We start from the raw sequence: 143191 nt of genomic DNA on the forward strand, positions 1-143191 counted from the left end.
TCTAAAATATGTGGTATCATGTCAATGTCCATTCGTTGTCACAATACCTGATTTATCTCTCGCACTTACTTGGACATTTTGCGGAAGTAGACGGATCCAACGGTTTTCCAATCTTACATTCGCATAGGAATTTGGTCGGATCTGTCGCGTGTTCTTTGCACGTCCCATTTTTCGCCAGACAGGCGTCAATGTTTGATTTGACTTCGCATATTTCTAAAATATGTGGTATCGTGTCAATGTCCAATCGTTGTCATAATACCTGGTTTATCTCTCGCACTTACTTGGACATTTTGCGGAAGTAGACGGATCCAACGGTTTTCCAATCTTACATTCGCATACGAATTTGGTCGGATCTGTCGCGTGTTCTTTGCACGTTCCATTTTTCGCCAGACAGGCGTTAATGTTTGATTTGGCGTCGCATATTTCTAAAATATGTGGTATCGTGTCAATGTCCATTCGTTGTCACAATACCTGATTTATCTCTCGCACTTACTTGGACATTTTGCGGAAGTAGACGGATCCAACGGTTTTCCAATCTTACATTCGCATACGAATTTGGTCGGATCTGTCGCGTGTTCTTTGCACGTTCCATTTTTCACCAGACAGGCGTCAATGTTTGATTTGGCGTCGCATTTTTCTAAAATATGTGGTATCGTGTCAATGTCCATTCGTTGTCACAATACCTGATTTATCTCTCGCACTTACTTGGACATTTTGCGGAAGTAGACGGATCCAACGGTTTTCCATTCTCACATTCGCATACGAATTTGGTCGGATCTGTCGCGTGTTCTTTGCACGTTCCATTTTTCGCCAGACAGACGTCAATGTTTGATTTGGCTTCGCATATTTCTAAAATATGTGGTATCGTGTCAATGTCCATTCGTTGTCACAATACCTGATTTATCTCTCGCACTTACTTGGACATTTTGCGGAAGTAGACGGATCCAACGGTTTTCCAATCTTACATTCGCATACGAATTTGGTCGGATCTGTCGCGTGTTCTTTGCACGTTCCATTTTTCGCCAGACAGGCGTCAATGTTTGATTTGGCTTCGCATATTTCTAAAATATGTAGTATCGTGTCAATGTCCAATCATTGTCACAATACCTGATTTATCTCTCGCACTTACTTGGACATTTTGCGGAAGTAGACGGATCCAACGGTTTTCCAATCTTACATTCGCATACGAATTTGGTCGGATCTGTCGCGTGTTCTTTGCACGTTCCATTTTTCACCAGACAGGCGTCAATGTTTGATTTGGCGTCGCATATTTCTAAAATATGTGGTATCGTGTCAATGTCCATTCGTTGTCACAATACCTGATTTATCTCTCGCACTTACTTGGACATTTTGCGGAAGTAGACGGATCCAACGGTTTTCCAATCTTACATTCGCATAGGAATTTGGTCGGATCTGTCGCGTGTTCTTTGCACGTTCCATTTTTCGCCAGACAGGCGTCAATGTTTGATTTGGCTTCGCATATTTCTAAAATATGTAGTATCGTGTCAATGTCCATTCGTTGTCACAATACCTGATTTATCTCTCGCACTTACTTGGACATTTTGCGGAAGTAGACGGATCCAACGGTTTTCCAATCTTACATTCGCATACGAATTTGGTCGGATCTGTCGCGTGTTCTTTGCACGTTCCATTTTTCGCAAGACAGGCGTTTGTATTAGTTTTATTTTTGCACATAGATTTAGATGGAGCTAAAATATCAAAATTTTATAGTCTATTCTGATCCTTAAAGAAAACGAATGCCAATATTCAGTGTAACATAGGCCATATAATCGTGATTATCATTTTACACAAACAAATTAAATTTTAATATTAGAATAAAACAATCTTTAAATTTGAAAGCTTGAACTTCTTCAATTAACGAATAGATAACTAGAAATTGGAAACCACCAACGAATCTATGATTTTGAAATTTTTGTAAAAATCCCTGAAGAAGGAGGAACAGTTCCTCCGAAACGTTGGATTTTCTAAATAAATAAATTGTGAATTTTAAAACCGGTTTAAGTCTCTTTTCATTTAGTTTTTCACAATGTGCTTCTTTTCACTTCTAATGATCACTTAAAATAACGGGTGTAGTTTTTAGCGTACGATTAGCTTAAACTTCTAAAATCATCGCAAAACATAGTTACTGTTATAACCACATAGCTTTACTTCAGAAGTATATATTATTGCAAGATAATTGTTCTCAATGGGAGATTATTTTCCGCCTTTTTACATTTGTTTAAAGTAATTTACCAAGTAGCAACAACAACGAGGTTTTTTTATTTTCATTTTTCTGATTTAGAATTTTCGGAGCTTTAAAAGCGCTACAGTCACATATATTTCTTTCACTTTGTCAAACGGATAGTATTATTTAAGCCTACAAATTGTATAAAGGAAACAAATACTCATCGAAAATCGAGTACTATTCCCCGAAGCTCTTTTCTTAACAAGTTTCTTATGGAAATTTCAGATAAGTATGTCGTTTCAAAACGGTAAACAATTTTTTGCCCAGTTGTAGATGTTTCAAGGAAAACTACATTAACATGGCTGGGTAGGGTGGGGAATACTTATCTCCGAAGATGTACGTTATATGCTATTTTAAGGATAGCTTAGTGTCTCGTTTACTACCTTATTTAACAAGGAGACATCCCGAAGTGTAACCCCCGATTTTGTTCAAACTCGGGGGATTGGTAGACCTTCATGTAACTTGAAAAATCCTAAAGGGTAATTATTCAATGGGCAACCAAAAAAATGTTTTGGATAACAAATAATTGAAATTTTCACATTGAAAATTTTTACAAAATTGATCAAATTAAATCATTTTTTTAAAAAAACACAATTTATCTATATTAATATATTTTTACACAACTAATTAATTTCAATTAATTCCTTTCACATTGCTACAAATTTAATCAATTTTGAAAAAATATTATATTTCAAACTATTTTGAGATTTTTTTAATTTAAAATTTTAGCAATTTTGATCTATTAATTTGAAATTATTTGATGAATTATTTTTTAATTTTAGGAATCGGTCAGAATCCCATGTTATTTTCAATGGGAAAATTTAAATTATTTAATATGAAAAACATTTTTTGTTGCCATGGCAAAACGGTTGCCCATTGAATAAATTCCCTTGAGGATTTTTCAAGTTACACGAAGGTCTCCCAATCCCCCGAGTTTTAACAAAATCAGTGGGTTACACTTCGGGATGTCTCCTTGTAAGTACAGCGAAATAATTTTATGTAACATAATAGAAAACGAGCTAGAGATCCGTCTATATACCAAGCAAGTAAGAGGTACCTACTTGCGAAGAAACCGGACGGCCGTCTCTAGCTCAACATTTCACACCTGCATTATTATTTTCTAGGCTGTGCTGATTCTTTTGATGATCCACTTGGTGCAAGTCTTTACCAGCCTTCTCGATTTCCTCCAACCAGACTTGGTACTGTCCAAGCTCAATTTTCTCGGTTTCAGCTCCGGCTGGTATTCTTTTCGCGTTCAGTTCCGTGCTCAGTAAACCGGTCACCAGCAACAGGGCCGATACCAGGCCCGCCAGCGTACTGACACTCATACTCAATTTACCGAGATAAGTTTAAACCTTTCCTTCTCTAATTCCGAGGAAATAACTACCTCCACTGAACGTTCGCGACCGGAAAGTGATTATCAATTGCGTTACCGGCGTCTATTATATCTAGAAACGTCATCCTTAGAGGTCAGATAAGGTAGCGACCCGCGTCACTCGAAGGTGCTGATGTCCAGGGTCGTTTTAAGTAAACGCGGTAAACAGTGACATTGAAAGAACCAGGGTTTTATAATGCGATGAAAGAGTTGTTAGTCAATTGTTAAATATACCGTTAGCTAATTTTTTTGATAAGTGGATTCTAGTTGGTGAAATGCAGCAGCTCCCACTGTAACGTCTATTCAGCCTGAGTTTGAAATTTTTTGGTTACAAAACTTAAATTAAGTTGAATAGCCTTTAGTTCAAATTCTTTTCACGTCGGACCCTGAAAAGTAAAAATCTAATGGTACACTTTATTTGTATGACTATCAATATAGAAGGTATGGATAATTAATAGCTATTGTTACTTAAAATTAATTTAAAATTGGTCTGATATTGCCTTTTTTGTGACTTTTTCAGGCTTGGAAGGTAAGTGATATTTAAGTTAGAAGAAACCACTTATGGACTGTGCGAAGGATGATAAAATACGCGAAAACGTAGATTAGTCCATAATTAAAAGGGATAATATAGTTAAACCCTAAACAAATTTGAAGAAATTAAAAAACTTACTAATAACTCGAACCAATTATCTTCGAGCAAACAAAATTTATTTGATCCGAGCTTCGCGTCTTTTTGTTTGCTCGAAGACCTATTGGTACGAGTTATTAGTAAGTTTTTTAATTTCTTAAAATTTGTTTAGGGTTTAGCTATATTATCCCTTTTAATTTTGGACTAATCTACTTTTTCGCGTATTTTATCAAGTTATATTTAAGTTCGCCCGAATATATGTGTCCATTTAAGTGGTGGCTTCAAGCGAGTACCCCGACTTGCTTTTGTGCCACGATTTTATGGTATTGCGTGATAATGGGAAATGGAAAAATATCCGATAAAATATTAAATCGTAAATGAAACAATAAATTGATTGACTATTATTGTAACTTTTGTTTTTGATAATTTATCGAACGGAATAAATAGTAATGTGGAAACTAATTTCAACCCGAAAATGAATTTCACCACATGGTTTCCAAATGCAGATATTTAAAAAGGGGCGGACTGTACTTTGTTTTAGTCAATCTGTATGTATTGTTTTCATCGCGCATTTTATCGCAATCAGCTTGTAATCAGAACCTCAAGATGAAACTAACTCGCGTTACTCATTTTTAGAACCCCGGCGTTATGCAGAGTGCTAGCTTCAAAATTTATTACTTTACTTCCGATAAATAATCACATGAAGGATCTTTAAAAATATACTTTATTCAACTCCCAAGGACTAGCTTATAGTAGGTATTATTTATTTATCGGCCGAGTGACTGGAGGTCGGCGTTATCTAATCGTTATCTTTAATTTTTCAGCCAGTTTATTTTGGGATAAATGCGAAAAGTTGATAATATTATACGTTTATACAGGGTGTATATCATCAATTTTAGGTAGGGTCCTAAGAGTCCTAATGAAACCTATGAACATGGGTCCTAAAATGCTTCGTTTCAGAGTTTTAGGCCCACAAAAACCTGACCCCAAAACAACGAAAGTTCGGTATGCTGCCTTGAGCCCAATTGTTTACATCTATTATTCATTTGTTTTTAACGGTGAAGCGATAAACACAATAGTAAATTCCAAAAGTTAATTATTAAACTAACAAAAGTTTGCTGTATCATTTAGTGATTTTATTAATGCCAAGTTGAATTTTTTCAAAGAATAGCGTTTAATTAGAATTGTTAATTTTCCGTAAAAATAAAATGCGAAAAATGTTCCGGTAAATTTTCCGAATGGCATAAAAATAACCAATTGAAACATAAACAGAGATAAGGGAGTGTGTATACCGATAAGGGGGCACCTGCGGGCGGGGGAAACGGGGGGTGAAACGGGCCCCTATAGGGGCACCCCTTTTGCGTACATTTTCGGCGGGTCAAAAGGTTAGGTCAATAGGTTAGATGATTTACGATGTTATACCACCTCATAAAACCTAGGTGGTAACCCCCCATTGTGGGTCAATAGGTTATCTGCCCCTATTCGACAGGAGGTGTGGATAACGATGTTATGCAAACAGCTATAAACCGTTAAATAGGGTGGAACGGGCCCCTGTAGGGGCCCCCATTTTGCGTACATTTTCGGCGGGTCAAAAGGTTAGCTGTTTTACGAGGTTGATTTACGATGTTACCCTAGGTGGTAACCCAATTTAGGTCAAAAGGTTAGATGATTTACGATGTTATAACCCATAAAACCCGGGTTATAACCCATAAAACCCAGGTGCTAACCCATTATAGGTCAATAGGTTATCTGCCCCTATTCCGCAGGTGGTGTGGACTGACACGATGTTATGCAAACAGCCTACCCGTCATAGTGAATGTCGGGCCTAGGGCACAATTCGAGTTGGTTTTCGCCGACAAACACTTTCGGGCCCCTAAGGGTAGCGTAAAATAGCGGGCGGTCATCGGTAAAAGTGTTTTGGAAAAAAAGAGCAGAGTGTATACAAATTATAAGGTTTTATTTATACATTCAAAGTTACAGTACATTAAGCGGATGAAAACGTTTAAAGATAAAACAATTTATTTTTAATATATTTATGGTTTGTAGATACCATATTAAACAAATTGTAAAAGTTAAATACACAAAACATATTTTGGTTGGCCACTGTTTCTTTAAAATCGTCAATAATTTTAAATGCTGTTACGTAATTGGACGCGTAGCGGACAACGGTATCATACCTTTCATGTTCATCCGATAGAAATAAATTGTTAGGTGCACATGGTTCTTTATACAATATTTCGTAAATTTTACGATAATTATCGGTTATAACGTAACCCATTAATTCAAAGAGTTTTTGGTTCACTTTAAGGAGTTGAATGTGCGAATTAATGAAATATTTGAGTCTGTCCAATTCTCGAGTTTCCGGCGCTTTGATTACGACCGACGCTTCGGATATCGTACTTTGCAAGGTTAATTCTTTTTGGTCAGACATGGCGGCGGTCACTAGCGCATCAGATAGCGGGAACGGTGATCGAAAGGGCAACCGTTGGGGATCATTTATTTGTTCCCAGTGGCCGTATAAATCATCCCAGGCGCGCGAAGACATTTCAAAGACCTGGTGTGTGATTTTATTGCATAGAGCTACAGATATATCGAGCTCAGACGTAAAACCCGTAGTAACGAAAAGCTCGGATGAAAGTGAATACCGAGGGTTAACTTTCCGCTGAGTCGGATCAAATTTAGACATTTTAGTAGGCGCTGGAACGTTATCTACACAGCTTCGTTTAGACATGATGCTCGAGAAACGTTTTGTAGTGTACTGCCGATGGATGACGGGGATGAATCCCTTATATAGCGATAATAATTTGATGACGTAATCAGGATGACTCACGCGATTAGTCAAATTTTGCGGTGTTATGTGTATAGCGACGGCCATATTGGTAAACCAAAGAGATAGAAATTCTACAAGTCCCATTAAAAGTAAAATCAACGCGATTAGTAATGCGTTTTTAGGATTGTTCGCGATAAGGCGAGTAACGGGAAAGGCGGGATCGTCCCTATTCGGTAGGGCTGGTGGAATCATCTGACATGATGTTATGCAAACAGCCAGTAGCTATAAACCCGAGTAATGGGCCCCCTACGGCATCTGTCAAACACTTTTTCCCACGTGCGAGTGGTGTTATGAAATAAATCCAAATAGTTCAATGGGTCGAGCCCTTTGTGTATCTATTCATAACTATTTTCACCGACAAACACTTTCCCCGTGTAACATTATTTTCAAACACTTTTACGATGCGCAAAGCTATCCGTCTTACGGAATATCGGCCCTAAGGGGTAAAGGGTAGATAGAGGATGGCCCTTGCCCCCAGCGCGTAAAATAGACACAGCGGGTGTCCCCTCTCGCTAGCTAAAAGTGTCGTTTTTACATCAGGTGTGGATTCTTCGCGCTAAAATGGTTATAACAAACGATTGTTCCCACCAAAAATGTAAAATCCATCTCCGCTGTTCTCGGATGAGGACGTAGCCATTTAAGTTTTTATCAATTTTTATATTTTTAGCTTGGCGATGTATTCCAAAATTAAATGGTAACCAGTATGCGTTACAATTTCAAGATGCAAGATACTCGAGAATGGTAAAATAGTCTATATTTAAAGTTAAAATGCGAAAACTATATTTGTATAGTCGAAATTTATTTTAACGTATTAAAATAAAAATTCATCTTTCTGACAAGAGTCTTACCCATCATACATACACCGTCTAATCTGGAATCTATGTTTAACAATTGGAGGAATTCGTGTTTACGATAGGCTCTTTTTTAACGTAACTTAGTACATTAATTGAGTATTTTGAAATATTTTAATATCGGAATTTTTTTTGATGTATTAAAAGTAGAGTTAAGATGCTTTTATAGTATTTTCTATGTATTAGCATATCTGAACTTGCGGTTCAATTTTGGGTACATGGACCACTTACACGCTAATGATATTCAAATGAAGTTTAAAAATATTTCCATTTGAACGAGTCCCTCTTTTTATATCAGCAAAGTACTGAACGATTCTATCTTATGGATTTAAATAGTTCTAACAATAGTACAACTACAACATTTGAGAAAGACACTTTTCCCATTGCGAAAGTGGAATACAAAATAAGAATCACTTCAATTTAAAACGCACTTTAAATTTAAGTATAGACTATTTTAACATTCTCGAGTAACTCTTTTTTTCTTTAAAAGCTGAAGAAATATTAGAAACGACATCAGTGATCAATTAATTGTTTCCGAGTATGACAGACGATTTTTGATATTAAAGAGTCATTTTTCAAAAGTAAGATTGTTTTCGGTTATTTTTTTTTAAAGCTAGCTTAGAAATCACATTATTTTTATATATAATTATTTAGTTGTAATGTTAATTCTTAATTACTGGTAGCCTTCACTAGAAACTATTATAAGAATTATATATGAATTTATAACCAAGCGTGTATTTACCACTAGTGAATGCAATATCAGTCGAAGAATTGAAGAAAGACGGAATCACGTCATTATTAAGAACTGGTGACTACTTCTGTATATATTGTGACGGTTCAGTTTTTCATGTTCCAACTGTCGGACGGCTAGCATGGTACTGTGACGGATACTCAATCTGTTTGAAGTACCGTAAAGCTGTTTATTTCCAATCAAAAAGAATTCTAAGTATAAGAATTCCTCCAGGTGTATTAAAAGCGTTACCACGCATATATTTGTGTTTAAATTGTGATATGTTGGGCACTAAGAGAGCAGCCAATTTGTCATATTGCGAAGTAACTGGTGGATGTTGTGTATTTCCAAAAATTAAAAAATAATAATAGTATGTGTGTGTTTTTCTATTATTTTTCCACCTATATTTGGCGTATTGAAAGCTATTTTAACGTATTGAACGTAGAGTCAGGGGTTTTTATAGTATTTTACTACCTATATTTACATTTTGGAAAGCTATTTAAACGTATTGAGCGTACAGAGTATTTTGCATTATTTATGGTAATAAAAGGTAATTATTGTAGAAAATAAAAGATATTTTAATTAAAACATTTCGGTGATCTATTCCAAAATGAAATGGTAACCCCGTATGCGTAACAATTTCAATATGCAAGATACTCGAGAATGGTAAAATAGTCTATATTTAAAGTTAAAATGCGAAAACTATATTTGTAGTGTTCAATTTAAAAGAAAATTACTTCAGCTTTTAAATAAGATTTTTTTTCTGTATCTACCCTATATCATTTACATATTATTTTTTTATTCTAATTTAACCATAACTTTAAAAACGTTGCACGTCTGAATAGCTGTGTAGAGTACGATTAACAGAGATAAATATTTCTGGGTTCAGTTAATGTGATGATTCGAGTGAAAAATTTGAATATGTTAAAGTTATTGGATTGAAGGAAACTTCAGTGTTTTCAGAGTGATAATTAAGGGAAGTTGCCGTACAATATAGTTGAAAATTATCTTTTTAAGTCTGTGTCCACCCATTGATTATGTTAGGAAGTGAAAAAATTTCATTTAGCAAGCTTTTCTTCAATTTCGGTATCCACCCTGTATCATTTAAAAGCTCAAGCATTGTTTTTATCAAGTTAATTTCAAAAATATCTTAAATCAAGCTTCCCTAAGTCTGACTAGCTCTGTAGAGTAATAATAAAATAGCTAAATATTTTTTGGGTTTAATTCTTGTGATGCTTAATGAACATTTTCCATATATTACAGTATTAGGTTGGCTAATTATTTTTTTCAACTGCTACCATTCTCAACGGGTGAACATAGAATAACAAAGATAATTGTCCAATATATTTAAAGCCAACTTTCCTTACATTTCTCTATGAAAACACTGAAGCTTCTTTCAATGCGATAACTTTATTACATGCATTTTTTTTTCCAGAATTACAATTATTGAATCGAAAAAAATATGGAACCACCCTAGAATTAACCAACACAGGTATTCAGAAGAGATGGTGTTCAATTTAAAAAAATTACTTTTTTTGGATCCACCCTATATCAGTTATATAAAACCTGAAATTATTTATTTTTTTAATTCTAATTTAACCATCACTTTAAAAACGGTAACTTCCCTTAAATTTCAAACTGAAAACACTAAAGTTTCATGCAATCCATTAACTTTGACTTTTGAAATTTTTTCACTCAGAATCATCACATTAAATGGGAGCCACTCTGTATCGTAAAATTAAAAGCTCAAGCAATTTTTTTTCCAAATTCATTTTTAACTTATCTTAAAACACGCTTCCCTAAGTCTGACTAGCTCTGTAGGTTAATAATAAAATAGCTAAATATTTTTTGGATTCAATAATTTTGATTCTGAGTGAAATATTTGCATATATTACAGTATTAGTTTGACTAATTAATTTTTTTTTCATCTGCTACCATACTCAATGGGTGAACATAGAATAATAAAGGTAATTTTCCACTATATTTAAAGCCAACTTCCCTTACATTTCACTATGAAAACACTGAAGCTTCTTTCAATGCGATAACTTTATTACATGCATTTTTTTCCCAGAATTACGATTATGGAATCGAAAAAAAATATGTGACCACCTTAGAATTACCCAACACAGGTATTCAGAAGAGATGGTGTTCAATTTAAAAAAATTACTTTTTTTGGATCCACCCTATATCAGTTATAAAAAACCTGAAATTATTTATTTTTTTCAATTCTAATTTAACCATCACTTTAATAACGGTAACTTCCCTTAAATTTCAAACTGAAAACACTAAAGTTTCATGCAATCCAATAACTTTGACTTTTGAAAATTTTTCACTCAGAATCATCACATTAAATGGGAGCCACTCTGTATCGTAAAATTAAAAACTCAAGCATTGTTTTTATCAAGATAATTTTAAACATATCTTAAAACACGCTTCCCTAAGTCTGACTAGCTCTGTAGGTTAATAATAAAATAGCTAAATATTTTTTGGGAGTCAATAATTTTGATTCTGAGTGAAATATTTGCATATATTACAGTATTAGTTTGGCTAATTAATTTTTTTTCATCTGCTACCATACTCAATGGGTGAACATAGAATAACAAGGGTAATTTTCCATTATATTTAAAACCAACTTCCCTTACATTTCACTATGGAAACACTGAAGCTTCTTTCAATGCGATAACTTAATGACATGCAATTTTTTTGCCCAGAATTACAATAATTGAATCGAAAAATTATCCAACTCGGCTTATTACGCGGATAATACAGAAATATAAATTACTTGATCAAAACGTTTTACGAATAATTTTGAGAGCTTTATCTATTGAATAAAAGTTAACCATCCCCAACCTCAAAGGTGGTATCGCGCTTAGATAGAAGACCCGATATGTTCGCGAATTCCGACAACGACCATAATTTCAAACTATGTTTTTTATATTTTTTATTTATTTATTTCTTTTATTTTGTTTAATTATATATATTTAAAATTGAAGCTGAAACAAATTTTAAAATGACTTTGGTTTCCCATAAGACATGCTACCCTCCCCACCTCGCCGTCTTGCACGCGTGCGCTGATTTCCCCTGGGGGGAGCGCGGTCTGGGGCGCGGATTTCTCGGGGGGCGCGGTCGCGGTTAATTTAAAAATCAAATGAAAACATAGATTTAAGTGTTTTGCGCTGTTAATTTGAATTTGAAACATGGATTTGAGTGTTTTGACGTCATAGAATATTCGTTGTTAAAGTAACGTAGAATGGAAATATTTTTAAACTTTATTTTAATATCATTGTAGTACTTAAATATGCTGGGCACTTGACCCTATATCACGAGTATTTCTTAAAACGACTATACATCTAAACTCTACTTTTAACGCGGCAAAATACAATTCCGATATTCAAATATTTAAAAATACTTAATGAAAAGAGACTTTAACCGTTTTTAAAATTCACAATATATTTATGCCATCCCGATTCTCTTTGAGCTACGGAATAATATTTCTGGGTTTAAACCCCCCAAAATGACGTAATCTATAAAAATGACGTAATCTATAAAAATGACGTAATCTATAAAAATGACGTAATCTACACCATGAAACGTAAAGATTACGTAGATGCGTTGTGGTTTTCATAAGCCAGCCGCTATGGGAAAGAGGAAGATGTCTCCGCTTAGTGTACCCAAGAAATGCGGGATATGCTCGGAAATATACCGGTCCGTGAGAGGTTTCAAACAACATTTTATGACACATTTATCTTGTAATACAATGAAAGAAGATTCGGATCTGGCGTGTGATTGTGATGAGAGTGAATCGCTCCATTACACGGAGGCCGAGGAAATGTCAGATGATAAAATTATCGATTATCTTAACGAACTTATTGTGGCATGTAAAAAGCGCGGTGCCACAATGGAATCAACCGAACCAACTACATCTAACCTGCCAGCCGAATTAAAAATGCCGACTGAAAAGGAAATGGCTGCTCTGATTTATTTTCAAGAATATTGTAAAACTAATCAAATTCATAATATTAAAACCGCTGTAAAGAAAATGTGAATAAACGTTTTTATATTGAATACATTGTTATTTTTAAAGGTGACCGTATAAAGTAAATTTTACATTGATAAATTGACACTTAATATTTTTAAAATACGTTTATAATATTTTTCCAACGTGGGCGAATGAATGGACACAATGAACTATTAATTACATAATCTAAAAAATGACGCGAGCAATGAGAAATAACGAGTCGGATTTATAAGATAATAAAAAATATTTATTTTATAAGATGATATATTACAAAAATTATTTTTCTTTTACGAGTCAAATAAAAATATTATAGTGCGATACAAAAAAAAATTAAAATGGACATCGTATTTGGTTGTCTATTTCAGCGCGGTTCTGGGTAATCCAGTCGGCGAAAAGTAGACTTCGTTCCAAAGAACACGGTTGTCGGGTGTTTAGAGTTTGATGTCTGAATAGACATTTCACTGGCGGGGGCGTATCAAAAGTCACAGCTCGGGGACAGTCAAAAGTTTCCAAATCGTATATGGCGGTCTCAATATAATCGGCTAAAAATTTACACTTTACGTCTCCTTTTGTAAAAATCATATCAGCACTCGAAACAGCTGATATAAGGCAGGCGGGTAGTTTATAATAGGGGAGATACCCCGCGGTCCAGCAAATACCGTGAAGGTTCCTAGACACCCAGCCGTTTTGTCTTTTAATGGCGTTCGGAAGTTGTTGTACTGGATAGGGTTGTTCGAAAGTCCAAGCTTGAACGGCGGGAGGGGTCGATACTGTTGATATAGCTAGTTCCTTCACGACAATGTCGGGGGGCTCTCCGCCGGAGCGCGAGGCGGATTTTCCTAGTAGAAAGTCAAATTCGACAACGGCCATTCTCGCCATAACACCGACACGATACTGAGGGTTTAGTTATGAATAAAACGGGGTGTAGTCGCGCGACGGGAATTTATACTCCGTTTATGACGACGTAACACTAGCCTTTGAGAAAAAACGCGCGCGGCTAAAGAACAGTAGCCTCCACTATATGTATGCATAAATATTTTTTCGTCCCAAAGTTCCCCCCGACCGCGCCCCCCCCGAGAAATCCGCGCCCCAGACCGCGCCCCCCCCCCCCCCCCAGGGGAAATCAGCGCACGCGTGCAAGACGGCGAGGTGGGGAGGGTAGCATGTCTTATGGGAAACCAAAGTCATTTTAAAATTTGTTTCAGCTTCAATTTTAAATATATATAATTAAACAAAATAAAAGAAATAAGTAAATAAAAAATATAAAAAACATAGTTTGAAATTATGGTCGTTGTCGGAATTCGCGAACATATCGGGTCTTCTATCTAAGCGCGATACCACCTTTGAGGTTGGGGATGGTTAACTTTTATTCAATAGATAAAGCTCTCAAAATTATTCGTAAAACGTTTTGATCAAGTAATTTATATTTCTGTATTATCCGCGTAATAAGCCGAGTTGGATCATTTTTCGATTCAATTATTGTAATTCTGGGCAAAAAAATTGCATGTCATTAAGTTATCGCACTGAAAGAAGCTTCAGTGTTTCCATAGTGAAATGTAAGGGAAGTTGGTTTTAAATATAATGGAAAATTACCCTTGTTATTCTATGTTCACCCATTGAGTATGGTAGCAGATGAAAAAAAATTAATTAGCCAAACTAATACTGTAATATATGCAAATATTTCACTCAGAATCAAAATTATTGACTCCCAAAAAATATTTAGCTATTTTATTATTAACCTACAGAGCTAGTCAGACTTAGGGAAGCGTGTTTTAAGATATGTTTAAAATTATCTTGATAAAAACAATGCTTGAGTTTTTAATTTTACGATACAGAGTGGCTCCCATTTAATGTGATGATTCTGAGTGAAAAATTTTCAAAAGTCAAAGTTATTGGATTGCATGAAACTTTAGTGTTTTCAGTTTGAAATTTAAGGGAAGTTACCGTTATTAAAGTGATGGTTAAATTAGAATTGAAAAAAATAAATAATTTCAGGTTTTTTATAACTGATATAGGGTGGATCCAAAAAAAGTAATTTTTTTAAATTGAACACCATCTCTTCTGAATACCTGTGTTGGGTAATTCTAAGGTGGTCACATATTTTTTTTCGATTCCATAATCGTAATTCTGGGAAAAAAATGCATGTAATAAAGTTATCGCATTGAAAGAAGCTTCAGTGTTTTCATAGTGAAATGTAAGGGAAGTTGGCTTTAAATATAGTGGAAAATTACCTTTATTATTCTATGTTCACCCATTGAGTATGGTAGCAGATGAAAAAAATAATTAGCCAACCTAATACTGTAATATATGCAAATATTTCACTCAGAATCAAAATTATTGAATCCAAAAAATATTTAGCTATTTTATTATTAACCTACAGAGCTAGTCAGACTTAGGGAAGCGTGTTTTAAGATAAGTTAAAAATGAATTTGGAAAAAAAATTGCTTGAGCTTTTAATTTTACGATACAGAGTGGCTCCCATTTAATGTGATGATTCTGAGTGAAACAATTTCAAAAGTCAAAGTTAATGGATTGCATGAAACTTTAGTGTTTTCAGTTGGAAATTTAAGGGAAGTTACCGTTTTTAAAGTGATGGTTAAATTAGAATTCAAAAAAATAAATAATTTCAGGTTTTATATAACTGATATAGGGTGGATCCAAAAAAAGTAATTTTTTTAAATTGAACACCATCTCTTCTGAATACCTGTGTTGGTTAATTCTAGGGTGGTTCCATATTTTTTTCGATTCAATAATTGTAATTCTGGAAAAAAAATGCATGTAATAAAGTTATCGCATTGAAAGAAGCTTCAGTGTTTTCATAGAGAAATGTAAGGAAAGTTGGCTTTAAATATATTGGACAATTATCTTTGTTATTCTATGTTCACCCGTTGAGAATGGTAGCAGTTGAAAAAAATAATTAGCCAACCTAATACTGTAATATATGGAAAATTTTCACTAAGCATCACAAGAATTAAACCCAAAAAATATTTAGCTATTTTATTATTACTCTACAGAGCTAGTCAGACTTAGGGAAGCTTGTTTTAAGATATTTTTGAAATTAACTTGATAAAAACAATGCTTGAGCTTTTAAATGATACAGGGTGGATACCGAAATTGAAGAAAAGCTTGCTAAATGAAATTTTTTCACTTCCTAACATAATCAATGGGTGGACACAGACTTAAAAAGATAATTTTCAACTATATTGTACGGCAACTTCCCTTAATTATCACTCTGAAAACACTGAAGTTTCCTTCAATCCAATAACTTTAACATATTCAAATTTTTCACTCGAATCATCACATTAACTGAACCCAGAAATATTTATCTCTGTTAATCGTACTCTACACAGCTATTCAGACGTGCAACGTTTTTAAAGTTATGGTTAAATTAGAATAAAAAAATAATATGTAAATGATATAGGGTAGATACAGAAAAAAAATCTTATTTAAAAGCTGAAGTAATTTTCTTTTAAATTGAACACTACAAATATAGTTTTCGCATTTTAACTTTAAATATAGACTATTTTACCATTCTCGAGTATCTTGCATATTGAAATTGTTACGCATACGGGGTTACCATTTCATTTTGGAATAGATCACCGAAATGTTTTAATTAAAATATCTTTTATTTTCTACAATAATTACCTTTTATTACCATAAATAATGCAAAATACTCTGTACGCTCAATACGTTTAAATAGCTTTCCAAAATGTAAATATAGGTAGTAAAATACTATAAAAACCCCTGACTCTACGTTCAATACGTTAAAATAGCTTTCAATACGCCAAATATAGGTGGAAAAATAATAGAAAAACACACACATACTATTATTATTTTTTAATTTTTGGAAATACACAACATCCACCAGTTACTTCGCAATATGACAAATTGGCTGCTCTCTTAGTGCCCAACATATCACAATTTAAACACAAATATATGCGTGGTAACGCTTTTAATACACCTGGAGGAATTCTTATACTTAGAATTCTTTTTGATTGGAAATAAACAGCTTTACGGTACTTCAAACAGATTGAGTATCCGTCACAGTACCATGCTAGCCGTCCGACAGTTGGAACATGAAAAACTGAACCGTCACAATATATACAGAAGTAGTCACCAGTTCTTAATAATGACGTGATTCCGTCTTTCTTCAATTCTTCGACTGATATTGCATTCACTAGTGGTAAATACACGCTTGGTTATAAATTCATATATAATTCTTATAATAGTTTCTAGTGAAGGCTACCAGTAATTAAGAATTAACATTACAACTAAATAATTATATATAAAAATAATGTGATTTCTAAGCTAGCTTTAAAAAAAAATAACCGAAAACAATCTTACTTTTGAAAAATGACTCTTTAATATCAAAAATCGTCTGTCATACTCGGAAACAATTAATTGATCACTGATGTCGTTTCTAATATTTCTTCAGCTTTTAAAGAAAAAAAGAGTTACTCGAGAATGGTAAAATAGTCTATACTTAAATTTAAAGTGCGTTTTAAATTGAAGTGATTCTTATTTTGTATTCCACTTTCACAATGGGAAAAGTGTCTTTCTCAAATGTTGTAGTTGTACTATTGTTAGAACTATTTAAATCCATAAGATAGAATCGTTCAGTACTTTGCTGATATAAAAAGAGGGACTCGTTCAAATGGAAATATTTTTAAACTTCATTTGAATATCATTAGCGTTTAAGTGGTCCATGTACCCAAAATTGAACCGCAAGTTCAGATATGCTAATACATAGAAAATACTATAAAAGCATCTTAACTCTACTTTTAATACATCAAAAAAAATTCCGATATTAAAATATTTCAAAATACTCAATTAATGTACTAAGTTACGTTAAAAAAGAGCCTATCGTAAACACGAATTCCTCCAATTGTTAAACATAGATTCCAGATTAGACGGTGTATGTATGATGGGTAAGACTCTTGTCAGAAAGATGAATTTTTATTTTAATACGTTAAAATAAATTTCGACTATACAAATATAGTTTTCGCATTTTAACTTTAAATATAGACTATTTTACCATTCTCGAGTATCTTGCATCTTGAAATTGTAACGCATACTGGTTACCATTTAATTTTGGAATACATCGCCAAGCTAAAAATATAAAAATTGATAAAAACTTAAATGGCTACGTCCTCATCCGAGAACAGCGGAGATGGATTTTACATTTTTGGTGGGAACAATCGTTTGTTATAACCATTTTAGCGCGAAGAATCCACACCTGATGTAAAAACGACACTTTTAGCTAGCGAGAGGGGACACCCGCTGTGTCTATTTTACGCGCTGGGGGCAAGGGCCATCCTCTATCTACCCTTTACCCCTTAGGGCCGATATTCCGTAAGACGGATAGCTTTGCGCATCGTAAAAGTGTTTGAAAATAATGTTACACGGGGAAAGTGTTTGTCGGTGAAAATAGTTATGAATAGATACACATAGGGCTCGACCCATTGAACTATTTGGATTTATTTCATAACACCACTCGCACGTGGGAAAAAGTGTTTGACAGATGCCGTAGGGGGCCCATTACTCGGGTTTATAGCTACTGGCTGTTTGCATAACATCATGTCAGATGATTCCACCAGCCCTACCGAATAGGGACGATCCCGCCTTTCCCGTTACTCGCCTTATCGCGAACAATCCTAAAAACGCATTACTAATCGCGTTGATTTTACTTTTAATGGGACTTGTAGAATTTCTATCTCTTTGGTTTACCAATATGGCCGTCGCTATACACATAACACCGCAAAATTTGACTAATCGCGTGAGTCATCCTGATTACGTCATCAAATTATTATCGCTATATAAGGGATTCATCCCCGTCATCCATCGGCAGTACACTACAAACCGTTTCTCGAGCATCATGTCTAAACGAAGCTGTGTAGATAACGTTCCAGCGCCTACTAAAATGTCTAAATTTGATCCGACTCAGCGGAAAGTTAACCCTCGGTATTCACTTTCATCCGAGCTTTTCGTTACTACGGGTTTTACGTCTGAGCTCGATATATCTGTAGCTCTATGCAATAAAATCACACACCAGGTCTTTGAAATGTCTTCGCGCGCCTGGGATGATTTATACGGCCACTGGGAACAAATAAATGATCCCCAACGGTTGCCCTTTCGATCACCGTTCCCGCTATCTGATGCGCTAGTGACCGCCGCCATGTCTGACCAAAAAGAATTAACCTTGCAAAGTACGATATCCGAAGCGTCAGTCGTAATCAAAGCGCCGGAAACTCGAGAATTGGACAGACTCAAATATTTCATTAATTCGCACATTCAACTCCTTAAAGTGAACCAAAAACTCTTTGAATTAATGGGTTACGTTATAACCGATAATTATCGTAAAATTTACGAAATATTGTATAAAGAACCATGTGCACCTAACAATTTATTTCTATCGGATGAACATGAAAGGTATGATACCGTTGTCCGCTACGCGTCCAATTACGTAACAGCATTTAAAATTATTGACGATTTTAAAGAAACAGTGGCCAACCAAAATATGTTTTGTGTATTTAACTTTTACAATTTGTTTAATATGGTATCTACAAACCATAAATATATTAAAAATAAATTGTTTTATCTTTAAACGTTTTCATCCGCTTAATGTACTGTAACTTTGAATGTATAAATAAAACCTTATAATTTGTATACACTCTGCTCTTTTTTTCCAAAACACTTTTACCGATGACCGCCCGCTATTTTACGCTACCCTTAGGGGCCCGAAAGTGTTTGTCGGCGAAAACCAACTCGAATTGTGCCCTAGGCCCGACATTCACTATGACGGGTAGGCTGTTTGCATAACATCGTGTCAGTCCACACCACCTGCGGAATAGGGGCAGATAACCTATTGACCTATAATAGGTTAGCACCTGGGTTTTATGGGTTATAACCCGGGTTTTATGGGTTATAACATCGTAAATCATCTAACCTTTTGACCTAAATTGGGTTACCACCTAGGGTAACATCGTAAATCAACCTCGTAAAAGAGCTAACCTTTTGACCCGCCGAAAATGTACGCAAAATGGGGGCCCCTACAGGGGCCCGTTCCACCTTATTTAACGGTTTATAGCTGTTTGCATAACATCGTTATCCACACCTCCTGTCGAATAGGGGCAGATAACCTATTGACCCACAATGGGGGGTTACCACCTAGGTTTTATGAGGTGGTATAACATCGTAAATCATCTAACCTATTGACCTAACCTTTTGACCCGCCGAAAATGTACGCAAAAGGGGTGCCCCTATAGGGGCCCGTTTCACCCCCCGTTTCCCCCGCCCGCAGGTGCCCCCTAATCGGTATACACACTCCCTTATCTCTATAAACTCCTTTTTAAGGGTTTTTTTATCTTTTTATCGATATAAAATGTCTGATAATAGTAAACATACTGCAAAACATTACTATTGTTACATTGTTAATCAGTTTAAACTGGAGGCTTATTACCTCTCCGAGGGGACAAAGTCCCCTAGGAGGGGTTATACAACGACCGTGTCTGTCTGTGGGTGGGTCTGTGGGTGGGTCTGTTTGTCAGGACTGCGAACGCGTTCGCATTTTCGGTGCAAAGTGTAATCACTGCGTACGCAGTTTCTCAAAGGGTTGGCAAAACCACCGTGTGACGGTGAGCGTTAACGGATGCATTTGCGGTTTGGTTTGGATGGTGTTTTTTCGCTCACCGTCGTGACGGTTTGGTGTATTACGGTTTTTGTAATGTTTATGCGTAGGTTGTGAGTGTTGAATTTGTTGTGTTTGTGTTCTGATGGATGTGCATGTTGAGTCTGTTGTGTTTATACGGGCGTTTTCTCTCCAACTTCTTCTTAATGACTTTGGGACGGACCGAGTGCTGAGTGTAATGCTACCTCTCAACGTCCAATGGCAGGGTTTCCACCAGTTGTACACGGTATTCGTCTTAGTATCAATTTGCGATCGCATCGGGCGGGATTTGAACCTGAGACCTCCTGATTGACAGGCGGACGTTCTACCACAGTACCACCGACACTTGTTACGCCTTATTGAAAATTAGACCTTCAGCTTTATCGGAAGCGTATTTAATAGAGTACGAAATTTTGGTTTAATTGAAATAGAATTGAAATTGAAATTATTGCATCGAAGAAATTCTACTTTAGCGTTTCTCTATTGATTAAAAATAAATGCGCCACCCAGGTTTCGAACCCAGACCATTCGGCTTGGCAGTCGAGCGCTCTACCACAGAACCACCGATAGCTCCTTAGATTCACTGAAATTAAGACAGGCATCGTAAGCATAATAGGTAATAAAGTCTTTTTTTATTAATGAATTTATGAAGGCCTAATCTGGTATTTTTTAAAGGTTAAATCTTGTTTTAGCGCAGTCAGCCGAGATTAGAGGGTTAAAGGGTAGACCCTGTGGGTGGTCCACTTTTTTAACGACCTATATATAGTTCTGTTAATTCAAAGGAGATAATTTAACGTTAATTGCTTTAAGAGCTGGCGGTTCGTCAAGTGGCTCTCTGTGCTTTGTTGATGGTAAGGTTTTTGCTTCTTGTAAATACATTTGGTGTGGATATTTGGATATCTACGATTTCTAACGCAGTCAATGATTTCTTGGGTGTGCGAGTCATTATATGATATTGGAAATTGGACGGCATTGGTCTTTTTCATGTGGTATGCGTCACAACGTCAACAGGAAGTGAACGAGTCGTCCACTACCAGATATCTACGGTATCTTCATCAAGGGCGAGTGTTGAAATAAAATGAGCGTTAAAGATGCGGCAAGTATTTCGTAAGAGAGTAATTCCAAAAAGCCTCTGTAGATATTTCTTTCATTAAAATTTGCTTCGTATTATATTTAACTGATAAACTTGTTCTGTAAAAGGGTTTAATTCAATTGTGCATTGTTATAGTACGTCTAACTTACTGTTGTAACTACTTAACTTATGATATTCTGAATAAATTAAAATTGGTCGTTCGTCTCAATTATTTTAATTATAATTAAAATTTTATACCGGGCGGCATAGAAATGGGTTAATATTTTTAACAAATAACTCTAAATTGCGGAGATATATCTTTAAGGGTTATCTCGATAAATTAATACCACTAGGGACAATTCTTCCGAGGAGAGGTATATTTTGGCTTGCCAACTTGTTTTTAATTTTATATTCGAAAAAATTAGGTTAAAATGCCACTTATTTAAATTTGCAAACAATATATTAGACTAATCACGGAATAAATTTTTTTTTATTTTTTTCGGAAAAATACTGAAAATTTTCCGGAAAAAGGCTTTGGTCATTTTCCGGATAATTTTCCGACTTAGCTTAGTTTCAACTGGGCATAAATCCACCGAAAAACGGACGAAAACCTGTCGTGCCGAAAATTTTTACGGCGGCCGTCAACGAAAACGGATTTTCGGCGGATGAAAGTCAGTTTCTATTTTTTTCGCCCGTAAAGTTTTACGTAGCCAATAAGGGCTCTCAAAAAATGCACGTGACTTCTAGACCATTTCCTACCTGCAGCATCGCTGCCAAGGTGGCAAAGCCGAACAGATGGGGAAATGTAAATAATGAAATACTAATAAAAATTGTTAGAAAAAGACCGATATTATATGATGCAAGTCATCTTGACAAAAAAATCTGATCGAACAGTTCAGGTGACATTCGAAAGAACATACACGGAAATGTATGTTTTTATTAAATTGATATTTTTCAACCAGGCTTAACTAAATTAGCTTTCTGTCACCAAACCGCTTTTCGATGATTAAATTATTAAAATATCTTTGATCTTCGCGTTTTCGAAGAATTTCTCGAATCCAACATCTTTCCTTATATTTTAGTTTCTTCTTCAAAATATTGGTCGCTAACAAAATAGTAGCTAGATTACAAATTATAAGATTAGCTTGAATCGAGTCATTTCTTCTGGGAGCCATTTTCTTTTCTACATACAAAATATCGGCCGTACTACATACAAAATATCGGCCGTACTACATCCAAAAATATCGGCCGTAAAATATTTCAGTGAAAATGCCAAATCGTCACGAAACCGAAAACGAAATATTTTTGTTACGAAAAACGAAAATTCCGGACGAAAAATATGCCCAGTGGAAACTAAGCTTTTACAACACTACGAATAAAAAACATTGTTAAACATGGTAAGAAATTTTGTAAATAAGCAACTTGTACGAGGTGAATGTCAATTCAAAGTATTTACCGGGATGGATGATGGGATAGCGCTTCTTATTTTGGGAAGCGTACAAGAGCGAAATACGAGTGTTAGGGAAACTGTTCAAGACCCGGAATTTTACTGATGCAGTTTGATTTGCGTAAAGCCTGACCTTTAGCCTAGGCGGAAGAATAAAATGACACTAAAGCCCAGTTCACACTATACAACTAATTGGGACACTTAAATGTATCCAACTAATTGTAATCAAGAAAATTGCATAGTGTGAACAGAAATAGTTGGAACCATTGTTACAATTATTCGGCTCACACTATACAATTTTCTTGCTAACAATTAATTGGATACAATTAAGTGGGCCAATTAATTGTATAGTGTGAACTGGGCTTAACTATACCACACCGAACATTTTTGCCTAAGCTGTACTTAATGAGACCTAACACAAGTTACATAAGCGTTATCTAATCTCGTCTGAACGCATTAGGTCAGGGGGACAAATTTCAATTTCGTTATTTGACTTTTTGTAGAAAGTCAGCGAGGCCCTTTTTTATGAAAGGTAGGGTACTTTTTAAAGAACAAAATGAAGCGCTGTATCGACAATTCATTATTTTGTATCCAAATTTAAGATTAGTATGGCACATTTTACTAATTCTGAAGCCCAGTTCACACTATACAATTAATTGGGCCACTTAATTGACACCAACTAATTGTAAGCAAGAAAATTGTACAGTGTGAACAGAAAAAGTTGGAACAATGGTTACAATTTTTCTGTTAACACTATTAAATTTTCTTGCTTAGTTAGTTGGTTTCAATTAAGTGACCCAATTAATTGTCTAGTGTGAACTGGGCTTGAGTACGCGGATATGCACCTAATGTACGGCGAGCTCAGGGAAATAGTGTAGAGACCCAAAGATTGTACCGAGTGTTAAAACTCTAAATGTTTTAAGAATTAAATGTAATTTAAAAATGCGATTTATGTCTAAGGCCTACTGAAGGGTTACAACGTCACTGCTCCTAAGGAACGTAGCTCCCTTGGAGAGGTAAAAACTAGTGCTAGGTCATAGTATACAAATGTATTTGTGATATATGGTGGGTAGTGACAAGAGTGTCCAAATTATATATATATAGGTTTATAGGTTTATTTTGCCGTACAGAGGTACTCCCTTTTGAAACAGGGCGGCTCCTAGAAGGAGCGCAGCACAGTATACAAAAAATAAAAATGAGAGAACAAAAATACAAAAATACAATTATTACAGGAATGCAAAAATAAAAGAGAACAAGAGATCGGGGTCTCAGAAAACATTCAAATATGAGATAAGCGATTTTAACTTGAGTTAGTTTCCAAATTGGCTATACGCCAGAGGATTAAGAGTGATAAAATGGTGATATATGCTGAAAAGTCAGTGATAAATAAAATATTTGTTTTTTCGATTATCTCATATACTTAGTTACTTATTTTTACACCTGTATGTTAAATACGTTTTATTATTTGTAAGAATCTCCGTCACATAAAAATTTTATATTTGGTAGAATAATTTTATAAAAACTTTTATTTGGTTAGCGGTATTTAGTCGTATTAAAAATTCAATTACACTGTTGGTTTTTAAAATCCGAAGTATTTGGTATTTGACAAATACCAAAAAAAAAAAGTGCACCAGAAATTACTATTTTTAGAATACGCGCATATCACTGGTAAATAATAATAAATAGTGGTTATTAATGATAAAAAATAGTCTATCAACTTCTAAGTTCTTAAACTTTATTTAGCTTACACTGTTTATCGCACACTCTAGACTGGGACGTTTTGAGTAAGGACTAAGGAGAGTAACCCAATGACGCCACTTTACACCGATTCTGTGGTGGAAAATAATTAGAGTCGTGGTAAAATCGTTTTTCCTCTCGTTTTCCCAAAAATGGCAGTCTATGTCCATTTAGCAAATAAATTCTAGATAAGCAGACGATTTAATCAGTTTACTTTCAGTCTCTTTACTCTCGCTATTGAGGAGCAGAAAAAAGTGTGGTCCTAATACTCTGAACTTAACAACTAGATCACGTTGTGGAGTAATTCTCTCCACCAGAACAGGTGAATTGTATCTAACTTTTCCGTTTTAGTGTCAGCTGCAGATTCACTAGCGGGAGTGCGTATACACTAATGACAAGAGAGGTCTGTAAATTGCCGCTTTTAGTAAGAAGAAATCGTTTTCTTAAAAATGCTTTCGTTGAGACCGTTGACCGTTATGGAGCGCAGCCAATGCGTCAAAATATTCGTTGGAAATCTTATCTTCGGAAGTGCAATGTCTTAAGGCTGGTTCACACGGGCAGTGTTTTCCTGATTTTCTCTATTTTCTCGTTTTACCACCTTTTCCCGTTGTTCTGGCGCACGGGAACACGACTGTACACACGGACAAAATTTAACGGATTTTATCACAGCGAGCGCTGCCGGGGAGTGAGAAATCGGATAACCTTTTTTTGAGGGGCGTTGGGCTCGACCAGTCAGCGAGCGTTATGCCGTCACGTGGTAGACGCAAAAATTCTTAAGCCTACTTTTAAAGAATTTCAAAATCCCGTGACAGCGAAACGCTCGCTGATTAGTCGAGCTCAAAGTGCTTCAGAAAACCGGGAAAAAAAGTAGAGATATTTCAACATTTTTTTCTCCGTTTTCTCGTTTACCGGCAGCGCTGACGGCGGAAAAATCCGTTTAATTTTGTCCGTGTGTACAGTCGTTTTCCCGTGCGCCAGAACAACGGGAAAAGGTGGTAAAACGAGAAAATAGAGAAAATCAGGAAAACACTGCCCGTGTGAACCAGCCTTTAGTTGTCTAGCAGAAGAATGGGGAACTTTTATGGGCCAGGCTACGTATGTTTCACCCTGAAGTTTTTACCTCCTTAAATGCAGATTTCCGTTCTAAATATTGTAAATAATTAATGAAAAATTAATACTTACATACTTTATATTATTTACCACTTTTTCCAATTTATATCATAACGTTATTAAACATTTTAATTTACCATAGTAATTCAATACCAAAGGGGTGGGGAATTCGTTAGTTAGTTTAAGCTCTCAAAGGGGGTGAAATTTAAAACCACCCCCGAAATAAAATCATGGAAACGACCTGGATTAAAATACCAGGCCCTCTTCGTACGGTACTCGGTATAGATTTCCTCTCTTCAATTTCTTTAGTTCTTTAGTTCTTTTATTGCTCAACAAGAGGTCTAAGACCCATCACGTTAAGACAGTGGACAATACAAATTATACATATACAGAGAAAAAATATATACAGTTTGTATGTACAGGAAAACAGTACAATGTGAGGGAGATACAAGGGAAATAAAACAAAATAAAGGAGTTATATTACATTATTACATGTAAACGAGTTAAATATGAAGTTCTAGGAACTCAGTTAGCTTTAGGAAGTCCGGGAGAGAGTTCCAGTCACGGACCGAAGAGGGGAGGAAGGAGTGCCTGCGGACGGAGAGTCGAAAGCCAGGAAGAATGAGAGCCGCGGATTTCATCCCGCGCGGAGCACGACGCCAAGACGAGATGGCGGACGTAAGCGGGGCCAGGGCTCCGTTGGAGCGGTGAATAACACTGTTTACTATTGCGAGGCGTTTGACGCGGCGACGGTCCGAGAGGGAATCCCATTTAAAGTTTTTCAAGACTCGCGTCATGCTTGTACTCCAAGAGAAACCGATGTTGGCAACAAAACGGAGGGCTTTACGTTGGATGGTTTCAATGGTATGCATACCGCTGGCGGTGTTGGGGGACCAGACTGGGGAACAATACTCCAGAATGGGGAGGACATATGTTTTTATAGCGAGGGTTTTTGTCTGGAAGGAGCAATGTGAGACGTGTCGGCGCACAAAACCTAGGGCACGGGCGGCTTTGGAAGTGACGGTCAAGATATGGGGATTCCAATCAAGGGTACAGGATAGCGTTACCCCGAGGTATTTTTGGGAGGTGACGGACTTAAGTTCGACATCCCCCAAAGTGTAGTGGGGAGAGTGAGCCCTGAGCGGTGAAGGGAGAGGACTGAGCATTTGGAGGCATTTAGAGGTAGCCTGTTCGAGTCACTCCAAGACAGAATACGATTGAGACAGCTGTTGGTTTAGACGCAAATCCTGACAGAATCTGACGATATGAGACGATGGGTTTTTTTCAAAGTAATGCACTGCGTGAAAAACTCGAAACAACTCCTTCCGCGTTCAGTTTGCAAGTTCTCCCCTCACTGGTTAAAGCTGGTTTCACACTCGACGGAAAATATGCCGGAAAGACGATAATAAACGCCGAGCTGAAAATTGATTCCCATTCGATATACCGCTAACGTTCAACTTTACGCTGCTAATTTTCCGTCGAGTGTGAAACCAGCTTTTAGGGGTTTTCCCCCGAGCTCTTCGGTTTCCCCTTCCATAAAAACTTGTTGAGGTTAACGGTAATAGTTAGTGAAGGGAGCTGTTGCAGGGCTTGCCAACACCCTCCTACGCATTGTCACCTGGCCACCTAAAATAAATGCTTTTAAAGTCACTCGATGACTTAGGCCTAAGGTGGTGCCTTGGGTATTAGCATAAGTTAATGATACCTCTAAGTAGACAAATGGCTATGCTGCCTATGGCGGATATGCTTGTCCAAATCGACCTACGTCTCTCCGTACTGCGGATAAAAGTAGCCTTAACATACACTTGGAACTGCCGAAGCTGACGTTTCTTTAATCCCGTTTGGTGCAAGGCTAGCTTGAACTTCCCCAAAAGAGATAAATTTCGGTATTCCCTTAGAAAATTCCTTTCCCCCCACAGAGGCAAAAGAACGTTTTTTTTTGCTATTGGTTTATTTCTCTCAGCCCAATATAGTTTCATTCTCAACCGCACAGCGGCGCTGGGTCCGAGATATTTTTCAAATCTTTCATTTTCGCGGGAATCGGAGAGACAAGATTTGACATCACATTTTCTGGACAAAGATTCCACCTTGAAAGGGCTTATTTGTCTACTTAGAGGTATCATTAACTTATGGTATTAGCCTAACTGATTATTATTATTATTATTATTATTTTTATTATATGATAATTATATTAGTTTGATTAGCAATACAGACCGTCACTTGAGAAGGTGATGAGGATGAAGTTTGACTCTTAATCTTAGCAGTTTCCGATCATTTATTTATTTATATAATTTAAACTTTAGCTCATATGAATTATATAAGTGTAACTCTAGTTAACTGAAATGTTACTGATTTCAGACTCCATTTTCCACGATGGGAACCATAAAGTTAAAAACATTTTGTTCAGAACCTACGACGCTTTCGAACCCTTCATAGGGTAAGGAAATTAAGCAACGTCATTTTATTTTTAATTGTTTTTCCGGTTCCGATAACGATCTTCCGGTTCTTTTTATAGTTGTGTTATGAGGATTGAACTATCCTACTTTTTAGATTTTATTTTATGTCAATCGCAAAAGTAGACCCAGAGTTCATTTTATTGTTTTTATCAACCATTTTCCAAGAAGGAAGAAATTCCGCCAATCGAAGAATCCGGGGAACACGCCTCGTGAAAAAGCCACCTAAACAATTATTCAGCTTTGTTTCCATTTATGCAGAGACAGCCCTTACGAAAATGGTGGATCAAAATTTGATCCAAATTTCATCAAAAATTGGACAGATCAAACGGGGATACAATTACAGCCTTCTCTGGATAAAATTTTGGATCCAACTGTTATCTATTTGGGATCCAAGGGTCTCGATCCAATGAGATTCGGAACCGTTCTTGATCCAATGAGATTTGGATCCAGTTGGGATCCGGTCTTGATCCAATGAGATTTGGATCCAGTTGGCATTCCAAGAGATTTGGATGCGGTCTGGATCCAATTAGTTTTGAAAAAGCGTTTGATCCAAAGAGACTTTAATCCAATTAGATTTGGATCCAGTTCGGATCCAATGAGATTTAGACCCGGTCTGGATCCTATTAGTTTTGGACCAGCTTTTGATCGAATGAGACTTGGATCCGGTCGGGATCCGAAGAGATTTGGATACTGACTGGGACCAGCATTACAAGTGCGGAATCTGGATGTTAGTCAATATTTTCGAAAAGAGGTAATTGTAACCTTAAGGACGACAACAACGCCAACTTTGTGGAAAAATTTCTTACATACATAACAAATCATGCCAAGAAACGATAAGGTACTATAATGAAAAGCTAATTTTTAGGCCAAAAACCTAGGAAACCTACGATATCTGCCACACTTGGTCTACTTTGGCCAAAAATAAAGAAACTGATAAAAAAACTGCACGTGCATCACGTGCTCCAAGTGCTCAAAACGTGGTAAACGAAAATAATTGAGGTAAATATAACATAAAAATTAACAAAAACAATGAATTATATCCCCACCCAAATCCCTTGTTTTTACCCCTGGTTCCGCTTAGATGGTAGATTAAATAAAACAAAGAAATGTAATTGGACAGAACCGAGTGACGTCACTGCAACTTTGAGAAGGCTAATTATTAGGGAACCGACTAGAGTGTAGAAGGCAGGGAACAGACTTAAAATAAGACGTCGCGTAAATCAAAACCACCCAAACGATGCTACCTTTTTTAGCATTTTTTACTAACCTTGGGATTTACTGACTAATCCGCCAGTCCATGGCAAAAATCGTTCTAGTTACATTCTGATTTCTATGCTGTAGAGTTTTATCAAAATGTTGCCAGTTGTTCGATAAATTTTACCATTGAAATAAAAATATATTTACTGAGATCGATATTGTTCTGGCGGTCTCGCCAGATATAAAAGTAGTCATCTAATCTCATATCGCCTTCTATAATTGTGTTTATACTATTGAGTTAGGAATATATACTCTAGATTCTTGAACATTCAATTGATATCGCCTACGGTGTCACGGTTGGCACCACTTTCTAGAAACACTTACGGCGGCTGTCATTTATCATTATACGGTGCCGTCATGTATTTTAGAAATAATATATTTAAGCCACCGGCTTAAGTTATTCTCAGTGTTTCTAACCGCTGGTGGTAGATGACAACACCGTACAAAATTCCATACACGATTTCAAGAAAGTGTCCCGGCTAAATATCAATTGGATCCAAATTTGATACAATTTTATTTTATCAAATAAATTTGGATGAAACTTAGATTCAATTTTTATATAAAAGATTTCTGGATCTAAATTTGATAGAATTTTATTTGATCAAACCTATTTGGGTAAAACTTGCATCCAATTCTTAGTTAAAAGACTTTTTGGATCCAAATTTGATGCAGTTTTATTTGATCAAATTAATTTGGATCAAACTTAGATTCAATTTTTATATAAAAGATTTCTGGATCTAAATTTGATACAATTTTATTTGATCAAATTAATTTGGATCGAAATTTGGATCCAGTTCTTAGTTAAAAGATTTTTTTATCCAAATTTGACAAAGATTAATTGATCAAGAAATAGTTGATCCTTATTTGATCCCTTCAGGATATAGCTTGATACAAATTGGATCCGATGTCCAAAATTGGATCAAGTCATTTTCGTAAGGGAGGTCATTATTATATGAGGGAGTAAATGCTTTATGGGCACTTCTTCCGCACTACATAGAGAGACCCCTCTTTTTCTATAATTGAACCATATTTTAAAATTTGACTAAGCCCACCAAGGTTGGCGTAGCATTGTAGCAATTAACGGACCCCTTGGCGTAATGGGTTCAATGGTAATCCAATTTGGAGCGGGGTTGGTAGTTTTCGTAGATCTGTATACATTGGAAAGGTATTGAGCAAGTCCATTTGATCTTTCTTAAAAGGTTTAGTGTTTATTACGTCATATATTAAGTTACAGTTCTAATTCCGCGTTTGGAATCTAAAATCATTTAAAATAATAATATAATCCTAAAGTATTGTGGGCAGAGGACATGGCCTTTGGTGTTCAGTGGCATAGACAAGGGGAGGGTTTCCGTGTAATTCTTCCTCTTGGTGTAACTTTGGCTGTACTAAATTTTTACCCATTTCTCGACCTCCCTTAGGTATTTTACATGGTTTAAGCCCCTCCGTCGAAGGATTTCTTGCTACGCCACTGTTGGTATTTGAAGTTTACCGCGGACCCGCTGCGTTGTCGTATCCTCTGTTACCGGACTGCGCGGACGCCGAAAGAAAACAAAAAAGATTTAGATGAAAGATTACCAATCGGATTAGATCTATTTATATCAAGAATACATTCAGATATCAAGAATATCCTTGTGGTACCTTCTTCGCATACTTCGTAGCCTAAACCCGTCTGATTTCTAATCAGAATTCGTAAAGATAGATGGCGACTGTCCGCGTAAAATAGTGCCTCGAAATAAGAAAGCAGACGAGCTAACGCTACAAAATATGCGAGAGTGGGTTAAGAATCCCCACAATCCCACATTCTCAGTACTTGAAAGCATTCTTGTTATTGTTATCTAAAACAATTACGTTGAAATCGTCCAAAGGCTGGTTGTTATGGTTTTGCTTGTTGGCCTTGCTTCTTAATCTGAATGGTAACGCGCGAGGGTAGAATGAGCGAGATTATGCAGTAAGGTAATATATGAGTTTTTCGCACTTACTTCCTTATGCTAACCGCGGATACGATGATAGTTAAGAGTAGAACAGTTCCCAAAACAGCTCTGACAATGATCACGTTGCTTTCAGCCTCTGGAAAATATCGCGCAGTATTTTAGAACGCAAATATTGAATGTTATTGTATTTGATGAAAAGCATCGCGCCACTTATGTAATGAAGAAAATCAGTTTCCTGGGAAATTGTAACAACTTTCAACGAGTTACATTTGGGACCGAAATGAGGCAAAGGTAGCTGACCGCAAATGATCAATGATAAACGTACTGTCTAATTCTTGTTTGAACGCTCCCGTTTCTGACTCACCAATTTTCTGAGAACATTCCGGTCCCATATATCCATCTTTACAACTAAGCATTTTCGATAAACATTTTAATTAAAACGATGCTAAGAGCACGAACGTTATATTATTTACCCGCAGTAATGGCTATTTCCAACGGGTTTGCATTCTTGATTTAGTCCTGGACAATAATCCGATTGGCAGCTATCTGTTTTGAGAAGAGTAGCATCCAGAAGTTGAGGAAGGTAGATGAGTAGACGGGGTTCATTGTTGAAACTGGGAATACTTACCGACGCATGTCTTATTATTTGTTTGACCATCGTTCTTCGGATTCATGAAAAGGTCATTGCATTTGCAGGTGTACATGCCTTTTTCCGGTTGCAAATTCAGGCATTCGCCGTTCGGACACCTGGTGTTATTCTCCTTGCATTCGTCTTTGTCTTATGGTAACAATGAGGTTAAAGCAACTTAAATTCCAATGAAAGATTCTAAATTTGACGACGATTGGCGCTTACCTTGGCAAACCTCGGATGTAAACGCGAAGTTTTCGTAGGAAGCTCCCGGAACGGTTTCGTATCCCTCAGCTGTGCACAAACATTGGTAAGGCATGGTTTCAGTTTTCTTTTCGTTACTACACTGTTGTCCTTTTCTGACGCAAGGGCTGTCTCCGAAAGCACACATATCTTCCGTCTGGTTGGCGCTCGTTATTGTAGATTTGAAAGCGTCTTTTTGGTCTGCGAGCAGCTCTAAATCCCCGATTTTACACTTCTTAGGGTTGCCTGGTATTGTTTCGCATTCCTGAAATGGGAGATGCTGATATAGAATCTATTTTCTGAGAGTATAAGTTGAACTCGACTTACCGCACTGAATATTTTTTCGGCTAACGCTGTTAGGAGGGGTGTCGCATCAGCTTTGCTGGCGTAAAGATCAACTTCATTAACAGTTTCCTGATTTGGTTTATCATTTCCTTTTGGTTTTTCAGTGTCTGGAATCACCAGTTTTTCCATAAGTTGGGAAAAGGTTGTTGATTTGCCATCTATTTTGATAGCCGGGGTGATTGTTGTTGACTGTATCCCTTCATTAATTCCTGGTAACTCATAGACGTAAATTTGAGCACCTGCAAAACAATATGGAAAACTACTAATATTGAATACTATGAAACTTTTCAGATATGAACTTGTTGTGTCTACATAAAAATATGTTTTCAACATTCTGCCTCTTCTAAATAATTCACTTTAACGTAAATACGCTACTTTAAACCAATGTTTATCATTTTTATTGATATGACACAACGTGTTACACGTTTCTACAGCAAGTTAACAAGTATTTAATTATAAAATCCTTTTTCGGGTAATTATAAATAAAATTAAGGACGCTACAATACTGAAAACAGCAAAATATCAGCTCATATAACGGAAATGAATGCGCTCTCCAGCACTTTAAGCAACTTACCGACGGTAGACTTCTCCGGTCCCATGTAGTACCCATTGGGACAAATTCAGACCGGTGTTTCACCATTCATCGCGCACTTGTTCGCTAACCGCTTGGGACAGTCATTCTTCAAGGCCAGTTGGCAACGTCCTGATTTCAAAAATAATTAATAACCAGGTTCAGTTGATCTTCCATTTGATCCTTTATAGCGCTTAAATTGATCATTTACCAACGCATTCGGATGCGGAAATGTTCATAGGCACGCAAAGTTTATTTTCCTTGTCGCATACGGCGTCCCCAACTTCTGGTTCATCTTCGATTTTGTCCTTGCAAGGATTCTTCGTCACTAAATTAAGAAGACAGTATTGGTTTCATTTGTTTTAGGAAAGCTCGATTGGAAAGTTAGAGTATATCTTATATTTGGAAGGGCTCTGTAAAGAAGTATTCGTCATTATTCCATTCAACCAATTATTTGGTAAAATTTCGAACTCACTGTACACTCTGAAGAATTGATTTTTTTTATAATTTTAGGCGAAAATGTTAATAGGGTTCTCAGTAAAATCCCCATTAAACCAAAAATGACTTATCATGCAGGACCGTAGCTAGAGAAAATGGCGCCAGGGGCGAGCTGCAATTTTGGCACCCCCTAATATAATAATATGGACCAATTTTGGCGCCCCTATACCCTATCGCAAGCACGGCGCCCGGGGCGGCCACCCCGGCCGCCCAGCCCTAGCTACGGCCCTGTTATCATGACCTAAGCCTTTCAATGCCTCTTTAAAATGAGTAGAAAAAACTCAATAGCGGAACCGTGCTGTAGCCGTCATAGCTCGATATCTATGTAGATCTTGCACAATTTGTAAAAGGTTTCAAAGGTAAGAGGCCACCGAAATATATGAATTAAAAGACAAATTGGTAGATTAGACCATAAATCTGATATCGCAATACTTTGGCAAGATATGCCTTCTATGCGGTACAAGATTTGAATGAAGACCAACATTTTAAATTTCAAAGCAGGCGTGGTGGACGGCGTATTGAAATTACCACCCGCAAGTTCTTCAGGTTGAAAGCATTCTTCGAAAGCACTTTCATCCGCTGCAGATCGATCAAGAAACGAAGGATATTTTCAAAGAACCGCCCAGGTTTTGTTAACGTCTGGGCCAGAGTCGTCGGTCGATTCTCGTCTCAATTTCGTTACACGAAGATGTTTTGCTTGGTACTCATTCTGGCACCACGAGATGCAATCGCCCTCGTTTCAACACATTCGTGTATGTTAGTTCCGACTTAGTAGTTACAACCCCAAGATCAAACCTCGTATAGATTCTTTTACGCGCGTATTTCATGGGAGTCGCCAATACCGTGGGGGAAAGAACTTTCCACGGTAGAGCTACGTGCAGTACGTCTATGGCAGCTGCCTGTGGAGCAAATTGTGGGAGGGTCCTTGATGGGGGAAAGACGCGCGTAAAAGAGTGTATACGCCCTATCCTGCAAAGTTTGCGATAAAGCTTACGGGGAGATTGGTCGCCACCTCGCTGATCGTTTCCGGGAACACTTATTTGGTATTAGAAGCAACCGCGACAAAAATCAAGTAAACAGACACTTGAACATCGTCCACACCATCGCTGCCATTTCTATCCGCGGGCTCAAGGTTCTTAACGGTGACCGTCCTCATAGAGTGACTGAAGAAAATAGCCTGATTTTTAAATTCAGAACGGAATTCCCAGCAGGACTAAACGATAGGCTATCGTTTCGTTAGGGTTTATTATTTATTTTTATTTTTGTAGGGTGGTGTAACGTATTCCCTTAATAGCTTTTCTGTTTTATTTCTAGCTCTCTTTTTTGGCTTGCTTAGAAATTTAAAATGTTAGCCTTCATTTAAATCTTGTACCGCCTTGAAGGCATATCTGGCCGACGTACTGCGATTTCCGATAAATTTACGGACTATTCTACTAATTTGTCTTTTAATTTGGATAATGTTTGGCTATTAAATATTCATAATATTAATTAATTCCTTATCATTAGTTATGAAGTGATCAATAAAATATAATCTATTATCTGACTTTTTCAATGATTTAAAGACCGCCTTGTTAGTTTAAAACAAGGTTTCATAGTTTAATATTTAGTATAATAATTACATTAAATTGTAATTCGATCCAGAATTTTTAACCTTCCAGTATTTCGTCAAATAATACAGCTTTTTGCAACATTAGATTTGACAGATAACCAAGGTATTTGGTATTCTCCGAAAATACTATACGCACAACCCAAAAAGTTTCTTATTTTTATCCCTTTAAATTATAAAAATTATCGAGAGATCAATTAGATAATTATTTTTGTGTTAAGGAATGTTTTTGGAAAGTGAGATTTAATAATAATTATAATAATCAATTGATCATTTACCAACGCAAGTTCCCCTTACGCCTGGTTTGAAATTGTCTTTGCATTCGTCGCATTTGTGTTTGGATTTGTCCGCAGGATCTACTATGCACTTTTTGCCTTCCTTTCCACATGTGACGTCCCCAATTTCAGTTGCGCCTTTAACTAGTTCCTTGCATGGGTTCTTCATTGCTGCTAAATTCAAAAACCATCGAAAAATCAGTTAGTTAATTTGTTTGCGATTAGGAATGTTGTTGCAAAGTTGGGTTAAGAAGTCCGAGAGTTATCTTAAATTTGGTTATTTTAAGTCCGTAAATTTATCATTTACCAACGCAGAATCCACTTTCACCTGGGTAAAAGTTGTCTTTGCATCCCTCGCATTTGAATTTGAATTTGTTTGCAGGGTCAGTTATGCAATGTTCGTTTTGACTGTCGCATTCGTCGTTCCCAATTTCGAGTTCGCCTACTATTGCATATTTGCATGGGTCCTTCGCTGTTCAATTTAAGATACATATCGAGATATCAGTTAGTTAAGGGATTTTACGTTAGGAATGTAGTTGGCAAGTTATATTAAGATGTCCGACAGTTATATTAAATGTGGTTATTTTAAGTCCGTAAAATGATCATTTACCATCGCAGAATCCGCCTTCATCTGGGTAAAAGTTGTCTTTGCATCCCTTGCATTTGAATTTGAATTGGTTCGCAGGGTCAGTTATGCAATGTTCGTTTTGACTGTCGCATTCGTCGTTCCCAATTTCGAGTTCGCCTACTATTGCATCTTTGCATGGGTCCTTCGCTGTTCAATTTAAGATACATATCGAGATATCAGTTAGTTAAGGGTTTTTACGTTAGGAATGTAGTTGGCAAGTTATATTAAGATGTCCGACAGTTATATTAAATGTGGTTATTTTAAGTCCGTAAAATGATCATTTACCATCGCAGAATCCGCCTTCATCTGGGTAAAAGTTGTCTTTGCATCCCTCGCATTTGAATTTGAATTTGTTTGCAGGGTCAGTTATGCAATGTTCGTTTTGACTGTCGCATTCGTCGTTCCCAATTTCGAGTTCGCCTACTATTGCATCTTTGCATGGGTCCTTCGCTGTTCAATTTAAGATACATATCGAGATATCAGTTAGTTAAGTGTTTTTACGTTAGGAATGTTGTTGGCCAGTTAGATTTAGAGGTGAAATTATGTATAATAAATTTGTCATTTAACAACGCAGATTGAAGTATTAATTAGATTTAGTAAAACTCGGGATATAGCGGTGGTTGGGATATATGGTCTTGGAGGATAGTTTGACTCTGAAGATGGTGAATGTTGGGGGATATTTATTTTCAGGGGATAGTTAGACTTTGGGGATACGTAGTCTTGGGGCATAGCCTCCTAGGTAGGTCTATGATCCCGAGTCTGCTATTATCAAGTAATAGAAAATTCACATTAGAAAATGCTGCATTACCACGTTAGAAACACAAAACCATGAAAAATCATATTATAGTTGCACAGTCATTTAACATTTCTTTTCTTTTAAACGATAGTGCTATTTTTAGCCCTGATTATAATGAGTAAGGAAGCGTCATAGACAATCGAAGTGACTCTATGCTTTTTCCGAAATATAGACAATTGAAATATCAAAAAGGCAGCCATTTTGAAACGAATGGATAGATACTACTCTAGTAATTGTAACTTGGGTCTTGATTTGGAAACAATTAATACTTGTTTTGGCCTTTTAAAAATCGTAATAAATTTTAAATTCTTAAATCTATAACCTTTTTTCAATAAGGTTTTGGCAGCATGACGTAGATAATACGTCACCCATGCTTTTTTGAATTGAAAAAAGGATACCAGCATGGCGGCCTTAGCCCAAGGTACGGTGTGACGTTATGCTGCCAAGTCTCTTTTATGGACTGCCACAAATGTTTTTACAACGGACCAGATTATTTTATTTCCAAAAGGCAGTTTCTAAACAGACAGTTCCCAAAATGGTTAGTTTTAAAAGAGCGCACATCACTTAAACCGGAATTCCTCTAACCGTGGTTTCCAAATAGAGAAAAATAATTAATAGGGCATTTATTAAAATAAGAATTTAAAAAAAAGTTACCAAATTGGGTTATTTTCTAAAAGTTCAAATCCGTTAGTGAGATTACCAAATGAGTAGTTTCCTAAAAGCACAGATCTGTTAAAACTAAATCGCCTCTACGTGCAGTTCCCAAATTTGGAAGATTTCTAAATAAATTCATTACCCAAAAAGAGGCTGTTGTATATTTAAATTTAATTTGGTAGTTTGCCATATGATTTTCCGTTAAAACACAGTATATCTAGTGGGGGTTCTGGGAGCTGTAAAATGTGGCGGTATTCGGGTGGGGGTTCTGAGGACTGTAAAATGTGGCGGTAGTCGGGTGGGGGTTCTGAGAGCTGTAAAATCTGGCGGTAGTCGGGTGGGGGTTTTGAGAACTGTAAAATGTGGCGGTATTCGACTGTGGGTTGTGGGAGCTGTCAAATGTGGCGGTAGTCGGGTGGGGGTTCTGGGAGCTTTTAAATGTTTCGGTAGTCGGGTGGGGGTTCTGGAAGCTGTAAAATGTGGCGGTAGTCGGGTGGGGGTTCTGGGAGCTTTTAAATGTTTCGGTAGTCGGGTGGGGGTTTCTGAGAGCTGTAAAATGTGGTGGTAGTCGGGTGGGGGTTCTGAGAACGGTAAAATGTGGTCGTAGTCGGGTTTTGGTTCTGGAAGCTGTAAAATGTGGCGGTAGTCGGCTGGGGTTCTGGGAGCTGTAAAATGTGGCGGTAGTTGGGTGGGGGTTTGAGAACTGTAAAATTTGGCGGTATTCGGCTGGGGGTTGTGGGAGCTCTCAAATGTGGCGGTAGTCGGGTGGAGGTTCTGGGAGCTTTTAAATGTTTCGGTAGTCGGGTGGGTGTTCTGGAAGCTGTAAAATGTGCCGGTAGTCAGGTGGGGGTTCTGGGAGCTGTAAAATGTGGCGGTAGTCGGGTGGGGGTTTCTGAGAGCTGTAAAATGTGGTGGTAGTCGGGTGGGTGTTCTGAGAGCTGTAAAATGCGATGGTAGTCGGGTGGGGGTTCTGATAACTGTAAAATGTGGTCGTAGTCGGGTTTTGGTTCTGGAAGCTGTAAAATGTGGCGGTAGCCGGCTGGGGTTCTGGGAGCTGTAAAATGTGGCGGTAGTCGGGTGGGGGTTTTGAGAACTGTAAAATGTGGCGGCGGTATTCGGCTGGGGGTTGTGGGAGCTCTCAAATGTGGTGGTAGTCGCAGGGGGGTTCTGGGAGCTTTTAAATGTTTCGGTAGTCGGGTGGGGGTTCTGGAAGCTGTAAAATTAGCCGGTAGTCAGGTGGGGGTTCTTGGAGCTGTAAAATGTGGCGGTAGTCGGGTGGGGGTTTCTGAGCGCTGTAAAATGTGGTGGTAGTCGGGTGGGGGTTCTGAGAGCTGTAAAATGCAATGGTAGTCGGGTGGGGGTTCTGAGAACTGTAAAATGTGGTCGTAGTCGGGTTTTGGTTCTGGAAGCTGTAAAATGTGGCGGTAGTCAGCTGGGGTTCTGGGAGCTGTAAAATGTGGCGGCGGTATTCGGCTGGGGGTTGTGGGAGCTCTCAAATGTGGCGGTAGTCGCAGGGGGTTCTGGGAGCTTTTAAATGTTTCGGTAGTCGGGTGGGGGTTCTGGAAGCTGTAAAATGTGGCGGTAGTCGGGTGGAGGTTCTGGGAGCTGTAAAATGCGACGGTAGTTGGGTGGAGGTTCTGAAAGCTGTTAAATGCGGTGTTAGTCAGGCGGGGGTTCTTAGAGCTTTAAAATGCGACGAAAGTCGGGTGTGGGTTCTGAGAGCTGTAAAATGTTGTAAAGTTCGCAGGCCCGTAAATTGCTAGCGAAATTTGGAGATGCTTAAATTATTTTCAGGGGAAGAGCAATGCTTTTACCCTACAATCTTTGCGGTAGTCAGGTGGGGGTTCTGAGAGCTTTAAAATGTGGCGGTAGTCAGGTGGGAGTTTTTGGAGCTGTAAAATGTGACGGTAGTCGGGTGGGGGTTCTGAGAGCTGTAAAATGTGGCAGTAGTCGGGTGGGGGTGCTTAGAGCTGTAAAATGCGACGGTAGTCGGGTGGAGGTTCTTAGAGCTTTAAAATACGACGGTAGTCGGGTGGGGGTTCTGAGAACTGTAAAATGTGGTCGTAGTCGGGTTTTGGTTCTGGAAGCTGTAAAATGTGGCGGTAGTCGGGTGGGGGTTCTGAGAACTGTAAAATGTGGTCGTAGTCGGGTTTTGGTTCTGGAAGCTGTAAAATGTGGCGGTAGTCAGCTGGGGTCCTGGGAGCTGTAAAATGTGGCGATAGTCGGGTGTATGTTCTGAGAGCTGTAAAATGTGGCGGTAGTTGGGTGGGGGTTTGAGAACTGTAAAATTTGGCGGTATTCGGCTGGGGGTTGTGGGAGCTCTCAAATGTGGCGGTAGTCGGGTGGAGGTTCTGGGAGCTTTTAAATGTTTCGGTAGTCGGGTGGGTGTTCTGGAAGCTGTAAAATGTGCCGGTAGTCAGGTGGGGGTTCTGGGAGCTGTAAAATGTGGCGGTAGTCGGGTGGGGGTTTCTGAGAGCTGTAAAATGTGGTGGTAGTCGGGTGGGTGTTCTGAGAGCTGTAAAATGCGATGGTAGTCGGGTGGGGGTTCTGATAACTGTAAAATGTGGTCGTAGTCGGGTTTTGGTTCTGGAAGCTGTAAAATGTGGCGGTAGCCGGCTGGGGTTCTGGGAGCTGTAAAATGTGGCGGTAGTCGGGTGGGGGTTTTGAGAACTGTAAAATGTGGCGGCGGTATTCGGCTGGGGGTTGTGGGAGCTCTCAAATGTGGTGGTAGTCGCAGGGGGGTTCTGGGAGCTTTTAAATGTTTCGGTAGTCGGGTGGGGGTTCTGGAAGCTGTAAAATTAGCCGGTAGTCAGGTGGGGGTTCTTGGAGCTGTAAAATGTGGCGGTAGTCGGGTGGGGGTTTCTGAGCGCTGTAAAATGTGGTGGTAGTCGGGTGGGGGTTCTGAGAGCTGTAAAATGCAATGGTAGTCGGGTGGGGGTTCTGAGAACTGTAAAATGTGGTCGTAGTCGGGTTTTGGTTCTGGAAGCTGTAAAATGTGGCGGTAGTCAGCTGGGGTTCTGGGAGCTGTAAAATGTGGCGGCGGTATTCAGCTGGGGGTTGTGGGAGCTCTCAAATGTGGCGGTAGTCGCAGGGGGTTCTGGGAGCTTTTAAATGTTTCGGTAGTCGGGTGGGGGTTCTGGAAGCTGTAAAATGTGGCGGTAGTCGGGTGGAGGTTCTGGGAGCTGTAAAATGCGACGGTAGTTGGGTGGAGGTTCTGAAAGCTGTTAAATGCGGTGTTAGTCAGGCGGGGGTTCTTAGAGCTTTAAAATGCGACGAAAGTCGGGTGTGGGTTCTGAGAGCTGTAAAATGTTGTAAAGTTCGCAGGCCCGTAAATTGCTAGCGAAATTTGGAGATGCTTAAATTATTTTCAGGGAAAGAGCAATGCTTTTACCCTACAATCTTTGCGGTAGTCAGGTGGGGGTTCTGAGAGCTTTAAAATGTGGCGGTAGTCAGGTGGGAGTTTTTGGAGCTGTAAAATGTGACGGTAGTCGGGTGGGGGTTCTGAGAGCTGTAAAATGTGGCAGTAGTCGGGTGGGGGTGCTTAGAGCTGTAAAATGCGACGGTAGTCGGGTGGAGGTTCTTAGAGCTTTAAAATACGACGGTAGTCGGGTGGGGGTTCTGAGAACTGTAAAATGTGGTCGTAGTCGGGTTTTGGTTCTGGAAGCTGTAAAATGTGGCGGTAGTCGGGTGGGGGTTCTGAGAACTGTAAAATGTGGTCGTAGTCGGGTTTTGGTTCTGGAAGCTGTAAAATGTGGCGGTAGTCAGCTGGGGTCCTGGGAGCTGTAAAATGTGGCGATAGTCGGGTGTATGTTCTGAGAGCTGTAAAATGTGGCGGTAGTTGGGTGGGGGTTTGAGAACTGTAAAATTTGGCGGTATTCGGCTGGGGGTTGTGGGAGCTCTCAAATGTGGCGGTAGTCGGGTGGAGGTTCTGGGAGCTTTTAAATGTTTCGGTAGTCGGGTGGGTGTTCTGGAAGCTGTAAAATGTGCCGGTAGTCAGGTGGGGGTTCTGGGAGCTGTAAAATGTGGCGGTAGTCGGGTGGGGGTTTCTGAGGGCTGTAAAATGTGGTGGTAGTCGGGTGGGTGTTCTGAGAGCTGTAAAATGCGATGGTAGTCGGGTGGGGGTTCTGATAACTGTAAAATGTGGTCGTAGTCGGGTTTTGGTTCTGGAAGCTGTAAAATGTGGCGGTAGCCGGCTGGGGTTCTGGGAGCTGTAAAATGTGGCGGTAGTCGGGTGGGGGTTTTGAGAACTGTAAAATGTGGCGGCGGTATTCGGCTGGGGGTTGTGGGAGCTCTCAAATGTGGTGGTAGTCGCAGGGGGGTTCTGGGAGCTTTTAAATGTTTCGGTAGTCGGGTGGGGGTTCTGGAAGCTGTAAAATTAGCCGGTAGTCAGGTGGGGGTTCTTGGAGCTGTAAAATGTGGCGGTAGTCGGGTGGGGGTTTCTGAGCGCTGTAAAATGTGGTGGTAGTCGGGTGGGGGTTCTGAGAGCTGTAAAATGTGGTGGTAGTCGGGTGGGTGTTCTGAGAGCTGTAAAATGCGATGGTAGTCGGGTGGGGGTTCTGATAACTGTAAAATGTGGTCGTAGTCGGGTTTTGGTTCTGGAAGCTGTAAAATGTGGCGGTAGCCGGCTGGGGTTCTGGGAGCTGTAAAATGTGGCGGTAGTCGGGTGGGGGTTTTGAGAACTGTAAAATGTGGCGGCGGTATTCGGCTGGGGGTTGTGGGAGCTCTCAAATGTGGTGGTAGTCGCAGGGGGGTTCTGGGAGCTTTTAAATGTTTCGGTAGTCGGGTGGGGGTTCTGGAAGCTGTAAAATTAGCCGGTAGTCAGGTGGGGGTTCTTGGAGCTGTAAAATGTGGCGGTAGTCGGGTGGGGGTTTCTGAGCGCTGTAAAATGTGGTGGTAGTCGGGTGGGGGTTCTGAGAGCTGTAAAATGCAATGGTAGTCGGGTGGGGGTTCTGAGAACTGTAAAATGTGGTCGTAGTCGGGTTTTGGTTCTGGAAGCTGTAAAATGTGGCGGTAGTCAGCTGGGGTTCTGGGAGCTGTAAAATGTGGCGGCGGTATTCGGCTGGGGGTTGTGGGAGCTCTCAAATGTGGCGGTAGTCGCAGGGGGTTCTGGGAGCTTTTAAATGTTTCGGTAGTCGGGTGGGGGTTCTGGAAGCTGTAAAATGTGGCGGTAGTCGGGTGGAGGTTCTGGGAGCTGTAAAATGCGACGGTAGTTGGGTGGAGGTTCTGAAAGCTGTTAAATGCGGTGTTAGTCAGGCGGGGGTTCTTAGAGCTTTAAAATGCGACGAAAGTCGGGTGTGGGTTCTGAGAGCTGTAAAATGTTGTAAAGTTCGCAGGCCCGTAAATTGCTAGCGAAATTTGGAGATGCTTAAATTATTTTCAGGGGAAGAGCAATGCTTTTACCCTACAATCTTTGCGGTAGTCAGGTGGGGGTTCTGAGAGCTTTAAAATGTGGCGGTAGTCAGGTGGGAGTTTTTGGAGCTGTAAAATGTGACGGTAGTCGGGTGGGGGTTCTGAGAGCTGTAAAATGTGGCAGTAGTCGGGTGGGGGTGCTTAGAGCTGTAAAATGCGACGGTAGTCGGGTGGAGGTTCTTAGAGCTTTAAAATACGACGGTAGTCGGGTGGGGGTTCTGAGAACTGTAAAATTAGCCGGTAGTCAGGTGGGGGTTCTTGGAGCTGTAAAATGTGGCGGTAGTCGGGTGGGGGTTTCTGAGCGCTGTAAAATGTGGTGGTAGTCGGGTGGGGGTTCTGAGAGCTGTAAAATGCAATGGTAGTCGGGTGGGGGTTCTGAGAACTGTAAAATGTGGTCGTAGTCGGGTTTTGGTTCTGGAAGCTGTAAAATGTGGCGGTAGTCAGCTGGGGTTCTGGGAGCTGTAAAATGTGGCGGCGGTATTCGGCTGGGGGTTGTGGGAGCTCTCAAATGTGGCGGTAGTCGCAGGGGGTTCTGGGAGCTTTTAAATGTTTCGGTAGTCGGGTGGGGGTTCTGGAAGCTGTAAAATGTGGCGGTAGTCGGGTGGGGGTTTCTGAGCGCTGTAAAATGTGGTGGTAGTCGGGTGGGGGTTCTGAGAGCTGTAAAATGCAATGGTAGTCGGGTGGGGGTTCTGAGAACTGTAAAATGTGGTCGTAGTCGGGTTTTGGTTCTGGAAGCTGTAAAATGTGGCGGTAGTCAGCTGGGGTTCTGGGAGCTGTAAAATGTGGCGGCGGTATTCGGCTGGGGGTTGTGGGAGCACTCAAATGTGGCGGTAGTCGCAGGGGGTTCTGGGAGCTTTTAAATGTTTCGGTAGTCGGGTGGGGGTTCTGGAAGCTGTAAAATGTGGCGGTAGTCGGGTGGAGGTTCTGGGAGCTGTAAAATGCGACGATAGTTGGGTGGAGGTTCTGAAAGCTGTTAAATGCGGTGTTAGTCAGGCGGGGGTTCTTAGAGCTTTAAAATGCGACGAAAGTCGGGTGTGGGTTCTGAGAGCTGTAAAATGTTGTAAAGTTCGCAGGCCCGTAATTTGGAGATGCTTAAATTATTTTCAGGGGAAGAGCAATGCTTTTACCCTACAATCTTTGCGGTAGTCAGGTGGGGGTTCTGAGAGCTTTAAAATGTGGCGGTAGTCAGGTGGGAGTTTTTGGAGCTGTAAAATGTGACGGTAGTCGGGTGGGGGTTCTGAGAGCTGTAAAATGTGGCAGTAGTCGGGTGGGGGTGCTTAGAGCTGTAAAATGCGACGGTAGTCGGGTGGAGGTTCTTAGAGCTTTAAAATACGACGGTAGTCGGGTGGGGGTTCTGAGAACTGTAAAATGTGGTCGTAGTCGGGTTTTGGTTCTGGAAGCTGTAAAATGTGGCGGTAGTCGGGTGGGGGTTCTGAGAACTGTAAAATGTGGTCGTAGTCGGGTTTTGGTTCTGGAAGCTGTAAAATGTGGCGGTAGTCAGCTGGGGTCCTGGGAGCTGTAAAATGTGGCGGTAGTCGGGTGTATGTTCTGAGAGCTGTAAAATGTTGTGAAGTTCGCAGGCCCGTAAATTGCTAGCGAAATTTGGAGATGCTTAAATTATTTTCAGGGGGAGAGCAATGCTTTTACCCTAAAATCTTTGCGGTAGTCAGGCGGGGGTTCTGAGAGCTGTAAAATGTGACGGTAGTCGGGTGGGGGTTCTGAGAGCCGTAAAATGTGGCAGTAGTCGGGTGGGGGTTCTTAGAGCTGTAAAATGCGACGGTAGTCGGGTGGAGGTTCTTAGAGCTTTAAAATACGACGGTAGTCGGTTGGGGGTTCTGAAAGTTGTAAAATGTGGTGGTAGTTAGACGGGGGTTCTTAGAGCTGTAAAATGCGATGAAAGTTGGGTGTGGGTTCTGAGAGCTGTAAAATGTGGTAAAGTTCGCAGGCCCGTAAACTGCTAGCGAAATTTGGAGATGCTTAAATTATTTTCAGGGGGGAGAGCAATGCTTTTACCCTAAAATCTTTCCCTCAAGAAATTAAAAAAATCACAATTTTTTTCATTCGAGGTTTCTTTTTCCACGGTTGAGTTGAGGATGCCCAAGTCGGCACTCATAAACGGGCTTTAGTCGACTAAGGGTGTAACCCGTCGCTTAAAAAGATTGAGGGGGTTGAAAACGTAGGAAAGGCAGTCTTCAAAAGGAAAATTTTAACTACTGTCTATATTTAGAAATTTATACGCTCGAAATACTGATCGAGGGAAACGCTGTATCAAGGTCCCTAAGAACCTTGAGCCACGCGATGCTCTGCCCAAACTTAGAATAACAATCCGCATTCAGCGCCACCTGTTGACGGTAAAACTAGGTTATGTTTTTTTTCAGGAAATGGCTCAGTTTAAAATCCCGGTTCTATATTTTTCAAACACTATATTTACCGTAAAATAAAATGAAATATATTTTAAAAGGTAGAAACTAAATTTAAGTTTTCAATAGTTATAACTAAATTGCGAAACATTTTAACGTTCGAAATCGTTAGTTCAACAATTTAAAAATATTTGATGTTTAGTAAGGTGATTTAACATAATTCGTAATATTTATTTCAACGATCTATACGTAGGTGTAGCGTTGTTTTCGGTTTACCACTTATTGTCTAAGTCGCGTTTTCCAGATAAAAAATTTTGCGTTTAATTTTATCAAAGATAATACGAACGTAGTAAATGTATAGAGTTGTTAATTTTCCGGAAAAATTAAATGCCGAAAAAATTGAAACATATTTTCTAGACTAGTCTAAATAAAGGTTTAGTTTTACTTTTGGATTGGAAAAAATGAGGCGAAAATGCCGAGAAATTGAAATTAGCGAATTAAACTTTTTTTTTCTCTTTTTTGGAAAAATACGGAAATTTTTTCAAAAGAAAAAAGCCTCGGCAATTTTTCAACTTAAAACTCTACCTAGTACCCTAGATTCGAAATCACTGCTTTCCTCCTAGTCAATAGCTTTTACCCACTTCCTGCCGGAACACAGAAAAAAATTGCTCTATAGTTACCGTGGGTAGAAAAGACCACGGCCACATTTTATGATTCGCTTTTCACGAAACAGAGCGTTATCAAAGTTGGCCGTGGTAAGACTATACAGAGGCCGATATAGGTCGATGTTTCAGATGTCACGTGCCGTTAGTGGATAAACACTTCGTTACAAAACCATCAATCAAAAAGCTATCAGGATCTACATTGTTCTATATTATCTTTGATTTTATGGTGCAGTAGTAGAAGAGTGAAGATCGATTTAAACATTAAATGTTACGAACTTTCATCTGTTCCTTCACCTTCTTCATTTTCGCCGTCGTGCTTCATCCTATGAGAAGAATCGAGCCATTTCGTCAAGTCCAGTTGGTGCAAGTCGTTATTAGCCTTCTCGATTTCCTCCAACCAGACTTGGTACTGTCCAAGCTCATTTTTCTCGATTTCAGTTCCGGGTGGTATTCTTTTCGCGTTCAGTTCCGTGCTCAGTAAAACGATCACCAGCAGCAGGGCCACAACAAGGCCCGCCAGCTTATTGTCAACCGATTTTTTTCTCGATTTTCTGACGCTTTTCGCGCGCGCGTTACGGGCGCGAGCGTCGCGTGGCATTTTTTTACGTACGCTGCGATTCGCGTTTTCGCATCGAGTCGCCTTCGATTTCCGATTTGGTTTTAAGTTTCTTTATTACAAATTTTCAAAAGTCAGTTTCTAAAAATTCTCAAAATCTGTCGCCCCTGAGAGTTGGGCCGTGTTTGTCCCAACCCGCAACACACCCGAAATTTTCTCTCTTTCCCTCGCGAATTTCGGAGGGGGGGGGGTTATCGTATGGAGTATTTTCGGAAACGGGGAGGGGGGTGGGGTTTCTCTCAGCGTGGCCTTTATGCATCAGCTATTGGATAAAGGGGGTTTAAAGGGGTAAACGGGGTTTGCTACGACTGCGAATTTGAGTTATTTTTGCGGGGAAAAGGGGACCACGGAAATTCTCGCATTGGAAAGGGGGAGGGGAGTACTTCGGAAATTCTCGCATGGAGAAAAGGGGGAGAGGGTACCACGGTAATTATCACATGGGAAAAAGGGGGAGGGGTACCACGGTAATTAGCACATGGGGAAAAGGGGAAGGAAGGGCCTTACTGGGGTGGTTCTCTTATGGGGAAAAGGGTACCACGGTAATTATCACATGGGAAAAAGGGGGAGGTGGGTACCACGGTAATTATAACATGGGGAAAAAGGGGAGGAACGGTAATTAGCTCATGGGGAAAAGTCGGGAGGTGGGTACCACGGTAATTATCACATGGGAAAAAAAGGGAGGTGGGTACCTCGGTAATTATAACCCGAGTAGCCAAAATTGGTTGGGCCACCGAACATGTTTAACAGTTGGCCTGCTACTTTACGTGGGTAGTTGGGTGACTGACTTTGATGTCCGCAAAACCAACTTAATATTTACACGCTAACCAACTCCTAACCGACGATTTTAAGTCCCTCGCCAACTGTTCGAAAAATAATTGCCAACTTTAAACCACATATACGCCAACTTTAAACCACCTATATGCCAACTTTAAAAAGGTCAGATCGCCAACTATTTAAACCTCGACTTGCCAACCACTTATAAGCCTATTTTCTTACTCTTGCCATCCATTTTTAGCCTTTTGTACCCCCTTTATCCACTATAAATAGAGCTCCGTGTTTGGATAAGAAATAACCCTTTTTAATATTTTTTTATATCCATAACGAAACATTATCCAAATTATACAGTAATGTTTGCAGATTAAATCGTAGCTGCGAATCATATCTATAAAACAACAAATTTTTATGACTAATCGAAATCTTGCCATTTTTTTATCCGTTCTGCCGAGCTCTAAGTATAAAGCCTTTATCTTATGTATTTACCTTTTAAATTAGGATAACGTTTTTAAATAATAGTGTAAGTTAACTATAATATAATAAAAACCCTAAATACTGTGCGACACTATCAGGGTTTATGAAATTTAAATGGCAACATAGTTTGTACTTTATAACAAATGCTATAAAATTTATTTCAATTGAAAGACGCTTAATAGTCAACTTTAAATAGTTTTAATCATCTTGTCTTTCAAATAAAAATACCGTTAGAACAATGCTGCCGGATCTAGTTTTGAAACTCTATAAGGTAAAAATAAAAATACTATTTAGAGCGAATATATAGTCTTTACAAAAGCGTTTACGCCAACCATGCGCCACCTGTTAAAAAGAGGGGAAGATAGATAGGGAGTTAAAAATTGAACCAAAGGAAACTACAGCTGGGCCAACCACGGGCCAACAGTATTAAAAATATTCTAAAATTATTAACGAAAAAGAGAGTTGGCTAAGTGGCTGCTGCCAACTCCAACCCATTGCCAACCCGAAAGCCGAAGAACCAACCCTTTCCCAACAGCTCTGTGCTACCGGGTACATGGGAAAAAAGGGAGGAACGGTAATTATAGCATGGGGAAAAGGGGGAGGAAGGGCCTTACTGGGGTGGTTCTATTATGGGTAAAAGGGTACCATGGTAATTATCACATGGTAAAAAGGGGAGGTGGGTACCACGGTAATTATCACATGGGGAAAAGGGGGAGGTGGGTACATCGGGAATGATATCATGGGGGAAAAGGGGAGGAACGGTAAATATCACATGCGGAAAGGGGAGGTGGGTACCACGGTAATTATAACATGGGGAAAAGGGGCAGGTGGGTACCACGTTAATTATAACGTGGGGAAAAGGGGGAAGAAGGGCCTTACTGGGGTGGTTCTATTATGGGGAAAAGGGTACCACGGTAATTATAACGTGGGAAAAAAGGGGAGGTGGGTACCACAGTAATTATCACATGGGAAAAATGGGGAGGGGTACCCCGGTAATTATCATATGGGGAAAAGGGAGGAAGGGCCTTACTGCGGTGGTTCGACTATAGGGAAAAGGGTGCCACGGAAATTATCCCATGGGAAAAAGGGGTTGGGGTGGCGTTCTGGGGTGGAGTTCCTCGAAACTCACAACTAGCTGAGGGCCCGCCTGTAAGGCTGGCTTCTCGGATAGTACGTTTAAAAAAGCGTAATTTAAAACGTACTTTCGCCAAAGCTGTTTTTCTAAATGTGTCGGTGGTTCTGTGGTAGAACACTCGTCTGCCAAGCAGGAGAAACCGGTTTCAAATCCTGGTCGCCGGGTTGGTTTTTATTCCATAGACAAGCCGCAACATTTGAATTTCTTCAACGCAATAATTTAAATCGAAGACGAAATATCGTTATATTTAAAAAAAGAACCAAAATGTGTTACTCTAATTACTATTAATATACGCTTCCGCTTAAGCTGAATTTCCAATTTTCAATGAAATGTAATAAGCGTCGGTGGTTCTATGGTAGAACACTCACCTGTCAAATAGGAGGGACCACTGTCAAATCCCACCCGTCGCTTTCGCAATTGATATTAAGACGTATACCGTGAACATTTCGTGGAAACCCTGCCTTTTCAATGCTAAGACGTGTAACGCAACCTTTTGCGCTCGGTCCGTCTCAAAAGTAAAAAAATTGAAGTTGGAGAGAAGAAAATGCAACACCCACACACAACACAAACACACAGTACAAATAAACATGGCATCCACACACGTCACAACACAGTACACATAAACATTACAAAAATTCGAATACAGGCGTTTTAATGAAAATAAACCCATTTTCAAGAAACTGTGAGCACGGTTTTTACACTTCGCCCCGAGCCCCCGATATTGCGAGCGCGTTTTCGCAGTCAGACAGACACACAGACACGGTGATTGTAAAACCTGTCGTAGGGAACGTAAGATGCTCAGAGAGGTAAAAAGGGGGCGATTGTACTTTGTTTTAGTCAATCTGTAAAAGGGTGGTAATGTATGGTTTTCATCGCGCATTTTACAGCAATCAGCTCGTAATCAGAACCTCAAGATGAAACTAACTTGAGTTACTCATTTTTAGAACCCGGTGTTGTGCAGAGTGCTAGCTTCAAATGTTATTCATCTACTTCCGACAAAAAGAGGGAGAATCTCGTATTAAGGAGTTTTAAAAATATACTTTATTCAACTCCCGAGGACTAGCTATAAAAGCTAATCTTTCTTTCACGGCAGTGACTGGAGGTTGGCGTTATCTAACCGTTATCTTTGAAATTTTGATCCTATTTATGCAATAAATGTGCAAACTAGATAATTTTATCCGTTTATATAACGTATAATAAAACAAAGTATTTGTGGTTTTCAACATTACAATTTTAATCCAAAACAATTATTTAAACAACTACATGTACAAAGAAAGAAAGAAAATGTTATTTACAAAGCATTTGTTTATTATTTCCTTTTCTATTACCAAAAGAAAATATTGGGGAGAAGGTCTTGGAAATGGGTCGTTAAGCGCGACGACTTATTTGAGGAGCAAAATTATTTTCCTGAATTTGCTTCCATCCCCCAGTCGTGTTTACAGCGATTTTTATTGAAACTTTGTACTCCGCCTCAGAAGAAATAGCTCCGTTCTTTGTGGGCTTTTTCTCAGGCAATACACCCTTTTTCGCGGTATTTTCCTGGGCACGTCCATGTTTGATTTTCCCCTTCCAGCCCCATCCTCCATTACGAGAGCCCAAAGAGTGGATGCTAGACCAGTGATGGGCACTCTCCTCTCGCCGTGAGATCAGTGAGAGCAATTGAGAGGAGGTGAGATGCTCTCCAAGTTATGAATTTAAGTGAGAGGAGAGTGAGGGGAAATAAGATTTTTCATAGAATGTATTTGGAGTGTGAAATGCGATTAGAGGAGATCAGCTCAAAAGTTAGATGGCGGTGGCGAGAGGAAGTGAGTTTGAGTTTAGATGTAAGAAAACCAAAACAAAGGAAATATAAAAACATGACCTTCTTGTAAAAAATTGCGATTTTCTAATTTGCTGAATTTCTGGACGTCTGGACCGCTGAATTTTGAAGGATTCCTCCTACATAGAAGCTATTATCTTATAAACCGTCTGGACAAAATTGGCTAATTTGCTGAAGTGCTGAATTTCTGGACCCGAAAATGTTACTTTATTTTCAAACCGTCTGGACAAAATTGACTTATTTGCTGTAGTGCTGAATTTCAGGACCGAAAAATTTTACTTTATTTTCAAACCGTCTGGACAAAATTGACTAATTTGCTGAAGTGCTGAATTTCTGGACCGGAAAATTTTCTTTATTTTCGATTAGTTTCTTTAAATTTGAAACCGTCTGGACAAAATTTACTAATTTGCTGAAGTGCTGAATTTCTGGACCCGAAAATTTTACTATATTTTCAAACCGCCTGGACAAAATTGACTAATTTGCTGAAGTGCTGAATTTCTGGACCGGAAAATGTTACTTTATTTTCGAATAGTTTCTTTAATTTTCAAATGGTCTGGACAAATTTGACTAATTTGCTGAAGTGCTGAATTTCTGGACTGAAAAATTTTACTTTATTTTCGAATAGATTCTTTAAGTTTGAAACCGTCTGGAAAAAATTGCCTAATTTGCTGAAGTGCTAAATTTCTGGACCGAAAAATTTTACTTTATTTTCGAATAGATTCTTTAAGTTTGAAACCGTCTGGACCAAATTGCCTAATTTGCTGAAGTGCTGAATTTCTGGACCGGAAAATTTTCTTTATTTTCGAATAGTTTCTTAAAGTCGAAAATAAAGTAAAAATTTTTTGGTCCAGAAATTCAGCACTTCAGCATATTAGTCAATTTTGTCCAGACGATTTGAAAATAAAGTAACATTTTCCGGTCCAGAAATTCAGCACTTCAGCAAGTTAGTCAATTTGGTCCAGACGGTTTGAAAATTAAAGAAACTATTCGAAAATGAAGAAAACATTTTCGGTCCAGAAATTCAGCACTTCAGCAAATTAGTCAATTTTGTCCAGACGGTTTAAAAATTAAAGCAACTATTCGAAAATAAAGAAAACATTTTCGGTCCAGAAATTCAGCACTTCAGCAAATTAGTCAATTTTGTCCAGACGGTTTGAAAAGAAAGTAAAATTTTCGGGTCCAGAAATTCAGCACTTCAGCAAATTAGTCAATTTGGTCCAGACGGTTTGAAAATTAAAGAAACTATTCGAAAATAAAGTAAAATTTTCCGGTCCAGAAATTCAGCAAGTTAGTCAATTTTGTCCAGACGTTTTATAAGATAGCTTCTATGTAGGAGGAATTCTTCAAAATTCAGCGGTCCAGACGTCCAGAAATTCAGCAAATTAGTCAATCCCGAAATAATTATGTAACTTTGGCCAATGACAAAGCCAAACGTACCATAACATAATATGCTGACGTTAAAAGTCTATAAAGAAGTTAAAGATAGTAAATCTAATGTGGCTACTGGCCAGTGATGGTCGTTGTTCTACCCCTGCGAGATCAGTGTGAGAATCTGAGAGAAGGTGAGATGCGCAAAACTTCAAAAGGAGAGGATCGCGAGAGGAGTTTCACTAAGTACGCATTTCGGAGCGAGGAGAGTGAAAGGAGATATTTTATGACTTCCGTAAACGGAAAACAGCGTGAGATGGGATCAGATTTTTCAACAAAACTAGCGGAAGTGTGCGCGAGGTTAGATTAATTAGCGAAATGATGAGATGAAAAGTTAGTTTACGGTGGTTAGAGGAGATGAGTTTGAGTTTAAAATTTTAGAAACGGGAATGAGGTGGAGTGAGAGTTATCACAATTTTTTTTAATGCCTATCCCTGTGCTAGAATCCCCGCTGAGAGCAGAGGCAATGGCTGTCGAGCGGGAGGCAAGTAAGAGGGGTACAATAAAGACGCGAAAAAGAGTGTATACTAAAAAATTACATTATTCGCTACCGAAACCAGTATAGGCGGCGCCGCAGTCGCTTGGTTTGTCTGCGTACTTTGTTGATCAAAACAAACGATTAATATGGCGGATTGTAGGCGCAGAGGTGGCATAAATTGCGAAGTACCTTTTTCTACCTTAAAAATATTACAATTCGAGTAGATTGTGAGAAAAGAACGTTGGAGTTATCGTTTCACAATTTTCCGAAATGCAAAAATCTTTTTAATGTGTGGTTAACTAATATAAAATCAGGGAAGACCGAGGGGCTGATCACTCCGCGTAATCGGTGTACAGAGCCGTACCTTTGACTGTACTAATGGGACTACGCGTAATCTTTGAAGTCCCTGCCTTTGGCAGTGGTAGTCTAAGCGTAATCTGGTGTACAGACTTTCTAAGAGTGGTTAGCCCCTCGGGGAAGACGCCTAGTTAGTGGGCACAGATTTGCAGCGCCCATTTTAAAGATAGACTTTTTAGAAAGAAACGGTGGGACACAAATTTTACTTATTACTGATTTTAAAGTCAATATTATTAAATATTTATCATAATAACTGTCATTTAGATGAAGATAGTTCAAGAGACGCATGAAGTGCAGTGCCATTCCAAGCAATAATTTACCATGTAGACTTATTACAAATCCACTGTAACTAAATGAAAAGAGTGGACCCAACGTTTTGTGAATCGTTTTAAAGGTGAGCTGTTTTATTATATACTGCAAAATAAGGAAATGCTAAGGAATTAAATTAATTTTAGGTCTTGCCGTTCCATTGTCATTATCGCTGGAAAATATTACATTGAGGCCCACAAAATTATGCGTTAAAAGGGCATATTTTTCTATTTTGTATTGAACCCCAATTTTCCAATCTTTGCCACCCTGATGATTCGGTATGAGTTTTCGAGTTGATTAATAACATTTCGAGCTATTGCCGCAGATCCCAATATGATTAAAAATAATACTGAAAATTCAAATGGTTTTTATTTTTAATACTTATTTGCATATCTTAACATTTTTATTGATATTTTATTAACTTCTATTGTAATTTCTAATTAAGTGGTTTCTTCAATGAATTTAAATTGCTTTTAACTTCGAATTAATTCTATAATACATTTTGTTTTTGCCTTTTTAGTTAACATTTTTTATTTTGAGTAGAAAATTCATAACATAAATAGTTCAGTTCATTTGTTATCTACAAATACTAATTGGCCAAAATTTAAAATAGGAACTAATTTTACATATAAGTGTAAATTAAAATATAACTTTTCCTTAACTAAAATCTAAAATAAAAATTATATATTTGGACAATGTTTTTCTTCAAATACGCTCCGTCTCTCTTAATATCAATTAAAAATAGCCCTTGAGAGAATAAATAACTTAGTTTATTTTGTGCTACTGCCTCTTCAATTGGTATTATTTTCGCTACAAATGGACTCTACACAAATATTTCATCCCGACTAAAAGCTAGAAATAAATTTTTGAGACTAACAAAGTGACCAAATAATTAAGAGTACATCCACCTTTTTAAGCCAGGCAAATTTAACCCTCACAACTCTAACCATTTTATTTCCGTACAAAACCGAAGGCAGAGTTAGTTCTTTTCTTTCAATTTACCCCACTTCTAAAGCCAGAAAGTTGGGATAGCTCTCAGTATCTTTATATATAAAATAGACCAGCAACTGCATGTTTTGTAAAAGCCTGAATTTCTAGGGTCCATTAAGTTGGCCCGCGACTTCATCAAATCTAGTAGTTAAATAGCCTATCATGTTGCACCCATATTGCACCATTTTGCACCGTTAATGCCGAATTTTGCACCGCAACAGTTTAGTAGCAATTAAAATAATTAACTTTCTCGGGCCAAGTTAATGCAACCCGCGAGTTTTTGGTTATTACACATTAAACTAGCCTATCTTATTGCACCCAAAATGCACTAAAAGGCACCAGCAACGTTTTAATTTTGCACCATGTGGTTCTCGGGATACTTAAATTTCAATCCTCGCGGGCCAAGTTAATGCAGCCCGCGACTGGTTTTTTAATGTTTCACTAACCTATCATGTTGCACCCATAATGCACCATAAGGCAACTTAATGGACCCGAATTGGGTGAATAATAAGTAAAACAGGTTACATTAAAGAATTGGGTTTTAATAAAAAAATATATTTACCCACTATTGCATGAACAATGGACACTTTCAATGCTGTGTTTCCATCACTGACTTCAAATTTTAACTTTAAAGCATGTGGCTCCCCTTTTGTTTGGCTCGATTATATTGCATATCCTTCAATAATAACAAGTCCATCTTCTTCGTTCGAAAGAAAAAAATCAAAGATCCTTTCGGACTTCCTTTAAGCATCCGCACACCTTCTTCTATGGATCAAGACTACTCTCCAATATACTTAAAAATTTTAAGCACTAATATACCAAATAAAATTATTTAAAATACATTATACATCATATTTGAAAATGCTGAAGCTACAAGTCTATGAAATTAGAACAATCTGGGCTTGTTCTAATGAGAATATAATAATAATAAATTTCCTACATACCTTTAAAACTTTAAAATTCAAACTGATCCAGGGCCGGACTGGCTAGTAGTTGGCCCCACCGGCTACGCAGTCGTGTTGGCCCCATTTCCCATTAATGCCGAGTTTTTCCTATTTGGCCCCCAATTTGAGTTGGCCCCGATCTGACATCCGGGCCTGAACTGATCCCGTGTATGAATTCTCCAAGGCCTACTCATAGTGTTATTAAACTCTCTATTACGAATTTAATACCCATTGACAGGTCAAAATTAATAAATAAATGTCGTATATACACCTTTGTTAATACGAAACATTCTAACACGCTTTAAAAAATATGCTAAAATCGTTAGTAAAATGTTTTAATTGATGTTATAAAACGCGCATTTTCGCTTATCGCCATTACCCGTATCACCCAAATATAGTTCTAGGCAGTGTGACTAGGTGTCGCAGCAGTAGTTTTCGGTGGCGAATACAGTTTATCAACCAGTTATTAATTTCTATTGCTAATATATATATATTGGCTCTCTGATTCAAATGTCCTCCAGTGCGTTTAAAAGCCTAGCAACCACAGTGGAAGCTACAAGAAGGGGCAGTGCAAGACTTTCTCCCCAATATTTACTTTTGCTATTACCATATCACCCAAAAATGTTTTTACCTAGATTTAAAATAATTGACCGATTCACAAACTACTTATGGGAAAAACAACAATTAGAGTGAAGCCCAAAAAGGTTCGATTTAAATGATATTATTTATGCTAGATGGCGTCAAATTAAACCTTTTGTCAAGTTCCGGGTCCCAAGGCTTAAGCCTACTAAGCTGGTCGGGACTTTTGGATAGGAGGTGGTCACATAAATCAAATGTAAAACGGTTTATAAACATAGACTTCCAAGCATTAAGCAATACCATTCTTATCACAACACCTTCGTCAACTAGTGGTTATTATGGTACTTACACTTAAATCGAAGACTTCTTTCTAAGCGGCTGAAAATGTTATTCTAAATGTAAAGGTAAAAGGAAACAACTGTGGACTGCAATGCGGCAGAAGTTCACTATCATAAGTCCTGTTACAAAAAATCAAGATGATCAACTGGAATCTGAAGAGTCAGATCGATACAAAAATATTGAAATCATAGCTTTTGTGGAACTATTTTTCGGTCTACGCCATGAAATATTCTTAAGAAGGCCAATTTGTTCTCCGCATGACCTAACCAAAAGGGTTATATCATCTATGAGTAATAATGGCGTACCTGATCATGAAGTAACTGAATTGTTAAGTTAAGAAGAACAACGGCATTGTAAAGAGTGATAAAAACGCGAATAAGTATAATAGTCCATAATGAAAAATTATAAAAAAGCTCAACCCTAAACATATTTCAAGAAATTTAAAAACTTACAAATAGCTCGTACCAATAGGTCTTCGAGTAAACAAAAATACGTGAATCTCGGACCAAATAGATCTTCGAGTGGAAAACTAAATTTTAAAAAAAGTACACCTTTTCGTAAAAATGATGACTAAGTTACGCTTAAAATTGTTAGGCCGTGTTGAATATTTTATAGTGTCCCAAGGGTCTTGTACCCAATTGTTTTATTATCATAAGAATTAAACATAACTTGTAATTTATAATATTGTTTAATTAATAAAAACCTATTTGTAACCTATTTTTACCTCTCCGAGGGGACTTTGTACCCTAGGAGGGGTTATATAACCACCGTGTCTGTCTGTCTGACCTGCGAACGCATTTTCGGGGCAAAGCGTAATCACTGCGTACCCAGTTTCTTAGAATCAGGGAAAAGGTTTTTCCAAAAGCGCCCTCTTTTTGTCATTGGGTGCAGTATAATTTTTTAATCGGCCGGGATTCGAACCCGAGCCCTCTTGCACGACAGGTGAGCGTTCTACCGCAGAACCACGGATACAGTTACGCTTCACTGAAAATTAAAAACCCTTCCGAGGAGAGGTATATTTTGGCTGGCCAACTTGTTTTATATTAAGATTGCTGTAAACGATAAATGTAGTAAAATAAAATCTGTAAATTTGTTCCTACCCAAGAAAACCAATTGTAAATAAATTCCGCTGGCACCGAGCGTTCCTGGGTTTCTCCCTGTAATCCCTTCGGACGGTCCAAAAATGACCGTGGCAGCCCGACTCACAAATTGTCAGTGGCGCTCGGAGCTTGCGGAATTTGTGCCCCTCAAAACAAAAACCCTAAAACTTTCTATAGCTTTGTACCCGAAAACGTGAGTTACGCGCGAAAGAGAGCCCGAGAAAATATTATCTAGGCTTTTCATATGCAATTTTTGCGCGGGACCCAGAAGGTCCAAACTTCTTAACCTCTCCAGAAAAAGAGAGAAATACCATTCAAAATTCAAGTCGCGGTCGCTCCATAAGAGCAAGTTGCTAAATTTATAACTGTATTAAAAGTATTAAATTGTGTTTCAATGTTAATTACCTCGTCGTCTCCATTTAATACCTACAACTAATACTTGAAATTTTTCAGTGGGTCAGACTCCTTATAGGCCTAGGGGCCCAGCATCTCCAAGTCCGGCCCTGGTCTTGCAGCGAGCCAGCTTCCAGTGCAAGACAGAGTAAAACGAATAACTATGTGGTCGGCCTTAAAATTGAATTTTACCCAAACTTCGCAGTCTGCAAGTCATTTTATGTAGTGGTAAATTTATTTTGACAAACAAACCTTTTGGAAAAGTTACATCCTAATTTTGGGCAGTCCTAAGAAATCTTTAAATTAGTCACTGAGCAGCGCCACTGAGAAAGAATGAATACCACGTTACGTTGATCTGTATACGCATTTTTGGTCTTTAATTCGAAAATAACTATGTTCAAAGAAGAGACGACTGTTGTTAATAATTGCGAAAACTTGGTCGTCATTTTTACGAAAAAAGTATAATTCTTAATTTTACAAGCCTTAAAATTTTGAAAAGACCCTTGACGTCAACGAATTTATAAATGGTTTTATTTGAAAACAAGTGAAATCTCGAATTTAAGGAATTCATGGTGAAATACGACTTAGGATTATCCGTGAAATTATTAGAAGAATATCCAAAAATATTTTGATTTGTGCAAATTTAAAAATAACGCGTGGGTCAATTTTTTGTTTATTTTGAGCTCTCTTATTTTATATTTATATAGTTTAAATTACGATCAAATCGAATGCTTGAAATTTTATTCGTATCTTTAACAGTCACCTACCACCATTTTCCAAGAAGTCAGAAATTCCACCAATCGAAGAATCCGGGGAACACGTCACGTGAAAAATCCACCTAAACAAGTATTCAGCTTTGTTTCAATTTATGAAGAGACCGGTCATTTTTACATGAGGGGGTAAATGCTTTATAGGCTTTTCTTCCACACTACATACGGAGACCCCCCTTTTTCTATAATTTGACCATATTTTAACCTTTGACCCCAGTGGTGGAATGGGTTCAAAGGTAATCCAATTTGGAGTGGGGTAGACAGTTCTCGTAGATCTGTACACATTGGAAATGTATTGAGCAAGTCCATTTAATCTTTCTTAAAAAAGGTTAGTGTTTATTACGTCATATATTAAGTTACAGTTTTAATTCCACATTCGGAATCTTAAATCATTTAAAATAATAATATAATCCTTAAAAGTATTTCGTACAGAGTGCATGCAGTAGCGTAGACCAGGGGAGGGTTTCCGTGTAAATCCCCCCTCTTGGTGTTACTTCCTTAGGTATTTTACATAGTTTAAACCCCTCCCTTGAAGGATTTCTGGCTACGCCACTATTGGTGTTAGATATTTAGTGCGGACCCGCTGCGTTGTCGTATCCTCTAAAAGCACCCTGCGAAGATTCCAGAAGAAAACAAAGAAGATTTAGATAAAAGATAACCAATTGGATTAGATCTATTTATATCAAGAATAAATTCAGATATCAAGCATATCTCTGTGCTGTGGTACCTTCCTCGCATACTTCGTATCCTAAGCCCGTCTGATTTTTAATCACAATACATAAACATAGATGGAGACTGTCAGCGCAAAATAGTGCCACGGAAAAATAAAACAGACGAACTTTTGCTACAAATTATGCATTGAGTTGGGAATATTAATCTAGAAGTCCAATCAAAACGTCGGATTTTAGTATTTCGCGAAACAAGTTTTAAAAAATAAGAATACTGCCGTCTGCTCCCAAATGACGAGAAAACTTTATCATTCTACCCGTGGCGCCGTCTATCTCTCAATGGTTCGTTCAAATAATACGCGTTTTTCAGCAAAAATATTTTTTTTCAAAAATAATGGATGGCGCCACGGGTCATATGGTAACGTTTTCTCGTCATTTTAGAAGACACTGCACATTCGAAATTTTCAAAAACTTGTTTCGCGGGGAGCATATTTGATTGGATCTCTAGATTAATATTCCCAACTCAATGAAAATATGCTACCAGGGTTAGAAATAACGATTTTATTTTAAACTGGACCTGTGGCCAGTAGCACCTAGGTAGTTTAATAAAAGAAACTGGCCACTGGCCACTTACCATTTTTAAACTTCAAAATAAGGCTTTCATAATTCATGGTCAAATTATCTATTCTTGACAATATGTGCTATAGACCCGACCCGAACAAGCCTACTGAGAGAGATACTATTTTTTTTCCTTTTTGCAAACTGCTAACGGTTCATCTATACTGTGTAAAGTGTAGAGTAGACAGATTCACGACACCCAGTCACCAACCCATACACACAATTGACACAAGGCCAAGCACACAGCATAGAAGCAAAGACCAAACCATTTTAGGGATTAATATAGTATTTTTTTAATAAACTAAAATCTAAAGGAATAAAAATTTGAATTAATTAAGTGATCACTAGGGCCACTAACACCCTAAACATTTAATTTTTAAACAGGCCCAGCTAATTTTTCAACTGGCGATTGGCCTGTGATAGTGCCTTATTTATCACACTGTATGCTACTGTGGGTTACAAAACCCCGCATTCCCACATTCTCAATACTTGAAAGCATTCTTATTATTATTATCTAAAACAATTACGTTGACATCGTCCAAAGGCCTGTAGTTATGGTTTCGCTTGTTGACTTTGCTTCTTAATCTGAATGGTAACACGCGAGGGTAGAATGAGCGAGATTTTGCAGTAAGGTAGGAGGCGTAATATATGAGTTGTTCGCACTTACTTCCTTATGCTAACCGCGGATACGATGATAGTTAATAGTAGAACAGCTCCCAAAACAGCACCGACAATGATAGCGTTGCTTACAGCCTCTGGAAAATATCGCACAATATTTTAGAACGCAAATATTGATGTATTTGATAAAAAGAATCGCGCCACTTATGTAAAGAGTTAGATTTGGACCGAATAGAAGAAAGATTGCGGACCGGAAATGATCAGTGATACACGTACTCTTAAATTTTTGTTTGGACGCTCCCATTTCTGCCTCACTTATTTTCTGAGAACATTCTGGTCCCATATATCCATCTTTACAACTAAGCATTTTCGATAAACAGGGTTATTAAAACGATGCTAAGAGCACGAACTTTATATTATTTACCGGCAGTAATGGCTATTTCCAACGGATGTGCATTTTTCATTTAATCCTGGACAATAATCCGGTTGGCAGCTATCTGTTTTGAGAAGAGTAGCATTCAGAAGTTTAAGTAATTAGATGAGTAGGTGGGGTTCATTGTTGAAACTAAGAATACCTACCGACGCATTGCTTATCATCTGTTTGACCATCCTTCTGCGGATTCATGAAGAGGTCATTGCATTTGCAGGTGTACATGCCTTTTTCCGGTTGCAAATTTAGGCATTCGCCGTTCGGACACCTAGTGTTATTCTCCTTGCATTCGTCTTTATCTGGTGGTAACAGTGAGGTTAAAGCAACTTGAATCCCATAATGATTTTCTAAATTTGACGACGATTGGCGCTTACCCTGACAGACCTCGGAAGTAAACGCGACGTTTTCGTAGGAAGCTCCCGGAACGGTTTCGTATCCCTCAGCTGTGCACAAACATTGGTAAGGCATGGTTTCAGTTTTCTTTTCGTTACTACACTTCTGTCCTTTTCTGATGCAAGGGCTGTCTCCGAAAGCACACATATCTTCCACCTTATTGGCGCTCTTTATTGTAGATTTGAAAGCGTGTTTTTGGTCTGTGAGTAACTCTAAATCCCCGATTTTACACTTCTTAGGGTTGTCTTGTATTGGTTTGCATTCCAACCCCTCAAAGACTTCTGGTCCGACGGGCGCGTTGAAAACCGCCTCTACCTCCACTAGTGGGGCTTTCCTGTAAGTCACCGAAACGCCGTTACGCAAAGAACAGCGGGTTAATCAAATGGCCAACGACACTTACTCGTCTCCTAGTATCTTGACGTCCGCCAACTTCTCCTTAGCTACTGTTTTTAACTATTCACGAAATGGGGGACGTTGATATAGAATCTATTTCCTAAAAGTAGAGTCGATCTCGACTTACCGCGCTGAATATTTTTTCGGCTAATGCTGTTCGGAGGGGTGCCGCATCAGCTTTGCTGGCGTAAAGAGCAACTTCTTTAACAGGTTCTTGATTTGGTTTATCATTTCCTTTTGGTTTTTCAGTGTCTGGAATAACCAGATTTTCCGTAGGCGAAGCCATTGTTGGTGAGTGGCCATCTGTTTCCGTAGTCGGGGCGTTTGTAGAGTGGACATCTGTTTCCGTAGTCGAGGCGTTTGTAGAGTGGACATCTGTTTCCGTAGTCGGGGCGTTTGTCGAGTGGACATCTGTTTCCGTAGTCGGGGCGTTTGTAGAGTAGACATCTGTTTCCGTAGTCAGGGCGTTTGTAGAGTGGACATCTGTTTCCGTAGTCGGGGCGTTTGTAGAGTGGACATCTGTTTCCGTAGTCGGGGCGTTTGTCGAGTGGACATCTGTTTCCGTAGTCGGGGCGTTTGTAGAGTGGACATCTGTTTCCGTAGTCGGGGCGTTTGTAGCGTGGCTATCTGTTTCCGTAGTCGGGGCGTTTGTAGAGTGGACATATGTTTCCGTAGTCGGGGCGTTTGTAGAGTGGACATCTGTTTCCGTAGTCGGGGCGTTTGTCGAGTGGACATCTGTTTCCGTAGTCGGGGCGTTTGTCGAGTGAACATCTGTTTCCGTAGTCGGGGCGTTTGTAGAGTAGACATCTGTTTCCGTAGTCGGGGCGTTTGTCGAGTGAACATCTGTTTCCGTAGTCGGGGCGTTTGTAGAGTAGACATCTGTTTCCGTAGTCGGGGCGTTTGTAGAGTGGACATCTGTTTCCGTAGTCGGGGCGTTTGTAGAGTGGCTATCTGTTTCCTTAGTCGGGGCGTTTGTAGAGTGGACATCTGTTTCCGTAGTCGGGGCGTTTGTCGAGTGGACATCTGTTTCCGTAGTCGGGGCGTTTGTCGAGTGGACATCTGTTTCCGTAGTCGGGGCGTTTGTAGAGTCGACATCTGTTTCCGTAGTCGGGGCGTTTGTCGAGTGGACATCTGTTTCCGTAGTCGGGGCGTTTGTCGAGTGGCTATCTGTTTCCGTAGTCGGGGCGTTTGTCGAGTGGACATCTGTTTCCGTAGTCGGGGCGTTTGTAGAGTGTACATCTGTTTCCGTAGTCGGGGCGTTTGTAGAGTGTACATCTGTTTCCGTAGTCGGGGCGTTTGTAGAGTGGACATCTGTTTCCGTAGTCGGGGCGTTTGTCGAGTGGACATCTGTTTCCGTAGTCAGGGCGTTTGTAGAGTGGCTATCTGTTTCCGTAGCCGGGGCGTTTGTTGATTGGCCATCTGTTTCCATAGCCGGGGCGTTCGTAGAGTGAACATCTGTTTCCGTAGCCGGGGCGTTTGTCGAGTGGCTATCTGTTTCCGTAGTCGGGGCGTTTGTCGAGTGGACATCTGTTTCCGTAGTCGGGGCGTTTGTAGAGTGTACATCTGTTTCCGTAGTCGGGGCGTTTGTAGAGTGTACATCTGTTTCCGTAGTTTGGGCGTTTGTAGAGTGGACATCTGTTTCCGTAGTCGGGGCGTTTGTAGAGTGTACATCTGTTTCCGTAGTCGGGGCGTTTGTAGAGTGTACATCTGTTTCCGTAGTTTGGGCGTTTGTCGAGTGGCTATCTGTTTCCGTAGTCGGGGCGTTTGTCGAGTGGACATCTGTTTCCGTAGTCGGGGAGTTTGTAGAGTGGCTATCTGTTTCCGTAGTCGGGGCGTTTGTAGAGTGGACATCTGTTTCCGTAGTCGGGGCGTTTGTAGAGTGGACATCTGTTTCCGTAGTCGGGGCGTTTGTAGAGTGGACATCTGTTTCCGTAGTCGGGGCGTTTGTAGAGTGTACATCTGTTTCCGTAGTTTGGGCGTTTGTAGAGTGGACATCTGTTTCCGTAGTCGGGGCGTTTGTAGAGTGTACATCTGTTTCCGTAGTCGGGGCGTTTGTAGAGTGTACATCTGTTTCCGTAGTTTGGGCGTTTGTCGAGTGGCTATCTGTTTCCGTAGTCGGGGCGTTTGTCGAGTGGACATCTGTTTCCGTAGTCGGGGAGTTTGTAGAGTGGCTATCTGTTTCCGTAGTCGGGGCGTTTGTAGAGTGGACATCTGTTTCCGTAGTCGGGGCGTTTGTCGAGTGGACATCTGTTTCCGTAGTCGGGGCGTTTGTAGAGTGGACATCTGATTCCGTAGCCGGGGCGTTTGTTGATTGACCATCTGTTTCCGTAGCCGGGGCGTTTGTAGAGTGGCCATTTGTTTCCGTTGCCGGGGCATTTGTAGAGTGGCCATTTGTTTCCGTAGTCGGGGCGTTTGTCGAGTGGACATCTGTTTCCGTAGTCGGGGCGTTTGTAGAGTGGACATCTGATTCCGTAGCCGGGGCGTTTGTAGAGTGGCCATTTGTTTCCGTTGCCGGGGCATTTGTAGAGTGGCCATCGGTTTCCGTAGCCGGGGCGTTTGTAGAGTGGCCATCTGTTTCCGTAGGCGGGGCGATTGTTGTTGACTGTATCACTTCATTAATTCCTGGTAACTTATAGACGTAAATTTGAGTACCTGTAAAAGAATACGGAAAACGACTAATTTAGAATACTATGAAACCTTTCAGATATGAACTTGTTGTCTACATAAAATATGTTTTCCATATTCTGCCTCTTCTAATTAATTCCCTTTATCATAAACACGTTACATTAAACCAATGCTACGCCTTTGGTCTAATTTTTATTAATATGACACAACATATTACACATTTCTACAGCGTGTTAACAAGTATTTAAGTTTAAAATCTTATTTTGGGTTATTATAAATTAAATTTTAGGACGCTATATTTATGAAAACAGCAAAGTATCAGCTTATGTTACGGAAATGAATGCGTTCTTTAGCACTTTGAGAGTTTGAGTAACTTACCGGCGATGCACTTCTCCGGTCCCATGTAGTACCCATTGGGACAAATGCAGACCGGTGTTTCACCATTCAAAGCGCACTTGTTCGCTAACCGCTTGGCACAGTCATCCTTCAAGGCCAGTTGGCAACGTCCTGATTTCAAAATTAGATTGTAACAAGCTTAGGTTGATCTTCAAATTGATCCTTTATAAGGCGTAAATTTATCATTTACCAACGCATTCGTATGCGGAACTGTTCGTAGGCAGACAATGTTTATTTTCCTTGTTGCATACGGCGTCCCCAACTTGGGTTTCGTTTCCGATTTTGTCTTTGCAAGGATTCTTCGCCGCTAAATTAAAAAGTCAATATTTCTTTCATATGTTTCGAAAAGCTCGATTTTAAAGTTAGAGATTATAGGTTATATTTGGAAGGGCTGTGTAAATCATTCTTCATTATTTCTTTTTCCTTTCTTTTTTTTAGCAGTGGCGGACACATGCGGGGTGCGCGCCCTCCCCCCCTTGAAGTGGGCGGCCCAGCACCAAGTGTGGTGACTTTAATATTTGTAATTACACCCATAGCACAAGATAAGATGTCTTTTAGCGCCCCCCCCCCACCATTGAGTATTTTCTGTTGCCGGTGTTGTCATCTAGCGATTATATTGCCTTTAAACAGGTGGGCGGGTTACAATACGTAAGAGGGTGGTGGTTACAGTGGCGTAAATAGCGCCCCCGCAGACCCCGCGGCGCGGGGGGGGGCGAGAACTAGGGGGCCCCCAAACGTTTATGATTAAAATCGGTGCTATTTAAAAGGGCTCCGAGTCGTTTTTCGCGGAGGGCACCGGAGTTCCTAGTTACGCCACTGGGTGGTTAGCCCTTCATGACCCGCAAGTCAACAGCTCCCTACACTCACTATTACCTCTAACCTCTGCAAGTTTTCGTGGAAAGGGGAGTAGTTTCGAGTTTTCAGCCGGCTCTTCTTGCTGCGAGGTGAAAGCGCTAACCACTCCGCCACCCCATTTAAAGTAGGCAGAAAATACTAAATAGCGAAACAGTCAGTGTTTGGGGGTACGATGGCTAAGTAATTATAACAGGTCAAGGCGGTGGACCGTTGTTAAGTAGAGGGGCGAGCCCATAAAAATTGAGGACCACCCCCCGCGCTCTGCAATTGAAGTTTATTTTTAAAAGCTTAAAAAACTTCATATGTCATATTTTTCGACTTTCAGTAAATATATTACTGGTTTTTCGTAAGAGTTTCTTAAATATATGTTAGATTTCATAAATGTTTAGTAGAATCGAAGCGAAACAAACAATTTGCAAAACTGATGGACATTGTTAGTGACAAATAGTATTCGCAATCGTTTTCAGTAAAAAAAATGGTAAAATATATATTCAGTAAAAAAATGGTAAAATATATATTCAGTAAAAAAAATGGTAAAATATATATTCAGTATAAAAAATGGTAAAATATATATTCAGTAAAACAATGGTAAAATATATATTCAGTAAAAAAAATGGTAAAATATATATTCAGTAAAAAAAATGGTAAAATATATATTCAGAAAAGAAGGATTTCCTCCTAGTAAAATTTTCGGGGAAAGTCATTGCTCCGCCCCTCCCCTTGATTACGCCCCTGAAATGCAGCAATTATATATGTAGCTGTCATAGCGGGATTTCTATGCTAATCTTGCACAACTTGGAAAAGGTTTGGCTATTATATACATATTCATAATTTTAATTAATTCCTGATCAGTAGTTACAAAGTGATTCATAAAATAAAAATCTATTATCTGACTTTAGTCATGATTTAAAACCCGCATTGTTAGATTAAAACCTGGTTTCATAGTTTAATAAGCAAAAAACCCCTAGGGTAATAGTTGGTTATTTAGTCGAATATTTCCAGCAATTCGTCAACATTCATATAAATGTTGTTATTTTTATACCGTCAATTGAAGAATCAGATAATTGTTATTGTGTTTAATAATGTTGTTGGAAATTAGTAGTAGTACTTGCGATGCTTGGTCTTGGTGGATAGTTAAGCCTCTGAAGATACTGAAGGTTGGGGGATATTTATATTCAGGGGATAGCGGACTGAAAGCCCCCTTCAGCTTTATGGCGAATGGAGCAAAAACCCATTTGATTTTCCATGGCAACCGAAAGTGTTTTTGACCACTTAAAACAAAAAAATCTCCATTTAAAAAAGTACCGGATTTTTTTTTAAATCATGAAATGGGTAATTTGGACCACAATCATTTAGGTAAATTTCAAAAAGTTTTGGTAAATTGGAACATTTTTGGGGTAAAATTGTTACAATTTTAGGGTAAAATAAGGAAATGGATTTTTTTGTTTTAAGTGGTCGAAAACATTTTCGGTGGCCATGGCAAACCGAATGGGTAGTGCAACGTCTCCTTTTGGGAAATTTAATATCTCATATAGATCTTCATTACGCCCGACTTTGAACCAAATCGGCAATAAACACCTCGGGTACTCCCACTACTCCCCTTGTAAGTAGTCAAATGGCTATGCTTCCTATGCTGGATATGCTTGTCCAAATAGACCTTTACTCTCTCCGCACTGTGTGTCAACGTAGCCGTAATATAAACCAGAACTTCCAAAGCCGACGTTTTTTTAATCCCGTTTGGTGCAAGGCTAGCTTGAACTGCCTCAAAAGAGATAATTTTCGATATTCCCTCGGAAGGTGTCACAAAGTTTAACGCACCACAGTTTTGTACTTTTTCTATTATGCTCCTGTAAATTCCAATTTTGTCTAACTCAAAAATATCATCCTCCAAATTATTTATCAAAATGCCGTTTTGGCATAAACCTTAAACTCCAGGCAGGCGGATTACTACAAAGCTTAGCAAACAGGTGACGAAATATAAATTTACTTTTAACACGTCTTTTGTTTATAAATATAATATTTACTCGGTTTTAAATTAAAATCAAAAACATGTTAACCAAAAAACGAGATACTCATGAAAATTTGAAGCTCTAGGCTTCTACGGGAGGGGGGAGGGCGACAGCTATTCTTGAGTATCGTTTTGCTCCTCAAGGCGCGTTCGGCGAAGAGCTACACTCTCCCCTATTTGCTCTTGCCGCTTCAAAAGAGAGAATTTTCGATATTCCCTCGAAAAATTCGTTCCCCCTGCATATAGGTTTCTTTCTATTGGTTTATTTTTCTCATGTGACTCAACTAAAAAGCCAGGGTTATTGGCTAATGAAAATAGCAGACAGTTTTAACGAGCGAATGGGAGCGATGTTTATATTTGTTGTGTTGGAAGTATAAATTTCTCACGTTATAATAAAATTATCATGGCTAATTTGTGTGTAAAACCAACTCAGTGCAATCTTTCAGCTGAAAGAAGAATTATATTAAGTGTGAAGCGTTGGGAAAAATCTTCTGAAGTCGATTTGAAAGTGAAAACTTAAAAGAAAGGCACTCAAACGCTAGCGGTAAAGTTTGCAGTGCCAAGGCTTATAACTGGTAGTTAACTTTCCATAAAGATATATAGAATTAAAAACTTTCTTTAATCTCTCATTAATTAAATGCAGTATTTCATCCATAATATTGGCTCTCTAATTCCCTTTCAATATAAATTCCTTATTCCATTCTTTCCCCCTACATGGAGAGAAAAGACGGTTCTTTCTCCACGCGAGCAGATGACAGTAAAATTATCGTAAATAACCCTCTCTCCCCTTCCACCCCACTAAGCTCCGCCTAGTAAAATTAGCCCCTTCCAATATAGTTTCATTCTCGACCGCGCAGCAAACTTTTTTCAAAAATTTTCATTTTCGCAGGAATCGAAGTTTTGACATCACGCTTTCTAGACCAGCGGTTCCCAAATTTATTTTGCTATGGAACCCTAAATTATCCACCTAATTCTGGTGGAACCCCAACTAATTTTTTTACTTATCTTAAAAGACTTGACACAAACAAAGATGGCCGCGCTGAGAATTCTCGGAACCCCTGTGTTCCTTCCACGGAACCCTAGGGTTCCGCGGAACACCTTTTGGGAACCGCTGTTCTAGACAAAGATTCCACCATAAGCCTAACATAGGGTCCCCATAAGCTAAGGTCTAAGGCTTTCTAAGCCAAATTTTTTACGATCACATACCCGTTATTAAGAGGTAGGTATTTAAAATCTGCACCTCCTAGTGACTACGTCGACTAGGCATTTCTGAAATAATTTCCCGAAATACATTATGAATGCGCGCAAGCCATGCGCGAACGTTTTTAAACTTAGAACCACGCGGAAGAAATCTCCGCCGCCAGCCCTTAGCACCGTAGCCAAGGCTTATTCACAATTTTATCTCTTTCAAACTTAAAAATAACACTTATCGTTGCAAAATGATTAATCAGAACATAAAACTGGCTATTAGAAATAAGAGTTGCGTTTCTGAAGGTATTTATTTTTAAATTTGGAGATTTAGACGCGTTTTGTGTGAACCCGAGCGTGGCTACTCTACGAAGTAAGATAATTTTTTATGTGTAGCAAATTTGAAAAAGAAGATGTCGCTACTGCCCTATCGTCGTACGTTAGTTTTTTTCTCCAGGACAACGCCGTTACCATGACCCCTATGCTAGACCTTTGCTTATGGGGACCTTATGATAGGCTTATGATTCCATCTACTACTTAGAGGTATCATAAACTTATGATTATATGTATTTTATAACATTATATTTGCCGTACAGATTAACGATTTAAAATAATTTGTGTATAGATATGTGGTTTAACATATTTCAACTTCATAACTCGGGATATTTTTTTCTACGATCTATATGTAGGTGTAGCGTTTACCACTTATTATCTAAATCGCGTTTTCCAGATGAATCATTTTATGGTTCATTTTAACAAAGATAATATAAACATAGTATCCTAGATTTTAAATAACTACCTCGCGCGTAGTCAATAGCGTTTACCCACTTCTTGCCTAAACTCTGAAAAAATCACTCTTAGCCTCGTAACCAACTTTGATTATGCGCTGTTCGCGAAACAGAGTGTCATCAAAGTTGGCCGTGATAAAACAATACATTATACTATGTATTTGTACCCCGCTGCTCCGCCTAAGCACTACAGCGGCCTACGAAACTAATCAGGCCGTGACAAAAGTGCGCTTTGCGAAACAACGTTCGGCCAGTGAGACAGCCATAGTGACCGCCTCACATATAGCAAACAAACGCCCTCATCACGGCCCGACAAAAGGCGACACCATGGGCTGCCCCGAACCCACCCTCGCACAGCTGTGGACTAGAGTGACTTATTCTTCCACGTCTTAGCCCTCCCCGAAAGGATATTGAATGTCGAGTATGGATCGCACCTGGGGATCCAGTGACCACATTAAGGACAGTTCAGATAGGGACAGTGGGCGATAAGACAATACAGAGACCCATAGAGGTCGATGCTTCGGAGCAGTGCTTGATTAAAGACTAGGCCTACTACGCACAGGCCTATGGGCCCCCACCGACGGCATGAATATAAAAAACTAATCATAAATATATTATTATCTATTTTATTTGTATCAGACGTCTCTTAGTTTTTGAAAACCGTTTTAGTTTTAAAAACAACTGATTTACAAAGAATATTCACTGATTGAAATAGCTCAAATTAAGTCACTGAAAAAATCAGTAAAAATCCATAGGCCACCAAAATCTGCCTACTTACAAGGAGACACCCCGAAGTGTAACCTACCGATTTTGTTCAAACTCGGGGGATTGGTAGACCTTCATGTAACTTGAAAAATCCTAAAGGGAATTTATTCAATGGGCAACCGTTTTGCCATGTCAACGAAAAATGTTTTTGACAATAACAAATGGATATTTTCCATTGAAAATAACATGGGATTTTGACCGATTCCTAGGATCTGTGAACAATTTGAACAAATTTCAAAATTTCGAAAATGCTAAAAATAAAAAAAATAGATGAAAATTTACAAAAAAAACATCAAAATTGATCAACTGTTGGTCAATTTGAGGTCAAAATCCCATGTTAATTTCAATGGGAAAATTTAATATTTTGTGTTGTGATAAACATTTTTCCTTGCCATGGCCAAACGGTTGCTCATTGAATAAATTCCCTTAAGGATTTTTCATGATTCATGAAGGTCTACCAATCCCCCGAAGAGATAAGGGCGTTTGTATACCGATAGGGGGCCCCTGCGGGCGGGGGAAACGGGGGTGAAACGGGCCCCTGTAGGGGCCCCATTTGCGGCAATATTCGGCGGGGTCAATAGGTTAGCTGATTTACGATGTTATCTGCCCCTATGGCGGTGTGCACAACGATGTTATGCAAACAGCTATAAACCGTCATAGTGAATGTCGGGCCCCCCTGTCTTTCGAGTTAGTAATAAATAGTTCAAAGGGTTTACGATGTTAGCTGATTTACGATGTTACCCTCATTTTGGGTCAATAGGTTATCTGCCCCTATTCGGCAGGTGGTGTGGACTGACACGATGTTATGCAAACAGCTATAAACCGTCATAGTGAATGTCTGGCCCCTGTCTTTCGAGTTGGTAGTTCAAAGGGTTTCCACCGACAAACAGGGCCCCTAAGGGTTGTAAAAGGGTACCGTAAAATAGCGGGTGGTAATCGATAAAAGTGTTTTGAAAAAAAAGAGCAGAGTGTATACAAATTATAAGGTTTTATTTATACATTCAAAGTTACAGTACATTAAGCGGATGAAAAACGCTTAAAGTTAAAACAATTTATTTTTAATATATTTATGGTTTGTAGATACCATAGTAAACAAATTGTAAAAGTTAAAAACACAAAACATATTTTGTTTGGCCACTGTTTCTTTAAAATCTTCAATAATTTTAAATGCTGTTACGTAATTGGATGCGTAGGTTCTTTATACAATATTTCGTAAACTTTACGAAAATTATCGGTTATAACGTAACCCATTAATTCAAAGAGTTTTTGGTTCACTTTAAGGAGTTGAATGTGCGAATTAATGAAATATTTGAGTCTGTCCAATTCTCGAGTTTCAGGCGCTTTGATTACGACCGACGCTTCGGATATCGTACTTTGCAAGGTTAATTCTTTTTGGTCAGACATGGCGGCGGTCACTCGCGCGTCTGATAACGGGAACGGTGATCGAAAGGGCAGCCTTTGGGGATCATTTATTTGTTCCCAGTGCCCGTATAAATCGTCCCAGGCGCGCGAAGACATTTCAAAGACCTGGTGTGTGATTTTATTGCATAGAGCTACAGATATATCGAGCTCAGACGTAAAACCCGTAGTAACGAAAAGCTCGGATGAAAGTGAATACCGAGGGTTAATGTTACGCTGAGTCGGATCAAATTAAGACATTTTAGTAGGCCCAGGAACGTTATCTACACAGCTTCGTTTAGACATGATGCTCGAGAAACGGTTTGTAGTGTACTGCCGATGGATGACGGGGGTGAATGCCTTATATATAGACCCCCCATTTGCGTTCATTTTCGGTAGGTCAATAGGGTCATATGATTTATCGATAGTTGGAGGATCTCCCCTTTAGCGTCCCTATTCGGTAGGGGTGGTGGAATCATCTGACATGATGTTATGCAAACAGCCAGTAGCTATAGACCCGAGTAATGGGCCTATTTACCCATAGGTCAATGGGTCCATCATTATTTCTCAACCACGTGTCAAAAACCTATCCGTCTTAGGGAATGTCCCCCCACGGCATCTGTCAAACACTTTTCTCCACGTGCGAGTGGTGTTATGTAATAAATCCATATAGTTCAATGGGTCGAGCCTTTTGTGTTTTCGCCGACAAACACTTTCCCCGTGTAACATTATTTTCAAACACTTTCACGATGCGTAAAGCTATCCGTCTTACGGAATATCGGCCCTAAGGGGTAAAGGGTAGCTAGAGAATGACCCTTACCCCCAGCGCGTAAAATAGACACAGCGGGTGTCCCCTCTCGCTAACTAAAAGTGTCGTTTTGGTAAAAAAGAGCCGAGTGTATTATAAAAACGGTTTATTTTTCTACGACATTCTATGATTTGTAGAGACCATGGCGAATAAATTGAAAAAGTGGCCCCCAACGTTTTACATCAGGTGTGGATTCTTAGCGCTAAAATGGTTATAACAAACGAGTGTTCCCACCAAAAATGTTTTTTTGCGCGTAGAATTTTATGGAGGCCCATAAACTAGTAGCGGGAATAGAACCCCTTAACTATTTCAGTTTAAACTACGAGGGATTCTAATAGATTTTTTGTTTTTACATCCCAAATGACCCCTACGTAGGGGGGTGCCCCCCTCAAAGTGTGCATGGGGGGGGGATCCTTTTGGGTATAAAAACCCAGGGATTTGGTCCCTAAGATATCACAACTCGGTTCTTTTTTTTGTATCCAACCAAGTCCACTAGAAATCCATCTCCGCTGTTCTCGGATGAGGACGTACCCCTGTAAGTTTTTATCAATTTGTATATTTTTAGCTTGGTGATCTATTCCAAAATTAAATGGTAACCCTGTATGCGTACCAATTTCAATATGCAAGATACTCGAGAATGGTAAAATAGTCTATATTTAAAGTTAAAATGCGAAAACTACATTTGTAGTGTTCAATTTAAAAGAAAATTACTTCAGCTTTTAAATAAGATTTTTTTGTATCTACCCTATATCATTTACATATTATTTTTTTATTATAATTTAACAATCACTTTAAAAACTTAGCACGTCTGAATAGCTGTGTAGAGTACTATTAACAGATATAAATATTTCTGGGTTCAGTTAATGTGATGATTCGGGCGAAAAATTTGCATATGTTAAAGTTTATGGATTGAAGGAAACTTCAGTGTTTTCAGAGTGATAATTAAGGGAAGTTGCCTTACAATATAGTTGAAAATTATCTTTTTAAGTCTGTGTCCACCCATTGATTATGTTAGGAAGTGAAAAAATTTCATTTAGCAAGCTTTTCTTAAATTTCGGTATCCACCCTGTATCATTTAAAAGCTCAACCATTGTTTTTATCAAGTTAATTTTAAACATATCTTAAAACAAGCTTCCCTAAGTCTGACTAGCTTTGTAGGGTAATAATAAAATAGCTAAATATTTTTTGGGTTTAATAATTGTGCTTCTTAGTGAAAATTTTGCATATATTACAGTATTAGGTTGGCTAATTATTTTTTTCACCTGCTACCATTCTCAACGGGTGAACATAGAATAACAAAGATAATTTTCCATTATATTTAAAGCCAACTTTCCTTACATTTCACTATGAAAACACTGAAGCTTCTTTCAATGCGATAACTTTATTACTTGCAATTTGTTCAACCCCAGAATTACATTTATTGAATCGAAAAAAATATGTAACCCCCTTAGAATTAACCCACACAGGTATTCAGAAGAGATGGTGTTCAATTTAAAAAAATTAGGTTTTTTTTGGATCCACCGCTATATCAGTTATATAAAACCTGAATTTTTTTTTTAATTCTAATTTAAACATCAGTTTAAAAACCTTATGCAAGTCAGAATAGTTGTGTAGAGTACTAATAACGTAGATAAATATTTATTGGTTCAGTTATATGTAGGGAAGCTTGTTTGAAGATAAGTTTAAAATTAATTTGAAAAAAAACTTGAGCTTTTTAAATATATGATACAGGGTGGATACCAAAATTTCAAAATAAAATTTAATAAAAAGCTTGCTAAATGAAATTTTTTCACTTCCTAACAAATTCAATAGGTGAACACAGACTTTAAAAGATAATTTTCAACTATAGTTAACGGTAACTTCCCTTAAATTTCACCTTGAAAACACTAAAGTTTCATGCAATCCAATAACTTTGACTTTTGAAGATTTTTCACTCAGAACCATCACATTAAATGTGATCCACTCTGTATCGTAAATTTAAAAGCTCAAGCAATTTTTTTTTCCAAATTCATTTTTAACTTAGCTTAAAACAAGCTTCCCTAAGTCTGACTAGCTCTGTAGGTTAATAATAAAATAGCTAATAATTTTGATTCTGAGTGAAATATTTGCATATATTACAGTATTAGTTGAAAAAATTTCATTTATGTCCATTTTAAATTTTTTTTTTGTATCGCATTATAATATTTTTTGGCTCGTAAAAGAAAAATAATTTTTGTAATATATCATCTTATAAATTTTTTTGTAAAAAAATAAATATTTTTATTATCTTATAGATCCGACTCGTTATTTCTCCTTGCTCGCGTCATTTTTGTTTTTAGATTACGTAATTAATAGTTCATTGGGTCCATAATAACGTAGAAAATGTTTTTGGGTTCAATTGACCTGATGAAAAATTTTCATAGGGTAAAGTTACTGGACTGATGGAAGCTTCAGTGCGAAGTCTTAATTACATGTTCTAAGTTTTTTTTAAAACAAGTTTATTTCTAGAAATGAAAAGGACATGTTTTATCGAGGCAAACTTTTTCCGTGTGAATGGAGAAATGATAATTAAAGAGTTAGCTATTTACGATGCGGAAACGGAGAAGCATAACGTCTGGACCTTTAAACCACCATATCCATATTCCAGTCTTACGGAAGAAGATAAATGGCAGTGTAGATGGTTGTATTGGAACATTTGCGATCTCCGTTGGGACGACGGACGGGAAGACTACAACAGCCTAGGAGCCATCGCAAATTATATAAAAGAACAAGGGTTCACGTTTTTTTTTGGAAAGGTTTAGTAAAGGCCAAAGTTTTATCGGATTTCATAGGAGTTAACGTCAAGAACGTCGAGGATTTAGACTGTCCTAAATTATCTACCATTCTTTGTATAAGTGCGCCTTAACATGTCATTTTCACCGTGACCCTAATAATTGCGCCGTTGTGAAATCTCACAAAATCGCTGTGTGGTACCGAAAAATCGTGTGCAAGAAAATATAAGTCGTTTTAATATTATTTTTGTTTCATCACATTGTTTTTACGTTATGTCTGTTTTCTAAAATTACGTTTCTTAAATAGCGTAACGTATTAAAGTTGAATAAAGAGTTTTTCATTTTATTTTAATTTTAGTGTTTTTATAATATCTTTCTGACTATAGGTGTATTGTTTAACTTCTTTCATTTTTAAAAATGTAATTGCTTGACTTAAATAAAGCGTGAAAATTATTAGTTTCGAAATGATATTTACAAATCTTATCCACTCTAAAGTCCATCTTTCGGGTATTAGTAAGTATTTCATACAAACTAACTTAAGTAAGTATTTTTACAAGTGAAGAGAAACACATTGTGAAAAACCAAATTAAAAGAGACTTTAAACGGTTTTATTTAACCATCACTTTAAAAACGGTAACTTCCCTTAAATTTCAAACTGAAAACACTAAAGTTTTATGCAATCCAATAACTTTGACTTTTGAAAACTTTTCACTCAGAACCATCACATTAAATGTGATCCACTCTGTATCGTAAATTTAAAAGCTCAAGCAATTTTTTTTCCAAATTCATTTTTAACTTAGCTTAAAACAAGCTTCCCTAAGTCTGACTAGCTCTGTAGGTTAATAATAAAATAGCTAAATATTTTTTGGATTCAATAATTTTGATTCTGAGTGAAATATTTGCAAATATTATAGTATTAGTTTGGCTAATTAATTTTTTTTTCATCTGCTACCATACTCAATGGGTGAACATATAATAACAAAGGTAATTTTCCACTATATTTAAAGCCAACTTCCCTTACATTTCACTATGAAAACACTGAAGCTTCTTTCAATGCGATAGCTTAATTACAGGCAATTTTTTCCCCAGAATTACAATAATTGAATCGAAAAATTATCCAACTCAGCTTATCAGACTTCGGCAAAGTGGTTTTTAAGTGAGGGTGTTAAATAATAAAATATACTTCAGCTTTTGAATTAAATTTACTGTTAATATAACGGTTAATCGACGAACAGGACTATAACTGTTGCGTACAGCAACTATCTAGTAACTCTAACGGTAAAAGCTGGTACTGGAATTTACCTGTTAAAATTTAACATGAATTTAACAGGAAGCTACAGTAATTTTTCACAGTGTAGCATATGAAAGTATTAATTTTCAAAAAGTGCATTTAAATTGAACTGAGTCCTATTTTTGGATTCCCCTTGTTCCTCCTTCTTTCATCCCAGCATGTATCCCCTTTTATCATGGTTTCTCTCCAAAAATCTTAAATCAGTAGGTCTCGTTCCTATTTATCTCCCACCATCCCAAATTGTCAGCTTTATTATGTAATAACAAAGAACCAACTACCCTCCTCGACAAGGCCATCATTTATAAAATCTCCCGTGCTTGTGGTGATAATTACATTGGGCAAAGCCGTAGCCCATTTCTTCAAAGGCGTAAAGAGCCCCAAAAATATAAACAACCCGTACAATAATTCTCCCCTTAACGAACACCTTCGTGATTTTGGGGCCATAATGCTAGGTGGGACTCAATAGATATACTAGCTCGACCCAAAATTATATAAAACAAATTTTAATGTACGCGAATCCATCGAAATTTAAAAAAATAAATCTGCGCAATGTTTAAACCGTGACGATGGTCCCTTTAACTTATACACGTTTTCTCCACTTTTTAAATGTTTTTATGGGCCTCACCCTCTCACACAGACAACAAACCAATTCCTCCTCTCGCAGAATCCACCAATTCAGACAATAGTAGCCTCGAGCGCGAACGAAGATATCGAGCCCATATAACACTTCGACGGGGTCGACTCGCCTTTGAGAAAAAACGCTCGCGGCTAAAGAACAGTGGCCTCCACTATATGTATGCATAAATATTTTTTCGTCCCAAAGTTTTACCATCGTACTGTCAGACTTGTAAAAATCCCATGAAGAAGGAGGAACAGTTCCTCCGAAACGTTCGATTTTTTAAATAAATATATTGTGAATTTTAAAAACGGTTAAAGTCTCTTTTCACTAAGTATTTTTTAAATATTTGAATATCGGAATTGTATTTCGTTGCGTTAAAAGTAGAGTTAAGATGTATAGTCGTTTTAAGTAATACTCGTGATATAGGGTCAAGTGCCAAGCATATTTAAGTACTACAATGATATTAAAATAAAGTTTAAAAATATTTCCAATCTACGTTACTTTAACAACGAATATTCTATGACGTCAAAACACTCAAATCCATGTTTCAAATTCAAATTAACCGCGCAAAACACTTAAATCTATGTTTTCATTTGATTTTTAAATTAACCGCGACGCGCCCCCAGACCGCGCCCCCCGAGAAATCCGAGCCCCAGACCGCGTCCCCCCAGGGGAAATGCTTCTCCGTTTCCGCATCGTAAATAGCTAACTCTTTAATTATCATTTCTCCATTCACACGGAAAAAGTTTGCCTCGATAAAACATGTCCTTTTCATTTCTAGAAATAAACTTGTTTTAAAAAAAACTTAGAACATGTAATTAAGACTTCGCACTGAAGCTTCCATCAGTCCAGTAACTTTACCCTATGAAAATTTTTCATCAGGTCAATTGAACCCAAATACATTTTCTACGTTATTATGGACCCAATGAACTATTAATTACGTAATCTAAAAACAAAAATGATGCGAACAAGGAGAAATAACGAGTCTGATCTATAAGATAATAAAAATATTTATTTTTTTACAAAAAAATTTATAAGATGATATATTACAAAAATTATTTTTCTTTAACGAGCCAAAAAATATTATAATGCGATACAACAAAAAAATTTAAAATGGACATAAATGAAATTTTTTCAACTAATACTGTAATATATGCAAATATTTCACTCAGAATCAAAATTATTGAATCCAAAAAATATTTAGCTATTTTATTATTAACCTACAGAGCTAGTCAGACTTAGGGAAGCTTGTTTTAAGCTAAGTTAAAAATGAATTTGGAAAAAAAAATTGCTTGAGCTTTTAAATTTACGATACAGAGTGGATCACATTTAATGTGATGGTTCTGAGTGAAAAATCTTCAAAAGTCAAAGTTATTGGATTGCATGAAACTTTAGTGTTTTCAAGGTGAAATTTAAGGGAAGTTACCGTTAACTATAGTTGAAAATTATCTTTTAAAGTCTGTGTTCACCTATTGAATTTGTTAGGAAGTGAAAAAATTTCATTTAGCAAGCTTTTTATTAAATTTTATTTTGAAATTTTGGTATCCACCCTGTATCATATATTTAAAAAGCTCAAGTTTTTTTCCAAATTAATTTTAAACTTATCTTCAAACAAGCTTCCCTACAAATAACTGAACCAATAAATATTTATCTACGTTATTAGTACTCTACACAACTATTCTGACTTGCATAAGGTTTTTAAAGTGATGTTTAAATTAGAATTCAAAAAAAATAAATAATTTCAGGTTTTATATAACTGATATAGGGGTGGATCCAAAAAAAACGTAATTTTTTTAAATTGAACACCATCTCTTCTGAATACCTGTGTGGGTTAATTCTAAGGGGGGTTACATATTTTTTTCGATTCAATAAATGCAATTCTGGGGTGGAACAAATTGCGCGTAATAAAGTTATCGCATTGAAAGAAGCTTCAGTGTTTTCATAGTGAAATGTAAGGAAAGTTGGCTTTAAATATAGTGGAAAATTATCTTTGTTATTCTATGTTCACCCGTTGAGAATGGTAGCAGGTGAAAAAAATAATTAGCCAACCTAATACTGTAATATATGCAAACTTTTCACTAAGAAGCACAATTATTAAACCCAAAAAATATTTAGCTATTTTATTATTACCCTACAAAGCTAGTCAGACTTAGGGAAGCTTGTTTTAAGATATGTTTAAAATTAACTTGATAAAAACAATGGTTGAGCTTTTAAATGATACAGGGTGGATACCGAAATTTAAGAAAAGCTTGCTAAATGAAATTTTTTCACTTCCTAACATAATCAATGGGTGGACACAGACTTAAAAAGATAATTTTGAACTATATTGTAAGGCAACTTCCCTTAATTATCACTCTGAAAACACTGAAGTTTCCTTCAATCCATAAACTTTAACATATGCAAATTTTTCGCTCGAATCATCACATTAACTGAACCCAGAAATATTTATATCTGTTAATAGTACTCTACACAGCTATTCAGACGTGCTAAGTTTTTAAAGTGATTGTTAAATTATAATAAAAAAATAATGTGTAAATGATATAGGGTAGATACAAAAAAAATCTTATTTAAAAGCTGAAGTAATTTTCTTTTAAATTGAACACTACAAATGTAGTTTTCGCATTTTAACTTTAAATATAGACTATTTTACCATTCTCGAGTATCTTGCATATTGAAATTGGTACGCATACAGGGTTACCATTTAATTTTGGAATAGATCACCAAGCTAAAAATATACAAATTGATAAAAACTTACAGGGGTACGTCCTCATCCGAGAACAGCGGAGATGGATTTCTAGTGGACTTGGTTGGATACAAAAAAAAGAACAGAGTTGTGATATCTTAGGGACCAAATCCCTGGGTTTTTATACCCAAAAGGACCCCCCCCCCATGCACACTTTGAGGGGGGCACCCCCCTACGTAGGGGTCATTTGGGATGTAAAAACAGAAAATCTATTAGAATCCCTCGTAGTTTAAACTGAAATAGTTAAGGGGTTCTATTCCCGCTACTAGTTTATGAGCCTCCATAAAATTCTACGCGCAAAAAAAACATTTTTGGTGGGAACACTCGTTTGTTATAACCATTTTAGCGCTAAGAATCCACACCTGATGTAAAAAGTTGGGGGCCACTTTTTCAATTTATTCGCCATGGTCTCTACAAATCATAGAATGTCGTAGAAAAATAAACCGTTTTTATAATACACTCGGCTCTTTTTTACCAAAACGACACTTTTAGTTAGCGAGAGGGGACACCCGCTGTGTCTATTTTACGCGCTGGGGGTAAGGGTCATTCTCTAGCTACCCTTTACCCCTTAGGGCCGATATTCCGTAAGACGGATAGCTTTACGCATCGTGAAAGTGTTTGAAAATAATGTTGCACGGGGAAAGTGTTTGTCGGCGAAAACACAAAAGGCTCGACCCATTGAACTATATGGATTTATTACATAACACCACTCGCACGTGGAGAAAAGTGTTTGACAGATGCCGTGGGGGGACATTCCCTAAGACGGATAGGTTTTTGACACGTGGTTGAGAAATAATGATGGACCCATTGACCTATGGGTAAATAGGCCCATTACTCGGGTCTATAGCTACTGGCTGTTTGCATAACATCATGTCAGATGATTCCACCACCCCTACCGAATAGGGACGCTAAAGGGGAGATCCTCCAACTATCGATAAATCATATGACCCTATTGACCTACCGAAAATGAACGCAAATGGGGGGTCTATATATAAGGCATTCACCCCCGTCATCCATCGGCAGTACACTACAAACCGTTTCTCGAGCATCATGTCTAAACGAAGCTGTGTAGATAACGTTCCTGGGCCTACTAAAATGTCTAAATTTGATCCGACTCAGCGTAACATTAACCCTCGGTATTCACTTTCATCCGAGCTTTTCGTTACTACGGGTTTTACGTCTGAGCTCGATATATCTGTAGCTCTATGCAATAAAATCACACACCAGGTCTTTGAAATGTCTTCGCGCGCCTGGGACGATTTATACGGGCACTGGGAACAAATAAATGATCCCCAAAGGCTGCCCTTTCGATCACCGTTCCCGTTATCAGACGCGCGAGTGACCGCCGCCATGTCTGACCAAAAAGAATTAACCTTGCAAAGTACGATATCCGAAGCGTCGGTCGTAATCAAAGCGCCTGAAACTCGAGAATTGGACAGACTCAAATATTTCATTAATTCGCACATTCAACTCCTTAAAGTGAACCAAAAACTCTTTGAATTAATGGGTTACGTTATAAACGATAATTATCGTAAAATTTACGAAATATTGTATAAAGAACCATGTGCACCAAACAATTTATTTCTATCGGATGAACATGAAAGATATGATACCCTTGTACGCTACGCATCCAATTACGTAACAGCATTTAAAATTATTGAAGATTTTAAAGAAACAGTGGCCAAACAAAATATATTTTGTGTTTTTAACTTTTACAATTTGTTTACTATGGTATCTACAAACCCTAAATATATTAAAAATAAATTGTTTTATCTTTAAGCGTTTTTCATCCGCTTAATGTACTGTAACTTTGAATATATAAATAAAACCATATAATTTGTATACACTCTGCTCTTTTTTTCCAAAACACTTTTACCGATGACCGCCCGCTATTTTACGCTACCCTTTTACAACCCTTAGGGGCCCTGTTTGTCGGCGAAAACCCTATTTATTACCAACTCGAAAGACAGGTGCCCTAGGCCCGACATTCACTATGACGGATGGGTTTTGACGGAAACTATTTAACGGTTTATAGCTGTTTGCATAACATCGTGTCAGTCCACACCGCCATAGCGACATCATCTAACCTATTGACCTAAAATGGGTTAACACCTGGGTTTTATGAGGATAACATCGTAAATCATCTAACATCGTAAATCATCTAACCTATTGACCTCGTAAATCAGCTAACCTTTTGACCCTAAAATGGGGTGCCTCAAGCTATTGACCTTTTGACCTACCGAAAATGTACGCAAAATGGGGCCCCTACAGGGGCCCGTTTCCCCTATTTCACGGCTCTTTGCATAACATCGTTGTCCACACCGCCATAGGGGCAGATAACCTATTGACCCAGGGTAACATCGTAAATCATCTAACCTCGTAAATCAGCTAACCTTTTGACCTAACCTATTGACCTGCCAAATATTGCCGCAAAATGGGGCTCCTACAGGGGCCTGTTTCACCCCCGTTTCCCCCGCCCGCAGGGGCCCCCTATCGGTATACAAACCCCCTTATCTCTCCCCGAGTTTGAACATACTCGGTGGGTTACACTTCGGGATGTCTCCTTGTTAGTGCCTAGGGCCCCATCTTTAGTAAATCCGGTACTGTTTCGGAGGTCACGTGCAGCCAATTAGAAAGCTATCAGAATTAGAATCTATGGTACGGAGTCAAATATTCTATGGTGCAGTAGTAGAAGAGTGAAGATCGATTCAAACATTAAATGTTACAAACTTTCATCTGTTCCTTCACCTTCTTCATTTTCGCCGTCGTGCTTCATCCTATGAGGGGCATCGAGCCATTTTTTAAGGTCCACTTGGTGCAAGTCTTTATTAGCCTCCTCGATTGCCTCCAACGAGAGTTGGTACTCTTCGAGCTCATTTTTCTCCGTTTTAGTTCCGGGTTGTATTCTTTTCGCGCTCAGTTCCGTGCTCAGTAAACCGATCACCAGCAGCAGGGCCGCAACCATGCCCGCCTGCTTATTGACACCCATACTCGATATTCCGAGAGAAACTTTCCTTCCGGGGATATAATAACCTCCGCTGAACGTTCGCGATTGAAAAGTGATTATCAATTGATAATAATTATTATTAATAATAATAACTATTTCGAAACTATTTTCAACCCGCAAAATTCATTACATTACATCATTTTCATATGCGCTTAGTAAAACTGTGGTAATGTATTGTTTTCATCGCACATTTTACTGCAATCAGCTCGTAATCACAACCTCAAGATGAAACTAACTCGCGTTACTCATTTTTAGAACCCCAGCGTTATGGAGGGTGTTAGCTTCAAATATTATTCATTTACTTCCCACAAAAAAGTGAAAATTTCGCATTAAGGAGCTTTAAAAATATACTTTCAACTCCCGAGAACTAGCTAGCAGCTAATCTTTCTTTAACGGCAGTGACTGGAGGTTTGCATTATCTAACCGTTATCTTTAAAATTTTGATCCTATTTATGGGATAAATGTGCAAACTAGATAATTCTATCCGTTTATATAACGTGTAATAAAACCAAATATTTATGGTTTTCAGCATAACAATTTTAATTTAAAACAATTAATTAAACAGCTGCAAAACATTTTTATGTATTTCTACCTAGAGCGAAGCCCGAAAAGGTTCGATTTAAATGATTTTATTTAATTCTACTAAGCTGGTCGGTACTTTTGGAAAGAAGCCGTTCATATAAATCGAGAACGAAATGGTTTATAAACATAGACTTAAAAAGCTTTAAGCAATACTGTTGAAGATTACGATAAAAGTTTTTTATGTTTATATAAAAATAAAACCATTAACGTCACGATATTTTTTCCAAGGTTATGTAAGATAAGAATCTGCCTTGTTTTTAATTGTAAAGTATATATACTCGCCTGGAGCTCATTTAACTGTGGGCAGTTCATTTCACTTTGTCATAGCTTACTTCGTTACCAGTTATTAGCCTAGCTGATTATTATTGATTATTATTCATTTAACATGTCTTTATAAAAAAATTACTTTCATATTTTATTTATTGTTTCGTGTCATTACATCACTCTGCTTGTTATTAAGATTAAAAACCTCAATAGGTTATTGGCCCAGCACGCTTCCACTGCGCAACTGATGTTACAACTATGAAGACAACAATGAATGTTCCTAGTTGCTGCTAGCTGCCCGTTCCTAACGATCAGTATCCTGGTGACGACACACTCCTGACGATTTGCATCCTGATCACCATGGAAGGGTTTTCGCGTAATGAAATTGAGACGTTGAAAACCGGAGAAGCTGGAAACGGCAAGTTGTCGACATTCTCACGATCCGAGATGTCTTTGACATAGTCACTGGCGAACGCGTTGCACTGACAGCACCAACTGCAAGAAGAAGTTTCAAGTTGCCCGAAAACTTATCTGGTCAACGCTGTCCAACAAGGTCCGCAACATGATCACGAACTGTGAGGAGCCCAAGGAGTTGTGGGATACATTGTTCGACATATTTGAGCAGAAATCGTCAAACAGACTGCGGAAACTAATGGTGTACAACAAAAGATCCTCGTATCTATCGTCCATGCAGGCGTTGTGGGCCGATATACTTACGACGGCGAAGATGGAAGAGATGTGTCTTTCGATGAGTCGATCCTCATAGCCTGTATATTTAAGTCGCTGCCCCAAGATGAGTTTCGGGAGTTTGGAATGCTGTGGGACACCTTGCCCGATGAAAAGCAGACGGTCACTGAACTGGAGAGACTGCTTATCGGCCGTGCTACCCGAGATGGCAACGCTACTGAAGAGTCATCCGGACTATTTACCAGATGAATTCAAAGGGATTTCAAGAGTGACGACGCAACGGTCCAAAATGCTTCAATTGCTCTAAGCATGGTCATATCGCCAAAAACTGTCCGGACCCAAATAAGGCATCGAAGCATGAAGATGGCGGATAATGTAGCAGTAAAGGCAGAAGCAGCATCAGCGGTGGAGGTCTCTTTGCGGTAAATGACTTGGTGGCCCGCTCAACGTCGGAATACGCTTCGTATTTCGACTCCGGGGCCACGCAGCATATCACCAAAGTACATAAGATTCCGAAATTTTGATACGTAAGCGAATATCTAAGTTGTAAATAGAGCTGTGATGACTGCGGATGGAGAAGGCGACCTGGCCGTACTATATCGCGTCAGGAAGCAAAGACGGCGAGAAGTTATTCACAATGTCTGGCACATAAGAGGTTTCACCTGTAAAGTTTTTTCCTTGAAGGGCGCAGTTACGAGAAACAAGGATTTAAGAGTTCCGAACTACAGCAACGTCCTGCGGCTTAAATGAGAAGCACAAGGGGAAACAAGTTTTGCGTCTACCCGGCAAGGTCGAGAATCTGTACCGTCGCAATGTCACAGTCGAACAGCCGGAGAACGCGGCATGCCTCGCCACAGATCCCAGTCTGACACGAACGCATGGGTCACCGAGACAAGCGTTACGTAGCAGCTACGCTGAGGAGACTTGGGTACGAGGTTGTCGAGTCAATGACCGACAAATTATGCAAAGGCTGTGTCTATGGAAAATTAATGAGGCAGAGTTTCGACACCCGAACAGAGAAAGCTACGAAGCCAGGAGAGCGTATCCATTCAGATCTTGGGGACCATCACCAACACCATCCATGCAAGAAAGTGCTACTATTTGCTGTTCAAGGATGAATATTCAGGCCTGAGAGTCGTATGTTTTCTGGAAAAGAATAGGTGTTTACAAAAAATCAGGGAGGTCACGTGATTGTGTTTCAAGTGTTGCCAGATACTAAATACAGACTGATCTAGAAATAAGAGCTTTCGAATTATTTTAGACTTGGCAGTTTTACATTACCAACTCTTAAAGCTTTACAGTAGTGAACAGTGAGCTTTTAAGTTTGGTCGTGTTTGCTAACTATTGTCTGCTCGCTAGAACTAGGCTAAAATTAAGAGGCGGAATGCATGCACTGATATTTCATTGGTTAAACTTATTAGGAAATTGTCTATATTAATTAAAAGTCCTAAATGTTAGAACGCCTATTTAAGGTACTTTCACTATTTTCTAAATCAAAACTGAATATTTTGAGATGTCTTCTGACAAGAGAAGAGAAGCTGGCCGGAGATGTTGTGTCCCAAATTGTAAATCTACAACGTATAGCCACCCTAATATTACCTTTAGTCCCTTCCCACGAGATGAAACTCTACGTCAAAAGTGGATTAGTGTGATAAAAGAAAATACGCGAGATGTTGAAAATGTAATTAAAAAGAGACCGTGAAGTACTCCGGTACGTAGAATTCTTGGCTCCAAATATCAGGCGGTGTGCGGGTTTCATTTTAATAGCAATGGACGAAGAAAGTAAGCGCAGGATATACCCCGCTTCTTCTACCATAATTTATAATATATATCCGAAGGAATCTCCAGTAGAAGAAAACTTTTGTGATGTTTCAAACTTTGTCAATATACCGCATGAAGACAAGAAAAAGGAAACGTTGATATTCCTGCAGAAGATAACAGCAAGATTCATCAGACCATATTGGAAAAGTCAGACATTAAAACCAACGGTAAAATTTTTATTTCTGAAGGTTGATCCCGATCATTTATTTATTGTTCTCTATTTTTTAGAACATACCTATAGCTTAAAGCAAGATTACGATGAACTTTCTAAAACAATATCTGATCAACGGAAAACTATTGAAATACTAGTTGGTATGGTTAGTACGCTTGGAAAAATAACAGAAGAAAACTTAAGGCTTAAGTAGGAGAAGGGGGATATGGAAAAGAAAATTGAAGAGTTAATTTCACTTAATAAAAGGGAGTTAACAGTTGTAAAGTTGAAAATCTCGAATCTGAAGGAAAATTTGCCTAGAATTGAAAATGAAAATAAAACTTTACGACAGAAGATTTGCATCTTAGAGAAGGAGAAAACATTTTCATTAACGCACGTTAAAGCCAGGGCCGGACTTAGAGATCCTGGGCCCATAGGCAGATAAGGAGTCTGGGCCCCCTTTTCACGCGCTGCATTTACTCTTATCCCTGGAGCAGGGGAGCAGGGCTGTGCCTGAATTTCCCTGATTCAGCGTAGAAGTCTGAGCTCTACGGTTATATTACTAAATAAAAGCTCTTAACAATCGTCGACTAAATATTCGATAATTATGCAACATTGCGATTTAAGGCTGCGTCCGTAAACTGCCAGGCAGAAAATTTTGTATTTTTAAAACAAAATATTCTACCTGGGAATTTCTCCAATATAAATTACGATTGATATTATAGATTTATGCCTTCGAATACAGTAATTACGGTCACTTGGGGGGCCCTTCCAAGGATGGGCCCCTAGACCACGGCCTAGGTTGGCCTAGGCGGAAATACGGCACTGGTTAAAACGTCCTCTATGCTTCATTTTTATACGGGCTTCAATACTAAGGAAGATTTTCAGGATTTATACCCATATATTGAGACTGATTTTCCAAAATTGGTGTATTACAGTGGTATTGGTGGTAACCAAAGGAAGACAGACAGGAAGAAATCTAGAAATATAGGTCGGCCAATTGCGCTAAGTTTTAGAGATCAACTATTTCTGGTGCTTTGCTGCTTGAAAGTGGGATTACTAGAAGAAGCTCTTGCTTATCGTTTTGAGGTATCTGTGTCCACAGTGTCGAATATATGCATAACTTGGTTTGACCTTCTGGATAAAAGGTTGTCACAACTAAAAATATGGCCATCCCGAAAACTTTTAGACGAAAGCATGCCTGACGAATTTAAGATGTACCCTTCTACTAGGTTGATCATAGATTGCACATAATTGTTTATTCAAACTCCTCACGATTATACCACACAGAGTGATACCTGGTCATCCTACAAACATCGCAGTACTGCTAAAGGTCTAATTGGTATTACTCCCAATGGGTTTGTGCGTTTTGTCTCAAACCTTGTCCCTGGTAGAATGTCAGATAAGGAGATAACTGCACAGAGTAATATTGTAGATTTAATGGATGAATGCGATAGCATAATGGCAGACCGTGAGTTTACAGTTGAAGAACTTTTAAAAGAGAAAAAACATAGGATTGAACATACCACCATTCCTAGGTGATAAAACTCAACTTTCTCTTGAAGACGAAAACCGAACTAGAGATATTGCAAGTGTACGAATTCACGTTGAAAGAGTTATCAGGAGTGTGAAAAAACTTCATCTGTTAAATATGGTTTTTACAAACAGTATGAATGCCCAACTCAACAAGATATGGAGAATATGCGCTATTTTAATAAACTTTTGCAATGAACCATTATTAGAGGTTAATAACGAAAAACAAATAACCCATTATTTGGTAATAATAATAATAATTTTGTAGTATAGTATTGTTAGTTTTTTTAATACAAAAGCATTACCAGAGATCCATCCTGTTTTAAAATTACAGGTTTATCTTTTTAAAGTAAAACAAGTTGGCAAGCCAAAATATACCTCTCCTCGGAAGAATTGTCCCTAGTGGTATTAATTTATCGAGATAACCCTTAAAGATATATCTCCGCAATTTAGAGTTATTTGTTAAAAATATTAACCCATTTCTATCCCGCCCGGTATAAAATTTTAATTATAATTAAAATAATTGAGACGAAACGACCAATTTTAATTTATTCAGAATATCATAAGTTAAGTAGTTACAACAGTAAGTTAGACGTACTATAACAATGCACAATTGAATTAAACCCTTTTACAGAACAAGTTTATCAGTTAAATATAATACGAAGCAAATTTTAATGAAAGAAATATCTACAGAGGCTTTTTGGAATTACTCTCTTACGAAATACTTGCCGCATCTTTAACGCTCATTTTATTTCAACACTCGCCCTTGATGAAGATACCGTAGATATCTGGTAGTGGACGACTCGTTCACTTCCTGTTGACGTTGTGACGCATACCACATGAAAAAGACCAATGCCGTCCAATTTCCAATATCATATAATGACTCGCACACCCAAGAAATCATTGACTGCGTTAGAAATCGTAGATATCCAAATATCCACACCAAATGTATTTACAAGAAGCAAAAACCTTACCATCAACAAAGCACAGAGAGCCACTTGACGAACCGCCAGCTCTTAAAGCAATTAACGTTAAATTATCTCCTTTGAATTAACAGAACTATATATAGGTCGTTAAAAAAGTGGACCACCCACAGGGTCTACCCTTTAACCCTCTAATCTCGGCTGACTGCGCTAAAACAAGATTTAACCTTTAAAAAATACCAGATTAGGCCTTCATAAATTCATTAATAAAAAAAGACTTTATTACCTATTATGCTTACGATGCCTGTCTTAATTTCAGTGAATCTAAGGAGCTATCGGTGGTTCTGTGGTAGAGCGCTCGACTGCCAAGCCGAATGGTCTGGGTTCGAAACCTGGGTGGCGCATTTATTTTTAATCAATAGAGAAACGCTAAAGTAGAATTTCTTCGATGCAATAATTTCAATTTCAATTCTATTTCAATTAAACCAAAATTTCGTACTCTATTAAATACGCTTCCGATAAAGCTGAAGGTCTAATTTTCAAAAAGGCGTAACAAGTGTCGGTGGTTCTGTGGTAGAACGTCCGCCTGTCAATCAGGAGGTCTCGGGTTCAAATCCCGCCCGATGCGATCGCAAATTGATACTAAGACGAATACCGTGTACAACTGGTGGAAACCCTGCCATTGGACGTTGAGAGGTAGCATTACACTCAGCACTCGGTCCGTCCCAAAGTCATTAAGAAGAAGTTGGAGAGAAAACGCCCATATAAACACAACAGACTCAACATGCACATCCATCAGAACACAAACACAACAAATTCAACACTCACAACCTACGCATAAACATTACAAAAACCGTAATACACCAAACCGTCACGACGGTGAGCGAAAAAACACCATCCAAACCAAACCGCAAATGCATCCGTTAACGCTCACCGTCACACGGTGGTTTTGCCAACCCTTTGAGAAACTGCGTACGCAGTGATTACACTTTGCACCGAAAATGCGAACGCGTTCGCAGTCCTGACAGACAGACACACCCACAGACCTACCCACAGACCCACCCACAGACCCACCCACAGACCCACCCACAGACCCACCCACAGACCCACCCACAGACCCACCCACAGACAGACACGGTCGTTGTATAACCCCTCCTAGGGGACTTTGTCCCCTCGGAGAGGTAAAAACAGCCAAATGTAAAAATACTCAATTATTTTTATTTCAAAAGTTACGCATCTCAACCTGCTTAATATTGGTTCTCAGGTAGTAAAATATGGTATATTAAGAATATTTCTTTTTACCTCTCCGAGGGGACTTTGTACCCTAGGAGGGGTTATACAACCACCGTGTCTGTCTGTCTGTCGGTGGGTCTGTCTGTCAGGCCTGTGAACGCGTTCGCATTTTCGGGGCAAAGCGTAATCACTGCGTACCCAGTTTCTTAGAATCAGGGAAAAGGTTTTTCCAAAAGTGCCCTCTTTTTGTCATTGTGTGTAGTATAATTATTTTAATCGGCCGAGATTCGAACCCGAGCCCTCTTGAACGACAGGTGAGCGTTCTACCGCAGAACCACGGATACAGTTAAGAGGTATATTTTGGCTTGCCAACTTGTTATTTCATACATAACGAATTGTAATCGAACAATGTCTCGGGACTAGTTTTTTTGTAAAATGCATTAAAAAATGGTAACACTTATTTATTTATAACAGTAAAAACAGAAATGTCACTTTCTTGTGGATTTGTTTTTATTTAAATGCCAACTACATAAAATCTATGGAATAGGTTTTTTTACTTTAAGGGTTTTTAAAATGTCACTATGTCTTAAGACTAGTGTTTTTTACATTTAGTACTTTAAAACACTTTTCTCACTTTGCCTTATAGCAATGTTTAAAAGGGTAATCTAGTTTTGTGTTGGGATAATTTTTTTAATTAATTATTTTTTTATTTTTAAGGTCTTGGAACTAGTTTTTTACAATATAATACTTAAAAATGGTTTTCTTACTTTGTCTCATGGCACTTTTAAAAAATACTAAAATAGGAATGGGGTAATTTTAACATTTTAAAAATAGTATTTCACATGAGGTCTTGGACTTGGTTTTTTTTTAGATTTTTCATTTCTGCATTTTCTGGTAGGGATTTATTCTTTTCCTGACCCTTTAAATAAGAGACTATGAACTCTGAATAAAATTTTACTATCTTTGGGAGCATGCTATTATTAAAAAGATCTGCGTTAAGCTCTATTCGTTCAGTAAATGGGAACCCATCTCCACAGTCTACAACTAAATCACACCACCGAAGTCCAGTTAAACCAAGTTGGCCCTATATTTCTTTCTAAATTTGAATCAACCATTCTGAATTCAAAACTCATTTTTGACAACTTTTTAAATATTGGTTCTACGGCACTGACTCGCGCGTTTTTGAATTCAGAATGTTTGATTCAAATTTAGAAAGTGGAAAAATTATCCCTCTACAACCAACGGTTGAGAAGTTATCGCGTTTATAAAATTTCGTTGAAACTAGGAAACACCTAAAATGCATCCAGCGATTATTAATAACGCAGCTTTGACAGCGATTCAACAACATTGAAAATATAATTATTTAAAGGCCGGTTTAAAAAATCGAAATTTCTAGGACAACTTGGCAAGTGGTTTTAAGAATATCCTTTTTTATACGCTAAAGCTTTTAAAAACCTATATGCGTTATAAATTGTTTATAATAATTGTTAACACAATTTTAAACCAGCCTTTATTTAAATAAATGTTGTTGGATCGCCTAAACTATTAATTTTTGGCAGACGAAACCGATAAAAAACGAAAGATATTTTAAAATAAATAATAGTTGCAATTGGTTTCGTCGATCTATCTATTATAGTTTTCTAGCAGAATTAAAAAGAGGGCAAAAATTTCACCTGTCGAAGACTTTTTAAACAGAGTGTACTCCAGTCAACTTCTCGTACACCAACCTATCTGGTGACGTTTCCAGCATCGGTAACGATGGGTTTACACACAGGCCCACGCGTCAGGTTTTCACGGAACTATTTTCACTTCATACTTCCGAGTTATCGCTTCCTTCTTGTATATATTTATTTTTGGATAAATCAGTTCCAGTAACCAAAGTTTGGACAAATGCCATTGTTACTTCCTTTTTCCGTTTGAAAAGTTGGACAAACTTCGATGTAGTTAAGCGAGGAAGTTTTTCGGTTATCCACATATCGCAGTTAGACTGGTCTGTTGTTTGACGTTCGAGTGCGTGAGTTGCATCTAATGTTATTTTTAAGTGTGAAGGCACTTTTGACATTGCATTTTCAATGATTTCTATTGTTGAATCATTACATTGTAGAATGTCGAACATCTTGATAGGTAAATTTATTCTATCGTTATCAGATGTCTCATCATAATAAGCTAAATTGTTTCGAGTTTTAACAGGTTGAATTGGAATATATTCATTTTCTTCTAATATTTTTGAGAAAAAACTCCTTTTGGAATCACTTTTAAATTTTTTACAGATTCGTTCCTGATCGAGTAACATGCAGGTCTACTCAGTTAGCAGTGCTGATCCAAAAGTTATTTTCTTTATAAACTATAATTAAAGAACGGTTGAAAACAGTTATGGACCGCGTTCCCAAATACGTATTAACGTGTGTCGGTTAATTAGTACGGACGTGTGTTTGCGACTTCAGCGCCAACATACCGTAAAGCCACCTGATCCTATGCCGCATTCGCTACGAGTCATCGCAGTCTAGGAACTACAGAGATCACGAGTCAAACCAACCCGCAAAGAGAAGCACGGATTCGTTCCGCTAAGGTGCCTAATATTATCACAAAGTGCGCTGGGTCCTATCATCGTCGTAGTTATCGTTTCGATACGTTTAAGAAACTACGTAAGACTAATTAATCTCTATACCGCTGTATCAGCTCATAGTCGCCTAATAAGACGATGCAAGTTCAGTTTATTCGAGTTTAGCGAACCAGAGCTCTGAGTAATAAGTTGGGGTTACCTAACCGTAGGGTTTTAATGCGATGTATAGTTCTAGGCAGTATACTGTTAAAAAAATTCGTTCAGAAGACGTTCAACTTAGAACAGTCTGTTCAAAAATGAACGAAAGCGTTCTAAACGTATGTAACAGAGAACGGTGTGTTCAAGATATTTTATTTCGTTCAAATAAGAACGAATGCTCTTTCGACCTCTGGAGGAAGACTTGTAAACTACACAATAGAATAGATTCGTTCCAATAACTAGGAGATCGTTCCGCTTAGAACAGGTTTTACACACTATCCTATATGAATTTCTTTTTATTGGTTTCATTTACATGTACTACAATATAAGCGTGACAGTTTCAACGTATGACCAAAAGTAACAAATAAGTGTGACACTACTTTGCGGAAAACGTCGTAAGGCCAAAAGTAACAAATAAGGGTGACACTATTTTGCGGAAAACTTCGTATGGCCAAAAGTAACAAATAAGGGTGACACTATTTTGCGGAAAACGTCGTAAGGCCAAAAGTAACAAATAGGGTGACACTATTTTGCGGAAAACGTCGTAAGGCCAAAAATAACAAATAAGGGTGACACTATTTTGCGGAAAACGTCGTAAGGCCAAAAGTAACAAATAAGGGTGACACTATTTTGCGGAAAACTTCGTATGGCCAAAAGTAACAAATAAGTATAACATCCATAAAGTAATAAATGAGTGGTTTAGAGTGCGATTTTTTTGGGGTAGTTTTTTCGTACAATATTATGTTGTTTTAAGTTAGGGTACTGGTTAATTTAATTATTACACGTAGTAATTTATTTACAGGGTGAGTTAGAACATGTTGTAATGATGTTGTTTTTGTAGTTGTATGTACAGTGTGTTTGGAAATTTACTGAAGATTCAATTTCATTGTTGGAGCGTAGCTCCTTCGCTAGCGACTCAAATGGCGTTAGGTCTGTAACGCTGTTTCTCAGAAACTACCCCACCTATTGAAAAGAAACTTCACACAAATAACGATATAAATAACCTTCGTGTCCTAACGATGTGTAAAACGAAAAAGGTTTGTGAAAGGTCCGAATTTATAGGACACGCACCGTTTTTTTTAAGTATATTTTTATTTGATTGGCAAGGTAGACGAAATTCGATCGGAATAGTAATTGTCCAAGTTCCAGAATTAAAATTTAAAAAAAATATTTCGTAATTAACTGCAATTTGGTTTGACGTTTTCAGCATAGAAAAAATTCTAAAACCGTATGTTACCAGTTCTCGGCCTTTTGGCTGAGAAATGAATGTAATATCTTTTGCGCTATATGTAAAAGTTTTATTTAGTGGTAGATATTTTAAGCTTAATAAGATGGTTGTAGTTGAGGTTGCAACTAAATTCAAATAATCTAGTTTTAGGCCTGGTTTTCCTTTTCGGTGGGCAATGGGTTAGGTTAGGTTAGTTTTATTAATTTAGCATGACGAACCGCCGACACGAGACATGAGCTATAATTTCGCAAGCAATAACTTGATGTACTTTTTGTATTGGATAAGATTAAGCATTACAAGTCGAACGAGAAAATGATCCACGGCGAACTACAAAGCGTTCTACAGCGAACGACAAAGCGTTCCACCGCAAACGACAAAACGTTCTAATTTGAACAAAGTAGGTTTGTTCAATATAGAACATCTAAGTTCAATATTGAACCTTCTACCATCGTTCTTTATCGAACGAATATTTTTTGTTCATATTAGAACAAAATGGCGTTCTGTTACAGGGACAACCTTCTGAACGGTGATTTGTTCAAATTAGAACAATTTTTTTTAACAGTGATAAACCGTAACTTAGCTTACACTCTTCAGGCCTACCCTTTAAACTCAAATGATTTGTATTTTGTATGTTACATTCGAATTGCCAGTGCATAAAGTGTCTTTTTATAATTCTATCGAGATTCTTCGTTGTCTATTCCCATACTCGTAAGGTTTAAATTAACTTGAAAACAGTCAGCGAACTTCACTAGGCTGGTTACCGTTAAGTTCATTAGGGGTAATCAGGAAGTTAGCTACAAACTCGGGTCCGTCCATTTGGATTTAGCTTGCTTAGTGCACATAACTAAACACACTCCACCAACCCTCTGGGTAGTGGGTGCTTGACTTTCTTGGCTTTGGTTAATTTTTTTTATTTCCAAATTTAACTTAGTTGTCTATGTTTGGCAACAATTATACTTGTTGTCCCGAATTAGGTCGATTAAGTGCGTGTACCGATTGCGTAACCGCATACCAAAATCAGTCCCGCGCAACCAGGCGTTTAAATAGAGAAATGTCTCGGCCAACAGGTAATAAGGGGGACAACTCCACTGACCTTAGTAGTATGGGGGGCAATTCATGTGGGTCGGAGGGCTGCCTTATTCTCCCACCCCACGATGATAGTGGTAGTGATTCTACAATTGTTGATTATGATGCGCAAATGTCTATCGGTGTGGCCACATTAGATAAGCTAATGAACGAGTTGCAGTCACTACGTGCAGAGGTCCAAATTTAAAAAAATACAGGCGTGGGTTCTTCTTCGGGAGGGTTTCAATCAGGGGGGCAGCATTCTCCAAGTCCGGGGTGCAGGTGTCCGTGCCGGCGAGTGTCCCTTTGACAGTACCTACTACACACCCCCCACCTCCGACTTTACTGCCATCCCACCCTCTCGGTCATTTCCCCCCCTCGTCGCATCCCGCGCAGTCTCTTTTAAATTTACCGTTTCAAGCCACTTCCATCAGTCAGCCTACGTTAGTGCCTATGACTTTTAACACCACATTTAGTAACCAGGCTTCTTAAATTAGCTCTTTTCCCGCAAACACGGTCCCAAACTCGTTAGGCGAACAGGGACATCCTGTCCCAGGTAGCAAAAACACGTGTATTTATAGTGGAATTTTCGTATTTTGCGTGGATAATACGTGTTTGAAAATTACACACGTTTAGAACACGTGGAATTTAGGGTTAATAGCTCACGAAACACAGTTCGTGTAATTTAACACGTGATCTCCTGGTGTCTTAAAGGTGTTTAACTCACGATGGTTTTTGTGTGAATTTACACGTGGCCTGAAGGTGTTTTGTAAATGTTCAGTTACACGAAAATCGGTTCGTGTAATTTCACACATGATCTCCGCGTGTTTTAAAGGTTTTTAACTCACGATGGTTTTTTGGTATTAATTTACACGTGGCCTGAAGGTGTTTTTTAATTTTAAATTACACGAATATCGGTTCGTGTAATTTCACACGGGATCTCCGCGTGTCTTAAAGGTTTTTAACTCACGATGTTTTATTTTTGTGTTAATTTACACGTGGCCTGATGGTGTTTTTTAAATGATCAATTACACGACACAAATTATTTTACTTTTACTTAACCTGCTTTTTTAATTATGTAATTAAGCTTTGAAATGAAGAATATCTATGCGTATAGGTCGAACATAGATGAAACTTCTGCAGGCACTCATAATCTTCTTAACAAAAATCTAATTTATTTGATAATTAATAATAAATAAACCTCTGAAGCTCTTAATAATTTACACTATTCGTCCGATCTGTAAGTATTTTTAGTTTAAACCTTTCTTAGAAGAAACGTTAAACTTGAAATTTACACTTCAAATTCAACAACACAAATACCACCATGGTTTTTACACACTATCCTAAGGATTTGTGTGTATTAGTTTAGGTTTCACGTACAGTGTAGCCGATGCCGATGCCGAAGTGTGGCGCAGATATCTCTTCAAAGGTTAGGGCTAGAAGAGTCAATGATATCTCGTTCGAATGTACATACATCGCCATTGATAGCCATTCATAAAGTTTTCAAATCGGAGCCCTAGAAATTGGGCATTTGCCAAATTTACTATTTTGTGTGGTTTCGCTTTGTGTTGTGTGAAATCATTGTGAATTGAAGGAGATTTGAATTTAAGTTCAGTGTATAATTTTTGATATTTCATTTATTAGTGTAATTTTTTTACTTCTTTTCTTTATATTTGTGTAATTTGTAACTTTATAAGGAATGTGTTTGACCCCTTTTTCTTCAAAAATAGCCTAAAATCCAAGAGAGAAACCGTTCTTGGGCCGAATTCTGAAGCCCCTTTCTTAATCCCCTCTTAACAGGTACTAACCCCTAGCTCCCCACTATATACCAGCTCCAGCACGGCCTAGTCCCTCTGACCTTCAACTAGCGTAAAATAAAACCCATTTTTATTCTGTTTCTACTGTGTATTGTGTTATATTGTGGAAAGCGAAGTTTTCCACGTTTTTTGTTTGCCTCCTTTCGGGCAGAATTCTCCAGTGGCCCGACGAGAAGGGTCACTATTTTCAACCCGCAATAAATCAATTTTTATTATAACATCGTATCGTTATTTCAAATTTCAATTAGGAGTTATCTACAATCTAGAAAATTTAGAAGACTAAACCCAACAAATTTTTCAGTCGGTTTGGGGGGTTTAATTATGCATAGCTCTCCCTACAAGTTAAATTAATATTTAGAGCGCGGAAATAAAGAAAAGTCCCTAAGTATTTTTCATGGTGTCGGAAACCCGGGACAAACGGACGCATACGGAACTTTAGATTTCAATTTAATTGTGAACAATTACGGACTCATCAAGTGAAAGTGAATCAATATCGAGACGGTCATAAGCGAAAATGGCCAACGAACAAATCATGCAAAACTCCAGCGGCGCGGACGGAAAAGGAGACTCGAGAGGAAATAAGGACAAAACAACAGAGACTGCGGAAGTAGCAAAGTACAAGTCATTAAGAACTCCGGCGCGCACAGCTGTAACCAAAGCAACCAATGGAATGGCCACATTATTCAGTAATCCAAATACACCGGTGGAAGACATCGAAGACCAACTGACGCTGCTATTATCAAAAGAGACGATCCTGGTCAATCTGGATAAAGCGGTACTAGCTATAATTACAGACGCGACGACCCTGGAGAAAGAAGCCGTCGAAATTGAAGGCTACTACGACAAGATCAACTTCGAGCTGTTGAAAATAAAGGCGCAAAGGATGGTGAAGAAAGCTAACGGAGCCCAGGCATCGGCAATTCCATCAAACAACGGGGCGAGCGGAGTCAGCAACGTTACGGTCATCCGCGAAGAAGCATCGAGACTACCGACGCTAAATCTACCGAAGTTTTCCGGAGACATCACGGAATGGGCTGGGTTTTGGAGCGCATTTCAAACTACATTTCAAGACAAACCGAAAACCACTAAGGTAGAAATGTTCAATTATTTATATTCAATTTTAGAAGGTGATGCAAAAAAGGCGTTAATAGGAATGAAAGCTAGCGAGGAGAATTATGACGAGGCGGTTAAAATTCTAAAAGAGAGATTTGATAGAAAGGATTTAGTAATTCATACTCATGGAAAGCGGTTAATGAATTTAGAGCAAGTGTCGGATTCGAGCGATATTTCAGGCCTACGAAACTTATATGATAAGATCCAACTAAATGTAAGATGCTTAAAGGGTTTAGGTGTAGATGCCACCTTAAGTGGTACCTTTATTTGCCCTCGATTGATTGAATGCTTGCCAAAAGACGTAAGATTAGACTATAGTCGAAAACACTCTAAAGATGGTGACTGGAATTTAAAGGCGTTCACCGACTTTTTGCAAAGTGAAGTGGAAGGCCGCGAAACTTGCGCGCTTTTGGGGGAATCTCGTTTCAAAGAAAAATCACAATCACGCGCGCCGGAGAGAAAATCAATTGCTTACCCCAATCACCGATCGGATCACGCGCGTAATTCCACGCCCATGGCAAACTCGTTGCTAACCAACGTTAATCAGCGAAGTTTATTCTGCATTTTCTGCAAAAGCTCCGACCACGCGACGTTCAATTGCGCTAATTACACCCTCGAAGAGAAGAAGATAATTCTGCGAGATCAGAGAAGATGTTACGTCTGCTTAAAACCCCACCACGAGGCGCGGAACTGCGACTCGCAACATCAAAACTGCGCGATCTGCCGAAGAAAACGTAACAAAGCGGTTTGCGAGCAAAATCGATCCCACAAACTGAGAGCCGAGGAACCGAAAGGCATCAGTACAAACACCATTTTTGACTTCGAACGAAGAAACGTCTTACTACAGACCGCTCAAGTCATCGTAAAAAACCCGGATTACCCAAGGAACTGCGGATCCGGTACTCTCAAACTCGTCCTAGATAATGGAAGTCAAGGGACTTTCATCCTGAGTGAGGTAGCCGAAAACCTACAACTTCCGGTCATCGGAGAAACTAACATCCTCATCTCAGAATTCGGAAATGAAATCGCGGAGGAGAAAAAGATGAAAATCGTACGATTAACGGTTCAAAACGTCTCAGACTGCGGAAAACAAATTCAAGTAGAGGCCGTTGCGGTACCTTTCATTTGCAGGGCGAAAACTGAGGATTGTCAAGAAATCAGGAATTTCGTGAAGAAAACGAGCATCACCCTAGCAGACGACCCAAGTAAAGAAAGCATCAGCAGTTCAAAAATCAGCCTATTGATAGGAGGTGATTATTATTGGGAAGTGGTCAGCGGAAAGGTGGAGAGGCTACAAAACAAATTAGTGGCCTTGGAAACCATTTTTGGATGGACAGTCGAAGGTCCTATGAGCTCCCCGAAGACAAACGTGAAGAAGTTAGAAATCAAAAACAATTTAATCTCAGTAATGACAAACAAATGTCAAGACTCCCAATTAACGAAAATCGTCAAAAATTTCTGGGATTTGGAAGCCATCGGAATCAAAACAGAACCCGAAAAACCATCGGAAGGCAACGAGGTTTTAGACAGATTCGAACAAGACATCAGATTCGATCCCGAAGAAGGGAGGTACCAAGTCAAGTTTCCATGGAATACCGAGAAGGACATCCTACCTGACAATTTACCGATGGCCACGAAACGAATCGCAAGTTTAGCCAAAAGATTCAATAAAAACCCAGAGTACTACCAAGCGTACAAGGACATCATAGACGAGCAACTCAAACTTGGCATCGTGGAAGTCGTCCCTGAAGACGAAAAGGCAAGCAAACCAGGAACGTATTACATGCCACATCAAGGCGTCAGTCGAGCCGAAAGTCAAACAACGAAGTTGCGCGCAGTTCTGGACGGCTCCGCTCACGAAAATGGAGTGCCATCGCTAAACAATTGTCTGTCCAGTGGACCAAGTCTCAACCCGGACCTACTCCTGTTACTATTGAGCTTCAGAAACTACCCCATTGCTATTGTCGCCGACATTGAGAAGGCGTTCCTTCAAGTATCATTGGCTAGGGAAGAACGCGACACCTGCAGATTCTTATGGGTTCAAGAAGAGGCAAGCGGCAAAGTGAAAGAGAACGAATTCACGCCGTTACGAATGACCAGGGTACCCTTCGGGGTGACCTCAAGCCCATATCTACTAGCAGCCACAATCAAACATCACCTCAGAAAATACAACGACACTTACGATGAAAAGGCCGTGAAACTTCTCAACGAGAGCCTATACGTCGACGACCTAGTAGCTGGAGACCAAAACGTCGCGAGCGCTTTCCAGCTGTCAAGGCGGATGTCAGAAATTTTAAGTGAAGCGAAGATGCACCTTAGGAAATGGCAGACCAACTCGCCAGAATTACGTCAGATGTGGGGAAACGAAGCCGGCAATCCCCAAGCACTCACCAAAATTGAAGTTCAGCCACCTAACGGTCAAAAAATCTTGGGATTGCAATGGGACCCTACCACGGACACATTCAATTTCGATCTGACAAATTTAATCGAAATAATCAAGGACATCAAGCTCACCAAACGTTATGCACTCAGCGCGGTCTCTCAGATCTTTGACCCTATCGGTATATTGGGCCCATATACCATCCGGGCAAAATTTATTCTTCAATCGTTATGGGAGAAGAAAACAAAATGGGATGAAAGATTGAGTGGCGAAATTGCGGCCGAATTCGAACAATGGTGCAATGAGCTACCAGAGATAAGGAAAATCAAGATACCCCGCTACTATCTCAACGGAGTTGAAGCTGATCAAATTAAAGGGAAAGAAATCCATTGTTTTTGCGACGCCAGCAAAAGAGCGTACGCGGCGGTCGCGTACGTGAGATACGTAACGGTAAACGGCCAAATAGGAGTCTCCCTGGTGACGTCGAAGGCCAGGGTAGCGCCACTCAAAATGATCGACCCTTCGGAAGATGACTTAACATTACCACGCCTGGAACTTATGGGGTGCGTTCTGGGAGCTCGTTTGGTAAACAACTTAAAAAGCGTATTCGAACCGGAAAAGCGGGACATTTTCATGTGGTCAGATTCGACCATCGCATTAAACTGGGTCAAGGGATCTACAAAGGTTTGGAGACCGTTCGTTCAAAATAGGGCGGTCGAAATTCAAAAATTGACAGACCCCGCAACATGGAAGCATTGCCCAGGGAACAATAATCCAGCGGACATTCCAACAAGAGGGGCTAAGGCCGAAGAATTGGCCAAAAGCAAATTATGGTGGGAGGGCCCCACCTGGCTCAAGATGGATAAATCTGAATGGCCAGAAGACATATTACCGGAAACAAATCTGGCTTTGGTGGAGAAGGAGAAAAGAAAAACGATTTTAGCAGTCGCAACGACCGAAAAACGCGGTATCAATCAAATCATGAACCTCAATAGATGGAACGACCTGGACAAAGCTCTTCGAATCACGGCATACGTCTTCCGATTCATCGACTACTACGTCAAGAAAAACAAAGCGTACGAGGGAGTAATTAAAACAGAAGAATTACACTGCGTGGAAAATACCTGGATAAGGTGCGTTCAAATGGAAGATTTTGGAAAAGAAATCTTGGCGCTGAAAAATAACAAGAAAATACAGAAGGATTCCAAAATTGCCGAATTTAGACCACTATTAAACGGGAATCAAATCTTACTCTTGGGAGGTCGATTAACGGAAGCTAACATGGCCTACGAAACAAAACATCCAATCATCCTTCGAAAGGAACAAAGATTATCAAGACTAATTATGGATCGTTGCCACACGCAAATGATGCACGGAGGCATACACAGCACGTTAACCCAATCTCGGGAAAACTATTGGATAATCGCTGGAAGACAGCTCGCAAGAAAATCAGTCAAAGGTTGCTTTCAATGTCGAAAAGAATCGGCAAAACCAGGAGACGCCCCCACGGCCCCCCTCCCACAAGATCGTATTGAGCAAGCGTTAAGCTTCGAAGTGGTCGGAGTAGACTTCGCCGGTCCCTTCCACCTCAAGTCGGCGAGAGGCGAAAAAGAAAAGCAAAAGTCGTACATCTGTCTCTTTACACGCGCCGTCACTAGGGCGATTCATTTAGAGCTCGTGACGTCAATGAGCGCGCGCGATTTTTTAATGGCATTGACGCGAATGATTTCGAGAAGAGGAATACCGCGCAAAATATACAGTGACAACGCGAAAACTTTCGATCGAGCAAATAGAGACTTAGCTAAAATTTGGTCTAATCTGAAGAGTGAAGAAGTTCTAAACTTCTATGGCAAAAGAGGCATTAGCTGGCATTTTATAGTCGAGAGGGCCGCCTGGTATGGAGGATGGTGGGAGATATTAGTAAAGAGTACGAAATCAATTCTAAAGAAGAATTTGAGCCAAGCAGCTTTAACCTTTGTAGAAATGGAGACATTGTTAACTCAAGCGGAAGCCGCTATAAATTCCAGGCCAATCACTTATGTAAATAACGAATCAAATGATCCCCAACCCTTAACCCCTTCCCATTTTCTAATTGGAAAACGTGTTACGAGTATGCCACCTCACATTGTTAGAAATGAAAAAGCACCAAGAACACAACTTGAATTTAACAATCGACAAAAATATCGCTCCGCTCTAATGACTAGGTTATGGAACAGGTGGAAAAAAGAATATTTGCTAGAATTAAGATCTGCGCATAAAATCAAATTGGCAAACAAGGAATGTAAAATTAAAGTTGGAGATGTAATGATGATTTTTGATAAAAGTGTAGAAAAATTCTTATGGAAATTAGGAGTAGTGACAGAAACACTGGTTGGCCGAGACGGCCAAATGAGGTCTTGCATTTTGAGAACCTCCAATGGCAATTTAATTAGAAGGCCTATTCAACTCCTGTATCCCTTAGAGATAGACGCGATATCAGTTCGTGAAAATTCAGATCACTGAATCGTAAAAATAAAATAAAAAATTAAAATGTGAAATTTACCATTTTTGTTTGTTTTATCTGTGCATAAATTAAGTGTTTTAAATTTAAAATTGAACATCTACCCAACGGACAATTAAATCGAAAACTCAAGTGAAACAATCGGGACAATATTTGTGTTGTAAATACTAACGTATTTCGCGGCGGAGTGTGAAATCATTGTGAATTGAAGGAGATTTGAATTTAAGTTCAGTGTATAATTTTTGATATTTCATTTATTAGTGTAATTTTTGTACTTCTTTTCTTTATATTTGTGTAATTTGTAACTTTATAAGGAATGTGTTTGACCCCTTTTTCTTCAAAAATAGCCTAAAATCCAAGAGAGAAACCGTTCTTGGGCCGAATTCTGAAGCCCCTTTCTTAATCCCCTCTTAACAGGTACCCCCCCCCTAGCTCCCCACTATATACCAGCTCCAGCACGACCTAGTCCCTCTGACCTTTAACTAGCGTAAAATAAAACCCATTTTTATTCTGTTTCTACTGTGTATTGTGTTATATTGTGGAAAGCGAAGTTTTCCACGTTTTTTGTTTGCCTCCTTTCGGGCAGAATTCTCCAGTGGCCCGACGAGAAGGGTCTCTATTTTCAACCCGCAATAAATCAATTTTTATTATAACATCGTATCGTTATTTCAAATTTCAATTAGGAGTTATCTACAATCTAGAAAATTTAGAAGACTAAACCCAACAAATTTTTCAGTCGGTTTGGGGGGTTTAATTATGCATAGCTCTCCCTACAAGTAAAATTAATATTTAGGGCGCGGAAATAAAGAAAAGTCCCTAAGTATTCTTCAGTTGTAGATATTTGTTTAAAATTAAGTCCGATAACGTAAAAAAATATATTATTGGATAGGTTAGGATTCAGCGGACCTACAACTTCGGATATATCAGTAAATATTAAATTTAAGTATAGTTTTCAGGGTAATTTACGGGACCCCAATTTTCGTGGTTTTGTATTTTCGCCTAAAAATCTACATTCAGTTCCTTAATTTAAGTTCGATTTTCATGAAAGTTATATTTTTGAATAGCTGTGGTTTACATATAACCTAAAGTTGCAAATTCTTTCCTCAATTTTAATTCTTATTAAGGTTTTTTTGGCAGCATATACGGACCCCCGCAATTTCCAACATTGTTAATCCGCGTGTTTATAGAGGTCTACGCGCCCGTTTCCCTCTAGCGTTTTTCAAGGCCATTCCGAGTGCGCCGCGCTTTCAACGAATGACCAGAAATAACAATTAAATATGACACTGATCGACCTAGTCTTCGGCGTATGACCAGAAGTAATAAGTATGACACTCAACGTAACAAATAAGTGTGATCAGAAGTAACAAATAAGTTTGATCAGAAGTAACAAATAAGTTTGAAATTGATCGAACTAGTTTTTTTCGTATAACCAGAAGAAATAAGTGTGACACTCAACGGCTGACTAGAAGTAACAAATAAGTGTGATCGGAAGTAAAAAATAAGAGTGATACTGATCGAAGGAATCTTCGATGCTTTCAAAGTATGACTAGAAGTAACAAATAAGTGTAAATATGTATATATGTGTGACCGTAAATATATTTTGGTTGTGATACTGGCGTTGCAGGTTGCGGTGAATAGCTCAAACAAACTTAACACATCAGAAGGATTGTGTGTATTCTGACCGTCGTAAGTCTTGCTCTTGTCTACTGTTGGAATCTCTGGCCTAAAATGTTTGACTTTTGATATAAATATCTTAACGTTGGAATTCAACGGAAGCCCAAGCGTAAAAAATGTCTGCTGAATAGCGACCGACATGCAATAATTGGTGAAGAATTTCACTATAAGTTGCAATGGACTGCTCACTTATAGGGCACTCTGAATGTTTATTAGTTATACTGATATCGGCAGATTTCCGAGGATAGCCAGAGTTCCTACACAGCACTGATGAGCCCCAAAAGGGCGAAACCGGTCTACTTTTGGGGTCTCTGGCCTAAAAGTTTTGACTTTTGTTCATTTTGCTTTTTTATTGAAGAATTCATTTCATTAAAAAATTATGTGAAAATATTTTTTTATTCGAAATTTTATAAATAATATTGGACATAAAATTAATTAATCGTATTTAATATTTAATTTAAGGCGAGTATGTTAAAAATTTTAAAATGAAAAAGTTGTCGGTGTTTTTAATTAACAATAACGTAATATTTTCATTTATGAATGTAGGAGAATTACTAGGGTTAAAGAATGGAAGTTCGATGTTCGTTCAATGTTATTCCGGTGTTTGAACACGTACAATTAAAGGTGTTATACAGGAACAAATTATGTGTTCGAACACGTGTATTGAAATCGCTACGTGTTTAAAAACGAACCATGCACTTGCTTACACACCCATTTTTACGTGTTTAAACACTAATCGTTTACGTGATCAAATACTGATCGTCCAAGTGTTTTAACACCGGTAATTTACGTTTAGGGCACCATTCAATACACGTGTTCGAACACATAATTATGTGTTCGAACACGTGTATTGAATGGTGCCCTAAACGTAAATTACCGGTGTTAAAACACTTGGACGATCAGTATTTGATCACGTAAACGATTAGTGTTTAAACACGTAAAAATGGGTGTGTAAGCAAGTGCATGGTTCGTTTTTAAACACGTAGCGATTGATGAATATACACGTGGACGGTCGGTATATGCAAACGTGGGCGGTCGGTGTATGCACACGTGGACGAACGGTGTATGCACACATGCGAAAAACGTTATCAAATCGTGCTGTAACACGTGTTTGAGGGTGAACTCCACACGTGTACCGCACTATCATATTACTCGTGTTTAACACGTGTTTTTGCTACCTGGGGTTAGTCAGTTTCCTACTAGTGTTACGCCAGGAGGGTCTCAACCCAATTTCGTTAGTGGGGGGTGCCCAATCCTAGTTTTCCTTTTGGAGGGGGGTCTGCTAACGTACCCTTTGTTCACCACTCGTGGTTGCCTACAATGGCTGTGCCATCCTTTTCTGGTCGCTTCTCGGAAGGGGGACCTAAAGATTTTTTAGTTAAGGCTAAACAGATCTTATTAAGTCGTGGTATGCCAGAAGACGTTTTTATCGCCCATTGGGTGCCGGCAATGTTTAAAAACCCCGCGTTAGAATGGTGGCTTACGCAGCCTCTGATTAGAACTTGGTTTGGGTTTGAGCGATTAGTATTAAACGAGTTTTCATTCCACGACAATGACACTTTCTCATTGGAAACATTATGAATACCCGCCAACAGTACGGTCAGTCTGCTAATTCCTACATCGGGCAGATGCAGGACCGTATTACTAACCTGACCAGACAATTAGAAATGCCCACACAAATTAGTATTATTTTCAATAATCTTCAGCCTAATCTTAAAAAGATGTTAGCCCTGTAGAACTATCACTCCATTAGATCGCTTATAGCGGACGCATCCCGCGCCAAATTGACTATCAACGAGGATAGGTCCTCTCAGGATTTCAACGGCGCAATAATTTTAACAATAAACCTCCACAGTCGGGACATTCTGAAAACAAACCTAGCGCCAATAAAACTACGGGTATGGTAGCTCTATCATTTGTCACTATTGCAATAAGGTGGGTCATAAACGCCCCGCGTACCCTGAATTAACTTGTAAGATTTGTGGACAATCGGGCCACTTTCAAGGTCGTTGCCCAAATGCGGCTTCCAAACATCCGCAAAACCCAAAATCTGATTCGGGAAACGAGTGGAGGCTAATACAAAGATACGTTGAAATGGCCCCCGAAGTAGTAGAGTAGTCGTCCTATATGGGAGGCCAATACAAAGATGTTACGTTGAAATGGCCCCCGAAGTAGGAGATTAGTAGTCCTATATGGGAGGCCAATACAAAGATTTTACGTTGAAATGGCCCCCGAAGTAGGAGATTAGTAGTTCTATATGGGAGGCCAATACTTTAAAAGGGACCAAAAAAGTATTACGCGGAACTATTTCAAAAACGTTTAGGGCCCGTTCCAGAGACGAAAAATTCTCGTTAACTAACGAAAAAGGGGGCGTGTTCCAGAGACATTTGAACGAGACAAAAAGTTTTGTTTTTCAACGAGAGCTAGAGGAGAGATCCGGAGCTCTCGTTAACGCGTTCGGAGGCGAAAATAGTGAAAAAATGGCGGCGGAGTTTCTTCGAGCTAACATGATAAAACAAGGTGTAAACAATATCGAAGCAGATGTCCCGCTGAAAATAATGTATCGCGAGTGACCCAATACTATGAATTGAATATAAAAAAAGGATTTTTGGCACTACCAATCAAACATTTACCTGAAACCGCGTTTATTGAGTTACAAATGGGAATGGCCAAGGCCCGAATTGAAGACACCCCATAGATTAGATTTTGCTACGCAGGTAAGAATTCGTTTCTCATTATTTTTATTTAATATCAAAACGAAAAGAAGAAAGAAAGATCTTTTCGTTTTGATATATTTAAAATGTGACTCTGGGAGCAATTGTATTATAAAATAATCTTATTATAGATCATCATAATCATCTGCTGTATTTGTTTTGGAAAGACGGAAAATTGTTATCGATTCAAAACTGTCAAGTTGAGTGTTTGTCGAATCATTCACAACATCAGTCAAATTATTTTTTGTACACATTATATAAATAAAAATTATTTCAATTCTTAAAATAGAAGTATTTATTTATTATTGTAGCTATCATTTAAAGAGAATGGGGAACACATCTCCCTTTTGACCTGATACCCAATGATAAAAACTGCCTAATATACTGAATGAAATGTTTATTGAGCCCCTAACTACTTTTATGGGTAAAAAATCACGGGAAGGTGATAACCACCTTTGAAAAATATCCAAATGAAATTCAAATCTACCGCCAAACTGATATTAAGTGAAAAAACCTGCTTGAAGATGGAGACAGCTCCGTTGGACGATGGGTCAGCTGACAACAATAAAGAAATAAGTTTCATTGTCGTGAGAAGTGTTACATCTGAAAGCTAGAGAAAAGGTAATAAGTAATATTCATTAAATTAATTTAAAAGTAGTAGACATACTGCTGGTAAATGTAATTATGTTTCAGGGTTATTAATTATTCGTTCATAAGGCGAGGTCACTGAAATAAAATTTTCAATTTCCTTTTCAGCCCGAACAATAGAGTTGAGTATGGTAACCAGAATTTTATTGGTATTGTACAAATGACTGGAAAAGGAGAGAGAAAATTGCGCATTTCGTTTAGAATAATTTCCTAAAACCCATTCAATCGTTCTTGATTATTTACTACAGACAGAGCAACGTGGTCTAATGTTTCAGCACTGCTAGCAGCGCTAGGTTCGGAGGGCACAGGTATGATGTTTTTTATAGCTTCTTTTGTCACCTTTAACAGGTATACCAAATTATTACTTATATCAAGAATGTATTTATCAGGGCCCCCAGAGGTCCTATAATTCCTATAAAATCCTATATTTTCAAAATTATCCTATAACACCCTATATTTTTTAGCAAAATCCCCAAAAAGTCCTAAAAAATCCTATAATTTGGATATTTTGCCAATTTCAAATCCAGCCACTCAGTTAAATTGCTAGATTTAGCTATAGGATAAATTCCTATACCAAGTCATTCTAGTCTATACTTTTGTTATTGTGAACATGGTTAGCTACTAGTAAATTTTTGTGATAAAATGGTTAAATAGTTTAAATTTTTTAAGTGAAAATCAAAGACTTATTTCTCTAAGTATAGATTTTGTTTTTAAATGCATAAAGTTAGTAAATAAAATAGCATATATAGTCCTATAAAATCCTATAATTTTGTAAAAATAGTCCTATAAAGTCCTATATTTTTAGAAAAATAATCCTATTTTTCCTATAAAAAAATTGAAGATTTGAGTGGGGGCCCTGATTTATTTATACTCAGGGAAAATGAATATGTCGAGACTATCGATGGACACGATGAGCCCCTAACCCCGTCACGCGAAGGGTGGGGGGGAGGGGAAAAGGAGGCGGTCTTATTTTTTGCGTCCTCGCTGCAGCGTTAATCGCGTTGAAAAACGTAATTTTTAAGAACCAATGAGATTGCAGTATTATTTGATTTTATTAAAGCGGAGTAGCATACCTTGGGGCCCAACGGGTGGAATTGGAGAAACGCTGAAAATAATCTCGACATATTCATTCTCCCTGAGTATAAATAAATACATTCTTGCTTATACAGGGTTCATACAACATTTGGAAAATTAATTTCCCTGATATTTCCAGGTTTTCTCCTGGAAATTTCCCTGATATTTCCAGGTGCTAAAGTACCGTATGTTTTCGTTTAATCGAAAAAAATTAAATATAATTATTGAGGCGCTTCCAGACTCAAACGAATTTCCCTGATATATCCAGGTTTTCGTTAAATATTTAAAATTTCCCTGATATCTCCCTGATTTTTTTGGAAAGAATCTGTTTCACTGATATTTCCAGGTTTTCCAGGTTCTCCAGGTTTGTATGAACCCTGTTATATCTTAATTAATGTCAATCTATTTTTCAGAGAATGTAGGAAAAGAGCAACGTTAACAATACATAAAACACTTTTGGATTTTTCCTTTACCGTTGGCCTAGGCGGATTTGGAAGTGGGTTTTCAGCCCTTGCGTCTATTTAAAAAATGTAACTGAGCTTAATCTGCTAGTAAGTAATACATATATAAACTGAGCATTTCTAAATATACCCATTTTATTGACAATATCTTGCATTGTCAATCTTTGTTGCCGTTGTTTTGTCATCAATATGGAAATCCTAATTAATTTTCAATTAAATAATGATATCCTCTACTTAATAGAAATATTTTACCACGTCTCTTTGCAGCCAAATTAAGGGGAGCATTACCGACCATAGGAGTAATGTGAAAACGCCCCGTACTTGGCGTACCAATAAAAAAACCACTCGTTCTAGCTGGTGGTATGTGAAACTGCTAGCGTTGTAGAAGGTACGGGGCTTTATTTATATTGTTTCAAATTGTAATGTATATTTAAAAATTCAAATTTTATATTTAAAGTAAATAAAGTAGAGTTTAATGTACTTGTTTCTTCATTGCTGTACTACCAATGCGATTTTCAACACCTGCTTCAACACGAATCATAGTTTCGCCAATTAGTTTCACCACTCTATTGTCAAGTGGTGTCAGCTCATCTCCAGTTGATTTTCTGATCATTATGATATCTTGGGATAGTGTCTTTACGATGTTTTTTAAGAAAGACCATTTTGTTCTAATTTGTAGGAGAGTTCTTTTTGTCCCCTTACCAACGGCTGACACTTCTTTTTCCATCTCTTTCCACGCTTTTACTATGTTTTTGTAGGCTTTCACTACTCCCATAACTCCGATGACCAAACCCATTCTAGCTTCAAGCCCAGCAACAATTGTTTCCTTTGCCTTTCATTCAACCTGAGTTAAACTTCGCCCTTAGCTCTGCTTCTTTGCTAACCCCATTTTTAAATAAATAAATAAATGCAAATATTATATAAAAACAAATGTAAATAACCACCAAAAATTGTAAATTTATAAATAAAATTTAATAAATATAATAAAATAACTGATAAATAGCCGAGGTTACGTAGTCGAAACTCGAAAGTGGAAAATAGCCACTGTTTACAAGGAAGAAATCACAGACAACGCTAAGGCTTAACTGAGCGATTGAAGTGACCCGCTTACCGCCGATATTTTCCGGCGTTTTTATTGGCTCCGGGCGGGGGCGGAGCTTATTACAAAAAAGGCGAAATAACGAAAGCGGGAGTTTACGAAGTCTCATTAAAATGTCTCTGGAACGCGTTTTAATAACTCTAGTCTAGGTCTCGTTCAACCGGTTTCGTTAAATCGCGAGTCTTGTTTTTAAACGAGGCTTTTGAAAACGGGCCCTTAGAGTCGGCATTTGGACCAGGACCCAAAATCGACTTTTCAACCAAAGCCCAACCCTAAATCGACTCTTTGTGCTACGGAGGAGAGATGGCCTAATCTAAAGGGGTCGAGAATAGATAACAAAATCCGGAGTTTTCGGAATTCCACTCTGGCACTCATGGAAAATAACCAGCGTCATTGGGCCCGGGCGGGCAATCACTTTTTTAGTGCTCACAAAATACTCACAAAATTCAATTTAAATTTTTACCCAAAAAAAAAAGAATGTTTACTATTTGCAGACAAAAAATGTTTTCAATTCTGTATGTGCTTCAATCGCGTTGGATGTTATTATTGTTATAAGCACGTCTGGATTAAGCGATTTGTCGCCTATGGTAAAAAATAATATGCGTCCCTTAAAACCAAGGGAGACTTTATTCTTTGGTATAATTGTAAACCAACAATATAAAGTTCAAACTTTTACTTTTTATTACACACTGTGTAAAGAAAGCAACAATCACAGAATAATTAGGATTTATTTTGGAAATTATTCCAAATTATGTTTTTGCGCTTTCATCTCGGAAAATTGGTTAGTTGTTTCATCCCAGATAATGCTATTTAAAATATCTGATTGTCAGGGTTGTTCAAAGTGCAAATTACTTTACTCCATATCTCATAATGCAAACTGCAAAACGTTTTTACAAATGCACAGTTAGTTTGAAATTATTAGTAATTAATAATAATAATAATCAGCTAGGCTAATACCCAAGGTACCACCTTAGGCCTAAGTCATCAAGCGACTTTTGAAGCCTTTAATTCAGTTGGCCGGGTTACAATGCGTAGGGGGGTGGCGGCAAGCCCTGCATGCCACGCGAGCCAACAGCTCCCTACACCAACTATTACCGTTAGTAATTAATAATAATTACGTAGAGATTTCAAAACCGTCCTCACAGCCAGCTTGAGAAATAAAGCGGTAGCAATGTATGAATGTTCGTCTGCTTCTGAGTAAGTGAGTAACTGAGTACCGCCATATATGATTACTTGGGATAAAATAGCAGACGAACTTTCTCTACAAGAGCTGCGATGATGGTACCAGAGTAGAAACATTTTGTTAAAGCATTTTGAAAATGTTTTTCCACATATCAAACCCACAAAATTAAAAATGTTAAATAGTTTCCTAGAAATTCAAATGCAAAATATTATTTCTCGCTCAAAATGCAAAATGGTAATAAATGTTTAGCCTGAGTTCTTCCAGAAAATTCAGTTTTAAATGTATCAATTATGACTAGAAATGTCTGGATCTTCATTTTCTCTTTCAAAGCCAATTCAACCACTTGCGCTAGGCCTTCATCAACCAAATTCAGAGAATATGCAGCGCAGGGAACGTAGCTGGCAAATGAAACTCTTTCTCCAATCAACGCTTGAAATCCGGAATAATTGTACCTGACATATTTGAGGCATTGTCATACGATTGACCCCTACGTATATCGATTGCACGCGCTACTAAATCTTAAACGATCGCGTCCCGGATTTCAGTGCTTCTGTGTCCAAATGAAGAAAGAAATTTTAAGAATGTTTCTACTGGGTCCCCATTGGGAAGAACATATCGAAATATCAACGTTAATTGATCAATCTTGGATATGTCTGAGGTAGAGTTCACACTTATAGTAAAATATTTCTCGGACTTAATTTAATTTCAGATTATTTCCTGTACTCTGCTATATATTAGTTCTATAGAAAATAAATATGGCTCAGATAGTTTCCATTGGATTTTGATCCAGTGGTTTCATTTTCTCCTCGAAAAACTAGGCCTCTAATGGCTAAAAACTTAATAGTGGCGACTCCAATAATCTATTTCCGTTTCATACTGTTTTTTTTAATAGCGTGTCAATTGCGGTTTTTGATTTTACGCTATTGCAACGTAAAATTAATATCCGACACTGAAAGCAATATATAGAGCATTCTTAGATAAAGAGTCTTTATCTTTTAGTATTTTCCCCGTTTAGTAGATTTCTTGTAAAAACATCTATGGATAAAAATCTGATTAATAATAATAATAATCAGCTAGGCTAATACCCAAGGCACCACCTTAGGCCTAAGTCGTCAAGCGACTTTTGAAGCCTTTTAATTCAGGTGGCCGGGTTACAATGCGTAGGAGGGTGGTGGCAAGCCCTGCATGCCACGCGATCGAGCCAACAGCTCCCTACACTAACTATTACCGTTAACCTCAACAAGTTTTTATGGAATGGGAAACCGAGTTTTCACCCAGTGCCACAAGCTGGGATCGAACCCGGTTCCTCTTGCTGCGAGGCGAAAGTGCTAACCACTCTGTCACCAAATACGCGTTTGTTTTCGTAAACTGTATGTGATCGACATTTTGACTTAAAGGACTGGTCAAAAGCGAGTTTCGAGTTTCCGCGTAATTTCCCAAAGAGCAGGATCATTTCCAAATTGGTTTTCAGTAACATTACAGTTACGCTGGTGTAGCCCATTATATTTTATGTAACAGCCAGATCGTAACTTCGTTACTGTTAGTAGCAACTAAGCATTATGTGTACTGATAACGTTTTATAAATTGTATATATTTAGAATTTTAACTTTTAAGAATAATCACAAACTTCCGTAAGTAACTGAAAATTAAAGAGTCGACCAGTTATAGAAGAGAGAAGTATTACTTAGGGCTCTCTCGCAGTTCTTAATCATTATAAGAAAAAAGGTTAAGCTATTTTGCACATGCGCTCTGAATATAAAAGAAGAGAGCCTTTTACCTTAAACAGAATGACGAAAAATAACCAAATATTACAAAAGCCACGAGGGCTTGGAAGGTAAACTCGTACGTTCTCAGGTACTAAAATACGTTTCTTGTATAACCCTGTATCTCCCGTTAATGCTTTGAAGTATAAGGAATTGGTTGTAAAATACTAAATTATTATCGTCTTACCGGCAATATTTCAACATCTAAGTCGCTCATTCTTGATTTTTAACTTTTAAGGTAGAAATTATTTTGAATTATTATCGAACAATGAGACTAGATACCCGAAAGTTAATAAGTGCCAATCCGCCATCAATATCAACATGTTGTGGGCTAGTTCCATTTTGAGAATTGAGAAAAGGGTAGCAATTAACAGGTGCACTGCCGGGCAGGATCGACACCAGGATAAAACAATTCATCGGAGGAAAAACCAGAAAAAACCCGTCCCAGATATTTAGTTATTTACGCCCTAAAAAAGTGGCACGATGCTGTCTACGGCGTGGTGTAAGTTGGAAACTAACGACTCTCGTTGTCTACGGGGGGGGGGGTGTCAAAAAGCGGTCTCAAAATGAGGTAGACCAATTCAGAGTGGCCAACTCCGCCGTTTTTCCGCGGTGTTGCATTTCAATTCACGGGAAAAAATGGTTCCGCTGCGGGTTTTATATTATTAATTAGTTGGCCAACCCTACCATAGGGCGAATGGAGCGGCCGTTCCGGGCACCAAGTCTCAGGGGGCGCCTCACTGGTAAAGAAAAATGAAAAAAAATATTTATAAAAGAGAGGCAAGCAAGGGGGCGCCATAATCGGATCTCGCTCCATCCTAAAACTTGACTCGGAACGGCACTGGTTCAAATACGCAGTATTTTACCAACCTTGACTGGTTCCTGCCGTAGTCCGTAGAACTTTTTACTTTGCGCCGGGTGCCAGTGTCCCATTGCCCCCGCCCCCCATTATTACGGCCCTGGAATAAGCCATCTATCGGCTTTAAACATAACTATTAGGATGGTACTTGGTTGTCACCACAAAGGAAAATCAAAGGAGGTCATGCTGAGGTATGACGTCTGCGTTTTCGTCTATTTACGCCGTTTATACTAAATTAATAATTATAAGAATTTGGGTTTCACATTTGACACACGAAGAATATGGGAGTACAGCGTTGTACTTTGGCATACTTCGTATCGTAAGTTCGTCTAATTTTTCATCACAAAACATTTGCGTGAAAGAGTTGTTAAGAAACTGTTAAAACTATGTGGAATGTTAAAAATAAGAATTAAAAGTTTCAAAACTAAATGTCAAAAAGATAAAAATTAAAGCTTTTCTTAAAAAGTATTTTGTATTTTTAAACTTGTTTTTCTGTCGTTAATGATGTATTCGTACACGTTTTCGAGTTCGACAAGCCCTTGTAATGGCTGCCAGTTGGGCCCGGAACCCCGCATTGTTCACGGGTGCTCCTTTTCTAGAAGTCCCAAGACACGTGTTAAGTGTCATCCCTTGGGGGGAGCGGAAAGCGAACGAGCGGGGTTTAAACGGTATCTTCTGGCATTCAATGAAAAAGAACCACTGTACATCGGAGAAAACTAAAGCATTGACTTTTCGGACGCCAAAGCGTTCACCTTGTAAAAAATAAAAGTCCTCAAAAATAAAGCGATATTTCTCGGTTTTAAATAGACTGTTTCACTATAGTTATTTCACCAATTCGATCAAACGATAGTTTAGTGGATTGTTTCAGTCCGATTCGCTAAAATCAAACGCCCTCCTAAAATTAAAATTGTTACGGGAAGAAATAAACCGAAATTCTTGTAATTGTAAATCTAAGGCCTACGAACTTCCATTAAATTTATTCCCGATTATAGTAGCTACGACCAACTCAAAGAAGATAATTATCAATTTTAAATTACCGGTTTTAACGAAGTCGGTTGTACAGGCGTTTACGGTTGTATATTTTAATTCAAAATCGTTGAATTTCTTTGTTATTCAAATTGGTATTATCACCAATGTATGGAAGATATGACAGTTTAAATTATCCGCATAAGCAAACGTTAATTCAAGTAAAAAGTAGCAAACTGTCCACGTTAACTTGAGCTTGTAAAACCTTTATTTTAAAAATATATTAAAATCAACAGGCAATATTAAAAAAATCATAACGACAATACAAAATAAAAAAGCAGGAAAAGTAATATTTTAAAATTTCTAGCAGCGTTTCAAATGCTTTTTATTTGCCCTCAATTTCTTCTCGTTTTCGAGTTCTATTTTCAACGCTTCTCTTTGATTCTGCACGTAGTCTCGGTAAGTAATTCCATTTATGAGGAAGATTTGTCCATCTTGCTGGTGTACCTCCCACTGCTTAACCAGGTTCTCAATTTGCAGGTCTAGTCTTTGCAACTCTTGTTCCACACGCCTGCGAACCCTTTCATCTTGCAACAAATTTCCGCCTCTGTTGTGGAACTTCGCTGGGTTGTGGCTCTTCTTCTAAAATAGTCTCTACCGTTATTATATATTTGTTTTACAAATTAGGTAACACTCACATCATAAATCTTTTTCTGTTCCCATACTTCGTTACGGCGGATGATCTTTGTAAAGATGTGTTTATTGTCTTCGTATCTCTGCTTCAACTTACTGACCTCCAGCTCGTGCAACTCCAACACATCCTCAGTTAAGGTTGCTTCAATTACAAAGAAAAAAGCCAATTGAAATAAGCCTTGAATTTGTTTGGTTAAATATTATCTATTACCCTCTTTGTACGCCACAAAGTTGTCCCTTTCCTCTTGGGCGACGAAACATTTGTCCCAATATTGCGCAAGCTCTTCTCGGAGACTGTCAATGAATTTCACAATATTACGTTGTTTGATTTCTTGATATCTGGCAATTTCGTGTTCGTAAGTGGCGATGGTTGGTTGACCATTATGAGCGCAAGAGGACAAAAACAGTTCTCTTTCAGGTTGCTCAATACCGAAACCATCCCAAAGATTAATTAAACGCCTTAAAAGACCCTTCAGGGTGGCTTTATTGAGAGTTTGCATCTGCCGAAGCTAAAAAAATAAAATAAATATGATTCCACAATGTAACAAAAAAAGTGTATTCACACCTCCAGCAACCATGTTTTGATATTATTCATAGTTTCTATATTAAGTAATTTAGGCATATCGTCATCCATCGAAACGACCGCCTTTTCAAAGACACTCGAAGGTGCCATCTGCAAATCGTTCAAAACATCAAGAATCTCTCGTCTCATTGCTTCCACTTTGGAAAGCCTTCGTTCCTGAAAAGTTGTGAAAGAAAGCTAGTTATTTAAGGCACAGCAATTTAATAATAAAAAAAATTATCAGCTAGGCTAATACCCAAGGCACCACCTTAGGCCTAAGTCATCAAGCGACTTTTAACGCCATTAATTCAGGTGACCGGGTTACAATGCGTAGGAGGGTGGTGCCCTTCATGCCACGCGAGCCAACAGCTCCCTACACTAACTATTACCATTAACCTCAAAAAGTTATTTATTCTTAATAGTACCTTCTCGTCCTGTAGCTTTTTAATATTTTCTTCAATTTCGTAAAGTTGAACTTCTGATGGAACATTCGCGTCATCAACATCTTCGTTTCCCGTTCTTACCAAACCTTTGTTGACTGGAGTTAAATTTAAAACAGTGCAGAGATTCATTTCACGTTCCTGCAAATTTTCGAGTTGGTCCAAACGTTTGAATTTGATCGTCAAGAGGTTGGCGAGCGCTTCCTTCAAATGTCTCTTTTGCTGCAGGATACTTTTTTGATCAAATTTGGCATCCAGAGTGACTTTCATATCAAGTTGCCTTTGAACGGCTGCGAGTTCGATCTTGAGCTCATTCACGACGGTAATCAGTCTATCGTAAAGGCTGGTTTCTTCATCAAGCATCCTTGTTTTCAAGTCTTGGGTGAACTGAAGAAAAGCTTTTGCTCGCATTTCACGATCAGTTCCTATAATTCCAATTTTGTCCCATACTTCATTAAAGGATTGGTTGGACCGCTTGATCATAACATTCAACTCTTTCTCCAAATCAAAACTGAACCTGAACGGAGTATTTAAGCATTGCAACTCTGACAAAAAAGGATATTAAAAAGTTCGTAATCACTCACTGGTTTTCCTGTTCATTGTCAGCGTCAGAAAGATTCGCCATAATTTACCCACGTCTTGTCACGAAGTAATTAAAAAGATTTCAAGACCTCGAAAGTATATTTTAGAATAATCACAAACTAACTTGTAGCTCAAAGCTCAGCTCACTGCTATATATCTCGCGTTTTGCTTTTTTTTAACTTCCAACCGCAAATAATAAGTTTTTTAATCTTAACAAGTTCAAAGGTTTTATAGCTTTTATTATTGCCGTAAAATTAATGATTATACTACTTAGAAAATAAACCATTTTCGACCAGTTTCTTAACAAATAATTCTAAAAAACTAATGCGGTTGTACTCTGCCGGGCCGTATTCTGCATGAGCCCACAAGTAAGAAGCGCAACGCCTCCTTGCTTCGGCGCTACCATTCGACGAGAGCTGACTGATTTCCCTCTTCTTTCCCCTCTTGCTTGGCCAATTGAAGACCTGCCCTAGTTTGACGTATTACTTGTTTAAAATTACCAATTTCCGGGTAAACTTTTCCACCAATTTTATAGTCATTTGTAAAGTGAATTTTGCCGAAGCTACAATTGGAGTTGTTGTTGCTGTGGTGAAGATTGAAGCGATAGGCTTACCGGAAGAAATATTAATTTTTATCGAAGGGAGCATCGAATTGGTAATGTATGCAATATGTTCGTGACAATCGTTGAACATAAGTTTTTAATTGGCGTTATTTTTCATGGGTAAGGCTCTTTTCAACGGGTTTTCTCTAGAAACCATGAAACTGGGTTATATTTTTATATGTTGTTTACTTAAAGGGAATATAACCTGCAAAGCAATCTTTATGGAAATTTTTAAAGCCAAAGGCAAGAGTGGCCAGAGCTGCAAACGTTGGTGTTCCACACCTAATACCTGAGGTTATATTCCCTTTAATATGATTCCTCGCCTTGCCATTTTGACTTGACATAAACCGTAAAACTACAGGCAGGCAGACTACTACAAAGCTTAGCAGACACGTGTCGAAATATCTGTTCGATCTCAATTTCGTAATTGAAAATATAGGGTCAATGGAGGTAAGTGTGATCAAAATATTTTTTTGGCGTTTACCTGAAATTACTCTTCAACTAAAAATAGCACAATCTTAAGAATTGGTACAATTAATACGGCCACTTTTAAATATTTATTATTTAATTTAACTCCGTTACTGATCACACTTATCCCCAAAATGCGGGGCAAGTGTGATAGGGGGGTGGGGTAATTGTGATCTCTTGAAATCCTTGACCAATCGCAATAAATTTGCATACAGAGGTTAAAAATGGTGTCCCAATAAAGCTATATTTTTTTCATAGATCTAAAATAATATCTTCGTGTGGTCACACTTACCCCCAAAATGCGGGGCAAGTGTGATAGGAAGGTTGGTTAATTGTGATCTTGTGAAATCCTTGATCAATCGCAATAAAATTGCATACAGCGGATAAATATGGTGTCCCAATAAAGCTCAGTTTTTTTCATAGCTGTAAAATAATATCTTCGTGTGGTCACACTTACCCCGCACCGCAAATTTTGAAAGACCTTTTTCAGATTAAATTTTGAAAACCTCAAAATATTAGCAAAAACACCAAATTTTCCTAGCAGGTAAAAGGTTAAGCACACTACAAAATACCAAAATGTAAAACCGGTTTGTCAGTTAGAAAAAAAATTACAGAATTTCCTTTTGGGCATAAAATCTCTAAACACGAGTAAAAGAGTATAACATTTTTTCAACTGAAATTTTTAAAAACTAATTAATATTGAAAATATACAAAATGTGTACAATTAAGTATATTTCAATATCCATTCATCAAATATTATGTTATAATATTATTTGGGGAAATAATAAGGGGTGATCAAACTTACCCCCTAATCACACTTACCTCCATTGACCCTAAATTTTCTTTTAACACGCCTTTTGTTTATAAATATAATATAACATAAATATATCATATACAACAATCATTAGCTCGGTTTTAAATTAAAATTAATAACTATTTTTTGAGCGCATGGTAACAAGAAACTAGATACTCATGAAAATGTGAAGAGGCTTCTGCGGGAGGGGGGCCGACAGCTATTCTTGAGGATTTGTTTGCCCCTCAAACAAGGCGACGCGCGCGTTCGGTGAAGAGCTACACTCTCTTGATGAGCTGCTCTTGATATAAATAAAATAAATAAATACCGAGGCTAATACGCTCGGTAATAAGATTACGATTCAACTATAGCCACGTTCACACATTCGGGGGAGTGAGATACGTCTGAAAAGGTTTCGAAGCTATTCAAATCGTTTTCAGTATGATTTTACTATGAGTGTCGCCCCCCCTAGATGGCGTTTTTGTTTCTCAATTTCCTGTAAAATGAAAATTCAGGGTACAAACGGGTACTTGACGAGAGTACCAATATTTTAGACTTAATTAATATTTATATTATTAGTACCTCAATAATTTGGTTTTTGGCGTTTTGAGCACGTAGAGCACGTGATTCACGTGCAATTGTTTGGTCATTTACTAGATTTTAGGCCAAAGTAGACAAATATTGGGAGATATCGTTGGTCTCATTGGTTTTTGACCTACAAAATCGATTTCGACTATGGTGCGAAAATTAACAATCGCTGGGCGAAATCCAATATTAACTCATCCAAGGACAGTAAATTTGTGGCACAATACTTATCAGAGTATTGTTACTTGTCCATGTTTGGCAAAAACCAAGATTGCAAATAGCTTCCAGTTGGAAATATTTTCGCCAATATCATAAAATATTTGTAGATTTCAATGTAATAAGTTTTTTTCTCAATTATGATATAAGTATATTAATTTAAAATAATGTTTTCAATTGTTCCCCTTATTGGCACCTGACGGTGCCGCGCATTAGCTTCGCTCGAGCGCTGGGGGCGCGCGGCGCCACCCCAACCTAACCTAACTTAACCTAACCAGCTAAAATCTACCCAATAGTAAACTGATAGAAGCTTAACTTAAAGAAATAATCTTAAACAAAACGGCTGTGGAGGCGTTCTGCAATGTGACAGATACTACATTTACCGCTGAGCAGAACAGCCGTCGAAGCGCTCGAGAGCGTAACAGAGCCAACATGTCCTCTTGGCTTAGAGGCCCAGAGACAGTGCATAGTTTCGTGGGATAATGTGTTATATATAAAATAGAACAAGCCGCAGAACGATAAAGCACCGTAGTCGAAATCGATTTTGTAGGTCAAAAACCTATGAAACCTACGATATATCCCAATATTCGTCTACTTTGGTCTAAAATCTAAAAAATTCTATAAAAAACCAGGGTTGGCAAGAGCCATCCAGACTGGATTAAACCACCCTGGTTTAAGCCGGATTTAACCACCAAATAAAATCCATGGTTAAAACCACTTTTTTTATAAAAAAAAATTGAAAAATTAATTAGAAACATTGACAAAACTTAACCTTCACTTTTTGTCGCGAGTAATGAGAGCTAACATATAAGCAATTAGGGTATCTTAAAATTAATTTTGCGCGTGAAAATACGCTGCCATGTTAGGGTATAAAAGCGGGTAAATAAGTCTGCTATACCTCACAATGTAAAGGTACTGTCACGCGCAAAAACGTAATTTTTAAATCGGGAAATTTGAGCAATGAGGGCTTGATATAAGCAATTTGATAATTTTTTTATTAATAGATTTAACCAGTTTAAACCACCGGTTACAACCGGATTTAACCATACTGGATTTTTCAATTTAAAAAAAGCCGGTTTTTTGCCAACCCTGTAAAAAACACATGAAAAATCCGTTATATTTTAAACACTCTATAATATAAAAAAAACTCATTAGTTTTGTCTACATATAATAATTGTATCTTCGTGTACCCTACGGAATATCAAAATGTATAAATATGACCAAATTGCGCCCTCTACTGGTGTTAACACTCATAGTAAAATCTTACCTCGTTTTCGACCATAAGTGTAAACCTAGTTAAATCACTAATTTTACCGTTTTCTGGCCTTAAGCCAATAATGCGCCGCCTGGAATGGATTGAATTTGAAGGGGAGGGGCCAGGTTCTTATCCAAGAGCTGCAACGGGAGCGAAGGTAAAAATCGACGGAATATGAACATTATCTCTATATATAAAGAGATCAATTCTTGGCGTGACCGAGGCCTATGACTGTGTTTTTATAAATCAATTTTAGATTCCGCGATTCATCTGTGATTCCTTGATTCGTATGTGATTCATCGATTTGAGTAGGATTCCAAGATTCCGAAGATTCGAATATGTTATATTAAATTCTCGAGATTCTCAAGATTCCTGATTAGATTCTTGAGATTCGGAATCACGGAATCAAGGCCCGTATGAGATTCTTCGAAGTGACGCCAATTAAGAAAAGATCGTACAAGATTCGGAATCTAAGAGTTGATTCTCGTTGATTCCAAAATCATTTATTTTATTTTATTCCGTGATTCTAACTGGATTACATGATAACATTCTCATTCTTTCGTAATCCCAATTGATTTTTCTGATTTCACTTTCGATTCCTTCATAAAATCGTTGATTCTGCTTGATTTCAAGATTCTGCTAAGATTCCAAATAATGAAAATTTTACGTAAATTCCGTATTTCCTAATTAATCCCTCATACTTTTGTATCCACCACTGATGGCACCACAATCTCTAATGACAAGGGCCTTATCATAATACAGGTGGCAATGATAGAGCCGATAGCTGATTCAATACATAACAAACGCATGATAGACGGTATAATAAATGAGGGTGGAATTTTTCAACGTCGCTACTCTTTCAAAACTGGATGCAATCTAGGGAGGGAATACAAGAGCACTGGTTTCGTGTTTCCACTGAGCGTGGAACGAAAGGAGCACGCACTGGTTTCGTATGACCACTGAGCGTGGAAGTGAGGAGTGCCGGTTTCGTGTTTCCACTGAGCGTGGAACGAAAGGAGCACGCACTGGTTTCGTATGACCACTGAGCGTGGAAGTGAGGAGTGCCGGTTTCGTGTTTCCACTGAGCGTGGAACGAAAGGAGCACTGGTTTCGTATGACCACTGAGCCTGGAAGTGAGGAGTGCCGGTTTCGTGTCTCCACTGAGCGTGGAACGAAAGGAGCACTGGTTTCGTATGACCACTGAGCGTGGAAGTGAGGAGTGCCGGTTTCGTGTATCCACTGAGCGTGGAACGAAAGGAGCACGCACTGGTTTCGTATGACCACTGAGCGTGGAAGTGAGGAGTGCCGGTTTCGTGTTTCCACTGAGCGTGGAACGAAAGGAGCACTGGTTCCGTATGACCACTGAGCGTGGAAGTGAGAAGTGCCGGTTTCGTGTTTTCACTGAGCGTGGAACGAAAGGAACACTGGTTTCCTGTCTCCACTGAGCGTGGAAAGTGAGGAGCACGGGTTTCGTGTCTCCACTGATCGTGGAAAAAGAGGAGCCCTAGATTCGTGTATCCATTGAGCGTGGAAAGAAAGGAGCATTATTTTTGTATCTACACTGAGCGCGGAGAGTAAAGAGCTCCGGTTTAGTGTCTCCATTGAACGTGAAAAGAAAGGAGCCAAACTCGTTGCGTAGTAATGGAAAGCCAAATAGGTGGATAATGGTGGAGAAGATATACAAGCTGATAACGGAGATGAATTATTATCTCATTATTATATTTTATTATATTTTATATGAAAACACATACGGATAAACAGGACAAAACGAAGGTTCAGGAGCTCTCCCCTTTCCAATAAAAAGAGACTATGCTGTGATGCGTTACAATATTTTTTCAAAGCGACTTCTTGTTTTTTCTTCATGAAAGGAGGAGGGCTAGAAACAGACCTACAAAGTGTTTTTTCGTAAACAGGGGAGGCTCGTAAAATGATTACTCATCTTCTCACATATCTGGAGTGCTTGTGTGTCTAGTACGAAACTTATTTATAAGTTAAAATTAACCTTGCTCATTTCAATTTTTCAATAAATTATGGAATATGGTAAAAACACTTTTTAAAAATAAGCATACCTGTCGTGATCATTTATTGTTACTATCGTTTCGTAAAGCTGTAATGCCCAAATATTAAGTTTTGGAATATATTGCTCTTTCATAAAGTTTTCTTAGTAAGAATTATCCCTCTCACGCTTCTCCCCCCTTAAGTTTCGCTGAAAATATCTTTCCTGAGTTTGAATGCTGGCCGTTCTTTCTGACGATTGTTATATTCTCAATTGGCCTCCGCGAAGGTGCCCCCAGGCACTGTAGCAGAATCGTCCCTAAATTGGTTTAGAAGACTAGTGCGTATAGTCTTTATTCCCCGACCCTGTTTTTGTCCTTGGTCCGATAGCCCTTCCCCTGTTTTTCTTTTGAGGCATTGTCATAAGCCGCCCGTTCCCAAATGTTAGTCCCATAAAGTTTCTTAGTTTCATTATTCATTTCGAACTCTTATTCCAAGAATTGGGAATTGCCATAAAACCAGTAATGTGTGCATCGGTATCGATGCTTTCATGTTAAAGTATTTTTGTTATATTACTTTTAAAAATTGAATGTGTCAAAATTAAAGTGGTTATTTATTTTTATTTATAGTCTCTGACCTTGGATCTTACGGGAGGTGTGAGGGCCTTACCGACTTCCAGCGAAAGTGTCCCGACCTCTGACCCTGGGGGTAATCAAGACTAAGTGCCCCCTTGGTCATTAGACTTGGCACATCCCACCTCGGCCTATTGGGCAATTCAAATATGGATGCCAAGAGGTTATTGGGTCCAAGTGACACTATATCTGACCCGGATGAAATAGGTCACGGCCCCCTTTTGATTAAAACCAGAAACCAGTGATTTACAGACACAGAACGAGAACGAACGAAAACTAAAAGTGTTCACCGGTGCTTCTCGGTAGCGGTTCCTCGACACCAACTCTAACTATGTGCGGTCCGCGATAACCGGAACCAGCGATCCTCCATCTCGACGGACTACCTCGTTGGACGCTTCCTTTAATTTCACTTGAGTATAATTTTAACTCATAATGGCGATTCGTCGCTACTTCCGCGTTAACCACAAACTATGGTTAGCGGTTTTTAATCGGGTTATAAGCCGATAATACGGCTCCCAAAAACTTTCAATGGCCTTCTATTTTAGTAATTTGGTCAAGTTACCATTTTTATATGCCTCTGCCATTAACCCTACGGGTTAATTTGTTATGTATTTGAGTGTATAACCTTTTCGCGGCCTTTGCGCCATTTCTTGTTTTGTTTAATGAAATTAATTTCTGGAGTCAATTATTAAATTTTACCTATGGCAATTCTCAATGAATAGTTTTATTTCCTTCGTAGTTAAGCCGAAACACGTCCCTAAGATTTTTGAGCCAAGTAAAAGTTATTAACTCGCTAACCCCAATAGTGTCAGTTATGCGAGTACCCGGAGCATCAATAAATTATTAATGGGATAAAATAATCCTGTTACAAAGCAAACCAGTAGAATAGGCCTTACTATAAAGTAACATTGGCCTTCTTGTTTTGATGTTGCTGCAGCGTCACGCGAGGACGTTTTACTACGGAAAGCCCTGGGCATAAGAGAAAATTCAACTAGGCACCCTGTTTATAAGCATAAACTGAACTGAACTTCTACGTATTTTGTGACGAATGAGCTACGCAAAAAACAAGTTCACAATCGTAGATTATCTATATTATAAGGAGCGCTTGGTACGTTGGTCGTACGTCCCAGCTTTCAGGAATGTGTGCTTAGTCTGTCATAAAGCCAAAGGAGGGGCGGCGAGGAAAAAGCGACCCGCGGAACAGAGGGAAACCGAGGCTGCCTTTTGCTTCGTTACTGAGGTGGTTCGACTATCTATTTTCTCAAAATCTGTCGCCCCTGAGAGTTGGGCCGTGTTTGTCCAAACCCGCAATACACCCGAAATTTTCTCTTTCCGCCGCGAATTTTGGAGGGGGAGGGGGGTCGTATGGGGTAGTTTCAGAAGGCCTGTGAGTTTCGGAAAAGGGGAGAGGCGGGGGGTTTCGGGGTCGTTCCGATTTGAAAGTCCCGAAGCTCTCTCGGCGTACGTTAGTCCCGTGGCCTTTATGCATCAGCCATTGGATACAGGGGGTTTGGTACGACTGCGAGTTTGAGTCATTTTTGCGGGGAAAAGGGTACCACGGAAATTCTCGCATTGGCAAAAGGGGGAGAGGGTACCACGGAAATTATCACATGGGCAAAAGGGGGAGGAAGGGCCTTACTGGGGTGGTTCTACTATGAGGAAAAGGGTAGCACGGTAATTATAACAAGGGAAAAAGAGGGAGGTGGGTACCACGGTAATTATCACATGGGAAAAAGGGGGAGGTGGGTACCACGGAAATTATCACATAGGAAAAAGGGGGAGGAACGGCAAATATCACATGGGGGAAATGGGGAGTACCCCGGTAATTATCACATGGGGAAAAGGGGGAAGTAGGGCCTTACTGGGATGGTTCTACTTTGGGGAAAAGGGTACCATGGAAGTTATCGCATGGGAATAGGGGGGCGGGGGCCTTACGGGGGAAGGTTGACTATGGGGTTAAGGGTACCATGGAAATTGGTGGGTACCACGGTAATTATCACATGGGAAAAAAGGGGAGGTGGGTACCACGGTAATTATAACATGGGAAAAATGGGGAGGGGGTACCTCGGTAATTATCACATTGGGAAAGGGGGGAGGAAGTGCCTTACTGGAGTGGTTCTACTTTGGGGAAAAGGGTACCATGAGAATTATCGCATGGGAAAAGAGGGAGGGGCCTTACTGCGGTGGTTCGACTATGGGGAAAAGTGTGGCACGGAAATTCACGCATGGGTAAAATTGGTTGGGGGGCGTACTGGGTTGGAGTGCCTCGAAACACACAACTAGCTGAGGGCCCACTTGTAAGGCGGGCTTCTCGGCTAGTTTATATAATAAAACTCTAAGGCTTTTTCGTGGTTGTTTTCTCCCTCGCCACTGAGAAGAGAGGCACCGCTGACGGTGCGGTCTGCGGATCGGACTGGGGATTTGCGGACAACCATATCCCGTTATCTTTTCGTATCTATATAGCCTTTTCGCCCGGCGGTTTTCTCCCTCGCCCCTGACAAGCGAGGCACCGCTGACGGTGCGGTCTGCGGATAAGATTGGGGATTTGCGGACAACCATATCCCGTTCTCTTTTTGTATAACATATCTAAAAAAGCGACCCGCGAAATCGAGACTGCCTTTCACTTCGTTACTGAGGTGGTTCGACTATAGACAGAGTGGCCCACGGGTCAGTGGGAAGTCGGGTCTCAAGGACGAGCGTAATATTCTGTTTGTCATGAGCGGGAAGCAAATCTGCCATTGAATATAGGGGGTTTACAGGGGTACAGGGGAGTTTGGGACGAGGGAAAAAGGCGAGTTTGTTTATGATTTTCACGGGGGGAAAAGTGTACCCCGGTTATTCGCGCATGGGGAAAAGGGGAAGGGGTGCCTTAGTGGGCAAAAGAGGGAAGGAGTGCCTTAGTGGGGGAAAGGGTACCACGGTAATTCTCGCATGGGAAAAAGGGGAAGGGGTGCCTTAGTGGGGAAAAGGGTACCACGGTAATTCTCTCATGGGAAAAAGGGGAAGGGGTGCCTTAGTGGGGGAAAGGGTACCACGGTAATTCTCGCATGGGAAAAAGGGGAAGGGGTGCCTTAGTGGGGAAAAGGGTACCACGGTAATTCTCTCATGGGAAAAAGGGGAAGGGGTGCCTTAGTGGGGAAAAGGGGAAGGGGTGTCTTAGTGGGGGAAAAGGTACCACGGTAATTCTCGCATGGGAAAAAGGGGGAGGTGGTGTTAATGGGGTGGACTGACTATGGGGAAAAGGTACCATGGAAATTGTCGCATGGGAAAAGGGGGGGGCTGGCTGGGGTGGTTCTACTATAGATTTTTGGGACGAGAAAGATACGAGTTTTTGACCACTACCACAAATAACTTTATGTGATTAATTAATGCATCTTGAAATACACAACTAGCTGAGAGCCCGCCCGTTGCCCAAAAATACGAGTTTATAACCAATACCACAAATATCTGTATGTTATTTATAAATGCATCTCGAAATACACAACTAGCTGACGGCCTGCCCGTAGGGCGGGCTTTACGGCTAGTTTTATATAAAGGCCAATTGTTGATTAAAACTACAGATTTATAATTTTCTGGATTTTCAGCCCTTTCTTTGAAATTCTGCTCCGCCAGCTAAACTGTAAACACCGACGCGTTTGACATCAAGACATCAAAAAACCTTCTCTCCGAGATTGTTTTTTTCACGAGCATCGGATGCCCTTCGTGACGTCAAATCGGAAACGTGAAAAATCGTACAGTAACAAAATCGATTACTGAACGTACCCTCGTTAAAAGTTTTTTGTTTTAATAAGAATAGGTGCGGGCTCAATAATGCCTGGCGGATTTTCTCTTGGCTCGTCTGTTTCATTCGTAGATTACACCAAATGATGGACGTTACTGATAAATGCGTGATATATTTTATCATACAAAGAGATCGGTGCTTTAATAAGAAATTACCCAATTATTTATTTTTATTCATAACCGACAATTATCCAAAAAATATTAGAAAAAAAAACCATTATTTTTGCTTGTTAAATCGTTGTTTATTCGTATGAAATGTTCATAAATAAACTAACCAAAATGTTTATGATTAATCGAAATTTTGCCAGTTAATTTATTTGTTCCGCCGATTTCCAGTCATACATTTGCATAATAATTCTGTGATTCTTGACTGTGATTAATATTTATGTAAATAATGAAGATAAAATGTCGGGGGTATCATATACAATTTTCCAAATGGCAAGAAATAATAAACTAATATAAAGATAAGTGAGATGCTTAAAAAGTACGTACCCGTTGTTGAGATCCTGGGCTCATGGCTAAATAAATGGTAAGATGCAAATATTACTGTTTACTGGATATAAATAAAAATTAACTAGATTTTTTCCAAGATGTTAAAATAATACCACTTAGCTATTATAATTCTTTATGTAGATTAAAAACCACATGTGCCAGGTCAGGGCGATGGTAAAACAGTAGTTATGGGTTTCAATAAAGCTGATAGCTCTACGTTTTCAGGTAGAGTCATGGATCAAACTTCATTGAAAAGTTAACTATAGAAAAAATGTGAAGGAATTTTAAATGAGTAAGTCAAACTACAATTTGGCTAAAGGTCAACCGAATATGGGTATCGGACATTTCAGTTAATAAATACCAACTTTTAAAATTTCAAAAGGGTCGTTTTTATATGTAGCAGAGATTTTTGCTACCTCACCAGTTAATAAAAAAATATAACATGCGACATTACAGAATTAGGTAATATTAAGACCAATATTTACCTGGTTTTTGTCAAACATTTAACTGTGAGCATTTTCATTATTTATTTTAAAATTTTAACTTACTAAATTGCATTCTCTTATTGATATGCTGGATTGTTTTAATAATTCAACAATTAATGTAATATACTCCTCATTAGAAAAGTTTTTTCTTTGGTTATTTCTACTAAGGCTCTGGTTTTCTCTTAAATATTCTTCAAAATTTCAACACAGAGGGATTAACTTTTATTATAAAATAACAAAATACAGCTAATAATGGAACCTGAATTAAGGCTACTTCGCCTATGAAAAGCAATTTTTTTCCTTTAATTTAAAAAAAATGATAATGAAATGTCCAAAGGCCTCTCAGAGACGTTGTTTCATATAAACAGTCAAAATATCCTTTATCTATACTTAAGAACCCGATAATTTCATTCTTTGATATATTAATTTAATGAAATACTATTATTCTTTTAACAATTATTTATTATTAACTTGAAATAAATAACTTTCTATAAATTAAGATAATCAGAACGCATGACTCATACATGTATAAAGCGAAAGGTGATTGCAACGCGTTTTTTGGAGAAAGAAAGTAAAACCTTAAATCTAAAATCAGACAACTATACAGACAAAAGTAGCTCCCCCTTAAATAGTTCTCTTCGATATCTAACCAGTGACGTCATTGGTTAGACAGCCATATCCCTCTCCCTCTCTTCGCAGTCCGGACGTCTTTTATACCTGGTAATGTCGCCGTGAAAATTTCCGTACACAATATTCGTAAATGTCAAACCCCATCTTCAAATATATAAATTTTAACCTTTAAAATGAGCACGTTCATTTCGGCGTTTAAAGACATAAATATCGTTTTTGTACAACGTCACTCGATGTTGATAATGTCTACGCACCTATGAAACTCTGATAAGCAATCACAGGTGCTTCAAACAATAAACGAATTCGGTCTTATATAAATATTGCAAACCCGCGATAAGACCGTTTGGTAAATAAATGTCACTCTCACTTACATGTATGCCTTCGCAAACACCATATTTCGCACAAAATGGTTTTGAAGGAAAAATGAAGTTACGTAGAAGATCTCAAAAACAAATTTGGCGGCGGGATTAAAATTTAACGGCGGCGGTCTACAGTTGAGCTCCTTAAGACCAAAAATCAAGTTGCGGAAAAGGTCAGAAACTTCGTAAGACTTTGCGAAACGAAATACAACCGGAAACTGAAATGTTTCCGCTCGGACAGGGATGGAGAGTACGAAAATCAAGAGATCAAAGAGTTCCTAAAAAAGGAGGGGCTAAATTGAGAGCTGACAGCGCCAAGCACGCCGCAACAGAACTGGTGTAGTGGAGAGAAAAAAAACGGTTATTAACGGAAATGGGATGATGCATGTTGGCTGATGCTAATCTGGACAACCGCTACTGGGGTGAAGAGATAAAAACTGTTGGCAATCTTCAAACAAGATAACCAAATAAGGCACTTGAGAAAACTCCCTATATGAGCATTGATTTTGAAATAAACCCGATCTTCAACATTAAAGCAAAGAAACTAGTGCTTATGGGCTACGAAGATGGAACGAAAGCTTACAGGCTTGTGGACTAAAGAACTGAGTAGTTAACTATCAGTAGAGATGTTACTTTCGTAGAGGAACAGTAACAAGCTTAATTAGATACTAAAGTCACTAATATGAAAGTAATAATCGAAGTACCGACAGTCGAAAACGTTTCAGAGAGTGAGGATCAGAGCAAAGATGAACCAAACGAAGAATCAGTGGATTTCAGAAGGTCAGCTCGAAGCACTAAAGGACAGCCACCAAAGAGACTCATACAAGTTATGATGGTGAATCCAACGAAAGAAAATGTATGTGATCCTCGAAGTTTGGAAGAAGCTCTGACCAGACCTCAGAAAGCTGACTGACAGAAAGCAATGGATGAAGAATTGCAATCTTTGGACCATATGAATACGTGGACACTCACCGAGCTACCATCAGGTAAAAAAGCCATTGGCTGTAAATGGGTCAACAGACACAAGGCACGTCTTGTTGCTCAGGGCTTTTCTAAAAAATTTGGAAGAGACTAATCAGACTACGACTTTAAGAACCTTACAAGCCGTTGCTGGTCATCACAATTTGAGGGTTCGTCATTTTGATATAAAGACCGCTTTTCTCGACGAAATATACATGTAACAACCCCCAGGATTTTCGACAAAAGGTTCGGCCCATTTGGTGTGTAAATTGCATAAAAGTCTATACGGATTGAAGCAATCAGCGCGAATTTGGAATGACGTTCTAGAAGCTAATGGGTTTAAGCTAGGAGTAACAAACACAGCACCCCACACAAGGAGAACGCCGCTAGTATTTATACACGCTAAAGCAGTGTTGCGTACAAATCTCATTGGACGAGCTTTTACCCTGCGCGTTTTACGGAAAAGAGGAGACAATTTTCCCCTTCCGACGGCAGCAAGCGCTAAAGCGCCTATAGCCAATGAAAATTGTACACAATAAAATAGACGACTTTTGACGGGCTGCGTTCTCCTTGTTTGGTGCTGTGTCTGTTGCTCCTAGGTTTAAGAGAGGGACCGCGAATAAGTGACTCTACTCAAAAAGGGTTGAAAACCAGTATATGTACGTTTCCGTCTACGTTGACGACCTTTTTGTTGTTGGGGCAGAAAACTTTGACATAAACCGGCCAATTTTCTCAAAACAATTTGTATAGTAATTACAAAAGTAATTTGATCAAGTCGGTGCCCAGCCGTAAAAGAAGTTCCACGTCGTATGTGTTAAGCTACTTCCCCAGGCATGTGCAAAACACTCAACTCAACATTTTATATCTCAAAGGGAATCCAAGTGTCGTGTAAAAACGCGTACAGCTTAATTTAGCACCATACTTATTAGCATTATGTTACTTATGATTGAACGTTACACAGCTTCACTTATTTTCATACTTATGGATATTGTTACTTATGGTTGTCATTGGTTAAGCAGCCAGATACGAGTTGTAAAGGTTGAGTTTAATAACCATGGTTAAGATATATAAGAAATAAACTATAAGACAACGACTGATGGTTGGTACATATTTTATTAACAATACTTAAAATATTGCGAGCTGTCAAGTGCTCGTTGCAGCCTACTTCCAGGGGGTAGTAGGCCACACTTTGAAGCTCTCTGGCGCTCTCTTAACTCATCGTAGGAAAATGCGGAAAAAAACAGGCATACTTCTCAACTCACCCCTACAACTCCTTAACATTTTTGTATAACCTTTTGAAACACCCTGTACAGTCTTTGTCCATCAGTGTTTAAACGCGCGCTATTAGTTGGCGATACCGATGGCGCCATCTCTTATCCGGATCCCATCGGAACTTTCCCGAGAGAGAAATTATTACGACTTTTTGAAAGAGAGACGTCTCTACATACTATAGACTCTCTGGTTATATCGTATCTAAACCCTGTTGCCTAGGCAACGGCAAGGTTTCAACTTTCAAAAGATCCATAAAAAATATGGCGTAGCAAAGTTTAAACTGATGCGTTATAACAAAATTAAGATATAATTAACTTTTTCTTAGCTTCTTTAAAGATGTTTGATGTCCAGAATTTAAGAAAAATACATATTTCACGAAATCAATGGTTTTAATATAAGTCATTGTTTTACCTGAATGTAAATGGTTAAGCCTAACGTTCTGAAAAATCTTTATTAGGTCCCGATAAGAGAGCCATCTGTCGTTAATCAGAAGCAAAGATAGCGGGCGTCGCACTGTTATATGCCTTTATATTCTTTGTTTATAATAACCATACATGTAAGTCTATAATATTGTTCCATAAGTTTGTAACTTTGGGGAATATTTTACTGAGAGCTAGTGAATAGAATAGCTTCTCAGTAAAAGTTTTGCATGTGAAGGATAGCAAGTGTCATTCTTATGTTAACAATATTATACCAAGAATGTATTTATTTATACTCAGGGAGAATGAATATGTCGAGATTATTTTTAGCGTTTCTCCAATTCCACCCGTTGCCCCCCCCCCCCCCCGGTATGCTCCTCCACTTTAATAAAATCAAATAATACTGCAATCTCATTGGTTCTTAAAAATTACGTTTTTCGACGCGATTAACGCTGCTGCGAGGACGCAAAAAATAAGACCGCATCCTTTTCCCCTCCCCCCCCCCTTAGCGTGACGGGGTTAGGGCCTCAACGTATCCGTCGATAGTCTCGACATATTCATTCTCCCTGAGTATAAATAAATACATTCTTGATTATACTCTTATGTAATAACGTCAATTAAATAACCAGTAAAAATCCATAGGCCATCACCAAAATCGGCGTACTTAGTGCCTAGGGCCCCACCTTCAGTAAATCCGGTACTGGCCACAATCTTGAGGAGCAAAGTGCGAGCGTTCGTACATAATTAAATTCTTATTCAGTTTTAATAGCAATAGAAAAAAAATTACAAATATGTAACCCAGGATTTACGGACCAATTTATTTAATAATAGTTTTCTTGGAAGCTATTCCGTAGTTGTTATGCGCGATAGATTTTATTACTTTCCAAATGTTTCATTGTCGAGGCTTAGTGAAAAAAACAGCAGTAGAACGAACATTGGCAGAAATTATATGGAACGAAAATTCGAGTTTATGTAGCTTGGAATGAAACAAACTTAATCTGTTTGAAAATACCTTCCGAATGGTTGTTTCTAGAACCACACTGAAACTCAGTTTTCAAGTTTTTGGTAGATAAATTTGTAATTGGAAACATAATTCAATGGAATGGTACAGTGTGGAAAGTGTCTGAAGAATCTCCGGGTCTTTTGTGGTACTTGTCCGGCAATGGAAAATATGTTGAATCGAATTAAAACGATTTAGCCTGGTACACAACTCCTTCGAAAAGTTTGGAATCGATCTGAATCGATATAAAAGCAACGTGTGAACGCGGCTTAAGTGAGAGTGACATAGTGGCATAGTGACATTTATTTCCCGACCGGTCTTATCACGGCGGCTTTGCAATATTCCTATAAAAAAATATCGTCCGCGTGAGTTACGACTGAATTCTTTGATGGTTTGAAGCACCTAGCTGGGATAGCTTATCGGAGTTTCATAGGTGCGAAGACATTATCAACATCGATTAATGTTGTCCAAAAGTGATATGTATGTCTTTATACACCGAAATGAACGAGCTCATTTTAGAAGTTAAAATTAAGAGAGATATTTTGAAGATGAGGTTTGACATTTACGAATATTGTGTGGTTTCTACCTTATCGGCGTTTCGCGGCAACCGGGTCTAAAGAAGACATTTCCAGATATAATAGACGCCCGGACTGCGGTTGCTAATCTCTTTTCAATCGCGATCGAACAGCGGAGGTTCGTGGACCTAAATTCTCAATCTTCTTTTCTACCATTTAACGAATTTTACATATACGGTGCCTAAAGTTCTCTCGGAATTTCGAGTATGGGTGTGAATAAGCTGGAGGGCAGGGTTGCGGCCCTGCTGCTGGTGATCGCTTTACTGAGCACGGAACTGAACGCCAAAACGTTCGGGACTAGAACAGAAACTGACGAAAATGAAATCGGAAAGTTCCAAGCATTGGTGGACGCTATCGCGAAGAGTGATAAAGACTTGAACCAAGTGGATTTCATGATATTGCTCGATTCTCCTGCCAGCCACCCGCATAGGACGAAGTACGAAACAGAGGAAACAAAAACTGGTGAACCTGGTTCGTAAAATTCAAGAATTTTTTACAATACTTGAAACGTTTTCCTACTGAACCATAGAACCAAATAATTATTTGAAAAACGCGACTTCGATAATATGTGGTAAACGCTACAATATAGATAGTAGAAATAAACATTCAGAGTTATGAAGTTCAAATATGTGAAATCCCAATTCTATGCGTAAAATATTTTTTTTAAGTGTTAAACTGACGATTTCAACGGTTGAAAAGTTTCGCGATTTAGTTTTAACTATTGAAAACTTTAACCCTTTTAAAAACAAATTTATGTGTAGAATTGTATAATTATGTACATTTTACAATAAATTTAATGTTTTAAAAATACACATAATGAAAAATATATTCCTGGATTTTAACGTGAGCCATTTCGTAAAGAAATCATGAACTAGTTTTACGGTCAACAGCTGGCGCTGAAAGCGGATTATCATCCTGAGTATGGCGTTGGCTCAAAGTTCTTAGGGACCTTGATACTATGAAGGAAGTAGTAATGGAGATAATTTGTGGGGGAAACATGTTTCAGGCGCGACGTGAGTTTTTTCCCCTCTTCAGAAAAAGGGGAAAATAATATAACTGGAAACGCTCCTCTGGCTAGGCGACGAAACCTGAAAATAAAAGCTATTTTATCTGCAAACCGCGGTAAATGATTTCCCCTAATTTTAAGCCAAAGTATTTTTTGTCTATTAACCAAATTAAAAATATACCATCTGACCTCTAAATCTAACTACTTTGCAACAACATTCCTAAACACAAACAAATTAACTGACTGATTTTTCGATTGATTTTGAATTTAATTACCGGTATCATTTGACCAAATAGTGGAAGGCATTAAAAGTCGCAAGCTGACTTGGGCCTGTGGTGGTGCCTAGGGTATTATTTTTATTTTATTATTATTATTATTATTATTAGGTTTGAAAATTTTGATTAAATAACAATTTGATGAAATTTGTCTACTAAAATACCGAAATATTACGGTTTTAAATCATTAAAAAGGCAGATAACAGTTTTTTATTTCATTAATCACTTTATAACTAAATATTAAGAATTAATAAAAATAATAAAAATTTAAGATCTGAATAAACATCCAGCTATAACGGCTACAGATATAATGGCTGCAATTAACGGGCGTAACTAAAGGGAGGGGCGGAGCAATGACTTTCCCCGAAATTATGACGGGGGGGGGGGGGGGATAATTTTTCTAAAACAGATTGCGAACTAAACAACGACGATTAGTTTAGTAAATTGTTGGTTTTTCTTCGATTATACTAAAATGTTATACAATTTTGCACATTTTTAAGAAACTGTTAGTAAAATCTAGTACTATCATTAGTAACATAATACCCCTAAGTATGACACTTGTAGCCTTGCTCATGCATTTTTTATTACTACATCCTTTCTTCACCAACAATAAATCAGAAAAACGAATAGCAACTCTGTAACCCGGAAGTTTAATACTCTTTGGGAATTGATTTTTTTTTATTGGCCATCGAAAAGGAGTCAGAGTTCAAATTTAGCCAATCATATAGCGCTACAAAATATTATGAGGTACGAAATGTAGGAAATAAAATGGCCGTTATGGTAGTCGGCTTATTAGGCCTAACTCTATCGAAAATTATACCTAAATACTAAATTTATTACGTAATTAGCAATTGTAAAAGTTATTCCAGAAGTTTGAAAAGGGTTAATTCTTACATTTTAATTTATCAATTCATTTTTATTTTGATCACAGCGGACAAAACCAGGCATTCATGCAGGTACAAAATACAAGTATATTCAAATAATAGTCAAAATATGGAAGAAATTGTAATCAAATATTCGTAAACTAAATGAGAAACCTTTTAACATTAAAAACGTAACAAGCTGAAGGTTTTTTAACGTCTACAGTATTTGGTGCGTAACATTGATAAACATCAATGAGATTGATCTTCTCAATATACTACACTAGTGATCCACAAATTTTGAGTTGTTGGTGAATTTCTAATATACCATTTGCCCGATATAAAGATTTAATATTGTTGGGGAAAATACATACAATTTCTTTAATTTCTTCCGTTGTTAAAGTTTCCGTGGCGAAAACGAAATTAGTGCGGCTATACGCCTTAAGCCTAAAAATGACTGTTTTCAAAACCGCGGGAATCACGTTCCCGGAAGTTGGGTTAGATTAGTTCATGCCGCCGCTACCGAGTGGCGCTATTTCGAAAAAATTTGGACGTCACTGTGAAGAAAGGATGTAGCAGAAAATTTTCCTAATGTCATACTTAGGGGTATTATGTTACTTATGGTATTATATTTAATAAAATTTGATAAATTTTAGATCTGAATCTTTTTAAGCATTTAAAAATTACACTCAATTACAGAGTGCTTTGGGTGGTCCCCTACTTTGAAGGGGCTTTCCCCTCAACTCAACAAAACAGTCCTACGCCCTGGCCTGTTAAAATAACTTGGCTATCTTACCCGAAGGCCCGTTCCGCTATTGAGTATTTTCTGCTTATTTTAAACAGACATTGAAAGGCGTGGGTCTTGATAAGTCATTTTTTGGTTCGATGGAGATTTTACATTTTAACATTTTGGCGGAGACAAATTTGTGGGAAAACCAAATAATTTGGGATGGGAAAGTATTTCCATTTCTTCAAAACATTTTATTGGTTATCCTAGAATCATAAAAACATAATTTGATTCATCAGTGCGTATAATGAGTTCGAAATTTTACCAATTGGTCGAATCGAATAATGAAGAATGATTTACACAGCCCTTCCAAATAAAAAATGTACTCTCTAACTTTCCAATCGAGCTTTTCCTAACCAAATGAAATAAATATTGATTTCTTAATTTAGCGGCGAAGAATCCTTGCAAGGACCAAATCGGAAACGAAACCGAAGTTGGGGACGCCGTATGCGACAAGGAAAATAAACTTTGCGTACCTACGAACAGTTCCGAATACGAATGCGACAGATGCAAAGAGGATTTAGTCGAAGACAAGGACGGGAAATGCGTTGGTAAATGATCAATTTACGCGCTATAAAGAACCAAATTGAAGATCAACTAAATGTTGCTACAATCTATTTTTGAAATCAGGAAGTTGCCAACTGGCCTTGAAGAATCACTGTCCCAAGCGGTTAGCGAACAAGTGCGCGATGAATGGTGACACACCGGTCTGCATTTGTCCCAATGGGTACTACATGGGACCGGAGAAGTGTACCCTCGGTAAGTTACCCAAAGCAAAAGTGCTAAAGAGCTCATTTATTTCCGTTACATGAGCTGATATTTTACTGTTTTCAGTATTGTAGCATCCTAGATTTTATTTATAGTTACCCAAAGTTGGATTTCAAAACTAAATATTTATTAACTCGCTGTAGAAACGTGTAATACGTTATGCCATATCAATAACTATTAAACAAAAGGCGTGGAATTGGTTTAAAGTAACTTATTTACGTTAAAGTTAATTATTTAGAAGAAGCAGAATGTGGAAAACATATTTTTATGTAGACAACAAGTTCATATCTGAAAAGTTTCATAGTATTATAAATTAGTAGTTTTCCGTATTGTTTTACAGGTGCTCAAATTTACGTCTATAAGTTACCAGGAATTAATGAAGGGATACAGTCAACAACAACCGCCCCGGTAACGGAAACCGATGGCATCTCAACAACCGCCGACGCTACTGAAACAGATGACAACTCAAACACCACCCAGGCTATTGAAACATATGTCATTGTGATTGAAGATACTGAAGAACCAAAAGAAAATGATAAACCAAGTCAAGAAACTGTTAAAGAAGGTTCTCTTTACGCCAGCAAAGCTGATGCGGCACCCCTCCGAACAGCGTTAGCCGAAAAAATATTCAGCGCGGTAAGTCGAGATCAACTCTACTTTTAAGAAAATAGATTCTATATCAGCATCCTACATTTCGGGATTAGTTGAAAACAGTAGCTAAGGAGAAGTTGGCAGACGTCAAGATACTAGGAGACGAGTAAGTGTCGTTGCCCATTTGATTGACCCGCTGTTCGTTGCGTAACGGCGTTTCGGTGACTTACAGGAAAGCCCCACTAGTGGAAGTAGAAGCGGTTTTCAACGCGCCCATCGGACCAGAAGTCTTTGAGGGGTTGGAATGCAAACCAATACAAGACAACCCTAAGAAGTGTAAAATCGGGGATTTAGAGTTGCTCACAGACCAAAAAGACGCTTTCAAATCTACAATAAAGAGCACCAATAAGGTGGAAGATATGTGTACTTTCGGCAGCCCTTGCGTCAGAATAGGGCAACAGTGTAGTAACGAAAAGAAAACCGAAACCATGCCTTACCAATGTTTGTGCACAGCTGAGGGATACGAAACCGTTGCTGGAGCTTCTTATAAAAACTTCGCGTTTACATCCAAGGTCTGTCAGGGTAAGCGCCAATCGTCGTCAAATTTAGAATCTCTCATTGGAATTCAAGTTGCCTTAACCTCACTGTTACTACCAGATAAAAACGAATGCGAGGAGGATAACACCAGGTGTCCGAACGGCGAATGCCTGAATTTGCAACCGGAAAAAGGCATGTACACCTGCAAATGCAATGACCTCTTCATGAATCCGCAGAAGGATGGTCAAAAAGATGATAAGCAATGCGTCGGTAAGTATTCCCAGTTTCAACAATGAACCCCGTCTACTCATCTAACTTCCTCAACTTCTGAATGTTACTCTTCTCAAAACAGATAGCTGCCAACCGGATTATTGTCCAGGAGAAAACAAAAAATGTACACCCGTTGGAAATAGCCATTATTGCGGGTAAATAATATAACGTTTATGCTCTTAGCATCTTTTTAATTAACCTTTTTATCGAAAATGCTTAGTTGTAAAGATGGATATATGGGACCGGAATGTTCTCATCCAATCCGTGAGCCAGAAACAGGAGCGTCCAAAGAAAAATTAAACAGTACGTGTATCACTGATCATTTCCGGTCAGCAACTTTTGCCTCAATTCGCTCCAAATCTGACTCTTTACTAGGAACGCACCGTTATATCGGCCTATTTTTCAAATATTGGCTGATACCGATATTAGAAAAATATTTTCTTAAAAATAAGAAAATCCTTGATTATCTAACTAATGATAATATTCGATTTGATTGGCCGCGCCACTTACGCCAGACTTCAGAAGCTAGAGCATACCTTTTTTTTAGGCAGGGGGTTTTGAGTGTCAACAAATTAAAAACGATATTCGATTTGTGATAGAAAATATGTATCAAGTAAACTGAAAAGAAACATATTCGGATATGCTCTTGCAAACGTTTTTTCGTGAAAAATTATAATAAAATATTATGACAGTGTACTGAACCGTCTTTTACAATGATTTTATCATATTCACTACTGTTATGATAGATCACTTTGTTAATATCGGCCGGTAAAAATATCGGTGCATCCCTACTCTTTGCATAAATGGCGCGTTCCTATCCATCATACAATATACGTTCTAAAATATTGCGCAATATTTTCTAGAGGCTGAAACTAACGTGATCATTGTCGGTGCTGTTTTGGGAGCTGTTCTATTATTAACTATCATCGTATCCGCGGTTAGCATAAGGAAGTAAGTGCGAAAAACTCATATATTACCTTACTGCATAATCTCGCTCATTCTACCCTCGCGTGTTACCATTCAGATTAAGAAGCAAGGTCAACAAGCAAAACCATAACAACCAGCCGTTGGACGATTTCAACGTAATTGTTTTAGATAACAATAACAAGAATGCTTTCAAGTACTGAGAATGTGGGATTGTGGGGATTCTTAACCCACTCTCGCATATTTTGTAGCGTTAGCTCGTCTGTTTTCTTATTTCGAGGCACTATTTTACGCGGACAGTCGCCATCTATCTTTACAAATTCTGATTAGAAATCAGACGGGTTTAGGCTACGAAGTATGCGAAGAAGGTACCACAAGGATATTCTTGATATCTGAATGTATTCTTGATATAAATAGATCTAATCCGATTGGTAATCTTTCATCTAAATCTTTTTTGTTTTCTTTCGGTGTCCGCGCAGTCCGGTAACTGAGGATACGACAACGCAGCGGGTCCGCGGTAAACGTCTAACACCAAACGCCATTGCCGGTCATGTCCTCTGCGTAAAATACTTTTAAGGATTAATTATTATTTTAAATGATTTAAGATTCCGAATGCGGAATTAAAGCTGTAACTTAATATATGACGTATTAAACACCAACCTTTTTTAAGAAAGATTAAATGAACTTGCTTAATACATTTCCAATGCGTGCATATCTACTATAGAACTGCCGACCTAACCAAATCGCCCTCACGCGAAAACTTCGTCTTGCAACGCGATTAAAGCAATGCCCGTGACATTGCCTCTCACTTCGTGCCGGTGATAACTGAACCATTACATGTTGCCGGCAGATCGTTTTAAACTAGTATTTCGCTATTTGAATAATTCAAGTCATTCTTGGTTGCTAAATAATTTACGAACACACAATAGAAAGTTTGATCGAAATTATTATATATGATTACAACTCTAGATAATCATGTTTAACTCGAGCGTTTGTAGTTTAGAGTTATAGGGAAAACCAAAGGAAAGTAAACTATTAACTTGGTTTCAAATTATTAAGCACACGATGAACAAGGGTTGTGATTAATGTAGCATTTTGCGTGGGATGATACTTATACAAAAGAGTATATAAAAATATTTTTATCGAATATTATTATATTTAAAACTAAAATGAAACTTGTGCGATTTTAAAAAATGTTTTGACAACTAAATAATAATTAGTTGTTTTAAATACTAGCGCTTGCCGTTTATAACAGAAAAAAACAGAACGTGTGGAAAAATTTACGCATTTTTGAAGTAAAACGTCAACCACGGTTTCATATTGTTATTTTTAATATAACTGTCATTTTAAAAACCGTACGAATATGAATTTTTACAGTCGCTACTGTTTTCTTCAAAATACAGCAGAAAGCTGTAAATTTTACGACAAACTGCTGTTAACCCACTTCAACTGCACCTTGCTGTAAATTATAAACCGTATTTGCTGTTTTTTCAATAGTAAGTTTTGAGTGTGATCTGGTAGTGGATGACTCGTAGACTTCCAGTTGACGTTGTGACACTTACCGCATCGAAAAGACCAATGCCGTCCAATTTCCAATATCATATAATGACTCGCACACCCAGGAAATCAATGACTGCATTAGGAATCGTAGATATCCAAATATCCACACCAAATTTATTAACAACAAGCAAAAACGTTACCATCAACAAAGCACATAGAGCCACTGGACTAAACGGCAGCTCGTATTCATTCTTTTTCGCGGTTTTTTTAACATCCCCAAAATATTACCCCTTTCATCCATAAGCGGGGACCAAATTTGTTTGCCCACTCGTCGTCTGTTTCCACGTGTAACTCGTTAAGATGAATAGCTCCGGTAGTCACTGTAAAGTTATTGCCTGTCGAAATTCGCGGAGAACGCTTTTCAAATGGAAAAAAGTCGTATATGCGAAAAACATGGAATTCTGCATAACAATTGCCCATGCTTAGTACCATTTTCGATGCGTGTATTTCCAAAAGATGAAAACCCACAAAAATGTTGGTTAGAAATACTGGGAATGAAGGATTTTGACCCGAAGAAAAAGTTCATGGTAAGCTATTTGAACCACTTTCTATAGAACAAGTCCATAAAAATAATTGTATCATTTTCTAGGTTTGCGGAATTCACTCTAAACTTAAATTGCCAAAATGAAAATGTACATATTTCTAAAATATTTGTGTATCATGAAGGTGCTTAATTTATATATTCCCTAGAATGCACCCTTACAAGATGTCAACAACTCTCCATCCAAGCTCTCGGCCTTAAGTGAAAATGTACGTGTATCAAACATTTCTTTACTATTAATGTTACTTATATTATTTATTCCACAGAATGTACCCTTACGAGATGTGCAGAACTCCCCAACCAAACTCGTAAACTTCAATGACCATAATGAAAAAGTAGGTATTTTTATGATATTTTGTATTGTCAGAAGTAAATGAAACGAGGTTATCAGACCGCCAGGTTCGATTCCAGCTTGTGACTTTGGGTGAAAATCTGGAACCACTCCTTCTGCGTAGAGTTTGCAAGTTCTCTCCCCACTGGTGAAAGGGGTTTTCCCTCGAGATCTTTGGTTTCCCCTTCGCATAATAACGTGCAGAGGTTTTAATTCAGTAGTTCAATTTACCATGTTTCACTGTTAAAAGGACCTCCGGTCTGTTGCATTGCAGGTTATAAAAATAGTTTAACTATCCTCACTTATTGCCTCTCGGAGAAAACTTACCTGATATAGATATGATACCTGGGCTACGTTCAGTAGCTTGCAACAAAATCAACGTTGCAGAATTTCAAAAACCGGTTTTCTACTCTAGGCTTTTTTTCATTTCCGGTTTGATGATCGCTGCTGAATAAATTGTAGCCTAATGAACCTGCTCTTATAGCCGGTTCATTTGGTTTCAATCGGTTGAGCAGCGATTGTCAAACTGAAAATGGAAAAATCCGTATAGT

At 38.4% G+C, this 143191-nt stretch overlaps 5 protein-coding genes and 1 long non-coding RNA gene across 8 annotated transcripts; 3 read left to right on the top strand and 3 right to left on the bottom strand.

Annotated features, from left to right (window-relative positions):
- Positions 1-30662: 30662 nt before the first annotated feature.
- On the bottom strand, positions 30663-82879 carry LOC149926424 (uncharacterized). Its single transcript, XM_090157697.1, has 11 exons — positions 82621-82879; positions 64868-64984; positions 64660-64788; positions 32552-32808; positions 32207-32489; positions 31982-32131; positions 31827-31899; positions 31679-31761; positions 31402-31489; positions 31271-31328; positions 30663-30949 (listed from the first exon to the last, which is right to left on the bottom strand). Exons 1-11 carry the CDS (start codon positions 82877-82879, stop codon positions 30908-30910), a joined length of 1539 nt encoding a protein of 512 aa, XP_090013823.1. The 3' UTR covers positions 30663-30907.
- LOC149926425 (uncharacterized) lies at positions 32742-46629 on the bottom strand. Its single transcript, XM_090159261.1, has 8 exons — positions 46308-46629; positions 36433-36597; positions 36130-36294; positions 35848-35991; positions 35523-35693; positions 33352-33468; positions 33144-33272; positions 32742-32828 (listed from the first exon to the last, which is right to left on the bottom strand). Exons 1-7 carry the CDS (start codon positions 46627-46629, stop codon positions 33190-33192), a joined length of 1167 nt encoding a protein of 388 aa, XP_090015387.1. The 3' UTR covers positions 32742-32828; positions 33144-33189.
- A 14597-nt stretch (positions 82880-97476) lies between the features above and the next one.
- LOC149926426 (uncharacterized) lies at positions 97477-102957 on the top strand. The gene has a single exon (XM_090157698.1). The coding sequence runs from the start codon at positions 97477-97479 to the stop codon at positions 102955-102957; it is 5481 nt and encodes a 1826-aa protein (XP_090013824.1).
- A 4962-nt stretch (positions 102958-107919) lies between these two features.
- Positions 107920-110006, top strand: LOC149926427 (uncharacterized). The gene is made up of 4 exons (XR_016473992.1): positions 107920-107964; positions 108100-108299; positions 109479-109616; positions 109794-110006. It is a non-coding gene; the product is annotated as an uncharacterized LOC149926427 (long non-coding RNA).
- A 5702-nt stretch (positions 110007-115708) lies between these two features.
- On the bottom strand, positions 115709-117787 carry LOC149926428 (protein regulator of cytokinesis 1-like). Of its 2 annotated transcripts, none has more exons than XM_090158304.1 (6): positions 117676-117787; positions 117077-117608; positions 116655-116828; positions 116301-116598; positions 116095-116231; positions 115709-116038 (listed from the first exon to the last, which is right to left on the bottom strand). In XM_090158304.1, the coding sequence occupies exons 1-6, from the start codon at positions 117714-117716 to the stop codon at positions 115760-115762; spliced, it is 1461 nt and encodes a 486-aa protein (XP_090014430.1). In that variant the 5' UTR covers positions 117717-117787; the 3' UTR covers positions 115709-115759. The 2 variants fall into 2 exon arrangements, with proteins under 2 accessions (XP_090014430.1, XP_090014431.1); XM_090158305.1 differs by having other exon boundaries at positions 115834-116035; positions 116091-116231.
- A 12873-nt stretch (positions 117788-130660) lies between these two features.
- On the top strand, positions 130661-140888 carry LOC149926429 (uncharacterized). 2 transcript variants are annotated; one of them, XM_090159053.1, is made up of 12 exons: positions 130661-130950; positions 137508-137669; positions 137749-137877; positions 138227-138522; positions 138591-138643; positions 138710-139059; positions 139135-139284; positions 139367-139439; positions 139505-139587; positions 140148-140235; positions 140309-140366; positions 140688-140888. In XM_090159053.1, the coding sequence occupies exons 1-12, from the start codon at positions 130887-130889 to the stop codon at positions 140697-140699; spliced, it is 1518 nt and encodes a 505-aa protein (XP_090015179.1). In that variant the 5' UTR covers positions 130661-130886; the 3' UTR covers positions 140700-140888. The 2 variants fall into 2 exon arrangements, with proteins under 2 accessions (XP_090015179.1, XP_090015178.1); XM_090159052.1 differs by lacking the exon at positions 130661-130950 and adding an exon at positions 134192-134661.
- The last annotated feature ends 2303 nt before the right edge of the window (positions 140889-143191 follow it).

Source organism: Leiobunum rupestre, chromosome 9, assembly GCF_980474605.1.
Source record: "Leiobunum rupestre chromosome 9, qqLeiRupe1.1.hap1, whole genome shotgun sequence".
NCBI classification, from domain to species: domain Eukaryota; kingdom Metazoa; phylum Arthropoda; class Arachnida; order Opiliones; family Sclerosomatidae; genus Leiobunum; species Leiobunum rupestre.

What these genes read in the sequence shown, in the direction of transcription:
- LOC149926429 (XM_090159052.1), top strand. Translation starts at nt 134,397, where the DNA reads ATGGGTGTGAATAAGCTGGAGGGCAGGGTTGCGGCCCTGCTGCTGGTG. An exon ending in CCGAAAAAATATTCAGCGCG is followed by an intron (nt 138,523 to 138,590) that starts GTAAGTCGAGAT and finishes TTTCGGGATTAG; the next exon opens with TTGAAAACAGTAGCTAAGGA. An exon ending in AGATGATAAGCAATGCGTCG is followed by an intron (nt 139,285 to 139,366) that starts GTAAGTATTCCC and finishes TTCTCAAAACAG; the next exon opens with ATAGCTGCCAACCGGATTAT.
- LOC149926424 (XM_090157697.1), bottom strand. Translation starts at nt 82,879, where the DNA reads ATGGGTGTCAATAAGCAGGCGGGCATGGTTGCGGCCCTGCTGCTGGTG. An exon ending in ACCGGAGAAGTGCATCGCCG is followed by an intron (nt 32,809 to 64,659) that starts GTAAGTTACTCA and finishes ATTGTTTTGCAG; the next exon opens with GTGCTCAAATTTACGTCTAT. An exon ending in CCGAAAAAATATTCAGTGCG is followed by an intron (nt 32,490 to 32,551) that starts GTAAGTCGAGTT and finishes CTCCCATTTCAG; the next exon opens with GAATGCGAAACAATACCAGG.
- LOC149926426 (XM_090157698.1), top strand. Translation starts at nt 97,477, where the DNA reads ATGGCCAACGAACAAATCATGCAAAACTCCAGCGGCGCGGACGGAAAA.
- LOC149926428 (XM_090158304.1), bottom strand. Translation starts at nt 117,716, where the DNA reads ATGGCGAATCTTTCTGACGCTGACAATGAACAGGAAAACCA. An exon ending in GACAATGAACAGGAAAACCA is followed by an intron (nt 117,609 to 117,675) that starts GTGAGTGATTAC and finishes TACTCCGTTCAG; the next exon opens with GTTCAGTTTTGATTTGGAGA. An exon ending in CTTTGTGGCGTACAAAGAGG is followed by an intron (nt 116,232 to 116,300) that starts GTAATAGATAAT and finishes TTGTAATTGAAG; the next exon opens with CAACCTTAACTGAGGATGTG.
- LOC149926425 (XM_090159261.1), bottom strand. Translation starts at nt 46,629, where the DNA reads ATGCCACGCGACGCTCGCGCCCGTAACGCGCGCGCGAAAAGCGTCAGA. An exon ending in AGGTGAAGGAACAGATGAAA is followed by an intron (nt 36,598 to 46,307) that starts GTTCGTAACATT and finishes TAAATTGAACAG; the next exon opens with CGAAGGACCCATGCAAAGAT. An exon ending in TGAAGGCGGATTCTGCGATG is followed by an intron (nt 36,295 to 36,432) that starts GTAAATGATCAT and finishes TAAATTGAACAG; the next exon opens with CGAAGGACCCATGCAAAGAT.